At 38.8% G+C, this 144179-nt stretch overlaps 7 protein-coding genes across 9 annotated transcripts; all 7 read right to left on the bottom strand.

Moving 5' to 3' along the window:
* Positions 1-49193: 49193 nt before the first annotated feature.
* On the bottom strand, positions 49194-54413 carry LOC113547039 (uncharacterized). 2 transcript variants are annotated; one of them, XM_053234392.1, is made up of 9 exons: positions 54326-54413; positions 53570-53806; positions 52146-52472; positions 51721-52056; positions 51497-51619; positions 50934-51005; positions 50700-50783; positions 50030-50058; positions 49194-49870 (listed from the first exon to the last, which is right to left on the bottom strand). In XM_053234392.1, exons 1-9 carry the CDS (start codon positions 54399-54401, stop codon positions 49820-49822), a joined length of 1335 nt encoding a protein of 444 aa, XP_053090367.1. In that variant the 5' UTR covers positions 54402-54413; the 3' UTR covers positions 49194-49819. The 2 variants fall into 2 exon arrangements, with proteins under 2 accessions (XP_053090367.1, XP_026803022.2); XM_026947221.3 differs by having other exon boundaries at positions 50943-51005.
* Positions 54414-56077: 1664 nt separating this feature from the next.
* On the bottom strand, positions 56078-59143 carry LOC113547032 (E3 ubiquitin-protein ligase TRIM35-like). The gene is made up of 6 exons (XM_026947210.3): positions 58414-59143; positions 57770-57865; positions 57447-57677; positions 57296-57318; positions 57091-57209; positions 56078-57004 (listed from the first exon to the last, which is right to left on the bottom strand). Exons 1-6 carry the CDS (start codon positions 58810-58812, stop codon positions 56460-56462), a joined length of 1413 nt encoding a protein of 470 aa, XP_026803011.3. The 5' UTR covers positions 58813-59143; the 3' UTR covers positions 56078-56459.
* A 14667-nt stretch (positions 59144-73810) lies between these two features.
* LOC117597412 (nuclear factor 7, ovary-like) lies at positions 73811-74792 on the bottom strand (the record flags this gene model as incomplete). The annotated part of the gene is given in 2 exon segments (XM_053234536.1): positions 73811-74560; positions 74562-74792. Coding segments are annotated over 2 exon segments (531 nt in total), but the record flags the coding sequence as incomplete, so codon positions are not given.
* Positions 74793-80586: 5794 nt separating this feature from the next.
* On the bottom strand, positions 80587-85175 carry LOC113547031 (E3 ubiquitin-protein ligase TRIM35-like). 2 transcript variants are annotated; one of them, XM_026947208.3, is made up of 7 exons: positions 84578-85175; positions 83651-84172; positions 82319-82414; positions 81991-82221; positions 81840-81862; positions 81635-81753; positions 80587-81553 (listed from the first exon to the last, which is right to left on the bottom strand). In XM_026947208.3, exons 2-7 carry the CDS (start codon positions 84047-84049, stop codon positions 80979-80981), a joined length of 1443 nt encoding a protein of 480 aa, XP_026803009.3. In that variant the 5' UTR covers positions 84050-84172; positions 84578-85175; the 3' UTR covers positions 80587-80978. The 2 variants fall into 2 exon arrangements, with proteins under 2 accessions (XP_026803009.3, XP_026803010.3); XM_026947209.3 differs by having other exon boundaries at positions 80587-81532; positions 83651-85175.
* Positions 85176-87576: 2401 nt separating this feature from the next.
* On the bottom strand, positions 87577-91291 carry LOC117595654 (E3 ubiquitin-protein ligase TRIM35-like). The gene is made up of 6 exons (XM_026947211.3): positions 90648-91291; positions 90065-90160; positions 89738-89968; positions 89587-89609; positions 89382-89500; positions 87577-88744 (listed from the first exon to the last, which is right to left on the bottom strand). Exons 1-6 carry the CDS (start codon positions 91044-91046, stop codon positions 88200-88202), a joined length of 1413 nt encoding a protein of 470 aa, XP_026803012.3. The 5' UTR covers positions 91047-91291; the 3' UTR covers positions 87577-88199.
* Positions 91292-101349: 10058 nt separating this feature from the next.
* Positions 101350-104012, bottom strand: LOC128318425 (uncharacterized). The gene is made up of 5 exons (XM_053234531.1): positions 103875-104012; positions 103614-103735; positions 102330-102710; positions 102030-102151; positions 101350-101561 (listed from the first exon to the last, which is right to left on the bottom strand). The coding sequence occupies exons 1-5, from the start codon at positions 104010-104012 to the stop codon at positions 101383-101385; spliced, it is 942 nt and encodes a 313-aa protein (XP_053090506.1). The 3' UTR covers positions 101350-101382.
* Positions 104013-112066: 8054 nt separating this feature from the next.
* On the bottom strand, positions 112067-118223 carry LOC128318406 (E3 ubiquitin-protein ligase TRIM35-like). Its single transcript, XM_053234346.1, has 6 exons — positions 117810-118223; positions 117254-117349; positions 116931-117161; positions 116780-116802; positions 116575-116693; positions 112067-115902 (listed from the first exon to the last, which is right to left on the bottom strand). The coding sequence occupies exons 1-6, from the start codon at positions 118206-118208 to the stop codon at positions 115358-115360; spliced, it is 1413 nt and encodes a 470-aa protein (XP_053090321.1). The 5' UTR covers positions 118209-118223; the 3' UTR covers positions 112067-115357.
* Between the last annotated feature and the right edge of the window lie 25956 nt (positions 118224-144179).

Below are 144179 nucleotides of genomic sequence, written 5' to 3'. Positions count from 1 at the left end.
CTGGCTATGATAGAAAGGTGTCAGAACACACAGTGCATCGCAGCTTGCTGTGTATGGGGCTGTGTAGCCACAGACCTGTCAGAGTGCCCATGCTGACCTCTGTCCACTGCCAAAAGTGCCTACAATGGACAGGTGAGCATCAGAACTGGACCATGGAGCAATGGAAGAAGGTGGCCTGGTCCGATAAATCACATTTTCTTTTACATTATGTGGAAGGCCGGGTGCCTGTGCATTGTTTACCTGGGGAAGAGATGGCACCAGCATGCACTATGGGAAGAACACAAGCTGGCGGAGGCAGTGTGATGCTCTGGGCAATGATCTGCTGGGAAACTTTGGGTCCTGGCATTCATGTGGATGCTATTTTGACACATACCACCTACCTAAACATTGTTGCAGACCAGGTACACCCCTTCATGGCAACAGTATTCCCTATTGGAAGTGACCTCTTTCGGCAGGATAACGTGCCCTGCCACACTGTAAAAATTGTTCAGGAATGGTTCGAGGAACATGATAAAGAGTGCAAGGTGTTGACTTGGCCTCCAAATTCCCCAGATCTCAATCCAGTCGAACATCTGTGGGGTGTCCTGGCCATCAAGTCCGATCCATGGAGGCCCCACCTCGCAACTTACAGGACTTAAAGGATCTGCTGTTAACGTCTTTGTGCCAGACACCACAGCATACCTTCAGGGATCTAGTGGAGTCCATGTCTAGACGGGTCAGGGCTGTTTTAGCAGCAAAAGGGGGACCAACTCAATATTAGGCAGGTGGTCATAATGTTATGGCTGATCGGTGTATATGTATAATATACAGTAGATCACCCAGATATATAGCATTTTTGAAAATGCAGTTATCATTACAATAATTATGTAAGAACTTAACCTTGTTGGAGTGCAGAATCAGTTCCATATTGATACACAACTCAGAAACATATTGTACTATCCCATCTCTTTCTGCTGCTTTCTCTGTTGTCTCCCACTGCAGAACAACTGGCAAGGTTTCAACAAGGTGATTTACTGTTTGTGTAAGTGGCAATTCCACTGAGGCTGACGCTCTGTTTCTCCTAATTGGGTCTCTCATTACCAACAAGTAACCTTCAGTTTCTAATGAAGCAGAACTTTTTGATTCGTCTAACGAAGGAGCACAGTATCAGAAAGGTGAGCGTGATGGTTTGGTTTGGAATTAGATGGACCTGAGCAGTGAAGAATGGTTTTATTTGAAGAATAAAAGACCTCAATTTTAGGACCAGTACCAATAATCCCTGTATTCATATTACTTTACCCTTTAGATCTACTATGCCTTAGAGCATTATAGCCATTTAACACCAGCACATGCAGGAATCAGTGAAAAGTTTGCAGTATAACAAAGAAGCGTTCTGAGCTCTATGACTATCCTCGAAAAAATTGTAACTCAGTGTCTACTCTACAGCAACCCTGAGGGTTTTATATATAAATACCATATTATACTAGCAGGCCCTACTGCGTTTGACAACTGTAATGACATTTGCCCATCCGGCCATATCAGATCGGCTCTGGTCACTAATATTTATTGCATGCGCTAGGTTCCTGTGTGTTTCCAGGCTTTTTAAATGGCTCTTGACCTTTTCCAGACAGTGACCAGCAAATGGGGTCTCTATTCATTGCCATTTTTATTGCAATGGCCATTTTCCAGTCCTTTTATGAGCAGTTGACATTTGCTCATACCCTCCATAGGTCTGCTTGGGTGACAAGGTGAGCCCATGTAAAATTTAATGCCGTTGTTTCATGTGTAAAATGCTAGCTTTAAAGGTTTTACTTTGATTTTTTTCAATCCACTTGAAATATGTTCCTGTTACAATGAACAGATCTGATTGTCTCCTGTGTTAGTCATATATTTTTATTAACCCTTATAACCCTTACTAACCATTATTAACACAGAGGAAATCTACTGTTGTATTGGACACAGAATATATGAAAAAAAAAATCATATACACATACACATCAACATCAATAAAAGAAGCCAGATTAAATCTGAGCACAAACACACATAAAGAGTAACATCACTTTATTCTACTGCACATTTAGAAATTATTTATATAGAGCCAGGTGATAAATTAAAGGAAAAGATAGTGGCTTGGCTATGCTGATGCATTTTACTGGCATTTATGGTTCGTGTCGACTTAAAGGGAAACGTCACTAAAAATCAGTGCAAACTTCTTCTGACTGATCAATTTTATCCTATAATGAAACACTGCTATCCCGATGGGTATGGTCTCTTCCAGGATGACCCCACCCCCATCCACATTGCACAAGGGCTCGCTGAATGGTTTGATGAGGATAAAAATGATGTAAATCATATGCTATGACCTTCACAGTCACCAAATCTCAGCACAAATGACCACTTATGGAAGATTTTGAAGTGATGTGTTAGATGCGACAGTGCTCTCCAATAACATCATCAAATCACCATTTGAGTGAATAGCTTTTTAAAGAATGGTGTTCAGTACAATTCCAGAGACTTATAGAATCAATGGCAAGGTGCATTGAAGCTGTTCTGGTGGCTCGTGGGGGCCCAACACCTTACTATGCCTATATGTAGTATTTTTATTGGTTTTCTTGTTAATTCAGTTGCTAACTGATCTAAGGACAACTTGCTCCACCATTTGTCATTATATGAAGTTTAAACTGGATAATGTAAATATCTTTCCTGCTTCAAAGCATGTTTCTATAGTTTAATGACCCTTGTTTTTTGCATTTAGAGTTTTGAGTATTGCAACTCTTTTCCATTTCTTTTCATTTTATAGCAAATAGTATGCCAAATCACCAGAGCTTTTGTATTTAAAACTGAAATAGCTGTTAGTGGTCATCTCAGAAACATTCTTATCAAGATGTCTCAAACAGACATACTGGAAATTGATTCTCTATTCAAAATAAAATTCTGAACATCAGAAGACTAGATGGGGCGTGCCAACACTGTACACTATTGTTCCTGCTTGCTCTTACTATAAGTCAGATTTACAGTTAGAGGTGTTTTTAAAGGCTCAGTATACCCCCCCCACCCACACACACACACCATCATTTCCACACCCCATGTGTTTTACGACCTGGGGGACCTTGTTAGGCTGGCAGACTGGTGGCGCCACACTGGGTCTAGCTCACTGTGCCTGTTCCTGATGCAGCCCCTGTTTCGTCTCCCTCAGGACAGGGCTGAGGACACGTGGGGGTGCTGGGGTATTGGAGCCAAGAGAGAGCCATGATTTCTCCTTCAATAGTTTACGCTCATTGCCGCTGACATCACCCATCTGCTGGCAGTAGTCTTTAGTCTGGCAGGCGACTCATTGGTACCATCTTAAAAATGTCATGCTTGGAAAGGGCTCGGCACTGAGCTGTTGAAATTTGTTCACTGATCTTCATGGAGCCCAATTTACTGCTGATGGTGTGTCTCCCGTGCCAGTGGATTTTTTTAGATGATCTGAAGCTTTTTTTCGCTCGACTAGGGGAAATGGCACTACCCATGGCAGTTCTGAAGTTTATTTAACGGTTAGAGGAGTAGGATAGAGCTCCTGTCATGACTAGCTAATTAGGAAACTTGTTAATATAAACGTTTGGAAATAGAGTTAAGATCAAGAAAAATCAAGATTGTTCATATTAATTTATGAACAGTGCACATAAACTGTTCTCAGAGAGCTGGTACATCACTGAAACCATCAGATCCCTCTTCTGTGGCAGATTTATGTCAATCCTCAGGAGTGATAGTGTGAGTGAGTGACAGTGAGTGCTGGTGGAAGATGCTCAGAATCACAAGGCACTTGAAAAGGTGTGCTACTCAACCACAGTGGAGTGCTGTGATCAGCGTTCTGCCTCAGGAAAAAAATGAAGACCAATTTAAGAGTGGTGGTGAAGCAGGGTGCATGGTTGCAGAGACGTGACTCATGGGCTAATATTAGGACAGGCTTTACTGTGGACCCCTGGTGGTGCTGGCAGCTTGTTTGCTGTCCCTCCCACTGGGTTCTCCTCAGCACGGCTCTTCTCGTCCTTTTCGCACATTCACTACAGTTTTGGAAGAGGAGGCAAGTGAGAGCACCCGAACCCCACATTCAGACACAAAAGCCTTTTGCAGTCCTGCTAAAGCAGAGCCTGCTAATTGATGAGAACAGGCCATCAAACAGCCTCTTGCTAATTGCCTGTGAAAACTTGGAGCTTGGTTTGATCACAGAGAGTGCTACAGCACTGAACCATGCAAAAGAGTTGTGTTATCTTTTAAGGAGTCCTGGTGAATAACAGGAGATAGGCAGCTTTGGGGTTTTTTTTTTGGTTGCTGTTCTACTTAGAATAAGAGAGGAGTAGGAGAGAGGAAAGAGTGTGGGTGTGTGTGAGTGTGTGAGTGTTTGTGGATCGTAGTGATTTTAGTTTCTACCGCCCTGTGGGTGTTAAAGCAAACTTTCACTCAGCAGGCAATCAATACAGAGAACACTCAGGTGTGGTGGTTTACAACCAAAATAATGACTTTAATCAGGCTTGCACTCAGCTATAAGGAATAGGAACAAACATTACTGTTCGAGTCTGGCTGGACCACCACTATCGCAGCTAAAAAATCTCAAACACCATCTACAATAATCACCTGGCTGTAATGTACACTTTATGGTGACCTCAAATTGTATCATAAATGTGATATTGATTAAAGAAGAAAGCATGGATCAATTTCTACATTGATATGGCTATTATCTAATTTCTACCTCGCCTCTGTGCTGAATGTATAGATTTATGAGCATACATTATATCAAACTTTTCTTTTACATTTTGTTTACTACAAAGTTTCACTCTTCCCCTTTTCTTTTTTTACATTCCTCCTAAATTCCTTCTTTTTAAAATTGTACATTCACATCATTTGATGAAAATTATAATTCTGTAAGCTCACCACAATGCATTAAATACTGAATACTGGATGAATATTGTAAACAAATTATACCCATCAGTCATAATGTATACCTTAGCATTAATATTTAATAAAGATGCCTTTAAACATAAACTTAAACTTCCTTGTACAAATTCTGCAAAGTAATAACATCATTATGAATGAATCTCAGTTAAGACTGAAGAAAAGTATTTAGGAGCCCATAAATCACAGTTTATGATTCGAAACCTTATTCCTAATATTATAATACCAATAACTGTTAGGTACTTCAATTAAATCTCTAATTCAATTACTGCATAATAAATGTCACCTCCTCATTTCTCTAAAGATGCTCATAGGGAGTGATTATACAGATCTCTGAATCAGCTCTAACCAGCCCCTTTCTTGTTTCAGAAAATTTAATATTTTTGTTTGACCTTTTCTCAGTGACCAGGACTATTTCCTCCCCTCTATTAACAGTTGACATTTTGTGCCATTCTTCCTTGTGTCTACCTCATTCAGAAGGGTTAAACACACATGGCTGACCATAATCACGCCATTAAAAGCAATTGTCCTCCGTCGAGCATGGGGAGCAAACATAGAGGTCGCTTCGTCCTCTGCGTCTGATTTGGGACGTTTTCTTCATGACCTTTCTCAGTGACTGGCTCTTGGCTACAATGTTGCTCCAATTCAGGCTTTTGGCAGTCATTGGAGCGGCATTATCAGCAGCACTACCTCTCTTCCCCACACAAACACACACACACACACACACCCCTTAGATACATGTCTCCCAGGCAACTGGCTGGGGCCGCTAGGCAACAAGCAGCTCTGCTCAGCAGCGCCAGGTCTCCGAGGGCTCGCTCTTTCTGCTGCTGCTGCTGCAAGCATGTACCGTTTCACTTTTCACTCACCATTACGACCTCTGCAGGTTTTACTTATCACCACAATCTCGGCCTGGCCTGAAAATTACACATGTTCAGTCGGTCTCTCTCACTCTTTCGCAAAGGATCTCACTTTCACTATCTGTTTGGCTTTTATTTTTATTCTGTGCTTTCTTTCCAGCTGTCTCTTTATTGTAACATCTTATGTTGAGGTGTAATAACATGTCAAGTGTCTCGTTTTGATGGACATTTGTTCATTCAAATTGCACTGGTTCAGTCTGTTGAAAATAAAACCAGAGTCTGTGGATGTCTTTGGATTCTTTCATCTGAGCCTCCATCTATTTTCCTTTTACTTTTCCTCTGTGTCTATATTCTACTTATGTCTCTTTATTAGGGATGTGATGCAATATCTCTGTCTGTATCTGTATTGTGTTTAATAAAATATCCAATATCTATCTGACTCTGACAGTTCCTCAACCTCAGCTACATCACATGAGTTCATAATTGGACTCAATTAGAGATGTGCGTGGGACTTTTTTTTTTTCTACTTTCGGAGTTATTATTTGTGTTTGTATCTGCCCACAATTTCTTCTATTTCTTTAAACATTATAGTAGCCTAATTTAAACCACTGTGACCCTGACCAGGCAGTTACTAAGGATGATGTAAATACATAATGCAGCACCACACATTCATTGCACATGGTCTTTGTTTGACCCAGAAGCTTCATATCTGACCATATGGTAAAAATCTCCCAGTTGTTCAATATTTTTGTTGCATCCCACAGGATCTCCCCCCAAAAATGTATCCCCTTATTCATATCTGTAGTTGCAGCTGCTCAGAACACATTATTTGTTCAATCTGAATAATATATTCATATTCAGTTTCTTCCCTACTATTTATGTAGGAATAACAGTTGATGGCTGTTAATTCATTCATTCATTCATTCATTCATTCATTCAATCTTCAGTAATTGCTTTGTCCAGGTTAGACTCTGGGAAGACTGGGTGTGAGATATAAATACTCCCTTGATAGGACGCCAGTCCATTACAGCACACCATGCACACACATTCACACATTTCTGTTAAATCTGAAGATTATGTAACAACATCAAACAACCATACACTGACATCCTATGAATTATTATACAAATCAGCAAAGTGTGTAATGGAGAGCATCCCACGTAGCTAATTATGCATAATTTACTCTTATATTAATGATTTAATCCAGCGTGTATTACATGTGTCTATATATGATGACTCTATCCTGACTTGGGGGCTTGTTTCATTCCCTCACAGACCATGCAACACTAAATTACTGGCTGTGGCAGTCTTGCCAAGAGAAGGCATCAGCCTGCAAATAAAAGATAATGGCGGCCAAATAAACAGTGAAGGTGCTGTGCTAGGTCCAAATGCACTGGGCCTGGTCCCTGCATGCACAGAAATGTGCTTTTAAATGGGCAATATCTGCCAGGGCCATAGGGCCATTTGGCAGCTCTGCCACTCGATTCACAGCTCACTTTGCAGACAATTAGCATGGAGAAAAAAGACCAATGAAACCTTGGCAGATAATATGGCATAATTGTATGTTTGCTCACTTCAAACATGCAGTAACATGCTTAGAATTCAATGTAGGGATAGAATTAGATAACGATGGATTTGGTTTGAAAGGAAATTCTACTAAAGTGTGATTTGCAGCTTGATGAGTAGCCTGCTGGTGTTTGCCCACTGTCGTTTTGTTCCCACTCTATCAGTCTAAGAGTGGAGAACAGCTTTCTGGGAAAGTGCAAATGGGCCCATCAATAGGCACATACATATGCACTCAATTACATGTTTGTTAAGCAATGAAATATGAGGGTAATGAGGCACAGCCGTTTGCCGCACAGTCATTTACCCCGTTGAGTTATTACCATGTTAATGACACTCTTTCAATACCTTAATTAATACCGGCCAGGCTGCTATAAAGCGGATGTAGGTGTGATGGGCACACAAAAAGCCCACGCAAACATTCATGGGTAAAGGATAGTTCAGCAGTGACTTACAGTGAAATAAAGACATTCTGATGGATATTATTCTGTGGCTGATGTGTACCTTTGTGTATCCTGATAACAGACAATATGATATATAGCATATTCACTTGCACTCTCTTATGTGGTACTGTACTTTATCCAGAGAGACCTAATGAAATGTCCAGTATTTCATTTATCCTTACATTAAATGAGAAATTCTAAATGACATGTGCTTAATGGAGTGCTCACAGGTATGCATTTATGTCCATTACACACATGAATGTTATGTCTTCTTAATTAAATTGTGGTTCACACTTAAAATCAGTGTCATCTCAGACATGTCGTCTTACTACATGAAGAAAATACACCCAACGTTTATAGACTGACTGACAAACACACACACACACACACACTCACAAGGCCACATTCATAAATCATTCATCTCTGTTGATTTGGTGTGTTTTTCCCTTTAATGGGAATGAAGCTGTAACATGTCATATAAATCTTTCAGACATCCCCGATTTGTGAGCCCCATGTGTTCTGAGTACATTCAGTTTTTTTATGTCCTCTTAGTAAGGCTAAAGATTATAAATTCTACTCTTTGTTTCCATGTCCAGTCTCTTATATTTCATTCATACTCACTCTTTTTTCTGTGCTGAGCAGTTATCTGGAATCTCTAGCCGTGTATGTCTGACTCTGGTCTTTCCTCTGTCTATATCAATTTTCCTCGTTTTGTTGACCTATTCTGCCTCTTTACACTTTTTCCAGCTAGCTCATTGCTCCCCTGCGGTGTCATTATTCTGCCCCTTTTTTCCATTCTCATCTCTCTCTCTCTTTCTCTCTCTGTATGTGCGTGTTGTATGACCCAAGGGAGAATTCAGCACCTCTCTGTCTGCGTGTGTGTGTCGTTTAGTCTCTGGAGTTCCCCCTCTGCTGATCTCCTGCAGAGTCGCCACTTGTGCGACAGTGTGATGTCTCCTCTGGTATTGCCAATTATTCTCTCCATCAGAGTGACCTAATTTTTCCCAGCCTCCACTGTGTCTATGGCTGCCCCTGCCACACACACACACACACACACACACACACACACACACACACCCAGCTTCAGTGTGTGTCCACTGACCACTCTTTGCCCTCATTGCCCCAGCCAGTGCAGCTTCAGTTTTTGGTAGCTGGTGTGATGAGCTGCTCTAGCCTGACAAGAGGGTATTTTATGGGCACTTATTTTATGAACACTTTGTTGGATTGCTTTAGCCTGTTAATGTATTAACTTAAATCCTCTCTCTTGCAGCCCCACCACTCGCCCAGCCGAGCAAAGTAACCTAAAGACTGCAGTTAAACATTTGGAAATGCAGTACATATTGCTACAATAGAAGACTTTGCAATGTGACGCTTTATCATTTTTAGCCTGTCTGTGCTGGGGTGATGCTGTCTTCTGGGCTGTACTGGCTGTGATGTGCACCTGAGCTGATGGACAGGGGCAGCTACTCGGCCTACTGCAGCTCCAGACTTGGTTAAGCGACAGTGTATTCAAATGAGGAAGATATTTAAAAGCAAAAGACATATTTTAAAGAAGAAAGAAATAGAGGTTTGCATTCCTAAAGACTGCCTTTTCTTCTCCCTTTTGTCTGGAACAGGTCCATCTATATCACACAACGTTTTCAGTGCCATCTTTGCTATTCTTTGTTTGTATGCTGTCTGTTTGATGCATGTTTGATGTGCTTGGGTCACAGTCTGTCTTAAAATCCTTCTGCGCTCCTAGCGGACTGGAGTGTCTTAGAAAGGAACAAATTCTTTTTTTAGTTTAATCATGACTAAATTATAAATGGTGGTTCATTTATAATTTAGTTCTTTGTCGTTTTAAGCATACAGTTGCCTTTATACTGGTGCACTTATTCAGACAATTCTCAACCTCTGTGACTGTACTATTCAAAAATTTGTAAGCTAAAGAATTATGACTCACTAGGACTCAATTTCCCCCATATCCTGTATGACTGAGTTTGGTTTAGAAAGTATGTAAATATGAATAGAAAAAAAAATCATTTTAACAATGCTGTAAATCATATTATATAAGATGCCTTTATATTTTTTGTTGTAATCGAGCGTGGTGGTCCTGACAGGGTTTTATCACTAGCCCCATGCTTTTGTGTGTCACAAGGCTTTGGCTTTAAGTCCTGCCTGGAAAATCAGTATGCTGTTAAAGCCTTCTGTCACTGACCATTCCCTTTCCTAATCCTTCTCCTGTACCCTCTGTCACACTCTCCTCAACCATCCTTCTCCTCTCTCTCTCTCTCTCTCTCTCTCTCTCTCTCTCTCTCTCTCACACACACTTTCTCTCTCTCCACAATCACCTCATCCTCTCAATGCTTGGACAAAGAGCTCCGGACTCCCCCTCCCACTAAGCACACACACATGGTCTCTGTCCATACCAGTCACATAGAACACAGTCACCCACAGGAAAATTGGAGGATAATACTAGCCTGGTCCTGTGGCTGCCTGCTCTCTCCTCCCTCCACCCTCTCCTGTGGACATTCAGGAGGCTGGAGCCCATCCTCCAATTTTAGTGCACCAGCCACAACCAGGCAAATTGGCCATTTTACAGTAGGTTCCGTCAAGGTCCATGAATATTTGATAGGCTCTGACTGTTGATGAGCATGTGCTTTGACTCCCTTATCTTATTTGGTCAGCCTGCCAGCATAAGCTTCTCCACCTCCTAGCCTTATTCCCCCAAGAGAGACAGAACGAAAGAGAAAGGGAGGGGTGAGTGAGGTGGCAAAGCCAGTAAGCTCTGATTCAGCGGTGGCTCCTGCTGGCTTGATTGTGATGTGGTGGCCCAGTAAGGGGGAAAAATGACACAGAGAGAGAGAGAGAGAGAGAGAGAGATCATCATATACAGCTGGTGAGGAAACAAATGTCAGTTGAGTCTTCGAGTCCAGCCACAGAAGTCATTCCCCTGGGTGGACAGAGATGAGAAAAGCTTTTCCACCTCAACAGCAGGGGCTGATAATAGTGTGGCAGCTGAATTGGCATGGCCTCCACACTAGCTTCCCTCCCTCTGTTCCATAAAGGGATCAGGGTGCTCTGCTTCCCCTCAGGTCACACTACTGTAGCGCAAGGCCACACTGTGAAAATGCCATTACAGCAGTACCACCCTGGAGAGGTAAAGTGGTTTAGAGAGAGGGTGTGGTAAAGTACCCTCTTCCTGGGTGACTAAAATGACTGATGGGATATAGCAACCAAATTTCAGTAATAAGAAAAGGGGAAAAATAAAGCAAAATTTAGAATATGGGAGGTTCTTTAAGTGTGTGTGTGTGTGTGTGTGTGTGTGTGTGCGTGTGTGTAATCTGGACCGTGCTGAGGTCAACACTCAGTATGATCATTGGCTCTCTCTCAACCAGAGTTTTTTTTTTTTTTTTTGGTCAGACGGCCATACAGCATGTGTGGAGTTCTGCCTCCAGGCCACTTCAAGTAAATGGATTTTCTTTTTTCCATCTACCAGCATCTTATTTCATCCCTCCTTCACATGTGAGATGCAGAAAATGGCAGCCAAGGGAGTGAACAATACACTTCCCTGGTTGCGATGACAGAGTAACTGAAATCTCTATACATTCAGATGTCCAAATTCAAGAGGTGTGCCAGAGACATACTCTACCAGAACGAACCAATCAAAGGAAACTCTTGAGCTTTTCAGATTAATGTGGGTCTGAACCCCATCGATAAGCTGCCCTTTACAACTTTGCAGAGCACCCAGGGCCCTTGATTACACTTGACCTTTGAACCTTTGCTCTCTGTTCTGTATCTGTTAGCTAATATACTGTATACCTAGTGTATATATTCTGCAATACATTCTTGCTTGGGCAAAAGAATCACAAAGGCTAATTCTCAAGCTAGGTCTTTCATTAAATGATTAAAACAGATATTACTCATGATGGAATTTTTTGCACCTCTGTCTTTTTTCTCATCCTCACTGACCTCAATCTCCAAAGAGGTGACAAGAGGCAGAGTTCAGGTTTTCTGAAGAGCATTGGCCTCCATCAACTCTCTCCTAATTGAATCAGATTCTTTATTCGCCATAATCTAGGCCTTTTAATTGCATTACACCCTGGGTCAGGAAGGAGGGCCTCGCAGGCAATAACCAGAGGAGCGCATTGGACTGTTGACATTGGGCAGAGCTGACGCAGTCCTGGACGTTGTTATGGCAGTAACCAAATTACAGTGCATCTGGTCTGGGATGAATCACAAACCCAGGGTAGGATGGGATTGTTGAGAGAAGAGGAATGGGCTGGAATCAGGTCAAGAATGGAAGAGATGAGAAATAGAGTATAATCTCATGGAACAAATCGTGTGCATCAAAGTGTACTAAGAGATGCATGGAGGAGCATGCTATTGTGATTGACAGAGCGGTTGTGCTGGTCATGGCATTTTACCTGCCATGAAAACATGAGTGATGTTTGTAAAGCCCCCATTTCCCCCTATAATGAAGCATTTCCACCACTTTTGCCCTGTCTGAAGCTTTGACTGATAGTCACTGCATCGTTATGGCACGTGCATACTAAGCAAAAACATTTGCATATGTATATCTATTCTAGGCATGGCTTCCTTAAGGAAAAAGTGTCTGGTTGCATGAGATGGAGAGAAGACTTCTTTGTTGAATGGAAAAGAAATAAATATGTGGAGCCAAGGGGATCGATGGAGATTCAGGCTCTGTCTTGCTTGGCTCTGGCGAGTGCTGGCCTGGTAACACCCACTTTGCTTATCAGCTGCAGCATGATGGACGAGACTCTTCCACTATAAAGAAATTCCCCCTGAAAATGTCTGGTGCGATAGATTATGTGAAGGATTTGTTCGGGTGCACAGAATGCCCAATAGATGCGGTCCAGAATGCTAGCAGTAACGCAAGGCTATGTGCAGCGTTCTGATGAGTGCAGTAGATTTAAGGCTGGTATGAGAGCTGATGCTTAGCAGAGAGGATGGGTGTTTAAAAAAGATAGATATGAATGAGAGGGAAAAGTCAATATAGAATGTTTGTTGGTTGCTGGTTATTAAATGACAGAAGTCTGCAGGCCTGTTTGGGTGGTAGACTGTGGCTCCACCATACAGAGGCCATGACATTGTCATGGTCATCTCTGTGGTTCTAATGTGACAACAGTGGCAGCAGTGGTGAGTGGGGTCATTTTGGGAGCACATGCTTTGGCCTGGTGGCCGTGAGATGTGACAGTACATACTTGGGGCTTAGCTGAGCCTTTGCATGTCATCAGAGCGCTCTTCAGAATGTGCTCGACATATGTCCCTTTGGCAGCTGTCTCCCCATGTGTCAAAATTCACACCACTCATGCCTGGATCTTCCACAGCTGAGCCCCTCTTCCCAGGGCAAACAGGGTTGGACATCAAGGCAAAAATAAACCTTTAATAAACAAACACCCCCATCAGTCAGTGGTCATGTCGGGCCCAAAGCTGGTGGCACAAACGGCCCAGGCTGAGAAACAAAACAAAATGCATAGATGAGCCTCTTTATTGACAGCCATAATGTTTATCTGAAATCCATTTCCCCAGACTGTTATGTGAGCATTAGGGGTCATTGAGCAGCACCTTGGACAGCCGTGAAGATTCATACCGAGAGGCTCATCTGCGACAGACATCAAAATCAATAGGCATCATCAGGGGGAGGTGCACTGCTGCAGTGCCTCATTCTCTGACACGTGTGTTGCTCCAACCCTTTTTTTTTTTTTTTTGCCACAGCAATATAGTGGCCAGTTTACAGCATTAAGCATGAATGCAGCAGAAACACAGTCGCTCAGCTTGCAGAAACTTGCAAATCCAGCATTAAAATGGTCTGAATCAGGAGAATCACAATAATCTGCCATGACAATGTAATCCATTTAAAAGTCCCGCATGGGGGACACACTGACTGATGTCTCTGTTGTGAATGAAACAACAGCTCAAATATTATTTAATCGTAGTTCTGGGAGGGGGAGGGGAGGGTTTGGAATCAAGTTTTGAGTTTGAGAACAGAGAGCAGGTTTTTTTGTGATGACAAGCAAGAGAAAATGGTGTATTAAGCTAATTTGAGATATATATATATATATATATATATATATATATATATATATATATATATATATATATATATAAGAATGATGATGGTCCCTTCTGAATTAAATTTTTTTTCTGCCCCTTTTCTGATGTGTTATCTGTAAATCTTTGCTAAGGGCCACATGGTGGTCATGGGGGTCTGTAGCCCTGATCCCAAATCCATACTGGATTAGCTGAGGTCTGTGTGGATTTGATTCGTAACATTCTCCAAAACCTTCCAGCCATTCTGAAGTGGGTGAGCCCTAATTTGGTCCTAAATTGGGTGAGTGGTTTGCTCCCAGAGACAATCCTTCTCTCTGTATCCTCTTTTCTTTTTCGTCCCTTTTACCTGCATTTTTAATTGGGTGACTTCGCATCTCACATCTCACCCATTTTCGATTTGCTTCTCCAGACACAGATTTCCTCCCTTAACACCATTGTGCCACTTCACCAACTCTAAATAAAGTACCTTTGTTTCTTTTTGAGTACTTTGACACCTGAATAGCGTCCATTAATCTTCCTAATAATTGAACTGTTCATATCTGGGCCTAGGACTACATCTTCCACAGCTCTGTTATATAATGCAATCTTGAATTCACTTGATTGGTCATTCAAATGTGCTTTCAGTCAGAATAATAATTCTGTCTCTCATTATATCCTCCACTGATTGTTTAGGCCAACCTGATTTAACCCACTTGCCAAACGCAGCTTCTTCTTATGCTTTATATCTAGGTAATAATAAAGTCTATTCAAATAAGGACTGTAATGGGATATCATGGGGAAAGGATTTCATTAATTGATTAAATATTCATAAATCAATACAGCTTTAGGAACAGTGTTGAATGTGGCTCATGTTTACTTTTTCACATAAGAGAGGAAGAGCGATTTAGTGTGTGTGTATATGAGAGAGAGAGAGAGAGAGAGAGAGAGTGAGAGAAGCTGACAACAAGGAAAAAGTGCTATGTTGTTTCTCTGCCTAATTGATCCAGCTTCCCTGGACCAACTAATTGAGCAGAAAATATCTAATTGGCCTGGTGCACATCATAAAAAAGATGCAGGTCAAGCAAGTCTGGATTAGGCTTAGGTTTTTTCCTCACAGATTCAGACTTTTCTACCATGGTGAGTCGATATTTGATCACCTAGCTCCAACTGGGTCTCTAGGGCAGACCTACAAAACAGATCCGGTTATATCTCATGTTTTCTTAAGTTCTTTTTTTATTTAACCCTTTTTATTTTTTTACTTTTACATCCTGCTATTTACAATAGGATGGGTAGGGTTGCCAGCCAGCTCATATTGGCCAGAAGATTCCAGTAATTAGCCTCAGTCTCCCACAATAGAACATTAAATTTCCAGAGAGTCAAGTTAAAATGAAAAGCAATATACATTGAATGATTTATTTAAGTGACATTAGACACAATTTCCAATTTTTTTTAACGTGGCATTTTAACATGAGCACTGTATTTTTGCTCTGTCAAAAGTCATGTCACTTTTAAACATGTAATTTTACTACTCGTGGTATAGACTGTTCTGTGTATTATTTGCTACCAAATACTTGATGTTGTTTAGTAGTCATCTGATTGTATTTATACTTGCAATTTTGACAGGTACAGTGTCCAGGGTTGCCAGTCCATAACCAAATTCCATAACCAAATTAATTTTCTATGTTTTTAAATTTCATCATCACTAACACTCTTTTCCAATGTTTTATAGTCATAAATAAAGTATAGTTATGTGAATGAGGCTAGCTATGTATGTATGTATGTATGTATGTACGTATGTATCTATGTATCTATCTATGTATCTATCTATCTATCTATCTAGGGGAATTTGGCAATCCTAAGGATGAGGCGGGTGCAGTGCAGACGGCTTGGCAGCTCTTAGTGTGATGGCAGCTGAAATGGAGAAAGAGAGACAGTGTGTATGCGTGTGTGTGTGTGTGGTGGGTGGGAGTGTTGGACCAGCCAGATGGGTTGATATTCAGGTCTCGGAACGAATGTTAATTTAATCAATGTGCTGTAAATCTGACTGACTGCTGACTCATGTGAGTCTACTGCCCCAAGGGTCCCTCCAACAAAAGCCCTGCTATTGCAGTTTGTTCCCCTGATGCATTTTAAAATGCCTACTCTTAGACACATATGCATGCTCAGACACACACGCACACACACGCAGACACACGCAGTAGATATTTGGACACATGAACCAATACTAAAGTTGTGCACCTGCAGATGTGCATGCATGCATGTGTGTTGGGAAGAAAAGTGCTGAAGAGGCAGCTCAGGGAGAACTGGGTGAGTGGTTTGAGGCGGCTCTCGCTCTCCTTGGGTCCGAATGTCTGCCAAACCATGTGTCCTAGCCATCAATCTCATCGCCAAGTCTCTCACACAAACAAACACATGCACACACACTTAGCTGGCTCAATGAGAGGACACTGTGACCGACGAAGTGTCTGGGAAATATAAGCCTTATCATGTCATGTCATGAAGTGACTGGTGAGGATTTGCACAGAGGACAGAGACAGAGGAGGGAGACAGAGACAGGGTTAGAAAGGAGAGTTTTGAGAAAGGAAGGGTGATAAGAAATTGGGAACACAGAAAGAGATGGAGTAAGTGAATGAAGAAATAGATCAAGGGTGGGTGCTGAGGGATAATCCCAATGCACAGGGTTTATGGCTATGTGGAAATTTATTTAGAATGAGTATGCAGAGCCCTCTGTGTGTGTGTGTGTGTGTGTGTGTGTGTGTGTGTGTTTGGGCGGGGGGGGCACTCTTAATTAAAGTGCATGTCTGTCGCAGGTTTTAGAAAGGCTTCTAAATCACTGATGCAAATCCAAGGAAATATGTGAATACAGTTTCTCTGTCTCTCTCTATTTGTAGTACTGATGAAGCTATGGGGAAAATACTACAAGAAAGTAGTGTTAATAATTAGTGGTAACATGACTAAATTCCAATAACATGACAGTGGACATATGGTGAAATGCATATATCAGCCACAATGCCACACAGAAATGATTTTCTTTTAGCACTCACTAGGTTTTTATTCATTTGTTGAATTTGTTGAACTTACATATATTAAAGCAGCTGTAATCGATGTTGGGGATCTTGAGTTTTGACTTTCCATCCTTTTAAGGGAAAACATAGCCTCTTGAAAATGTTGATGTATAATTATAATGTTATCACCATAATTCCAGGATGGCCGAACATATTATAATGCTGTTGTCTTTATTAGGCGGTTTAATTTTTTTTTAATGGCGACAACATTTTAGAATGTCAAGAAACTCTCTGATACATCTTAGCAAATTGTGAAGGCCTCATATTGAAAGTTAGACAGCAGGTCTTTGGTCAGTGTGGCGGAAGATGTGGTGAAAACGTTCACTTGCACCTTACTACCTGAGTAATGAAGGCAGACTTTGAAACCCTGAAAAGAGTTTTGTATTATATTGAAACACTGTGTTGAAAATAAGGGAAACATGCAAAGCCATCACCCTTCAAATGTACTCTCTCTCTCTCTCTCTCTCTCTCTCTCTATATATATATATATATATATATATATATATATATATATATATATATATATACTGTATATATACACACACACACACACACACATACACCAATCAGCCATAACATTAATACCACTGACAGGTGAAGGGAATAATTGATTATCTCATTGATTATCTCATTACAATGGCAGCTGTCAAGGGGTGAGATATATTAGGCAACAAGTGAACAGTCAGTTCTCGAAGTTGATGTGTTGGGATCAGGAAAAATGGGCAAGCGTAAGGATCTGAGCGACTTTGACAAGGGCCAAATTGTGATGGCTAGATGACTGGGTCAGAGCATCTCCCAAACGGCAGGCCTTGTGGGGTGTTCCTGGTATGCAGTGGTTCGTACCTACCAAAAGTGGTCCAAGGAAGGACAACTGGCGAACCAGCGACAGGGTCATGGGTGCTCAAGGCACATTGATGCTTACGGGCTATCATGTCTTTCGATTGCACAGAAGAGCTACTGTAGCACAAATTGCTGAAAAAGTTAATGCTGGCTATGATAGAAAGGTGTCAGAACGCACAGTGCATCGCAGCTTGCAGCTTGCCGTCTGCCTAGCCACAGACCTGTCAGATTGCCCATGCTGACGTCTGTCCACTGCTGACCCCTGTCCACTCCAAGCACCGACAGTGGACATGTGAGCATCAGAAATGGACCATGGAACAATGGAAGGAGGTGGCCTGGTCTGATAAATCATATTTTCTTGCACATCATATGGATGGCCAGGTGTGTGTGTGCATCATTTACCTGGGGAAGAGAAGACACCAAGATGCACTATGTGAAGAATGCAAGCTGGCGGAGGCAGTGTGATGCTCTGGGCAATGTTCTGCTGGGAAACTTTGGGTCCTGGCATTCATGTGGATGCTATTTTGACACATACCACCTACCTAAACACTGTTGCAGACCAAGTACACCACTTCATGGCAACAGTATTCCCTAATGGCAGTGGCCTCTTTCGGCAGTATAATGCACCCTGTCACAAAAATTGTTCAGTAATGGTTTGAGGAGCAATTGTTCAGGAACATGACAAAGAGTGCCTTGACTTCCCCAGATCTCAAACCAATTGAGCATCTGTGGGATGTGCTGGACAAGCAAGTCCGATCCATGGAGGCCCCACCTTCCAACTTACAGGACCTAAAGAATCTGCTGCTAACGTCTTGGTGCCAGATACCACAGCACACCTTCAGAGGTCTTGTGGAGTCCATGCTTTGAACGGGTCAGAGATGTTTTGGGGCACAAGGGGGACCTTTAATGTTATGGCTGAGCCATATATATATATATATATATATATATATATATATATATATATATATATATAGAGAGAGAGAGAGAGAGAGAGAGAGTACATGTTTTGCTCATAAACTTATTATGAACTTCTACCAAGATCACAGCATGCCACAATGTTTAGAGTCAGAGCACTGTACTCACAACAGTCAAGTGGCCGACAACAACCTCCACTACATAATCAGAACGAGCAAGCATTCGATAAATGTGCAAGCCTCTTGTGATTACAAATACATCCTTATGTATGTTATTGTGAAATTGCGAGGAAGCATTCACAGTGTATAAATATTTGCTGTTTGAAACATCAATGCTTATGTGAAAGACCAAAAGATCCCTCCATTCAAGTGGTGTGAAGCATGAAGAAACCATCCCTGTGTTTCTATTGGGAGACCCAGAACATGGAAGATAGTCTGGGAAAACCTGTCTAAAGTCTCTGTGGCTAAATGTGTTTCACCAAAAAGTTATGGAAATTATTTTGTATATTTTTCTTCCTGAAAGGTCATGTTGACTAAGGAAAACCTTGGCTACAGTAAGTGTGATTTCCTTACACAGTGAATGTCAGGTTTTGAACAAGTTGTATAATTATATAGCTGTAGAGAAACAGGCACATGTCTAATCCATTCTGTTTCATTTAGATACTAGCTGTCAAAATGTCCGTGATGCTCCTGTGAAGCAGTCGGAATGAAATCTTCAAATACAGTTTTCTTCCTTTTCACTTTTGGGGTAACCAAACTTTAAAATGATATATGATATATGCTATTTACCAGTTAGTGATAATTAATGTTAATTTACGGGATAAATTTTAATTGAATGATTTGAAATGTAAATTTACTACTATGACACCCTTTGGTAGTAAACATGTTTTCCGCTTCTGAATTTACTTATAAAAGTAAACTATAGAAAAACCCACAAAAAACCCTGTGTGCTAAATTTAAAATACTATATAACTGAACATTGCAAGACCTAAAATTAGGTTTGTCAGTTTCAATTACTTGTTAATCTGCAGTTAGTAAGTAACCTATAACTATAATTTCTTTAAGTGTTTAAAACTCAGATGAAAATTGATTCAGTGCAAACAACAATTTGATGTCCTCCTGGGCTAGGATCATTAACTGTCCATCTTTAGAGAGCTACTGCTTGAGTTTTTCTTGCCTGTAGCTCTACCTAATGTTGTGTTTAGCTGGTCCCAGAAATTCCACGTCACTATTATCTAACATTACCTCCAAATTGTTAAACTCGTTCTAGCTTGGTCATTGCTTAATGGAAGAGAATCATCACAGACTTTCTCATCCAGATCAGCAAGTCACCCCAAATTTGTTCACTGAGCTTGAAGAACAGCAGAAATGCTGCCTTTAGTTTTGTTATCACAATCCTTACTGTGAGGATAGTCTTTCCCTGAATCCTCAGCATTCTCTGCCAATAGATCCTGTTGCTTGTAGGACTCCAATATTAGCTCCAGTATTTATTTTGAACAGTATGTTGCTATGCAGTATGTTTACCATTTTGTTGCTACAGGATACCAACTTACACCAGAACTTACCAAGCAAAAAAGGCCCCATTTGCAAAAAGCCATTCTAGGTGCTTTATTTTCAGTTGCATTCTTCACTCTCTCAGATTAACCTTCTCTGTCATTGCTTTCGTAAGATACTATACTCCACAATAATCCAGTGCTTATCTTCTACTTTGTCAGCCTAGTGCTTTATTCCTGGTTTATTTTTAGTGCACTATCTATCAGAATAATTGACAGATATGAATGACAAATGTGAAGGACAGCAATTTAGTTTCCTACTAAAATTTGATTAACACAGCCAGGCCCTTTGACCATATTTAGTTGCTGATTACAAAATGCAAGACAGTTAGTGAGACATTGACTGTCCAGGATGTAAAGACAGTTTAGCTAAGTATTCATAAAACATTGATCACAAGCAAGAGATCACAGAACCTCTTATTCATCATTTTCTGGATCTCCAGGACAAACGTGACCTTAGTGCACCTATCAGCCTTAAAGGTCAGTTGGTGCCTTTAGGGAATAAAGTGTCATAAAACAAACACCAACGATACGACAGGCATCTCAGAGTCAGTGTCAATGTCTGGGCTTCCAGAAATATTTGCGTTATATAATGAGGTCTGTATCCATGGGAACGGATCGGGGTGAGTTATAGCTGTCAGGTCCAAACAGAGACAGCGTGTAGTGTGTCTGCGTTGGTGTCACCGATCAGGCCTTCTAGCTATCATGCATGAGCCACATATAGCTCATATGCAGGCCTGCACCGACAATGTTGAAAACGACCTGGTGTGTATCAGCGAAACAGCTTGTCTCTTTGCATTAGAAGAGAAGGGTGACACTGACAGAGTGTGACAGTGGGTTCATCATTGAACCTCTCCAAAACGGGGTGAATGGGTTGAATTTTTTTCATGATTTGTAGCACTGAGAGGCCATAAATAAAAAACTGACGTCATGTCTGCTGTTGTCTCGTCTGCTTCACCATCTCTCCTTCCTTCCACCTTTGCTAAAATCACCCTGTCTGGAATGTGAGGACACCACTGAAGGTCCCCAAGGCCCAATGCCAATATAAGCCTTGGGTTGATGACTTACAATAGCATTGTTAGAATCAGGCCCCTTTCGATATATATTTTTAAGGCCAACAGACAATGGATCACATTCTCATACATATAGTTATATTATTACTTTATTACTTATACAGTCACTGGCCACTTTACTAAGAGCACTTGTACACCTCATTCATGCAATTATACAATCAGCCAATCATGCAGATCAGGTCAGAAAGGGGAAAAACATGCGAATGGGGAAAAAATGTGATCTAGGTGACTTTGACTGTGGCATGGTTATTGGTGCCAGACGGATTGGTTTGAGTATTTCAGAAACTGCTGATTTCCTGGGATTTTCACACACATCAGTCTCTAGAGTTTACACAGAATGGTGCGAAAACAGTAACGACATCTATCGAGTAGTAGTTCTGTGGATGCTGTTGATGGAAGAATTGAGAGGAGAATGGCCAGACTGGTTCAAGATGACAAGAAGGCTACAGTAACTCAAATAACCACTCTTTACAACTGTACTGAGCAGAAAAAACATCTCAGAATGCTCAACACATAGAACCTTAAAGCAGATGGGCTACAGCAGCAGGAATCCAAGGCTACAGTGGACATAGCATTAATTTGATTAATAACAAGGTCCAAAAGTGGATGCAGTTGCATCACTGGAGAATACTGTGAGAAATCCTCTTAGATTATTATTATTATTATTATTATTATTATTATTATTATATATCAGGTGGCTTAAATTTGTGTTTGTAATCATCTGAAATAAAGTTTTTCACACATTTTAATAGTTGCAAGTTAATAACATATTTTAAACAAATAAACTTTGTTACTTTAACAAGAAGAATATGATGCCCACATGTGAAAACATTTAAATGACAATAAATTTCCACCACCATTCATTCTCTGGTGAAAATCATTGTGATAGAAATTACATTTTAACAGCTCTTGTATGAAAATGGCAGACTCCTTTATCATGCTAAAGCTAGTTTTATAGCTAGCATATTATATGTCCTAAAAGCACACAATTCATTTTTAATATTTTCACATTTTTGGCCTAAGTTTTACAGTATTATGGTGTTACTGGAAATGGCACACTATACAAATATTCTATTGTCATATTTGACAAATGGCATGCTGTTCTCTGAGACTCCCATTTCCTTGCTAACCAGGAAAAATAACTCTGAAGAAATTTTAAGTAATGGCAAAATTGTTGGTTGTGGTGGAAATGGTAGCACTACTGAGGGACAGCTGTGTAATAATTGATAGAAATTACTATCACACACTGAATACTGAAAGACTTTTTTATTTATTTCACTTTTTTTTTTAGAATACCAAACTAACAAAAGCATTTAAAAGCTATCATTTTTTATTACCAATTTTCATATTTTAAGATTCAAAGTCTGGATCAGGGACAACAGTAAATAATGAAATTTATACGTAAAATGCAATGACAAAGTAGCACAAATAAGTAATGGAGACATTGCACTCCAACACTGTTTAATGTGAATTTTATGTGAAAATCTGGATTGTATTAAAAATACATTCCTGCAATTTAAAAGTGCCTGTAGTTGAAGAAACATCTATGTAGAACAAATTGGACCTGCTCTCATCATTTTGTGTCAGAAACAAATTTTGAGTTTTATGCACTGCTGAATTCTCCATATTCTGGTGATACCAATGTTATGTTTATAGTTCATATTTTAAACTATAGCCTATAAACACATTGATAGACATAATGCTTTATTTTTTAAGAAAAGGACCCCTAGTGAAAAAAAAAAATATGCTAAGTATACTTGCAGCCAGACTAATTGTCAGTATAGTTTAAGTGTGTTAATGATTAGTTAACTTGAAGTGTGCTATTTTGGAACAACTAATTTTGTGCTAAGTATATTTTAGTTGTAATTAAATTGTAGTAAAGCATAACTTTAAGTGTATTTAGTGTACTTTTATGTGCTAAATTGGAACAACTTCAAGTATACTTAGTACACTTTAAGTATATGCCTGTGTAAGATAATTGTATGCTTGATTAGTGATATTAAAGTGTACTTTTTTGTATGTACATTACAGATTAATTAAGAGTGTCTTCAAAACACACAAGCAATATACCATAAATATATTATTTTTGAGTAAAAATATGCTAATTTTTTTTCCCCAGTGCTGAATGCACTTGTTGTCAGGGTCATTACATTAAATAACATGTAACTTCAATAACAGACATCTGTATTTCAACCCAGTGGAATGACAACACCGGGAATCCTCCCGCTGCTCCCGATTAGCCAATCCGGGCCTGCTACCACCTGTCACTTACCCTGCTCGCCATCACTGACCAACAATTGTTACTGTTGCTGTTGGAAGTAAAACTTTTTGTCGGGTTGTTCACCGAGTTTTTGCCTCTTCTTTTCCCTGAAATCTCCATCGTACCCTTTTCCAACATCGCCGTCGTACCCTTTTCCAACACCCCCCCTGGGTAGAGTGAATTGCAAGCATGAAGAAGTCCACCTAAAAATTACTCCAAAATTGAACTTAAAGTGTACTACAACTTCAGGTTATTTAATAATGTACTTTAAAAGTATACTTTCAATGCATTGTTACAATGGTCATTTTCAGCACACAGTTAAAAATAATACTAAAATATATTTACATAAAGTGCAAATAAATACACTTTTAAAAAAAATAAACAAAACTTTCAATTCAAGTATATTTTTGTAAAATATGTTTTTAGAAAATATACTAAATTACAATTATTTTAAAGTGTGTTAAAAGTTGTATTTTAAAAATAGGTAAAAGCATGGTGGTAATACACTTTTTATATATTTAAAGTTAGTACAATTTTTGTTAGTAAGTTTGCAATGTACTATTGAAACAGGAAATATATTACAAATACAATAAAGTATACTTTTTTTTTCACTAGGGACTCTAAAGTCTTTAAGAAGTTTTCAGATTCTATACAGATAAATCATGTTGTTTTTCCACTGAACAGTGAGGTACGGCACGACTCAGTCATTACTTAAAACCCATGATGGTCAGTATTCAAAATTTAAGTACATCTGTTTCTAACCAAGTATCGCTACTTGGGAAAGTAGAAGGAGTTCTCTGGAGGTTGTGGGTGACCAGTGATTGGGTGGAAAGTGAGAGACATTATTACATCTAGAGTTCCTGGAATATGTTCCGGATCCACCATTGCCCTGACCAAGATAAAGTGCTTACTGAAAGTGAGTGAGTATTATCCTATGTTAAAGAACATTTAATATGTATTTATTGTTTAAATTTCACAATAATATCAACACAGTATGAACACTGAGACCAGAAGCTGAAACCAATAAAACTGCAATGTTTGTTTGGCCATAGTGATTTTTGACTCAAAACAATACAAGATGTCCAAATTTTCCTATTTATTTCCTGTCTTCCTGAAAATCCTCACCTATCCTCAGAACCATTGAATAAATTTGGCGTCCTGTGGTCAGCTATTTAGGTGCATATTGTGTAGAAGAGAAGGCGAAAAGACAATAGGTGTCCTCTCTCCCAGCTCTTAAAATATTTTAACAAAACTAAGCTTTCTCTCATTTAAACATCACATAAATTAAAATAAACAAATAATGAAAGCATTGCAAAAACATAGACCTAATCATTAACATGATCAGTAGACTAAGTGCAAACTAATGTAGTGATATCATGATAGAGCACATGTATTATAGCCTATTTCAGCAAAATCACCAGGACTGAATTAGCCCTTGCTGTGTTCATCTGTGTCTGGATATAAAACACTGCAGGTGTTATTTCAGCACTGGGGGATTTAGTGTGATATAAAAACTCAGATTCCAATGCCGTTTTGAGATTAAAGCCCTGGTCAGCTCATTTTCATAATTAGTCTCTTACTGTTATCTATAATGTCTGTGAGTTTACCACTGACAGCAAAAGAAAGAAGATTTCTGAATGTTATATTTTCTGCTCTTTTTAAAAAAATATTTTTTTCTGGCCGACTTTAATTCAGCGGGGCTATATTTCTATATATATATATATATATATATATATATATATATATATATATATATATATATAGTACTGTGTAAAAGTCTTAGGCACCCTATATATTTTGGTACAAACTTTGTTATAGATTTGTATTTTATGACTTCTACATTATTGAGTCAGTACAAAAACATTTTAGATGTCCAAACATTAGTTTTCCAGCACAAAATTAAATGTTACAGAAAAATGTTTGTATGTCAGTAAAGAAAGCAGAATATTACGTAAGAGACCACTTTTGAGACGAAAATACATAATGAAGGCTGCTGGGTTTTGCTGCAAAAATAAGAGGCAAGTGCAACAGTCAAAGTCTCCAGAAGAACTGTGGCTGGTTCTGTAAGATATAAACACATTTTTATAATACTCATTACTTACACTTGGGGATATTGAAAAGCCAAGACAATGTTTGTTGCATTTGAATAATAAAATCTTGCAAATTTATAAATGGAGAAATATGACAAAGCAATATAGTAATAATCTCATCATCAAAACTCATGACCCACTGCATGATAGTAGGCATGATGAGAGGATGTGTGAACTGATTCTACAGATTGTAGTTCATGCTCTGTTGATCAGTGTAGCTTTTTAATTGAGGTAAAAGAAGAGATGTAGCAGTACCTGTTTTTGCTGCCATCAGTGAGCGCCGTACAGCTAGAAATATGTACAAAATACACAAACTACATAACATTCATGACTCAAAAGCACAGACGCTGTGGAAGTGCCACTCTGCCATTCCTTATGCATTCTTCTAGCACTAGCATTTCACAAATGTTGATGTCAACCAGTATGACACACCCACACTGTTCTAATCAGGCAGAAAATGGGAGTTTTTGTAGTTATAAATAATTGTAGTTATGGACATACAGTATATTTCTTGAATCTACCAATAGTAAATGACAGATCTTTGGCATCACAAATTGTTTTTTTTAACATTTGAAATGAAGTGAAATTTCTGGTTAATCCTTAATCTTTAACTAAACTTAAGACTGTCAGTCCCCAGTCACCTTCAGTGTAGTCAACTCTATAAACTAGGTTAATGGATAATCTTATGAAATTGTGTGTGAAAGACAAAGAAAATGCCACAAAGAAATCAGGAAATATACACATAGTCAATAAGACTACTGGAAAGGTTAAGCTGGTCATGTTCCCTCTGGCCTGTCTATCTGTCATTGTGTTTCTCTCAGTACACATCAGCCTCCCTGAGGTCCCAAATCGGAGTTTATTTCACACAGCACTTTTTCATCTGGTTTTTCTTCTAAGGCTATACCTATATCCCTCTTTCCACATTGCTCCTCCTGTCACTCCATATAAAACATTCTGTTCTGTTTATTATTTGATATGTTTTTTTTTTCAGCTTTTCCATCTGTCCCAATTTCATATGTCTTACTTACTCCGGCTGCCCATGCAAACATCAGTCACTGCTTGATTTTGCTCTTTTGGTCTATTTGCTGTGTGCTAAACCTCCCTGATAAACTGCTCCATATCCCCTCCTCCTATAGAGCTGGCCACTTCTTAAAAAGATACGGATAGATCTGAATGTGAAAAACATTCTAGCTTGGTGTCTGAGATGGTCTGTGTTTGACAGACACAAACACTATCTCAGCTATCTATATATATATATATATCACAAGAATCTCATAACTGGTGTCTGATAAAATGCAACTTCTTCAGTAAAACAGGAGGGTGAAGGTGTTCATCTCAGCCCATAGCTTAGAGGAACCAGAGAATAAGGACATCCTGAAAAGGAGGACAATACATTTATAAGTTTCTCCCCATTCATAAATCATACCATACCTGGTGCAGTATGAATAACTTTACAAAATGATTAAATGTTAATATATTTTTCTTGTATATTGTGTGTATCCACACAATACTGATATTATACCGTTCCAACAAATAGAGTTGAATCAGCTTCATTTTACACTGATATGAGAAGAGTTGTTCTGTGTTTTTTGTAATGTTTTATAACCAGTGGTGGAAATTATTCCTGTATTTAAAGAGCTTTTTAAATGATTTGTGCTTGAGAAGTTCAGTTTTCTACTAGTTCTGACATCTTGAAATTCTACTCCATTACAGCTTGAAAGGAAAACCTTTTAGCCTAATTTCCTTTTCCATTGTATTTCAGAAAATAAATTGTGAGAATGTCATGTTTGTGAACAGTAAATTGTATAAGTGTTTAAGAATTACATAATTATCTGCTGACAGGAAAAGAACAGTAGCAAAAATATTGCCACTTAAATTGTCTGCAGGCCCATTAGGGTGGGTTTAGGGGTTGTTCATGACATTTTATATTGACTGGTGAAAACCAAATTTTTTTTCATCAACAAGTTTCTTTCGTCGACCTTCCATTAAATAAATCTAAATACTTTCTTGCTTTCACTGGAGACCAATTTCAGCCACTTTTTAGTTTTATTCAAATCATTTTTCCCAGAGAGAACCTTTGCTTTAACTTGAGCGGTTGTTGTCCTTCCTGCCAGGAGTGTGTTGTCTCAGAGATATGTCAGCTTCCACTGCACCTACTGCACGTGACACATCTACCAGCTCTGTGGAAACATTTACATGGCTCATGTCGTCACCTGTGACATGTGACCCAATAAGGTGCCAATTAATTCCATGTCTTGCTCATGACATCTTCCTGCATTACCTTCACACTTGCCCTTCTCCATCACCTTGTCCCGTATGGGCCTTTTAATTGCCATGTATGCTCTTAATGAGATTACAGGCTTTAAGCAGTGTCCTTGGGCAAGCATTTGAGGAGGTAGTGGACTGGAAATCAGTGGTATGATGCTGGGTCTGATAGTGGGGGAGATGGTCTGATATTACATTAGCACTGATTAATTGATAGGTGCTGGATGTAGAGGTGAGAGCATGTCTGAGAGTAGAGTGTGTGACTGGGGGAATGTGTGTCAGTGTGACACACAGGCTGTAAGAGGATTATGGAGATAGGAGCTCAGGCATGGAGTAGAGACAGTGTGTGTGTGTGTGTGTGTGTGTGTGTGTAAGAGTGAGAGATTGCATGAGTCAGAGGCATGTAATTCAGTGAGAGGTGCACTACATCTTTCCCCCTGCAGGGACTTGTTTTACATGTCATTGAGTAAGAGTGTACAGTGCGAGTGTGAGTGTGTTTATGGAAGATGTATGAAAAGCCACATGTTCAAAGACTTGCTTTTTTCATATTTTAATATTAAGTGCTTAAAAAGACTATGGTGGTTGGCTTGTTCATAATACTCAGTGGGGGAAAAAAGAGGAATACTAATCATGAAGCACAAATGCAAATATGAAGGCATATGAAATAAATATGTAGAACAGAAAAGCCAAAATGAAGCTTGAATATTAAATGTAGAGCATGAAAACAAATTAATGAATCATGAACAAAGAACAACAAAACAACAAATTAGAAGAGACATAGCATATTAGACAGTTTTGTATGCACAGTAGAGATTTGATCATTGCAGAACTCCTGCTTTAAACCTGTACCTTTCTGGTCCTTCTTTCTGCTACTGCACCAGTAATTACCATAACAGCACCAAAACATGCTACAGAATGTACTAGTGCATGGCAGCGGGTGTGCTGTTGACATTCAAAAAGCCTCTGTTGTTAACAGTGTGCTGAACTAGCCTGCTAACTCTAACTATTCCTAAAGGATCAAAAGTCCAGCAGCATCCTGCTGTGTGGGGGAGGCAGATCCTGTCAGAAGCTCATTGAGATGCTGGATGAGGGCACTTAGCAGAATGGCAGGGTCAGCATATCCTGCCTGCCAAAGAGGAGCTAAGGCCAGAGCCCACACGGCTAGCACCAGCTTGTAACCCACCCAACACAGAGGGCTCTTTTATCCATACTGCTGCAGTGGCACCTTCAAGCTCTGCTAGGTCTATTATAAGCTGATGACACTGAGGTCAGGTGAGATCTGAGGTCAGTATGAGGCATGAGTTCAGAAGAGGTTATGGCATCAGGAAAATATGTGCTCTTGCACACTTTACAAGCTCATTTATCTGATCATTGTCTTACACTGCACATTTGTACAAGCCTCCGACTCACAATTTCCTAACTGCTGCTGGGAGGACATTTTCAGTTTGCCAACTCTTACCAAAAATCATGGACAATGTATTAAACAGTTTTCCAAAATAACATACCAAAAATGCTACCAAATCTGAAACTCATTATTTATAGTATGGAAGTATACATTTTGCGCATGAGTTGTAGCCTACTGGCTGCTAGTCTGATGAAACATTAATCATATTTTGTAGTAAGAAATTTTTCTTAACATTTCATCTTTAAGGACGCAGTTATTATAGTTGTGGAAATGTTCGAGAAATCTCACACAGGAACAGGTTCAGTAGTTTCTGTATTTTTTTTTTCTTGTTCACCCAACACAATATTCATTCATAAAGTAACCACTTTTTCCTGATCAGGGCTGCTGTGGATCCGGAGCCTCTCCTGGGAACACTGGGCAAGAGATGGGACTCCATTATAGGGCACACAGATTTACACCTAGTGTCAATTTGGCACAGCCAATCCACCTACTAGCATGTTTTTTGGGAGGCACCCCCCAAAAAACAAACAAAAAAATTAAAAACCATCAGGAGCCAATAAGCCATTAAGCCATTATATCTCATATATGCAGAGCACTGACATCACAATCAAAAATTCTGTCTAATATCACACAATAAACAACCATTAGACACTCTATAAACAGTAAACAAACCAGCTATAGACTGTCTACCACCTGTTAAGTGACTGCCATGTACCAGTGTAACTTATTCTCAATGTGTCAACAGTTAATGGTTGTTGATGTTCAGGAGACAATCTATAGACTGGAGACTACCAGTCTATGTGTATTTATTCATTCATTCATCACCAGTTCATCACAGTGCACCCCACACAAAAATACAGACACATATCCAGAAGACGCATACTCGACTGGTTAAATATGTCACATATTTTTGAAAGATAAATATCTGCTGACATATCTACATTAACCTCTTTAGCTTCATCACAGTTGTGGTTTTCTCTTGAAATGTTGATGAGAATCAGTTGATAGGCTGTTCATGACAGTCTGTAGATGGTTTACTGACTGTTTGTATAAGTGTCCACAGCAGATTGTACAAATAAAGTGTTACCCAAAATGGTTTTATTACTAAAACCTTTATTGACAGTAGAGGCTATAAACGCTCTCAAAGAAGAAGATAGAAGTTTAATTCTACCCAGGTCTTTTAACTCAGTAAAGGGCTGCACAATAAAAAAAAAAACAAAAACAAGAAACTCTTGCTGTAAACAACAATGGCACAAATTCTCTATTGTATTGTTATTTTTTTATGTTCAGCTTGACTTTGCCCCTGGCTAGCAATGCCATAACGGCTCGTCCTCTGCCTCTCCCAGCAAATTGAATCTGTTCCTCTGTAATTGGAGTTAGTGGGTGCACTGATCCTCCAGGTTGCCTGCGTCGTGTGGTTTCTGCTGAATCCCTCGGTCAACACATCTGCAGCTGCTTTAGAGCACATTATCACATTTCGGCAGTGAACAAGGAGTCATCTTATCTCTTCCCTCTGCCATGTCTGACAGACCTGAGAGAGGAGGACGAATAAAAGTCAGCAATGTATTGACAAGAAAAATTTGGCAACATCACTGCAGTGCATGAACCTCCCACTCTGCCCCGACTAACCCCATGTGCATGACTTCCAGAGAGATGACTGTGCTGAACAAAGGTGAGGCAATGCAGGAAGGGCCAATGTGAGGCAGAGTGCTGAGTCATTGGGCCGGACGGTGGTGGCAATGATCCCTTGATTGATTATCTGTACAGTGTGATACCGATGGAGGTCAGCAAGTTCGACAAGCAAGGCTGCTTGTCGAAGTCCAATCTGATCTACAAGGAAGCACTGACCTGGCCTTCCTCTCCACACTCCCAATATCAACAAGGTCTATCAATTGCAACCTGCTTTCCTAATATTCTAATGTGAGTCCTGGATGTCTTGCAAATATAATAGAGGTGAACTATCTGTCAATTCACATTAGCGAAGTCATCAGCAAAGATATGTGCTCATATGCACTTATGGAATGCAGTTGATAGCTACTGATTACAGACAGAGAGCCTGGATCTCTTATGGACTACACGCTAATCTTATTGTTACTCTGCATTCTCCAAGGCTTTGAATCTTCTTTTAAATGGAAGTAATGTCATCCTTACAGTTTGAGTATGTTGAGGAGATTTCGTTCTCATATAAACATACACGCACACTCTATGCGATATGTGCCGAATTAGCTTTCCTCCGAATGCCTCCACCTTCCCCATCTCGTCAGTCTTAGCTGAGTGTGCCCCATGTGATTGGATACCCTTAATCGCACCAGCTGCAAATTGCTTTCTGGAGAAGGGGAACATTCTTGTGTTTTGCAGTGGCCCCACTGGGGGAGTCACCATTTGTGTTGCATTTTGGCTAAATAGACAAATGAGATTGGGGAAGAAGTTGGAGCAGAATAGTTAGTTCTGCCAGCCCTACAAATCTAGAAGGAAATAGAGCAGAATAGTTAGTTCCAGCAGCCATGTGGATATGGAAGCCACTCGTGTACAATGGAGCAGAGTGAATGCACAGGGAGTTTAAATTAGCCACCGATCTAAACAATTGTGAGAATTCTTCAGCTTTAAAGAGGGAGATGAGAAAGGCTCTTCTATTTTCCTCACATCTAATTTCTACATCTAATGACTTCCTCCACTTTATTAGCACTTTACAGGAGAGCTGGTTGTGTTTCGCAGGGTGGTAGAGGCAGAAACTTGGAGTGGGTTCCATTTTCGTTTGGTAACGTGATTTTATATGACCCCTCTAAGGCACAAGTAAATGGTTTCCGTTCAGAAGCAAGCACGTAGCAAAGCGCTCTTGGCTGGCCCCAGGCTCTCACTCTTTCTGTACCATTCATCATCTCCTTCTGCCTGGTGACACCATGCATCATATAACCAACAAATTAGGCAACAGTGCACCACTGCACAGAGGAGAGGAGATTATAGGGTTAAAGGATTTGTGGATGGTTAAAGAAGGAGTGAATGAGAGTGAAGGAAAGGCTGAACAGCTTGATCTTGTTACATTCTATTCTTAGAAAAATTTATACCATCATTTTCTATTGTTCTTCAACTGTTTGGAGCTTAAAAGGTAAATCATGTTATTTTTCTCCTTCTGACTGCAGCCTCTGTGGAGTCACTAATCTGTCCTGAGGCCATTAAAACAGTGAACTAACCTTTGCGTTAATCTTCTTGAAAACGACACACTCTTTGCCATTCCCCATCGAGCACCGATTCCTCACTCTGTGTGTGCTCAGCTCAGTAAGATGGAGGTGTCTTGAGTTGTGTGTTAGGGGATGCTGTCTCTTGCTGCGCTGCAGTCAGTGAGATGGAGGTGCATTAGGCAGGGCGCAGTGGGAGTAGACTGTGCTGAGGTCAGTAAGGGCTGCTGTTTAAGTGATGTGATGTGGGACCTGCTGATCCACACTGGGCGCATTAGTGCTTGGCCCCTGGAGGACCACCACAGTGGCCAAGGTCGAGTTCCAGGATCCAAAGTGAGCTTTACACATGACACACCACTCAGTGCAGAAGAGACAGAGCACCACTGAACATCCCTGCCTCCTTATTTCCATTTTCATCTCTTCCTGGTGTTGCATTTAGCACCACCATGCTCCTTTTCTCCTATTATCTTTCTTCTGCTTTATATCTCTCTCCTGTCATCCATTTCATTGCTTTTGGCTCATGTCCTTTTCTCATCTATCTCCTGTTCTATCTCTGCTTCCATCCCACTATTCTGTTAAACCTTCATCAAACCTCTCTCGCAGTTTTCTCATCTTTCTCCTTCTTCTGTGTTTTCTTTCCCCTCTACTTTCATACATCAGTCATCCCATCCTATCATCCCTCTGCCCTCTCATCCTTTTCTCATCTCTCTCCTGTTTCATCCCCTCTAGCTTAGCTCTTGTTTCTCTCTCCGCTCGTTCTGCTTCAAGCAGAGCGTGTCTGTGCTATCTCTGCAGCGCAGGAAGAAGTGGAGCCATGATTAGATTACACAACAGTCACACAGCAAGGGATGGAGCAGGAAAGTGTAAGGAAGTGTGTGCGTGTGCATGTGTGTGTGTGTGTGTGTGTGTAACAGACTAGTGAAGACTGGCAAAGACACTGAATAATGCTCAGATGCACAGAAGTCTCTAAGCAGATGCGCACACATACACACACACACACACACACACACACATCCTCTTTACATTGCTCTGATTCATGCACCTATGCTCCTGCAGATACAGGGAGTAAAGTCATGTGTCCTGTCTAATGACAATGTCTCACTCTGTGTTCGGGTCAGAGAATTTGTGCTGTGTGCTTCACTGACCTTTGCCCCATTTTCCACAGTGAACGAAGCCAATGAGCACTGGCTGCTGCTCTACTTCCATCAAGCTCTCCTCTTCTTCTGGCCCTTTCACTAGCCTCTAACACTGTCTGGCCTCTACTTGTCTTATTCAGTGACATTTCTCCTTCCCTCGGTCTCTCACTCTCTTTCTCTCTGTCTCCCTACCTGTACAGCCAAGGAGTCTCAGATAGCTCTATCTCTTTTTACACCAACCTATCAGCTCCCACTGTTGCCCAGGCAACGCACCATTGTCATGGCAACCCTGGTGGGTTGGAGGAGGAGGGATGGTGAGAGAGAGAGAGAGAGAGAGAACGGGACGGAAGAGAAAGAAAAATTAGAAAGTCAGAGAGAGAGAAAGAGTGGGAGAGAGTCACCCATCTTTTCTCATTAAGCGATAAAGAAGTCGCTGTGCTTCTAATCTTTGTTCCACTGCAGCTTTATCAGCACTGAATATCACACCGTCTTCCTCTCAGAGTAAATAACACAGGCCCAGTCCATTTGGTAGCATAATGGCTGCCATTTATTAATAGTGATGTCCGTATTAAATTGGCCTCCATCACTACTCAGTTTGCCAGTTGTTTTTTTGTGTGTGTGTGTGCTCTCAGGATGTGAGCGTAAGGGAGAAACCAACACACATTGAGGAAACCCACTCTTCACCTTCACTTTGGGTTCTTTTATGTTGTTTTCCCCTTTTGCTGCTGTTAAAAAGCATGCTGAGGGTTCCAGGCAGTCCGTAACAAGTGAGACGAGATGCAGGTCAGCGGAGCTGTTTAACCCCATTACCGGCCAGTGTGAACACGAATACAGCCAGCCTGATTCAGCAGGCAGCTCTGCACCTCCCTGGGGAAAAGAACAAACACACGCTAATATATTTGTTCTGGATGTATAGTATTTTGTGTCAGGCAGTCAGTGCATGTATCCATGTATGCATACAGACATGGAATAAAGTAGCATGGAAAATTGATGTTATATCAATTTTCTTTACTCCCCACAACAAAGTAAGTTGTCTCTGTTTCACTCTCTCTGTCTTTCTCTCTCTCTCTCTCTCTCTCTCTCTCTCTCTCTCTCTAACTCTCTGGCTAGCATTCCATATCTCTCTCTGATGTAGGCACTGTATGTTGAAATAGTGCCCTGATAGAAATGCATTAAATAGACTTCTGAGCTGTGTGCCGAACACGTAGCGGAGGACTAAAAACAGATAAGCCATTACAAAGACTGATGGCCATGCTCAGCAAAAAGTCTATTCAGTGCCTGGTCTAAGACCGGTGATACACAATGTACGAAGCTACTATTCCCAGCCACCGTCTCTTTCACGTTCATGTTCATGTTCATGTTCTAATTTATTTTTTACAAGATTTTTGCATTTTAAATCCATGTAATGATTCATACCAGATCTTCTTTCAAACATTTAATAAGAGTCATTAACCAGCATGTATAATGATTTGCAATCATGCTTATTATACATTACATTACTACATTAACAAGTTTTTTTAAAGAGAAAGGTTTGCTAAACAAAAAGATTTTTATAGCAATTGTAGAAGATTTATAAAAGTATAATTGTATAATTGTAGCTTTAGAGGTTACAGCACTTGTTTCATGTCCCTCTATAAAGACCTGCTTGCATTCTGGTTTACACAAAAGCTTAAAATTTGGCGCACATCATCTTCCTCTCTGAAGGCCATTCCAGAGTGTACAAAGTTAATTAAATCCACACATATAGCAAGGTCAGGCTCCATTCTTGTTTGATATGTTAACAAGGTCAGCTTGAAGGACAGCAGGACTCATCTGGCAGCTCATTGTGGTGTGACAGAGGCATGAGAAGGACAAGAAGCTCCTCTGGCTTTGTCTTGATGGTTTATTATGCTTTTATGGCTAGATTTGAGCAAATCATACATTTTTTAGTGTGGCCAGAGCATCCTTTGCAGGGCTGGTAAGTGGTGTTGTCATGAGTGCTAGTCAACTGGATGGCCACTGAGTATTACACTAAAGTGAATAAAGGATGTTCGCTTGGCTAGTGCAAGTCAAGAGACAAATTTTCATGTTCAAGCTCCGTCTGAATGAACACAGTCTCTCTGTCTCACACCTCCATGGTGACAAAACGACAGCCATATGTGTACAGAATGCGATTTGTTAGCATCCCTTCATGCTGCCCTGATGACAAGCGTGTTTCCTCTAGGTCTGAGCCTGAACAGCACTCTGTGGAAGCAAGCATAGGAAGGGCACGGTATGTTTGGAGTACAAGAGAAGATGAAAGGCTTCGGAGGTCAAGCGGAATGTTCACGCCGGCTCTACACTGCAGAGGCTTATGGTGATCCACAGAGCATGAAAAAACAAGCAAAAGGGAGAGAGAGGGACAGAGAGAGGAAGAGAAGGGAGTGAGCCATCCCCGGTAGGGTTAATTTCATGGGGGCTGCTGTTGCATGCTGGTTTCCAGTACACTCTGCCTTTTGATGTGTCTGTCATAAAGGAGAAGAAAAACCAGCTTTAGCAGAAAGTAATTACACTCATATGCACAACATGTAATGCCAAAAATTGTACCAGGACCATCTACACACACCTCAGTAGGCCTTCTTTCCATTTTTGTCCAAAATTCTGCCTACTATACCAGGCTGTGGAAGCTATGCGTCTACTTTTCATCTAATTCTCCACTTCCTTATTTCCATTTTTTCCACCACTGATGAAGCACAGAGAGTACTTGCCTGCTGTACCGAACAGCCAGTTAATTAGAATAAATTAGGCTCGCTGATTTAATTAACCTTTTTGGAATTGGTTTGCATGCAGTGTAGCGGGCGGATTTTACATCCTGTTGACATCGGACACAACAGTGAGGACATCAGTCAGGTTTGGAGGGTCACACACTTACAGTCCACATTCAGGGGCAGGAATCTAATGTTTAAGTCCATTCCCTGATCCTGTAATGGTAAAATAACGTAGAGTAGCACTGGTTTTGAGTTGCTCTGCCCTATTCTTTCATATAGAATTATGTTCTCCATGCCACCTGTAGTGATTGGATATAAGCCAAGACAATTATGGTGCATAATGTGTGAACAGTTGGCAAAGAGCATGAAATCGAAGTGGCTCTGTGCGTTTGCCTGAAAACTAACCCACATACTGTTATACATCATTGTTTTCTCATCAAAAACACATTACTGTTAGCTTGTGCTGTTAACATAAACGATCTCTAGATCTGGTTCCCACAGATTTGGAAACCAGTTGCTATGCATTTACTATTCTGAGCTCTACCAACCTTCACCACTAACAGTGACAAATAATAGTGCTTCTGAAATGAGCCACAGTTTGTTTTCAAATGCCATTCAAAACAGACGAGGCCTTGAGGTCCCTCAGTTTGTCATAAGCTCCGAATGGATGAGCCTCTCCCATTCTATCACTGGCACACCCCTCCAGCATCCCCAGCTGTAATATTAACTGCTGTGAGAGATGGCCATGAGACCCCCTTTTTCACTGAGCCTTGGGGGCTATGCATCTTAAACCCCCCTCGTCAGCGTCATGCTTGTGCACTGATGATCCATTCCAGCGACATCAATTTCACATTACTTGAACACTCATGATGCATGGTGCCTCTTTAGCCAATCTCTTACATATTTATCACGCACATATGTACCATGTCATAACCCTCCCAATCACAATACACTCACTTGGAGACATGCAGGCGATCAGGGTGATTGATTTTACGCAGCAATGTTAATTTGAGGTTCTAGCAGGGTGCAGGGTGCTGCTGCGTTTGGTCTGTGTCGATTTGCTGAAACTGAAAATGCCACAGTGTTTGCCACTCCGGGTCTGAGCAGCAGGGCTCCGCCGAGAGCACAAAGTGTCTAATGGGCCTTATTGATCGCCAAACGCAGCAGAGTGATGGATGGCAAAATAAAAGCCCCCCCCCCAGCCCACTCCTATCTCTCCCCCTCACCACTATCTACTAACCTCTGATCAGCCTGAGCGAATGTCCACCATGACACCAGCTGCAACTGGGACCAAACCCCCCCCACACCCCGCCCCCACCCCCACCATCCATCACCACCTCCACCGCCAAACAAATGGAGCGTTCTAAAGAGTTCTAATTGGTGAACTGCATTCCAATATGCATATATCACACCGGAGAATACTTAAGCAGGGTCGTATTTAACAGCAGTCTAAGCCTCTGAGCCTTAAAATTGTAGGTTTATACTGGCAAACCTGCAGGAGGGAGAGAAAGAGTAAGCATCAATATGTACAGTATTATAATCAATTTGTCCATAATGTTGCTGAATAAGTGGGGATGTGGGGAACCAAAATTTCATCATCAAAATGCTTAATGTTTCTGGTGTGTTTATTGGTGTGAAAGACACAGAAATGCATGTTAACTTCATACCCCATGCCTCTGCTGCTGCTTCCAACTGCTTCATGCATTGTACCACATATTATAATGATAAGGAAAAAATACCAATCAGTTGAAAGCATGAGGGAGGGAGAGAGCAAGCCGAGGGAGGAGAAAATATTGCATCGTAATTGAGATGATGGCTGGAACCTTCTGCAAAAGCCATTATGTTTGTTGTTGTGGAATCAGGCTTAATGTTATCAGATGAGGGACTAGTGCCAATTATAAATATTTCTCTCTCTCCCTTCATTCCCCCTCTCTCCCTGCCTCTCTCATTCCCTCTTCTCCTCTCATTCTCTATTTCCCTTGGCTGCTTTTGCCTTTAATTCGAAAATCAAATTAGCAGGGTGGTATGCAAGCAAACACCTACATGCACACACACTCTCTCTGTCTCTGCCTCTCAAATTTTTAATCTCTCCGTTTTCCATACTGCTATCATTCAGTGAAAAATATGTAACCTTGTTCTGCCCCTCCTTCTTGACACATGTACCCCCTAAACTTGCACATGAGGTACCGCAAACATAATATTCTGTGATCATGGCCAGCAGATTTGTCAGTTTATCCTAGCTCCCCCCAGGCTCGCTTAACATTAACTTCCTCAGGTTTCATGTTAATGAAGGATCCTGTTCCCGCTTAATAGACGCTCACACTCGGGTCTGCACCAAAAATCAATTTCCAGTCTTTTGCACAGAGCATGTCTGTAGTAGGCTCTCCGAGAGGAGCGGACACTGTGGTGTCAGAGGAAAAAGTCCATTATAGTAAGAGATCCAGAGATGAAGATAGGAGTGGAGAAAGAAGGAGAATAATGGAACCAAGTATAAAGAGAAAAAAAGCAAAGCCACAGGAGGCATTTATCACAGAGAAAGTGAGAAAGACACTACTAAGGAGAGTATGCAAGAAAAGGGGATAATAAGAGGAGAAAACAAGTGATTGATTACATTGCATTAATCAGCAAACCAGATAATTTGATATGCATACAAAGAAATGAATAAGGAAGAAAAATTAAGTATCAATAATAACACCCAGGATTGTCCAAGCAGTAGCTGGAGTAGCTGCAGGTAGAAAAGGTGAAGAGGAGGTGAAATCCTCCAGAAAATTTGTCTCGGCCAAACGAGAGAGAACAAAAAGAGAGAAAGGAAAGAAAGCCATACATGTAATGACAAATAACAGGCTCGTGGCACTTAACGGCAAAACAGTGGCGTCCATAACAAGGCCACACAGCAGCGGCCATTAAATATTTATCTCCTCCTCTTGAGATTCCAGTAATCTGCGTCATCATGTCGATGAGGCCAATCACTACTGTGGCCACAGCCAGAGGACACCGAAAAGAGAGAGAGAGAGAGAGAGGGAGAGAGAGAGAGAGAAGCCGCGCCGAGACCTTTCTCTCTATGGGTTTGGAGTTTGTGCCCAGTTCTGTAGGCAAATCTCCAAACCCCTGAGTCCCCTGGAAAGGACGACAGAAAAAAGGATTTGTGGTGACTGAGGCAAGATTTTGGTGGTCAGTAATCACTGTGTTGACGTGTCAGTGTACAATTACGTCTTACATAAATGTGTACAGATGCATGACGGTTGTAAATTAAGCGCATACTAGAGGGAAAATGGTGGCTTTAAGGTGGAATGAGTGACAGTTTAGGGTGGAATAGTGAATCTAATTGTCTACAATGAGTCATTTTCTGTCACACTCACTTCCAGTTCAGCCTGAACCATTATCAGTTTGTTGTATTGTATAACTAGTGAACAGTAACATACAGTTTATGTTTTGCAGGTTTCAGAATGTTCTGAATTTGTAAGCGGCACAAGTGGGATTTAATAACACAGTCAGGCAATTGTAAAATCATTTTGCTATTTATCACAGAATCAATGAAATGTGCTGAGCAGTTTGCTTTCCTATAGCACAACACACAAAAGCGTGCCTTCCTGCCTCCCCTGCTAACATTAGCTGGAAATGTCATTAATTTAGTTCGCCAAATGTTATGCTTCAGCTTGACAGTGATTTTTCTAGTCTTGCTCCTAATCACAGTGTGGTGCGGTGGTGCTAACTGAATTTGATCTTACAGCTGTTTTTAATCATTCATTCTTGAAAAAAATAGTGTCTGTTTTTGTTTGCAGGAAAATATCAACTCTACATTGCTTCATTACCAAATGAATGAATTATGATGGTAATCCATTAGATGCCTCCTGAGGAGACTACTTACAGCCTCCTGCCTGCTACTGACACCAGCACTGATGTGTTTCCTGGTTAACAGCAGGCAGGCAGGAAGTAGCATGGCAAGTGTGTGTGTGTGTGTGTGTGTGTGTCAGAGCAGGTATGAGACAGCACTCAAGACACTGTGTTACAGATTCTCGGCAGAGCTCTCACACTTTCAGTGCTGCTGTAGTCTATAGGTGATCGACTCAGACATTTTCCACATCCATCTCTAATGGAGAACTAATGGAGCTCATGAGAGAGAGTTCATTTGTAGACATTAACATTTACAGCATCTAACAGATGTCCTTATCCAGACTTCTTTATAGTCTCTATCAAAAACATATCCTCATGCTAGTTCACTAGATCTGGGACTAGGGATACCATCAAGCTAAAACCCTTTTAGGAGGATTTAGTACAGAATGGAAAGAAAACACACAAGACAAGGGATTTTTTTTATTTTAATTCAAGTAATTGGTGAAGAGGTAGGTCTTTAGTCTTAGTGTGAAGACAGCCAGTTACTCAGCTGTTCAAACAGCCAGGGGAAGTTCATTCCTCCACCTCGGAGCCAGGGCAAAGAAGAGTCCTGACGCATGTCTTTCTTATACCTTGAGGGATGGTGGTTTGAGTCAAGCTGTGGTTATAGCTTGAAGAGAGCGCAGTGCTGAGCAGTGTGTGATAAGTGCCTTACTGTAGGTGATGCAGGTTTGTTTTTGGTTTTGTACTCAAGCATCAGTGGTTTCATTCTGATGTGGGCAGCTACAGGAAGCCAGTGGAGAGAATGCAGCAATGGGGTGATGTGGGAGAACATAAGGAACTGGTTTGCTTGAGGTATGATATTAGGTACACATTAATACATAATGTGTTAATGAGTTATTCCACAACAGCCTGTTGATCATAATGTTTATCATGTTATAGCTCATCTAATATGGCAGATGTCCAGGCAGAAATGTAGAGAACAGATCATCAGCCTGATTAGCTTATCCTCTAGCTTTAATTGAATTAGTTATGATGTGAAATAATTTTTTTGCAGCTCTATTCCTCCTGCCTTTTCATCTACTGGCATGCCCAATTTCCCTCAAAACTCCACTCCACTGCTAATGAAATGTCAGCATTGCTGCTTTGCCCTTTTCCTCCTCTTCTGCTAACTACCTGCAGCACTTCAGCTCCTCCTTTGCTGAGCCTCCATCCTCATTTAGAAGCTGGGGGAAAAGGCCGAGATGCTCCTTTAAGCTAGATATCTTAGTAGCCTCAGGCAGCGTAAACAAGTTTCTCTCAGTTTTCACCTGTGCAGCACTGCACCAATACTTACAGAAAGCTGAGGTTGGATGGAAACTGAGCACCTTGGCGGTGTGTCCATCAGTGTAGTCTCACTTTCACACAGTGCACTGTTTCACTCATTCCCTGTCTTGTTCACACTGCAGCACTCCTGTTTGAAGGTTTGCACTTTAACATCTCCTCCCACTGGGGCCTTGCTTTTACCAATACACACACTGTAGAATATTGTTGCGTCTACACATCTCCTATACTGTGCTTTATGGTGTTATTATGGGGTGAGGCATTACAATGCGAGTACTAATGGTGAAATTATTCCTTTATTTATAATTATCCTTACATAGTAACCAGGTATGCTGTGAAAAATATGTGATTTTTCCCTTGATATAATACAAAATAATTGCATTCTAGTGCTATATGTAAGTTTGAATATTGTGCTTTTCATAGCAGACTGGGTGAGATTTATAGATGTCAGAGTTCCGTTACCGCTCTCCGCCCACACCTTAACAAGCACATTAGCATGATTTCCACCAAAGATCCATTTCCTCTTGAGCACACTTACAGCAACAGGCATCCTGTTATATCACCAAAAAAAAATTTTTTTCAAAAATACACTTTGAATATTCATGTCTCAGAATTAATGCCACAGAAAACTATCTTTCATATAAAAAGACAAAAGATGTGGATTCATTACCCCAAGGCTAATTAAGGCATGTTTTATTCTGCAATGTAAAGCTACCACTAGATATTTGAATAGAAACATAACTAGAATAGAATAGATTTACATAACTAGATTTAACTAGATAACTAGTTTTAATCCACACATTGCGTATTCTCATAGATTTACCATTTAAGGCTGAGCCCATTAAATGGCTAGAACAAATACTGTGAATGTGATCAGATTTTTTTTGTGTGTGATTGATCAGATGTGATTAACGGAGAGGATTTAAATTGTAGTTGAATATGCTGCTCCATACAATGGGACTCTGGCAACATGAGATTCATCCTCAAGCACAGTTGCAGCTGTAGGAGAGCAGAGATCTTAAGTAAAGTGTTCTTCTTCTCATTTACAGTCACAGAAAAAGGTTAAGTCTGCTTCCTTTGTTCATGCTGGCATTTGCTTGCTCCCTCTAATCCTCGACCATCTGTATCAGCTTTGCACCGAGCACAGAGGACTGCGGAGAAATAAACCCATTAGAACGCTCATTTGTAAAGATACCCATCTGCTTTCATTACAGTCTGAAATTGGTTTTGGTTTGGTTTGGTTTGGTTTGGTTTGGTTTATTTATTTATTTATTTATTTATTATTATTATTATTAGTAGTAGTAGTAGTTATTGTAATTTTTAGAATATATAAGGCTTTATAAGATTTTATTTATTGTCAACAATGAATTTATGTCAAAGATGTTATTTACATAGCATTGGATATATGTGAAATCAAAATATTAAAAATGTTAAAAAGCTCTGTCTGCTTTTTGAAACCTTATTGAAATGTTTCATGTTTACAGATGAATATCTTAAAAATGACAAGCGCTGTCAAACAGAACCTTATCCTTCTAAGGTCTCATCATGCCTAAGCTCTGTAAATGTATATTATATGTAAGTTACTGTAAGTAAGGTAAAATGCACCAAAGTCTCAAAAAACTTTAGACAGAGCGATCCTCATCTCATCCCTGTGGAACACTATAAGTAATTGAATTTTCTTATTTTTCAGTTTTTTTTTATAGTGCTTTTAACAACAGTCACAGTCACAAAGTAGCTTTAGAGAAATCTGGGTCTAGACCCCTAATGAGCAAGCCAAAGGCGACAGTTGTGAGGAAAAACATTAGGACATTAGACATTAGGAGGAATTCTTTAGAGGTGAGATTAAAAATTTTAAAATAGAGGAACTTAACCTTCTCTAGACGAAATTGGACAGTGGAATTATCGTAGGAAGAGTGCAAGTACACAGTACATGGGGATTCAGTTCAAAGTGAGTTTGTTGAAAGATATGAGATATGAGAAGATTCAAGAAGTCAGTCAGATGAATGATTGAGAGAATGAGGGAATGACCCTAGTAATGATTTCACATGGAACCAGACCAAACAAACAAGGAACTTTTATGTCATTTTTACAGTATTTTTCCCCCAGACTGGCCTTTAAAGCATAAATTTCAGTTCTCCTGAGTTACTGCCTATCTGATAAAAAAGGTTTAAGTGTTTTATAATTTCAAGTCAGTGTAACCTTTTATGATGTGGATGTTGCCAGTCATTACAGATGTGAGTTTGCATAAGCCTTGGTTTTAAATCTCTGTTGACGTGTGCAGGTTTGGCTGTGTTAATGTGCAAAGACAGAAGTGCAGCATGTTGCAGCAAATGTGTTGTTTGACTGAAATACTTTGCAGAACTACAACTCATGCGCTATTTCAGAGAGGAAATACAATGACTCAACCTATCTTCACACCGTTCCTGGAGCTCACAGCTGTAATTCCCTGTAGCATGATGTGGCCGTAGTTGCTCCTCGCTGAGGGCCAAATAACTGGAGACAAGAGTGTGAAGCAGGCCATGTGGTGACCTTGGCAGGCTCTCTTCCACATACCTCCTATTCTATCCACACCTGCTTTCCTCCTTTCCATGTTTTATGAGGCTTTGGTGAATGAATGACATTTTTTTGTAGTTTCTAATTCACTGCTGAAGGATTCTGCTTCGGAAGACCTTGACGGCAAGCGAGAGCCTTCCAACTCCCCTGCTCCTCACACATGTTTGAATAGAGAAGCAAATCTGTATAACACAGAAGAACCTTGGACACATGAAGAGAGCTGTGCTTTGTTGATAAAGACATTCCAATTCTACATTTTACATTTCAGATTGAAGGACTGAAGACTGAAGTGCACTGACGCAGGAGAGAGAGAGAGAGAGAGAGAAAGAGAGAGAGAGAGAGAGAGAGAGCGTATCATGCAAGGAAACATTACTTTTTTAAAAATGCATATTGACATAAGGAAAACATTGTTTTTTCATATATTTGACTAATATTGAATGTCATGCATACATGTTATAATTCTATAATGTATATGTAAAATGTACTTTCTAAACTGAATCTCATTACAATATTTTATCTTGTCATGTATCAGCTAAGCACAACTTTCTTATAATATGCATGACACAATTACATTTTCTCCTGCAATGCAACAGTGCCATCTACTTTTTTTTTTTTTTTTTTAAAAAAAAGGGAACAGCCTGGGCTTCTCAATAAAACAATTTACAGTCTATATATCTGCTTTTATAACACCATCCATACTGTTTACAGTAAATGAAGTGCGTGTGTGTGTGTGTGCATGGTTTATATCTTTTGGGGACCAAATGTGCCCACAAAGACAGGAAGATCTGACAAGGTCCTCAGAAGGATAGTAAGGCAAATGTGTGCATGTGTGTATGTGTGTGTAGTAAAAGTGCACAAACGCTTGACATGATATCCTGATATGCTGATTAGAACATTATAATATTCTAATAATTTGGTCGTTTGGACAAACAAAATTAGAATTTTGTGCTGGTCCATTTTACTGATTAAAGATATAGTATATACTTAAAAACAGTGGATGTATATACCTTGTAAAATATCAGTTTTTGAATAATTTCAGTAAACTCACAAAGTCCAAGAGAGAACGTTACACAATATTATATAACAATATCGCCCTCTAGTGCCCAGTATAATGTCTTTACAGCCGATATCCTTAGTATCTCATTTGTACATTATTAATATGTTACTACTGTACTCATAATACATAATTATTAGTGGTCGGTATTATTTTGAATATTTTGAACACTTCAAAAGTCCATTTCAATGGCATAGTTTAAGTTGTCCAAAAGACTGATGTCAACTTCAAATGTATCGAACATGTACATCAACAAAAGTTCTAATGTCAAGGACAGTCCTCGTTGTTTCCTAAATTTGGTAGTTTTTGAATGTTTTTTTAATCATCATTTACCAACTCATCAACGCTCTTTGTCCCCTACTGCCCTCCTTGGGGTAATCAGCCCTTGATTAGCTCAATTTCTTTGCCCACCCTAGGTTCTTTTGTTTCTATGTTAAAGTACATCTGCACCCACAGGCATCATTTCCTCAGACAAGTTCTTCCTCGTCCAGCCAGCCATAATGACTAGATTCAGTAATGTTCTGATTAAATTAAGCCATTACTAATTTACTAGATTCCATTACACTGGACCCACTACTGTGACCCTATTAGTACAACAAAGTCTAATACATTAAACACTATTATGTAAAAGGTTTCTGTGTAGTCTTTTTTTTTTCATCATCAAATACAGTGTACTGATCTAAGCATGTTTTTGGGAGAATAACTACATTTGCTGTTAGATTTGGAGCTAAATACATTTCAGATAAACAAACTGCATTGACTCTTTTTTGTGGTACTCAAATAAATCATATCTTATATGTTTTTTTTAATGCAAAGGTCAGTACATCAGCACACGAGGAGTGCACAGAGAACAGATAAATGCCCAGATGAAAATTAACACAGTAGGGGAGGTAGGTTACAATAAGATCCTGAACTAACTTTGAAGTAACTAAATTTAAGCAATAAAACTGCAAAAAATAATAATAACAGTTTTATTCATGCAGTAAACTATTAAATGTGGGTAGCACCTCATGGAACTACACCACTATGGGTAACAAGTCAAATGAATTTAAAGCTGGATTAAAGTTGTATAAATATCCAACAACTGTTTGCATCTTAGGAATAGAAAGACATCTAATCAAATAAGAGAAATATGTTAGGCAACAGTCAGTTCTCGAAGTTGATGTGATGGAAGCAGGAAAATTGGGCAAGCATAAGGATTTGAGTGCCTTTGACAAGGGCCAAATTGTGCTGGCTAAACAACTGGGTCTCCAAAAAAGAGCATCTCCAAAACACCAGGTCTTGTAGGGTGTTACCGTTATGCAGTGGTTAGTACCTACCAAAGGTGGTCAAAGAAAGACCAACTGGTGAACCGGCGATAGGGTCGTGGGCACCTAAGGCTCACTGATGCGTGTGGGGAGTGAACGCTAGCCCGTCTGGTCCGATCCCACAGAAGAGCTACTGTAGCACAAACTGCTGAAAAGGTTAATGCTGGCTATGATAGAAAGGTGTCAGAACGCACAGTGCATCGCAGCTATGGGGCTGCATAGCCGCAGACCAGTCAGAGTGCCCATGCTGACCTCTGTCCACTGCCGAAAGCACCTGAGCATCAGAACTGGACCATGGAGCAATGGAAGAGGTTGGCCGGCCTGATGAATCACGTTTTTCTTTTACATTATGTGGACAACCAGGTGCGTGTGCGTCGCTTACCTGAGGAAGAGATGGCACCAGGATGCACTATGGGAAGAAGGCAAGCCGGCTGAGGCAGTGTGATGCTCTGGGCAATGTTCTTCTGGGAAACCTTGTGTCCTGGCATTCATGTGGATGCTATTTTGACACGTACCACCTACCTAATCATTGTTGCAGACCAAGTGACCCCCTTCATGGCAGTGGTGTTCCCTAATGGCAGTGGCTTCTTTCAGCAGGATAATGTGCCCTGCCACACTGCAAAAATTGTTCAGGAATGGTTTAAGGAACATGACAAAGTGTTCAAGATGTTGACTTGGCCTCCAAATTCCCCAGATCTCAAGCCGATCGAACATCTGTGGGATGTGCTGGACAAACAAGTCCGATCCATGGAGGCCCCACCTCACAACTTACATGAACTTAAAGGATCTGCTGATAATTTCTTGGTGCCAGATACCACAGCACACCTTCAGAGGTCTTGTGGAGTCCATGCCTCAACAGCTTAGAGCTGTTCTGGCCACACAAGGGGGACCTACACAATATTAAGCAAGTTTTAGATTTTTAGATTTCCAAACATTAGTTTTCCAGAACAAAAATAAAAGTTACAGAAAAATGTTTGTATGTCAGTAAAGAAAGCAGCATATTACATAAGAGACCACTTTTCAGACAAAAACATAATGAAAGCTGCTGGGTTTTGCTGCAATAATAAGAAGCAAGTGTGCCAGTCAAAGTCTTCAGAAGAACTGTGGCTGCTTCGGATGCTCTGCTTATGGATGCTCCATAAAACTTATAGCTAATTTCCTTATAAAACTGCAAAAATTGTACCTGAGACTACTATTTTTTTTAAAGAGAGGGGTGATCACACCAACTATTGACTTTGTTTCATTTATTACTGTTTACTGCTCTTTATAGTATTTTTTTAAATGTAGAAACATTTAATTTCATTAAATTAGGCATCTTTGCTCTACAGCATTTCTTTGCATGTGCAAAAGACTTTTGCACAGTACTGTATATATATATATATATATATATATATATATATATATATATATATATATATATATATATATATATATATATATATATATATAATTGCTGATATATAAATATATATAATTGCTCCTCATCTGACAGAGCTGTCTGAATTAATGAGATGTTCTACAATGCAGGGGATCTGGTTAAAAACTATGGAAGGCTAAATACTCAGGAATATAAACACAATTAAGACCTACTGTGCCTCACATGTACTTTTGCTGTGTTGAAACCTGGAACTGAAATGGACACATTTGGGATTAACATGAGTCTACAATATTTATAATATTGAAGTGTGTGTGTGTGTGTGTGTGTGTGTGTGTGTCGTGGGGTGGGGGGGTTTGATTGAGAAGGGGTCAAGAACTAATTTTGGGGTTTCACAAAATGGAGTGAAAACCTTTTTTGCAAAAAAAAAAAAAAAAAAATTCAAAATTGTTATCTTTTGGAAAAAAAAAACCCCACACACCTAAAATTTGTGATTGCAAATGTTTTCACCTCATTTTGTGAAACCCCAAAATTAGTTCTGCCATTATAAAACAGAGATTTAACTGAGACAAGAATTTAACTTGTTGGCCTTGGCACAAAGTGTTACATTTGGCAGAAACCCAACACTGCGTATCATCCTGAGAACACCATGCCCACAGTGAAGCATGGTGATGGTAGCATCATTTTGTAGGAATGCTTTTCATCAGCAGAGACTGGGACATTGGTCAGGGTTGAAGGTACAATGGATGGAAATACCGAGAAATTCTAGATGAAATCCTGTTCTAGCATACAGAGACCTGAGACTTGGGCAGAGGGTTGAACTTCCAACGGGACAAAACCCTTAAGCATACTGCCAAACCTACACAGCAGAGCTTCAAAACCAGGAACCTGAATGTATTAAAATCTTCATGAATCTTGGAACAATTTAGCACATATTTACCATGAGTCTAGTAATTATTATTGCTTTAATTCTTATTTCTTTTTATACTAATAATGTGTGGCATAATTTTAAGCAAATCAACAGTCAAATAACCAGTAAAATTAAATAAACAAGTGAAGTAAAAATTGCCTTAAATTAAAAAAAAAAAAAAATTATTTACATTAAACAATGCAATATTTTGAGCTAAAACTGACGACAGCTGGAGAGTGGAGAGATATTTTTTCAAAATTGATAACATGTCGCCTTACTTTTTATTGACAGGACCATAAAAGTGCATAATTAAGCAATATCACACAAGCAAGAGTGCAGTTATACTGAATATCAGTACGGCTGTGATTTGGCCTTCGGCACAAGGCTGTAGGGTGAATGCTAATCACAGCCACGCTGATATTCAATATAATTGCATGATTGCAAGAGTGATGTTGCTTTTATACAACAGTTCTAGAAACAAGAAATTAAGATGAATAAGTGATATTTCAGACACAATATGGCCAAATGTTCTGTTTATTTTTGCTCCACTAATAGAAACAGATTCCGAAAAAGCCACGCTCACTTTATAACACACTGGCTAGCTAACTAGCTAGCTCACATTGATTTGTACATTCCCATTAAAAGTGCTTCCAGTAAAACTGGCGTCCCTTCTTCCTTTTCATCTTCATCTGAGGAGCTTTCATATTTTAAGTCAAAGTATAATTTGCCATGTCCGCTGATGATGTCACTAAATGTACTGTAACCATTTCAAACTAGGGAGTGGAATTTTATGTGGTGAACATGGAGGACCAGAGTGATACACACAGTGAAACATCTCAATGCGGTTATAGTAAATACAAGCCCTCTTGGAACGCTACTCGACCAATCAAGTTAGTGGACCAGAACTAACTGTTGTATAAGGTACATTACACAATGGTGATGTGGTTAAACTATATTTTAAATGAATCTATGAATACAGATACAAAGTATTACATTTAATCTATTTGAACCTAAACTAGATATATCTATAATATTAATTTCTGTAATAGACAGAAAGCATAGACAGATCAGAGGGAGAACAGGATTTAAAAGATAAGGCAAGTTTGGCATTTCCATTATATAGTACAGCTTATATTTGCATTCCTGCTCCTCACTTTAAGTTGATAGTTGAGTAGATAACTGAGTCACTGGTACATGGCATCTGTTTAAATCACACAAAGACATGAAGATAGAATACATAGACAGGAAGATTTGTCAGTTATGAATGTCTGTCAGTGCACCTCTTGTCAGAATACAGCATCTTATGAGCCACTGTGTAAATTGCAAAAGCTTAAATGGGAATATATTGGTTATTGCTTACCTTGTTCCTTTTAAAATTCCCACTAACTCCTGTAAAGATCATTTACAACACTATTGTGAGTTATATTGCAGCTATTTTACAGTTTATTACATAGACCAGCAGTAGTGTAGTCAAAAACCAAAATGAAAATGGTTCCATTTATAAACTCTTCTTGGTTTACAAATCCAAACCGTTTCGTAGTCAGTAATTAATTATACTGAGTTGTGAAGACGTGGCAGAGTTGGAGAAGCAGAAAAGCTGATTTCATTAAGAAAATATCTTGATTATTTTATCTAAAATTTTTACACTATGAGATTATTATGAAAAACAAATCTACAGTTATTAAATCTGTTTATAGACAATTTTACTTTTTATTTCGAATTTGAAATCAGTTTGGACGATAATTTTGATCTATATATAATTTAAATTATTTATTCTTTAAAAATAGCTAAATTACCTTCCCATACAATAAGAACAAGGTTTTTAAACTTGAAGTAAGGAAAAAATGTCTACTTCATATTTATTTTATAGTAATCCCATAATATTAAATATTGGAACAACATGCCTTTAAGATATTTTCATTTGCAGAGAAACCTTTTTTACTGTAGTGTACAACAATGTAGAGCAGTGTTAATTCCGAATGATATGAGCAGAAAAAAGAAATAGAGTGGAAACTGATCTCTAATTTTACCATGATCAAGTTCCACTATGGTGATGGAGGCATAGTGGGGCTCTTCTCCTTCTTTTTCTTCTTCGGTTTTTACCATGCCAGCATCTAGACAAAAGACAAAATATCTTTACCTTAAGTAATATTTGTATTAACCAAATGTGTTTAGAAAAGCAAAAACACTTCCAGTCCATTGCTGCAACTTATGTTTATTAGATACAGTACTAATAGAACCACATTATAGTAACACTGTTATACCTCTGTTACCTTGAGCTGAATCCGAATGGTGTGGATAATCTCTGCACTTCATCTCTATCACAGGTGTTCCATCTAGATTAATACACAAAATCACTCAAACAAAGATGTAAGATTTGGGTAGAGAAGTGCTATTGTAAGCTGTTCCCGGGAACAACATTTCATTATGTGGGTTGTACTGTGCCCCAAACCACACAATAGGCACGAAGTAGTATTTCTAAATAAATAAAGACACCACTAGTGTACAGATCTATTTTGCTGCTAATTATCTGCTGCCATTATTGTCTTTTCTTTGGTGTTACAAAAGTGTTATGAGATTTAAAACATTTTTGCTCACAACAAACATGACTTGAGATCCAGCACACATTGTAAGCTCTTTGCGAACCATGACTTCAGCAGTCAGATGAAACCAAGATGATGTCAAGAAAATCCTGATGAAATGGTTGATCTTTATTTGGGGGTCAGTCAGTTATGATAAGTATGAATGTGTATCTTGAAATTAAGGTTTTTAATCTCCTAAACTTGTTAATGATAGGAAAAGTGTTTAGAATAGCAGGTATGTTTACCTGTGGAGGATGTTCTTTGACTGTAAAACAACAGAGCTCCAAGCAAAACCACCACACACCCGGACACAGTGAACACAATGGTGACCACAGTCTGGGTGTCACTGCCCTCTTCCACACTGTTTCCTGTAGAGATGCAGTACATACTAATCAAAATGTACTGAATCCGAGAAAAGAATCACAAAGAACCTGCTACTGCTGCTAGTGAACACGTAAAATAGCATTACCCTGGGTGGGGAGAGCTGTGGTGTGTTTTGGTATAGCCGAACGAGGCTCTTTTCTTAATGACTGGACGAGGTAGAGCGTTATTGGGGCCAGAGCTCTGAGTGTGTTCTCAGTAAACACAGCACACTGGCAGAGGAGCTGGTCCTCAAAGACACTGTTCAGTGTTACACTGACTCTCCTCTTCATGTCTCTTTGTGTCAGGACTTCCTGTTTAATTAGCATTGCCCTGTTTCCCTCCATCCTCAGCCAGGCCAGAATAACTCGGTCTGTCGTGTCAGACACCTCGCAGGTCAGAACCACTGACTGATTCCTGATTATGACAGTGGGCTCTGCGAAGACTAAGATTAATATGTGTCAGAACATAAATCTAACAGTATTCTGTGTAATACTACTGAAAAAAAGTGTGAAAGGTCACTGTGTTACAAACCTCTTAGAGTGTGGAGTGTTAAGGATGAATAGGTGTTTTTATCATTCACAAGACATCTATATGTTCCACTGTAACTGAATTTCACAGGTGAGATGTGAAAGATGAAATCATTTCCATTGTAGAATGTGGATGAATGCTTCCCTGGTACAATCTCTCCATGTACTCTAAGCTTTTTCTCTCTTTCTGCAGCTATCATTATCTCATTTGTGCAGTTTAGCTGTCGGATCCACATTATTCTCTCGTAAGACTTTTTGGACTTGCAGATGAGGGCCAAATTACTACTGTTAGAGCTTTCTCTGTATAGAATATACTTTTTTGGTGGTGTATCTAGAAAGACATCAAGAACAGAAGATAACTTTCATGTACTCTGTTTATTGCTAAAATTACTAAAATTTAAGACCTCAACATGCACCACAATGACCAGGACAGGACACTGCCACATTTTTAAAGGAAAAGTTTTGATTTCAGATTGAACTGTATGCTGGTGCTTATCAGGAAAATTGTCCAATTTAACTAGTTGACAAGGAAGATAGTTTTTGATAGTTTGATAGTCAGTTTATCAGGGTGGTACTGAGAAAATATAATTAAGTGAAAGTATAGATAATGTGTCAAAAGTGGAAGTATCCAGCCAAAAATGTACTCAACTGAAAGTATAAAAAAGTGCTAAAAAAAAAAAAAAAAAAAGATTTAACTCATGAAATTAGGTTTGCGTCATGTTTTCAGGTCAAAATTATGAAAAAAAAAGAAGTTATTATTATGTCAGGTAAAACTAACACTACTAAATAAATAATGCTATACAGTTTGCTAATGAATTATTCAGAAGTAAAATATCATGTAAATAACCAATATTTAGCATTAGGGAGAATTTGACTTTCTGGCTAGCCAATTATGTTAGTTACTGGAATGCTAGTCTAACCTGGCATTAGCAAAGAAAACAGTCTAACTTTGTTAATTTTGGTCAGTTAACATTAGCAAATTAGCAAAACCTATTTAAACATGCTTTTTCAAATTATATTCCATTAGAGTCCATGACTTCAAAGGAAATGCCTCATTTTATGCAAGTCTTTGGTTACTCCAGCATATTGAAACGTTTTTGTAAGGTAAAGGTTTAGTAGCTCATCCTCAAGTGACGAATTGGCAAGATTCTTTCTTTTTTCTACAGTGATGAACAGAAGCCCATTATACTGACAAATTGAACACAGTCATTGGCTGGATGAGAGAAGAAGATTCCTTTGTGATTTGTAAGGAGCATTTTTAAGGTCTAAATAAAAAAGTAAGGAGTAAAAGTATGTTTTTTCTTGAAAATCTAGCAAACAAGTATTCAATTTCAATAACAGTCAAGTGAGGTATAAATACCCAAAAATAATAATTAAGTATAGTAACAAAGTTACTTGAATATTTTCTAGTTTACACAACATACTCACATTCTGACACTTCCAGTGTTTGAGTCCTATAAATGTTTTTATTTCCCCGGTGTCTCAGTATGCAGTAGTATTTCCCTCGACTGCGATGGTCGACGTTGTGTAAAATGATGTAGGCAGTGTTGTTGTAGAACAGAGTGCTGTTAGGAACAGGAGCTTCTTCTCTCTCCCACTGAACAGTGGAGGATTCTGGGAGGTCAGACACCTCACAGCTCAGTGTCACATCAGTTCCATGCTGGGCTTTTAGAAACAGAGAGTGTTATCGATAGCTGCTGGCAGAGCAAGGCTTTTACTAAGACATTCCTCTGTGATGTTGCTGTTAAAGTATCCTGTAGAAGCATTGTGAAATAATATTTTGTTTAAATTTTAATGAATTGGTTGTCTGTTCCTGACTTTTGGACTGACTAAAGAAGAATTTATGTAACAGCCACTGAGTTCAGTAGGATCCTGTGCCTCAACTCTTAAAGAACACTGTTACTGGAGGACATCTGCAGATTTGCAAATAACCAGTTTCACTTCATGAAGATCAGTAGTGTCCTGACAAATTATTACATAATAGAGCTTGTAGACTCCCAACATTATTATTATTATTATTATTATTATTATTATTATTATTATCCTGACTGGGTAGTATCATATGTTGGGTAGTATCATATGTATGGTCACGGTAACGTGACTTGATTCTCATTTTAAACACTGGAAACACTTTACAAATAGTATCACTGCATGTGTAGCGATAAAGTAAAAAAAAAAACTCACCTTGAGTCAACGCAGCTTGAATTCTGCAGCAGAATATTAATACCCAAATAAAGAGGTTTAACAGTGTGAATTGCATGGTTATCACTACTTTATGAGGAACTGAAGACAATTTGCCTTTTTTTTGCATGAATTTCTTCACAGGAAATGAAAGCTGAAGTTACCCTTTAAAATGCACAAAAATAGGCATATAATTTTTTACACCTGGTATATGAATATTAGAAGACATATATATAACTTATATAGTAGTAATATTTTCTTATGTCAGTTCCCTTTAAAAACAACCATTTTGGGCAATTTAAAGTAAATACTTTTCATCCCTTAATGTTAGTAAAATACTACAAAAGGCTGTAGTGGCAGATCACCCTTTGAAGTGTCCTACGTGGGCTTCTTCACTCCTGAGCTGATATTGGAACACTTTTCTGTAAACCAAGTTTCAGAATGTTGAAGGTTGTAATATCACTGGCTATTTTAACTATCATGTAGGTGCACAAACGTGCACTGACTTCTGAGAAATGAACCAACTTTACAGATCAAGATATAGGGAGCATCTCACTATTTTACTTGATGCCTCCTTGATTTCTTGCTCCTACATCCTTTGTCCTTCCATAAAATAAAACCTTGAACAACATATCAATTATTTAAATGTGCTCAGGGGAAACAAGGAGAGCAGAGATAGAATACCTTTTTTAATGTAGTATGTGACATAAGAATACAGTATAACTCCACCTCCTCCAAGGAACAAATTCCAAAAAATAATAATTAAATACACTAACATAAAAGCAATAAAACATTGGATATAAAGGTTCATCTGTGTCTCAGAAGTCAAACTACAGTTTTGTATACAATTTGTTTTTACACAACAAACAAGTCTGGATCTCAAACTGCTGGAAAAGTAAAACTGAAATTTACACTTGTCTCAAAACATAGAACAGGCACAGTGCAGATGATTAGCAAATAGACAGGGAGAGACTTGATAATTGCAACAAACCATGATATCAAACACAGAATAAGCAGCTCAGTAATGTCTTTAGTAAACACCAGGAACGAGACCTCACAATGATTAATTTAAATCAAGTGATTGTGAATGTGATGTGGTCTGTACTTTTGAGAATCATGGGAGTTGGAGTTTTCAAGAGAGGGAGACGAGACAGATCTGGTCATGTTTTAACCCATATGATACAGCAGCCATGGATAATGTATGATAGTTAAATACAACCTGTGGTTAAATGACTATAGGGAACAGTATTATCATAAAATTCTTGTTTTTAACACCTTTAATGGCTGTCTCTCTCACCATGCCACTCTCTCTTCCACATCCTCTCAGTGATCAGTTACACAGGGCCGTCAAACTGAACACATCACTGATCACATCATGAAAATAACAACAATTACTGCACACATCTGTACAAATATATAACTGTCCACATTACTAATATTTAAATTGGTAATATTTTATTTGTATATGTTTTGATTGTCCAATTATACAGATTAACAATGTTTATCATCAATATGAACAAAATTATTTTATTTCACTCGGAATTGATTTTAAGTTGTGAATCATCACCTTATGCAGTATTAACATACAAATCCATCTGATCTTTGCGAAACCACAAACTGCTGGTGGAGGGAAACTTAGAGCTTGAATTCTCCTCCACTGCACAGTTTCACACACAACACACACAGCCAGCTAAACATTTCACCCAGGATTAACAGCACAGCGCTAACAAGTACAAATACAGTAAAGATACGAGCTTTCAAAGTCTCAGTTTATTTCAAATGATTTAAAATACATCAATAAAATTAAATCTAGATCTATTTCAGCTAATTCTACATTTAAACACACTTTTGTGATTTTAATGAAATGCTATCTCATTGTTTTGACTTACTCAGACTTTCAAAATATATATAATATAATATAATATAATATAATATAATATAATATGTTTTTAGATATTATCTTATTTTTTATGTTAATTTGTTATTTTAATATATTCTATAAATCTTTTGAGTTGCGTCACTTAAAAAAACACAATGTACGCTTCAGGGTTTCCAAAGGGAAAAAGACTTACACAAAGAATATGAATCTTTTAATCTGCAATATTTCATTAATGAACCGGAATAAACAATATCAGCTCTAACTGATCTGATTTACTCTTACAGAGCACTGAAGTGGGAGGATCTTTAGAGGAGATTTTGTACCAAAAACACTTTGGAATGGAAGTAACTTGCCAGCAAATCTGTGTGTGAAAGTGTGTATGTGTGTGTTAGTGAGAGGGTCAGAAAATGACAGCTTTCCTCTGTCCCAGTCCAGCTGCACTCTGATCCTCTGGAGTTTCTGTTCTACTGAAAGGAAAGTGTCTGGGTGTGGTGTAGAACGTGTCCCATATATACTCGTAAAATGCAACACACACCAGATTCCTCTTCTAGAGAATACATTCCCCTTCCTCTTAGCAGACTCTGTCATAACACCAACAAACCAATATTTAGAGTCTCCAACTTCAACATCCCAGCAGTGTGTCCCTGAGTTAAAACCCTCAGAGCCCAGGATGCACAAATATTCATCAAATCTCTCTGGATTATCAGGAAGCTTCTGTATCTTATCACTGAGTTTCACACTGGTCAGATCATCAGATACAATGAGTTCAGGATGAACAGTGTTGGGATCCAAAGTTATAGGTGCTGAGAAAAACAAACACAACAAAACAAAAAAAAATTATACACGAAGGAAGGAAGGAAGGAAGGAAGGAAGGAAGGAAGGGGCTTACTGTATTGGACAGCGTCCTGCATCTTCTCCCAGACTCTGAACTTCAGGTTGGACAGATGTTTTGCCACATGGATCAGTGCTCCTGAAAGCTCCTCTGGATGCTGCAGTGTGCACTGAGCTCTGCAAAAACATTCAGGAGTCAGTGTTGCTGTAGGTTTGGATTCAGAAACACAGAGAACGAGAGAGACAGGAACCACATCACTCACCTTTTCACTGTTGCCTTGTAGTTCTGTAAAACAACAAAGTAAATATCAGTGGATATGATTTACATTTTTACACGACTGACACATGACATTTCTGATGATGTCAAGAAGTTTTACTTTCTCACAGTATAAATAGTGACTAAATGATCCTCACTTGTAAGAACGAGACGTCTTCAGCTCTCATCTCCTCTTCTATGGCTCTGATTGTGTCTGAAAGAGATGATATGTCTCTTCTCAGCTTCTCAATCTTCTCCTTCATCATCTGACTCTTCTGCTCCTCTTCCTCTCTCAGTGCAGCGATCTTGGCTGCCTCTTCATCTCGTAGAAACTGGTGAAGCTTCTCAAAAACCTCTTTAATCTGCCGCTCTGTGTGTTGGGCCTGAATCTGCAGTGAAGATGAAATTAAATGAAATATACCTGATTATGTAATGATGTAAAATATGATTATAATATCAAACCCATGTTATTGATTCTAACCTTTATATGTTCTGCAGTCTGACACCAGTTCAGTTTACAGTCTTTAAAGATCTTCAGTTTCTCCTGTAGGGGCTTCAGTGCAGTTTTCAGCTCCTCCTGAAACAAATCAACACACTGCATGGAGACTCTGTGTTTCAGCTCTTACTTTACACATCATTAACTCACATAACCTCTCGCTGACAGGATTTAACTGAACAATGTTCAATATGTGTTTTTAAAGTTAGAAGTAGATTGTAATGCAAGGCACTTATAGTTATATTCTCCTTTACAAGAATTCATAGCAGTTTTCAAAATGCACCAAGTGCAGAATAAATTAATGAAAAGGTTAGACTTATAGGATGTGGATTTATTGGTGTTTCACTGCTTTAGTCTAAGATGGAAGGGCTGTTCCCATTTATGCAGGTGACACAGATGGTAAAAATCTGAATATGAGGGAATGGCAGACTCACACACTTGATAAGTATTATAATATTAAATTGATTACAACATAATTATTAATTATCAAATAATTAATTATTTGTGCAGTGTTAATTATAAATAACACCACATTTTTTGTAGTGGATCTGTTCAGGAATTAATGTATAAAATAAACTTTATTCTCAAGTTTCTTATGTGATACCACCATTAGCATAAATTTTATTTACCTTACAGTCTGTTACAGCCTCGTCAATGGGGCAGAATTTGTGGTTGGTGTGTTTTCTTGAATCCCGACACACCAGACACACCGGCTGTTGATCATCCAGACAGAAGAGTTTGAGTTTCTCACTGTGCAGACTGCAGACTGTTTCAGACACTGATGAAGAGCTCTGACTTCTCTCCTGTAAGAAAGTCTCACACAGGTTCTTTAAGGCCAGGTTTGTGGGAGGATCAGTCATCAATGACTTCCTCCTACAAACAGGACATTCTCTGGATCCTTTGGTCTCCCAGAACTGCTGCAAACACACTTTACACACACTGTGACTGCAGAGCAGAAGAACAGGGTCCTTGAAGATTTCACAGCAGACAGGACAGGACAAATCCTCCTCTGAAAACTTAGAAGCCATTTTATTTTGCTGCTGTTGTTTTTCTCTCCAGTCTGAACACTCACAGTTTCACTTTCACTTTGATAAAAAGTAATCACACCCTGATTTCAGGTTTCTTTAACGTTAAACAAATAACTTTGTAGGTCCAGTTAGTAATCACTTCCTTTCACAGTGCTGAAAATCAGACTCGGATTTCTCCATAAACCGAGAATAAAACTAAACTCCCCAGAGCAGAACACTGCAGAATGTTTATGAAGGACTGCAGTCGTCTCAGACTCAGCACTTCCTTAATAGGAGGAGTTTTAGAGAGACACATTATGACCTGTTACAGTCATCATTTACATCAGAAACAGCAGATCATGCTTACTTATGCTTAAATACTGACTGCTAAGACAATTTGCAGTAATTTTGTCACAAATTTATCCAGTGAAAGAATTGAACTGCACTGAGATTGATGTTCTAAATCTGTCAGTTAAGGATATAAAGCCCAGAATGCTCCAATCACCAATGGCATGATCTTGACTTTTAAATCCTCACATCTGGATTTCCGTCAGAACAGTGCAGTCTTACAAACAACAAAAAATACTGCCCCAAACCTGAGTTGGAGGCAATACCCACATACAGAATTTCTACTTTAAAAAATTGCTGTACCTGCAAGGAAATATTATAATTGATATAATTATAATTATATTATAATTATGATAATGGTATACTAAGTCCATATTCCACCATATAAAAAATAGTTTAAAAATTGTGGGGACATGAGATCATATGATCATACTGTGTAGAACAAGGGATGCCACCAGAGGTGATCCCAGTACCAAAACCTTCAAAGATCTGAAAAAATCTCCTTTAAGGAGATCAGTTAGGGTCTGAAACAATATCTACCCTAGTGAAAAAAAGTATACTTTATTGAATTTGTAATATATTTCCTGTTTCAATAGTACCATTGTAACAATGCATTGAAAGTATACTTTCAAAGTACATTATTAAATAACCTGAAGTTGTAGTACACTTTAAGTTCAATTTTGGAGTAATTTTTAAGTGTACTTCTTCATGCTTGCAATTCACTTCATTACTGCTTTCAGAAAGTAATAAAACATATGATAAATGCATTGAAAGCCCATTTAAAACATTTTTAAATAAAGTGTATGCACTGCACAAAGGGCTACTCTTGTAATTGTGATTTAAGTATTTTAATAAATTTATACAATGTCACAGAGAGGTCCAATGTATAAACATCAATCCATGACTAATTTAATACCAACAGCACACCGTACGAACACAAGAAAATGTGTTCTACAGGAAAGTAACCTTTTATCGAATGTGTTTTTGAAATGTTTCAGAAGAATTTTGGGCGAAATGAGCAATTAAATTAGCATTAGCCGCTATCAGTGCTGTGGCTGAAGCTTACAGAGTGCTAACAGTTAGCCTTCTAGCTAATCCAATAGACTTAATATTGTTTGGGAACTTAGTTGGCTTGGTATTGCTAACTTCATAGAGCTAGCTATTTATAAAGGCAGTGTTGCAGTTTACAGACTTGGTAGTTGATGTTTAACTGTTTGTGCTCTTGTCTGAGGGGATTTGTGCATTTTTTAAAGTTGCTATTCACACTTCTTGTTTTTGACAGCGAGGCCGCGAATTAGCCATCATCTCAGTCTCCAGTTAGCTTAGCCTGTTAGCTAGCTAGCTAGTCGTGTGAGTGAGAGATAGAGAGAGAGACGTTGCTAAAGTTCGGTGCTGTGCCTCGAGATGCCCGCGGTGTTGGAAAAGGGTACGATGGAGATTTCAGGGAAAAGAAGAGGCAGAAACTCTGTGAACAACCCGACAAAAAGTTTTACTTCCAACGGCAACAGTAACAATTCTTGGTCAGTGATGAAGAGCAGGGTAAGTGACAGGTGGTAGCAGGCCCGGATTGGGTCATGCGAGATCTGTGCTAATTTTGTGCTAAGTATATTTTAGTTGTAATTAAACTGTAGTAGAGCAGAATGTTAAGTGTATTTAGTGTACTTTTATGTGCTAAATTGGAACAACTTCAAGTATACTTAGTACACTTTAAGTATATGCATGTGTAAGATAATTGTATGCTTGATTAGTGATATTAAAGTGTACTTTTTTGTATGTACATTACAAATTAATTAAGAGTGTCTTCAAAACACACAAGCAATATACCATAAATATATTATTTTTGAGTAAAAATATGCTATTTTCTTCCCCCAATGCTGAATGCACTTGTTGTCATTACAATACAATAAATAACATGTAACTTCAATAATAGACAGATACACATAATGAACAACTCAAACAGTGTTTATTAAAACCTCATATGGTTTTAGCATTGCACGACAGAACAAAATGCACCATGTTTTTAAATAAAAAGAATGCTGAAAGAAAACATACATAAAAAATTGAAACATTGTGGAACAGCAGCAAACTTTTTCTTGCTGAATTGGTCATTGTTGCACTTGTGCCTGATGGCCGCTCGCACATCAGACGCACTTGTGTGTGGAAACTCCACAAGAACAGCATCTGTTAACAAAGTAAAAGAGGTAAGGTCAGAGGGCATGTTCATACAACTTTTTCTTTGAACTACATCAGACAGTAAACATCATGTATTAAACCCAAACTACTTAATAAAAGTACATCATGATTAGCAGTGAGTAAATGTATCAGTATGTCATGTCAATATTGCTTCCAGTGTATTAATCAAACATGGAGTATACAAGAGAAGTATGTACACCTATGTAACATCACAATATAAATCAAATGATACAACATTGAAGTTGAAAAGTATAGTATTTATAGTACAGATCAGGCTAAACTGTAATGTAGACATGTACATTTTCTGTAAAGCTGCTTTGAAATGATGTGTATTATGAAAAACACAATTTACTGGTATCCCAGAGACTCAACTGACAAATTAATACATAGTTGGGAGATGTACCTATTAGGAATAAATTTTATTCCAATATGAAAGTAATGTGCATAAAACAAGCTTTTTTTGGAAAAACACTGCTAGTAGTCTGTAAGTTTCACTATGGAGTTGTATAACAGCTGGTTAAATTTTGTGGTTACTCTTGTAACCTTACAGTGCTGAATTGTCATTTCAGTTTGTCCTGCATTTTTAAACCTTGCCAGTTTAAACATTCAATCAATTTTAAGCCATTTAAAGGCAATTAAATGTGAAATGGACTTGCTTGCTGTTCTGACAGATGAATCACTTTGATCCATTTTACCATAAAGTTACATGGTAGAGATTCAGCATTCTAAACATCTATGAATTAATTATGGGTGTTAGCCCTTAATTGTAACATACCATTTCACTGACCACAGTACTAGAGGAAGATGACATTCCCGATGAGGGGGTCCCACCGGGTGAGAGAATCAATGACCGGAAACACTGCACACACTCCTTCATTAATTTAATAATTTCTGGGAGTTCTATGTGACAGTAAGTGAGAAAAAGGTAAGTTAGTGTTGTTTGACTAATAAGAACATTTGTCAAATGTAAAAGCTGGCCAGCATTACAGGAATATTGGTACTAATGTTCAGTGCAGGGCAGTCATGCCTATTGTGGGACTTTGTACTGTAATGTCAATCCCTCCAATGCCAACCTGAATACCTACCACGAAGGGATGTCATGATTTCTTCATCCATTTGGGACAGCATTTTCGGCCCAGTGTTAGCGTCCTTTATCTGCAAACAAACAACGAAATACAAGCACATTTAAACTTTTTATTAAAGTCACATATCACGTTAACGTGTTTGTTACAATAAAAAAAGTCAGGAAAGAAACAGAAAAATAACAATTAATGATGCTCAAATTTAAATTCCACTGTAAAACAGCTGCAGGCCTTAATGCTAAGGACTTTTGCTACTGCCCTGCTCGGGCCACCGCTTCAAATTCTTACTTGGCCTGCCAAAAATTCACTGGTCCCACCCAAAATCAAAGTAATGACATAAATAAAAAGAAATAGAAACATGTGTCATTAATTACTCACCCTCATGTCGTCCCAAACCCCTAAGACTTTTGTTCATGTTTGGAACAGAAATTAGGAACTTTTATTTTTTATATAAGCGAACATAAACAGCATGTTCACACACATTGGTTACACACATTGCGCCTCATTCAGGTTCGGTTGAGCTTCTGTTTATGTTTGCTATCAATGTTTATATGTGGGTAAAAGCCGGAATTAAATCTGTTCATCATAAAAAGCGATCGAACCTCTTCAGAAAACTTAGACTAAACCACTCCATTCATATGGATTAGCTTGACAATCTCTTTATGAACTTTTTGAAGTGTCAAAGTGTCAATTGCGTAGCTGTCAATGAAGGGACAGAAAGCTCTCACATTTCAACAAAAATATCTTAATTTAAGTTCCGAAGATGTAACTACATGAGGGTAAGGAAATAGTGACAGAAGTTTTAATTTTTGGTGAACTTAAAAAGTGCAAGGTTTCTAAAATTAATTACAATCATATAAAAGATAGCATTGTGCAAGTAATGCACAACCCTATCCCCCATCCCCCCAGGTGGATGCTGCACACTGGTGGTGGATGAGGAGATACCCCCTGACAATGTAAAGCACTTTGAGTGCCTAGAAAAGCGCTATATAAATGTAATTAATTAATTATTATTATTATTATTATTATTATTATTATTAAGTAATTGAATTAGTTTTGAATTTTCCTTCAAGCAATCATGAAAAATTACAGATGAAATTAAACAATTACTGTGCTGCATTCTGTTCCTTTGCTTTAAAACAGTGCTTTTTCGCTGCTCACTAAAAGTCCTAATACAGTCAACAATCATTCAAATAATGTAACAAAAATAAAAAGAGCACATTAAACTGTGAACAGAATCCATGCATTCAGTCTTAAAGTGACAGCCAATCACTTGCTGCAGTCTGCATACAAGGAAACATTTCAGTTGGACATAAATATTAAAAGGTAAGATCATGTTTCAATCAGGCTATTATTATTTTTACATTTACACACCTATGTGTATGACACATAGAATAATAATAATTAAAAGTAATAATTCATTACGTTTACATTGCAATTTTATTGGCACCCAAAGCGCTTTACATATGAAAGGGGGCCATAGGATGATTAGGAGGCCATAAAGATGAACAGAGGCCAATGGGCTAATTTGGCCAGAATGAGTAAGAAAACATAGTTGTCAGCAGCAACTAGTTGCCATAGTTGTCAGCGCCGACATACAGTGCAACTGCGCTCATGGTGACCTGAGTTCGAATCCCAGCTCATGGTCCTTTGCCGATCCCGCTCCCCTCTCTCTTCACCCAAAGCTTTCCTGTCTACTCTACACTGTCCTGTCCAATTAAAGGCATAAAACGCGCATAAATAAATATTAAAAAAAAAAAAAGAAAACATAGTTGGGGTGCAGAAATGTTCTTCTTAGGAAAAGAATTGAAAAATTTTACTGGCATTTAAAATTTTCATATGACAGATATCTTTTCAGCAAATACTTGATATATATTTAGTCCAGTACTGACTAATATGTGTCGCCCCTGTGTCATGATATGTATTGTGACTTTGTTGCTGATACACAGCCCCATTGTTTACTTAAGGCATAATTGATTGTGTGTACTACTCGCCAAGACAAGCATTTTGACATAAATTTGTGTATTTGTCCATTCAAGCACAAGAAGATGTGTGAAAGAGAACTCAATTAGGGAGTTGCGGGCTTGCTGAGACCTGGCTTTATGTACATGCCTCAGATATGTGCGCAAAGAAAACGTCTCACACAGTGCATCTACCTAATTGAGTTCTCTTTTGCATCTTCTTGCACTTGAATGTTTAAATTGGCAAAGCTTAAAAACACACAAAAGAGCCATAACTGTGTAAAATTAATTCATTAAGAAAAATGTTCACTTCAGTTATAATAAGGTAGTAGTGTCATTATTCAGCACAATTCTTTTCAAGTTTTTCTCATTCAATAGTGTTAGAGCAGTCAAATCAACAATATTTCTAAATGTGAATTGTCGCAGACTAACTGAGCCAAAGGAGCACAAACCCCATCAGGTGACAGAAATGGATAAAAAACCTTTGGAGAAAATCATCTTGCCTTTCTCTGGGTTGAGGTTAGACCAAACTCTTCATCTGAGTCATTGGCCTGAAACTTAAAAAAAAATTAAAAGAGATTTGTGAAAATCAATAGAGAAACAATTTGTGTACTAAAGATAAGAAAAAAAATATGACTTACCATTTCAGGACTCCCTATGTTTGTAGCATCATCAGAACTGGTGTGATGATCTGGACAGAGTGGGCTCGCTATGTTTGTGGCCTCATCAGAACTGATATGATGATCGGAAGTGAATTCCAGGGGTCTGGCAGCCTTCTTAGTCTTTGCTTGCTTTACCTGGACAAAAATGTTAATAAGGAAAAAATAAAGAAAAACATCAAGCAAAAATAAAACAGGATGCTAGGTTCATGGTTGGGGAGAGACTCCTGATCTGATTGTAAAGCACTTTGGGTGTAAATTAGTACATATTAAACTGCTATGCTATATAAATGCTTCCTTTATTCTGATCAAATTAAGTACAGTTCTTTTTTTTTAGTCAGGTCCTGTTTATAAAACATTCAAACTATAAAAATGTAGCCAAATCCTCAATAAGACAGTATGCATTACATTATGAAGACATTGTGGAACTTCATCCTCAGAGCTGGTGCGTTGATCTTGTGTGTCTAGGGCCCTGCTCTGAGAAAGGGAATTCAGTTTTTGTAACATCTGGTCTCTGGCTGCCTCTTTGATCTTGGTTTGTTTTGCCTGAAAAGAATGTAGGGGGGTAATAAATAAAAAAATTGTTAACATCTTCACAATGTCACATTCATGCTGATATACTGAAATTTGATGCAGGTTTTTTTCTGATTAAAAAATATTTTGGCAACAGTCGCAATGAATCTTTGTCTGGCCAAAGCTTTATTTGATCATTTATTGTAATATATGAGATTACTGCTTTGCTGGAGATGGCAGCATGACACACTTTATTTATAAGCTTAATGTGATTAGAAAACTGTGAATAAAAATGCTGCATGGCTTTTTATGAAATGGCATTCCAATGAAAAAATACTGTATTTTTTGAATACTGTAATTTTTTTCCTTTACTTGTATAAGTCTTACTTGTGGACTTTCTGCATGAGAGAGGTCTCTATAGCTTCGACTATGAATGAAACATATATAGTGTTTGTTGCTCCATAATGCGTACAATACCCCAATTTGAGTACAAATAGAGAAAAACAAAGTACTACTCTTCAGGAAAGAATTTTAAAAATGAACAGGATAATCCATCAGTTTTTTTTCCAAATGAGCACAGCTGTGAACTACCTGAGGTACAGAGTTTAGTTAGGGACTCTGATGACACGTGTATAGGAGATTTTTCCTCAATGGATGTGTAGATAGGCTCATATTTAATATTACATGCATGGAATCATTTTTACATTTAGCATATCTTATGGCAAATTAAGAAATTACTATCACTATGAGATCAAATTGTCAATATTACAAAATTAAAGACTTATCCATATCCACTCACCAGCCTGGCTTTTTTAGCCTCCACCTCGTTGTTGGTGCCCAACATTTTCTTTTTAATGCGAACACCCCCGCTTTCATCCTTGTTCCATATGTCCTTTCCCAAAAGAAGTTTTTCTTCACGATGAGGTCTTTGAACGAATCTGATATAACAAGTGCAAAAAAGTTTAGCCTACACCTGCTACCAAAAAAAGCGACACAACAGCGCAATAAAACACTTGAAAGTGTATACAAGAAATACAAAACAGACAGACCTCCAAACAGCAGGACTTTTGCAGGCACCGTCTTCTCTGGTTCTTTACGTGTAGGCCACTTTATTTCTAGCCAAATATCGTCTCCATCAAGGTCAGGATTTGACGTAACTTGACTAAGCTGGTCTATATTAGCTAGAAGGACTGATGTACTCTCCACTTTTAATGACTTATCAAATAAGTAATAAATTGCAAATTGGAACGGCATCGTGTCTTAGTAACGTCTCCTGCTGCAAAACGTCGCATAGCGCGGGATCGTCAAGCGAAGTGAGTACCATCTGCTGCTCTGATTGGCTGAATGCAACACTAACACACTTGATTGGTCACATACCTTGGCGACGATTTTCTCAAAATCAAAGCTGTAGAATCCAGTAGAGAATACCCTGAAATCATCATGGCATCAAAACGGCAGTATAAGACACTTTTGAATTGCGATGGGACTCAACCAGATACACCAAGAACCTCAAAATACAGAAAACTTCAACAGAAACAGGTAAACAAAAAACATTATTTTTTCTATTGCAGTATTATCAATCTTAATTATTCTCATATCGTCCTGAGACCCAGAAAAGTTTTTTTTTTAATTTAGTCTTTTTTACCATGTCATTAACGTTACATTGTTTACAGCATAAAAAAACAAATGCAAAAAAAAAAAGACCACTTTTAAAAAATATATATATTTTATTCATATATTATGTTATGCTTACTGAAATGGACACCAGGAATTTTTAAAAAAAATTATTTATTTATTTATTTTATTTGTTTTGATCACCTATCAATTTGTTGGTTTCTAGTTTTTTTTTTTTTTTTTTTTAAGAAAACCTTGTATAACAATGATTATCCATGTGATGGAAATGGACAAGAGGACAGAGAGGAAGATCCACTTCCAAACAACATTGAAAGAGACTAAAACTGACTCCTGGGGAACTACTTCTGCAGCTTTATCAATGCAACTTGTTGTTTTTCAGCTTTATTTCTCCCTAAAATTTATAATTATATGTTACGATTTTTTGAACACTGATTATGGTATAATGTGTTAAAGCAGTGTGAGTGAAATTAAATTTTTGGCCATGCAATATAGACAGTGTTTACTTGGCTGTACTTGTGACATCATAATCCAGTAGCTGAACTTCCTGTCCAGTAGAACACATTTTCTTGTGTTCGTATGGTGTGCTGTTGGGATAAAATTAGTCATGGATTGATGTTTATACATTGGAGCTCTCTGTGACATTGTATAAATTTATTAAAATACTTAAATCACAATTACAAGAGTAGCCTTTTGTGCAGTGCATACACTTTATTTAAAAATGTTTTAAATGGGCTTTCAATGCATTTATCATATGTTTTATTACTTTCTGAAAGCAGTAATGAAGTGAACTGCAAGCATGAAGAAGTACACTTAAAAATTACTCCAAAATTGAACTGAAAGTGTACTACAACTTCAGGTTATTTAATAATGTACTTTGAAAGTATACTTTCAATGCATTGTTACAGTGGTCATTTTCAGCACACAGTTAAAAATAATACTAAAATATATTTACATAAAGTGCAAATAAATCCACTTTTAAAAAACTAACAAAACTTTCAATTCAAGTATATTTTTGCAAAATATATTTTTAGAAAATATACTAAATTACAATTATTTTAAAGTGTGTTAAAAGTTGTATTGTAAAAATAGGTAAAAGCATGGTGGTGATACAATTTTTATATATTTACAGTTAGTACAATTTTTTGTTAGTATATTTGGAATGTACTATTGAAACAGGAAATATATTACAAATACAATAAAGTATACTTTTTTTTCACTAGGGTATGAAAAACACTGGACAATACTTAACATGAACTGAGCATTAGTGAGTGCTTAATATAGTGTGTGTGTGTGTGTGTGTGTGTGTGTGTGATTGAGTCCAGGTGTTTGAACTCAGTAAATAGACATGCTTGAAGGTGACACTGATTGTGGTTTGGGAAGTGTAAGCCATGGCAGCCATATTTGTAGACCATGGTGCATTCTGGGATGTGTAGTTTGCTGCCGATTCTGGAGTTGACATGACAGTGTCACATTTATATCGCTTGTTGAATTGGACCTTGAAATTGAAAACACAATTAATTAATGTGGCAGTATATTATTTAAAACAATTATACAAACGTTAAATTGGTAAAATGAGACAGTGTATAATGTACAATGTTTAACTAGCAAGAATCTCACGTGTCTGGTAACACTGTTTACATTCGTCAGTATAGTAAAGTGGCACTGGTGAATACAGATGCAGCACAACACACAGAAAAATGTTCTCTTGTTGGAAACCTCCTTCCAGACAGTATGATATGATTCCGTTTAGTCCCTGATCGATATGTGACCAACCTTGTTCAGAATCTGGTGTAGCCCTATCATTAATTTGCAAATGATGATATGATGCAGAGAAGGAATATTTTAAAAAATAACTCCATTTAAATTGATTGATTTTACTATGACCAAGTTCCACTGGGTTGATGGAGGCATAGTGAAGCTCTTCTTCTTCTTCTTCAGGGGCTCACAGGTATTTGGACAAAGTGACATAATTGTAAATATAACTATAATTTTAATACTTGGATGAAAATCCTTTGCAGTCAATGACTGCCTGAAGTCTGGAGCCCATGTTCTCAAAACTCAAATGCTGAGTTTCCTCCCTGGAGATGCTTTGCCAGGCCTTCACTGCAGCCACCTTCAGTTGCTGCTTGTTTGTGGGTCTTTCTGCCTTCAGTCTTGTCTTCAGTAAGTGAAAAGCATGCTCTATTGGGTTGAGATCAGGCGACTGACTTGGCCATTGAAGAATATTCCATTTCTTTGCCTTCAAAAAGTCTTGAGTTGCATTCGTAGTATGTTTAGGGTCATTATCTACCTGCACTGTGAAGCGGTGTCCTATCAGTTTTGTAGCATTTGGCTGAATGTGAGCAGAGAGTATAGCCCTGTACACCTCAGAATTGATCTTGCTACTTCTGTCAGCAGTCACATCATCAATAAACACCAGTGAGCCCATTCCATTGGCAGCCATACATGCCCATGCTATAACACTTCCTCCACCATGTTTGACACATGATGTGGTATACTTTGGATCATGAGCTGTTCCTTTCTTTCACCATACTTTTCACTTCCCATCATTCTGGTACTAGTTAATCTTGGTTTCATCAGTCCAAAGAATCTTATTCCAGAACAGGCTTTTTTTTAGATGCAGGCTTTTTTTCTGGCAAAGTCTAATCTGGCTTTCCTGTTCTTGAATGGTACCAGTGGTTTGCACCTTGTTGTAAACCCTCTGTATTTACATGCACGAAGGCGTCTCTTGATTGTAGATTTTGATAATGATGCATCTACCTTCTCCAGAGTATTCTTGACTTCTTTTGATGTTGTGAAGGGATTTTCTTCACCAAGGAAAGGATTCTGCAATTATCCACTTTAGTTGCCTTTCAATGTTGTTGAGCTCACCAGTGCTTTCTTTCTTTTTAAGAATGTACCCAACTGTTGATTTGGCCACACCTAAAGTTTTTGCTATCTCTCTTATAGATTTATGTTGTTTTTTCAGCCTAATGATGGCCTCCTTCACTTGCATTGAGATCTCCGTGGACTTCATATTGGTAGCTCCAGTCGAACAGCTGCCAAATGCCAGCTCAATACCTGATATCAACTCCAGACCTTTTATCTGCTTCATTTGTCTTGAAGTAATGAGGGAATGGACCACACCTTGTCAAATAACTTCTTGTCAGTCAATTGTCCAAATACCTTTGAGCCCCTGAAAATGGAAGTATTTTTGTGGAAATAAAGCTGAAAGTCTACACTTCGATCACATCTTGATTGTTTTATTTTAAATCCATTGTGGTGGTGTATAAAGGCAAAATCACAAAAACTCTGTGATTGTCCAAATATTTCTGGACCTGACTGTATAACACACTAAATAGTATACCAAACTAGTAAAGACAGTACTGGTGTGCAGACTGTTACAGAAATGTTATGAGAATAAAAACTATTATGTACACCAATGTGACCAATGTGTATTTTCATAGAGGCAAACATCTTGCATTCAAGAAGAGCTTGTTGTTAAGCTTGTGTTACCTGGTTAGCTCACGCTTTAGACTGTGTGACTCTGAAGTGGTCTGTCTGTGCATTACTGACTTGATTGCTGATCCTGTGGTGCAGCTGTTTTGGTTCTACAAAATCAGAACAGAGCACGTAGTCTACAGTACGATTTAGCTGCCTAATGTTATCTAGATAGCTGAAAGGCCAAACTACACTCACATGCCTTGTTGTGTCTAGTGAGTGCACTGTAATTTCAGTAGCTAGGCTGTGTCTGTGAAGACTAAGAGAAATATGTGTCATCATAAGTGTAAAATATTCTTTGTAATACTACTGAAAAAAGTATAAAAGTTCACTGTGTTACAAACCTCTTAGAGTGTGGAGTGTTAAGGATGAAAAGATGGTCTTTCATTCACAAGACATCTATATGTTCCACTGTAACTGAATTTCATTATGTCTTTTGTGCGGTTTCGCTGCCGGATCCACAATATTCTGTTGTAAGACTTTTTGGACTTGCAGATGAGGGCCAAATTACTACTGTTGGAGCTTTCTCTGTACAGAATATACTTTTTTGGGTGTGTATCTAGAAAGACATCAAGCACAGAAGATAACTTTCTGTTTATTGCTAACTAAAATTTAAGACCAGCATGCACCACAATGATCAATAGCTCGACAATTAAACTATTAAGGTTGACCAATACATTATCTGATGAGGTCTCAATGAAGATGATAATCTGTCGCTCTGTATAAAGGTAAATGCTGTTGATGTAAATAATATTGGGGCAATTTATCATACACACACACACACACATGTTGTTTTAGTGTTTCAAGTCTGTAATGCTCCATTGGCTTTATGGTGTATTTCCTCCGAATAGCAAGCACAGTAAAGTAACCCTTTTATTAAAACTCTTTTTATTAAAAAAAAAAAAAAAAAAAGTTTATATACTTCTAGTTTCTCTTCCAAACACATTTTTGGGAAATAAATTGCGATAGAGAAATAATAATAATAATAATAATAATAATAATGATAATAATAATAATTAATTGATTGATTAATTAATTAAAACCTTACTGAAACCAAGAATTTGATAGTCTAGCCAATTATGTTAGCTACTGGCATGTATTACAACCTAACCTGGCCTTAACAAGAAACAAACAAACAAACAAACAAACAAAACCTTAGTTAAATATTTATATTCAGTTAATGTTAGCAAATTAGCTAAACTTATTTCAACATGCTTTTTCAAATTAGAAGTAGTAACTTCTTGATAAATAACTAATCTTGTGCATCTCATTAATAACACCTGGCTGCTAAGTACTCTCTCAATGTTCATAGACATAGAAAGGGAGTACTTATTTTTTCCTACATGGTTTCTGAATGTTGGTTTACTTTTGGGGGGAAAAAAGAATACAAATTAAAATCTTAAACCTTAAACCTAAACCTTTATGTTTAAAATGTTCTTAGTAACAGTGACAGCATTGTTAACTGCCAGCAAACATTTTTCAGCACTAAGTTCACTTTTTAAAACCACAGATAGTATACCAGCAATTTATGGTCCTGATTTGCTAAAACACAGAGTTTTAAATATTCTCCCCACATCCATGTGAGTTCCGTCCAGGTTCTCTGGTTTTCTCCAGCCTCCCAAAAACATCTCTGTGTCATGGTCCAGGCCATATACCCTGTGAACTTCCCTGTGTTTCCCCATTTTCCCCTTCCTAGTGTCCCACTGTTTTCTCTCTCTCTCGTTTCTGTTGTGTGTGTGTCTCTGGGCTCCACTTTGCACCTCTCCCGATTGATTAATTGAACACACATGCTCCTCATCAGCTCACCAATCTGAAGCGTATTTAAACCCTGGTTCTTCAGCCACTCATCACCAGTGTGGTGACTCATCCCGCCTTCAACCACTCAACTGCGGGTCGTAGTTCACTATTATGGAAGAATTTTCTCGATCAAGATTATGATTTAAGTATGATTATCATATAATCCATCAAGAATTAAAATAATCAGAAAGAAGAATTGTAGTACATTTTCAGTCCAGACTTGCTGTCATTTCTCATTGGAAAATGCTCTTTCTCTACCAGAGTACTGAAGTTTGTATCTTTTTCACTGGTTTGATGTTTATGATTTCTTATAGTACATTGATAAGATTGTGATGAATGTTAACATTTTAAAAATAAATAAATAAACAAACTGAATGAGCTCATGCCACAGTCAAAATGAAGATAGAGGAACAATGAAATAATTGTGGCAAAAGGTCAGGGGCATGATAAAAAGAAAAATGAGAAAACTCCACCTAATGAGATCATTGTTTTAGAAGTGTATAAAAGCATGAGTATGACTCATGACTATGTAAATCAGATGATCTAGAGATTTTGTTGCTTTGTTGATTGCTTCAATGAAGTCTGGCTTTTGGCATCCAAAACCCTTTGACTTTGGAAAGTTATTTTTTCTTTATTCTGAACGGAGAAAGTTTCCACAACAATATCCAGTGTTTGTTATTCGCTTACTCTGTCTTACCGATTCAGCAGTCGACTTTTACGCCGACAACCCGAGTTCGAGTTCCAGCCTTGCCAACCATTCAAGTCCGCTCACGCTCTTCCTCGCTCCATCCCTCCTTCCCCGTGGCGCATTGACCGAGCAGCTGACCTCCACACTAGTGGCTAGAGTTCAAATCCTGGCCTTGACCAGGCTCCCTTCTCACACACTCTTTCCTACCCTAACCTTCAATAAAACCTGTTGAACATTCAACCCTAGTGTCTGTGTGTATAGCTAATTAACCTTTACAAATGACAAGATTTATATTCTTTTTGAAAGGTTGTTTCAAGAGAGTTTCCTCTTGTTCCTGTGATTAACACCCTGTCAGTGGACTGGTGACTCTAAATTGACCCTAGGTGGGAATGAGTGTGAACATGTGTGTGCATTGTGTCATGTGATGATGGAGTGTTATTCTCACCTAGCACCCAGTATTCCTGGGTGTTTATTACATATGTTATGTCCTACACTGGTTGGGGCTTATAGCAGAAAAAGTGTGACTGGACGATGTTGAATGAACAATGGACTCTGGCAAGATTATTTTTTGTTTGTTTATGAGATATATTGTGAAAAGTGGATAGACAGCCACTGCTATATCATCAGGCCAGTCAAGGCCAACATAACAAACACACACCCAACCAACAGTACAGGAAGAAGCTACCTTACCTCTATACATAAAATAAAGATAAACACACAAGAAGTGCTTCCCTTTCTCCTTGACTAACTAAAACATAACATCAGTGTTTGACCTCACTAATGCTCTTGTGGCTGAATGAACACAAATCCTCACAGCTGCACTCCAAAATCTAGTGCAAAGACTTCCCAGAAGAGTGGAGGTTATTAATAACAACAAAGGGGTGACGAACTCCAAATTAATGTCCATGGTATTGGAATGTGATATTCAACAAGCATATTTGTCAGGTGTCCACATACTTTTGTCCATATAGTGTATTCTATCACAATTTTGAATTGAGTCAAAATAACCTACAGTTAAGGCTTCAGTTAAAAAAAAAAAAAACTTTCAAAAAGAATATGAATCTTTTAATCTGCAATATTTCATTAATGAACTGGAATAAAACAATATCAGCTCTAACTGATCTGATTCACTCTTACAGAGCACTGAAGTGGGAGCATCTTTAGATGAGCTTTTGTACCAAATATATCTAGGAATGGCAGTAATTTGTCAGTAAATGTGTGTGTGAAAGTGCGTATGTGTGTGTTAGTGAGAAGGTCAGAGAATGACAGCTTTCCTCTGTCCCAGTCCAGCTGCACTCTGATCCTCTGGAGTTTCTGTGCTACTGAGAGGAGAGTGAATGGCTGTGGTGTAGAACGTGCTCTATATTTACCTTTATAATATAACACATACCATACTCCATTTCTGGAGTATACATTTCCCCTTCCTCTTAGCAGATTCTGTCATCACACCCACAATCCAGACTGTACAGTCTCCAACTTCAACATCCCAGCAGTGTGTCCCTGAGTTAAAGCCCTCAGAGCCCAGGATGCAGCGATATTCATCAAATCTCTCTGGATTATCAGGAAGTTTCTGTTTCTAATCACTGTGTCTCACACTGGTCAGATCATCAGATACGGTGAGTTGAGGAGGAACAGTGTTGGGGTCCAGAGTTACAGGTGATGAGAAAAACAAACACAACAAAACAAAAAACAAACAAAAAAAAAATTAATACACAAGGGATGTGTAACCTAGGTTACTATGCCCATATTGAACCTGTAAAAGGAAAATAAGTACTAAGATGCACATATAAACATTTTACTGTTTATTTTAATGGGCAAGAAATTTAATATTGCTGAAGAAATGACAGTAAAAGTCACAAAAAATAAATAAATTAAATAAAATAAAAATAATAAATAAAATTAAATTAAATAATTGGAATTAGCTCCGCCTTTATTGGGTTTCGTCATCACAAGCGCTAAGTAGAGGTGAGCAGTTTCACCTCGGGGAAAAAGAGGGAAATGGCTACTGGAGCAGTGAAGCAAGTCAATTGAACACATATCATACTCCATTTCTGGAGTATACATTAAAGTAAGAGACTAAGTAAGAGAAACCAGTTTAAGAACTGAAATTCATGGGTTTGAAATATTAACATTATGTTAACATGGCTAACAGGAAAGCTGATAACTGCGTTTGTATTGCATCCGAGGAGTAAACGAGCTGAGCTGACTCATCTGATGAAAACTTTGTAAAACAGACTTTTCTAATAGTTATCATTCTTTTCTTGGTAAGTGAGTTCATAAATTACCTTCTTTAGTTAGAAATGTGAGTGAAGTGGTAAATTAAGGGTTGATTTAGTGTTTAAAAGTGTTTGTATGTTCGTAACTTCATGACTGTAATGCGTGTATTGTAGCTCACGTGGAGTTTAGCAGTCTCATGTGCTACGAGCTAAATGCTAATCGAGTGCACCCAGGTTAATTGAATTATTTTACTATATTTATTTTAGTTATATTTCTGTTAAGGAAATGTGTTAAAGAGGGAAATAAGCGCTTGTAAATGTGTATTTGTGTATTTTGGGAAAAAAGGCTTTATTATGTTGAAAATGATCATTTGAAATGTTAAGGATGTTAAATAGGAATTTATTGTAATTAATTGTGAATTTCACCTTGTCTTTGCAAGGTTGGGTTTTTCTCCCCTCCCCCTTTTTTCCCTCTTTTCCCCCTCTTTGCTATTTTGTTGTTCCTGTTCCTTGAGACCTTCTTGGTACTGCATGAGGAGTTTCTTAAAAATTTCTGGTGTAGAACTGTTTCTGCTCAACATTGGTGGCGAGTCAACCTTGTTTTCCACAACAAGTGGTAGGACCACACGTATACAATTTATTTATTTTTTTTTGGATATTGTCACAACTGTGGACAAGAACTACATTTTCCACTGTCTGAGTTGCATATCTGCGTTCTGTGACTGAGCAACAAAACATTCGTGTTTTATTCAGTCAATTCCATCAAGAACAGTTGATTGAGATTGATTTGGTGTGGCACTGGATATCTTACCTGAGAGTTATTGTCATTATAGTTGCTGTCATTTTTGTTTTTTGTTTTGTTGTTTTCCTTTACTGAATCTCAAGTGTATAAGAAAAATTCTCACCTTTTCAATTATAATCCTGTCTTGGTGATTATTTCCCTTGTCTCGCTGCAACACCGGCTCACGAGTGAACATAGTCTTCTGATCTGGTCCGAGATGGTAAGAAGTGTATCTCCTTTGTAATTGGCCTCAGTGAGTTTTGGCTGCAAAGTGTTTTACACTCAGACTGTATAGCGTGTGCTACAGAAGGAAAGAAAGAGTCTTACTGTATTGGACAGCATCCTGCATCTTCTCCCAGACTCTGAACTTCAGGTTGGACAGATGTTTTGCCACATGGATCAGTGTTCCTGAAAGCTCCTCTGGATGCTGCAGTGTGCACTGAGCTCTGCAAAAACATTCAGGATTCAGTGTTGCTGTGGGTTTGGATTCAGAAACACAGAGAATGAGAGAGACAGGAACCACATCACACACCTTTTCACTTTGTACTTGTAGTTCTGTAAAACAACAAAGCAAATACGAGTGGATAGTACAATGTTTGCAGATGAAGCACTTTCTTAGCTAAAATGTATCCTTCAGTGGACATGTAAATATAGAGCACCATATGATACGAATTACATTCAGTTCATTTGTGTAACTAAGTTCGTCTTTAATAATTTTGTGTCTGTACCAGTGAATGAATGGATGTATTTGCATGTACCTGTATGGTTTGTCTACTGTATGGGTGTATAATGTAAGCTGAATACACTCTCCTCCAAAGATCCAAAGATGAATATGAGACAATAGATCAGAATTTCAGCTTTCATTTCCTGACATTTACATCTAGATGTGTTCAACATCTTAAAACATGGCACCTTTTGTTTGAACCCACTCATTTTTCAAGTGATCAGAAATACTGGAACATGTGACTGACAGGAGTTTCTTGTTGCTCAGGTGTGCCCTGTTAAATAGATTGTTAAACATTTAATAGCTCTGAATGTCTGCTCTTGTTTTGAGTCCTGAGTTTCGACTGTGAAGACTGCATTTGTTGTTAAAAAGTGTAAACAAACATGAAGACTAGAGATCTGTGTATGAGAGAAAAGCAAGCCAAAGAGGGAAAAAATCTACCAGAGCCATTACACAAGCATTGGGCATAGCCAATACAACAATTTGGAATGTACTGAAAAAGAAAGAAACCACTGGTGTACTAATTACCAGACAGCGAACAGGTCGACCAAGGAAAATAATAGCAGTTGATACCTTCACCCCTGCCCTGTGGAGGTTGTTGGCATCACAATCCACCATTCGAAGAAGACTTGGAGAGCAGAAATATAGAGGCCATACCACAAGATGCAACCATTCATCAGCAGTAATAATTGGAAAGTCAGATTAGAATTCACAAAGAAATACAGGAATGAGCCACAAAAGTTCTGGAACAAAATTAACCTCTACCAAAGTGATGGAAAGGCCAAAGTGTGGAGAAAGAAAGGATCTGCTCATGATCCAAAACATACAAGCTCATCGGTCAAGTCATGGCTTGGGCTTGTATCGCTGCTTCTGGAATTGACTCACTAATATTTATTGATGATGTAACTCTGATGGTAGGAGCGGAATTAATTCAAAAGTGAGGGGATTGTATTTGTTATGCGTAGATACTGCATGTTATATATTTGTCAGGTTATTGTTTTATTTATTCATTTTATTTATTTATTATTATTATTAATAATAAAAACAAGAGCCATTTATTAATAATAATAATAATAATAATAATAATAATAATAATAATAATAATAATAATGTCTTATCTTATTGGCTGACCTCATGCAAGTATTGGTCTTACCTCCTTGTAAGTGAAGCCGTAATCAATATCAGAATCCCTTAAGAGGATATTCTTAAGGGTTTACTCCTGGCTGGGTGTGAAAACTAGAGTGGCTGACATGTAGCCTACTCTTTGAAGCTCAACAGTTCCTTTCCTATCCATCTTTCTTTTTTCCTGAATGTATCTGTGTAGGGTGACATGGCATATATCAAATACCTTTGTTACAGAACTCACTGACTAGCCCTCTAGGGTATCTTGGATCTTCATCTTGGACATGCTTTGAAATTTAATACAGTGGAATAATGATCACTTAAGCTGCTTCACGTGAACATCTGCAGTCCAGGGATTTTAGACAGAAGCACTGTCAAGAAGATTTAGGGAAATTAAGTTGGTTTAATTATGTTTTTAAAGATGAGTACACTGACATGTATGTATGGTCATACGCTTATTTTTTTTAAGGCCAATATTTTAAACTGCAACACCTGCATGTCTTATTAAATAATCTTTTTTCCCTCTGTGTAACATGCCAAAACTACAGCTACCAGAGATTTTATATTTCAAATACAGTTGTGTGAAAAGGTTTATGCACCCCTGGGCAAATTACATGCTTTATTAATTTTGTAAATGAAAATAAACCAAGGAGCAAACTTAAATATAAACAGTATACATTTTCACAAACACCTTACATACAGTTTTCTTTATTTGTTGAATTCAGCAAATAAATAGTAACTTTGCTTTGATTTTTCTTTATTTGTCCAAATATACTCAAGATTTTCTCAGAAAATCAACAAAACACCAAATTCACCAGGATGTACAAAACGCTTCCACACAATTATTTCTGTTTGTTTTTATGAGACTAAATAGCTTTATAATTTTATTTAAGCTAAATAATTTAGTTTAATAGCATTGCATTTCTTGCTAAAAGGCAGTCATAGGAGGATAGTAGACAAAGAAGAGGCTTACTTTAGAAAAATTGTTTTTTATTTCAGCAATATTTAGATAAAATATAAATGAAGACATACAACCCTGAATGAAATGTAGGTTATCCGTGCCATATAAACAAATAAAACTTTTTTTAAAACATACCGGGACCCCAAAAAGTATATGGACACTTAACCCACACTTAGAAATCTATGAATTTCACAGCATTAGAAAACAGCATGTCAAAACAAGAGCCATTTATTTTAAAGGAAGGTACCCAAAGCACACTTTTCAAGCAAAATATTTACCAAGAAATAGAAAATATAAAAATAATAGATATACTGGTCATAATTAGGCAAAAAAAAACAACAACATTTGGACACTTGAGATTATTCCAGTTGTCACATTTAATCCATAGTTAATGTGTTGAACTACACTATGTGGTTACTCTGCTGGGGGGCCTGTATTGCAGCTAATTAACTACATAAAGTACATCCACTGTAAATTACCTTGGGACCAGCTGGGTAAAAAGTAATTGCAAAAATGACTACGAAGAGGGAGGTAAGTTTTTACTCTTTCACCAGATCAACAAAACGTCTAAAACAGTTCAAAGATGTAGCCCTTATGAATGAAAACAGACAATGTACAGTCAGATTCAGGAAGACCATCAGCAGACTGGGCAGGATAATTTTGAGTAACGTCAAGAAAAACAGGCATGAAACAGCAGGACCGATTGCTCTAGGCATCAATAAGAATTGTAAGATATAACTAGAGCACAATATTCAAAACAGGATCAACGAGCATCATTACAGAAGGAGAGTGATGCAGTGGAAACCATTCAACAGCCTCAAAAATAAGAAAGCAAGGGTGAAATTTGCAAAAGAACATGTACAGATAGCAGGTTCTGGAGAACTGTCTTTTTTTTTTTTTTTAAAGATGAATCCAAATGTAACTTGGAGGGATCTGATGGTAGAGTGTTTGTGTGGAGAAAGACAGGAGAAGAATTCCCAAAAAACTGCACTAAGGGTACTGTAAAACACAGAGGTGGCCAGGGCTGTTTTTCCTAAGGTGGTGTTGGTGAGCTTGTGTTCATTGATGGCATCATGAACCCAGATGTGTACAGAGGCATTTTTTGGATGCAAACTTGAAAATATCAGTGAAGAAATTATTCAAGCGACAGAAGTGGATTTTTCAGCAGGATAATGATCCAAAGTATACCAGCCACCTTTTTAAAGAATACTACCCAGAGCCCTGACCTAAACTCTGATCTAGAGCATCTATTGGGTGCAGTGGAGCAGAAATTAGCAGATTGTTGACGCTCTAGTGTGGATGAACCGAAAGTATTATTGTTTACAACTTGGAGGAAACTTCCATTACAATTGTTACAGAAACTGGTTGATTCCATGTCCAGATGTTGTCCTGAAGTTCTAGAAATAAAGGATAGCAAACTAAATACTAAAACACTGAAACTGTATATTTAATGAAGTCACTATTGAATAAATTTTTGTAGATAATTAGGACCAGTATATTTTTTATTTTTATATTTTTTAAACATAAACTATTTTTTGTGAAATATTTTGAAGGTATTTGACTACATAAAGTACATCCACTATAAATTACCTTGGGACCAGTTGGGTAAAAAGTAATTGCAAAAATGACTACGAAGAGGGAGGTAAGTTTTTACTCTTTCACCAGATCAACAAAATGTGTAAAACAGTTCAAAGATGTAGCATTTATGAATGAAAACAGACAATATGCAGTCAGATTCAGGAAGACTTTATCTTTCTTTAAAATAAATGCCAATTGGTCTGACATGTTTTTTTTTTTAATGCATTGAAATTCATACATTTGTAAGTGTCCAAACACTTTTTTGGGGCCACTATTATTATAATATTTTGAGTTAATAATTAATTTCAAAATATTCTATGACTATTACCAATTAAGTAAAAAAAATGGCATATCACTTTTTCAGGGCTTCCTGTAAAAATGTTCACAAAGAACATAAATCTTTTCATCAGCAATATTTCATTAATGAACTGGAATAAATAATATCAGCTCTAACTGATCTGATTCACTCTTACAGAGCACTGAAGTGGGAGGATCTTTAGAGGAGAGTCTGTATCAAAAACACCAAGGAATGGCAGTAATTTATTAATAAATGTGTGTGTGAAAGTGTGTATGTGTGTGTTAGTGAGAGGGTCGGAGAATGACAGCTCTCCTCTGTCCCAGTCCAGCTGCACTCTGATCCTCTTCAGCTTCTGTTCTAGTGAGAGGAAACCGAATCTTTTAGGTGTATAACCAGCTTTATATACACCATCATAATACCACACATACCAAATTCCACCTCTGGAGAATACATTTCCCTTCCTCTGAGCAGATTCTGTCATCACACCCACATACCATTCTGTACAGTCTCCAACTTCAACATCCCAGCAGTGTGTCCCTGAGTTAAAGCCCTCAGAGCCCAGGATGCACAAACGATCATCAAATCTCTCTGGATTATCAGGAATTTTCTGTTTCCCAAAATATATAAAATTGCGTATCACACTGGTCAGATCATCAGATACAATGAGTCCAGGATGAGCAGTGTTCAGGTCCAGAATTACCGGCGCTGAGAAAAACATAGAAGCAACTGATATACAATAAATTATTATACCCACTATTACAGCACACACAAAGGAAGAAAGAAAGAAAATAAGTAAGTAGGTCTTACTGTATTGGACAGCGTGCTGCATCTTCTCCCAGACTCTGAACTTCAGGTTGGACAGATGTTTTGCCACATGGATCAGTGCTCCTGAAAGCTCCTCTGGATGCTGCAGTGTGCACTGAGCTCTGAAAAAACATTCAGGAGTCAGTGTTGCTGTGGGTTTGGATTCAGAAACACAGAGAACGAGAGAGACAGGAACCACATCACTCACCTTTTAACTGTGGCCTTGTAGTTCTGTAAAACAACAAATCAAATATCAGTGGATATGATTTACATTTTTACACGATTGAAAAGTGACGCTTCTGATGATGTCAAGAAGTTTTACTTTCTCACAGTATAAATACTGACTAAATGATCCTCACTTGTAAGAACAAGACGTCTTCAGCTCTCATCTCCTCTTCTATGGATCTGATTGTGTCTGAAAGAGATGATATGTCTCTGCTCAGTTTCTCAATCTTCTCCTTCATCATCTGACTCTTCTGCTCCTCTTCCTCTCTCAGTGCAGCGATCCTGGCTGCCTCTTCATCTCGTAGAAACTGGTGAAGCTTCTCAAATGCCTCTTTAATCTGCCGCTCTGTGTGTTGGGCCTGAATCTGCAGTGAAGATGAAATTAAATGAAATATAACTGAAAAATTGTAAATGTAATGTAAAATATGATTATAATGTCAAACCCATGTTACTGATTCTAACCTTTATATGTTCTGCAGTCTGACTCCAGTTCAGTTTACAGTCTTTAAAGATCTTCAGCTTCTCCTGTAGGGGCTTCAGTGCAGTTTTCAGCTCCTCCTGAAACAAATCAACACACTGCATGGAGACTCTGTTTCAGCTCTTACTTTACACATCGTTAACTCAGATCACTGCTCACTGAGAGAATTTAACTGTATAATGTTCAATGTGTGTTTTTAAAGATTATATAACATTTGTAAAGTGTGACAGTGCTATAGCTGTATTCTTTTTTTTTTTTTAAACAAGCATTCAATGGAACTTTTAAAATGCACCAAGTGCAGAACAAAATTATGAAAAAGCTAGACTTATCAGATGTGAGTTTATTGGTGTACACTGCTTTAGTCCAACATGGAAGATCTGTTCCTGTTTATGTAAGTGACACTTCAGATGGTGAAAATTTGCATTTAAATTGATTACAAAATAATTGTTAATTGCTATTATTCATTATTAATTATAAACACCATACAGGTACATTGGTGTTCACCTGAATCACAAGCTGGGGTAAGACATGAACGTGGCCAGCCTGTAAAAAAAGGGACAAAGGCAACTCTAATTTCTGAGTGCAGGGTCAGCTGCTACGAAACTTCTGTGAGTCTGTTGTGTCAAGTGTCATCTTCTATGCTGCTGTGTGCTGGGCAGCAGCATCACTACAAAGCACACCAACAGACTCAGCAAAATCATTAAGAGAGCTAGATCAGTCATGGATTCCAGACTGGACACAGTGGAGATGATGGTGGAGAGGAGAATACTGTCCAAGCTCACTGTGATCATGAACGATCACTCTCACACACTCCACCCAAAAACCACTGCAGAAAGGAGCGCTTTCACTGGTAATTTCTCCCTGCAGCCATCAGGCTGTACAACTCCATACATAACTTCTCCACTGGAGAGAAGTTTTCTGCACTACTTCTTGGACAGTACACATCATACTTTAAGAATTTTGATCAATCCAATGCTGCACAACGACAGTTTTGCACAGTTATGACTTGTATACAAGTGTATCTGGTTATATTCTGTCTCATTTTTCATATAATTTATGTTACGTGTAAATATTCACTACAGTTTTGTACATGTGTATAGTTGTTTATTTTAATACTCTTCTACTGCTATATTGTCTTTTGTCATATATTCTCTGTTGTCTCATCTGCTGCTGTAACACTGGAAATTCCCACCTGGGATTAGTGTTGTCTTATCTTTTTTTTTTTTTAAGTTATTTAATCTATTCAGGAATTAATGTATAGAATAAACCATTCTCAATTAATTTTTTTTATGATCTCGCAGGTACACTTTATTTACCTTACAGTCTGTTGCTGCCTCATCAATGGGGCAGAATTTGTGGTTGGTGTGTTTTCTTGAAGTCTGACACACCAAACACACCGGCTGTTGATCATCCAGACAGAAGAGTTTGAGTTTCTCACTGTGCAGACTGCAGACTGTTTCAGACGCTGATGAAGATCTTTGACTTCTCTCCTGTAAGAAAGTCTCACACAGGTTCTTTAAGGCCAGACTTATAGGTGGAGTTTCCATAGATGACTTTGTCCTACAAACAGGACATTCTCTGGATCCTTTGGTCTCCCAGAACTGCTGCAAACACACTTTACACACACTGTGACTGCAGTGCAGAACAACAGGATCCTTGAAGATTTCACAGCACACAGGACAGGAGAAATCCTCCTCTGAAAACTTACAAGCCATTTTACTTTACTGCCGCTGTTGTTCTCTCCAGCATAACCACCAAAGAAGTGTTCATAATTCAGAAGAGGATGCCCTCTGGTGGCGTGGTGGAGAACTGTCTGCGAGGGCTGTGACAGCAGGGCACTGCATGATACACAAATGAACTGAATGTAATTAGTCACTGGGTTCTTCATGATAATTATATTTGCACAGTGGTTTTAAAATGCTGTTTGTTTGCTTTGCTCTCCAGTGACAATCAGAAACCATTCAGGTCTCAGAAGGGACATTAGGCAAGCGATTTGTAAAAGGATTATATTGTGACATAGTGATTCGAGCTATGCCCGTTACCTTAAACCACTTCACAGAACAGTGGGAAAAAAAAAAAAAAAAAAAAAAGTAACCACTCTCTTACAATTGCACAGATGTGTTTCTTTTTTAATTTAACCCAGAGTGGGGCCCGTTTCTTTTCCCACTATCCCTTATTCAAAGCATGTCAAGGTACACAACAAATAAACAGCAAAAAATAAATCATCTCCTGAAATAAAGTACCGTGTAAGTCAGCATCCATACATCACAGTCGTCTTTCAAAAGAGGGAGAAGAACACACACGTCTATAAGTCATCAATAGTAAATCAATGGATCTCACGCGTTTTCTTAAACAGAAGGTTTAAAAGAAAAATTATTGATGTTTGTGTGTGTGGCCATGTGGCTGTGGTGTGGTCTGGGTTAGATGTCCGTTAAACCCAGCTTTTCTGAGAGTCATTGATGAATAAGTTCCGTCGTTGAAGTAAATGGATGAACTGTTCACCTGGAGTCCAACGCACACTCAGTGGATTTGCGGTCCGGCCAAGACAACACGAAACTCACTCAAAGTTACTGTCCCAATCCCGCGTAGTACAAACACAGCTGATTAACGCGTGCTGTAGTGAACATCCGACACTCGTCCACTGTGCAGCCAGCGAAACTCCTGTAACGCCGTAATCTTCAGTCTCGTCGTTTCATTGTCGGCGGCTTTTTAAACATCTACAGACTCCAGGCAGTTCAAACTTATCCAAATTCTTACTCTTGATACAGCAACGAAAACTCTTACACTCAGATCACCGGACACAACTCTCACTCTCGTCCCACACACCTGTGTTTAAATGAATTTTATCTCCTCCCTTTCCTTTGGCTTACTGACTCCTCCCACTTGACGCATTGCATTTTGGGCTCTGTAGTTCATTTCCGTTATAATATATCGAAAATATACTGTTATGTTTTTACTGGTCACTGCATTTACCCCATTCTGCTGTATTATAAGACTGTGTTTTTATATGGTTTATAGTTAATAATTTGACAAGGGGTTTTTTGGCCTGTGTGATGGGGGTTGAGCGGGAGGAGGAGGGAGTTCTCAAAAACTGAGAAGTGGGGCTCATGTGGAAATGGTTTGAATGCCTCTGTGTTAAGGTCATACCTGTCAGACTAACTGTGAAGTGAAGGAAAACCTGGAGAATTTGGTAAAAACCTTGAGTCGCCATCAACCCCCCAAGAAAGGTCCACACATTTCCTTTTGTGCTTTATTAACATAAATGTTATTATCATATTAAAATGAGTGTAAATACCCTCAAATTACAGCTGAAAGTCTGCATTTTGACCTCATGTTCATTATTTAATTTCAACACCAGTATACTGTGGTAGATTTATTTATTTATGGACAGTATACTCTGAGAGAGAATACTTTGCATACTGCAACTGTAAATGTAGCTCTAAGTATATGGTCCATATGGTTAGTATATTAGTGATTACCTCTGTTAATTTTCAAGCTCCAAATCCTCAAATAATTAGGATACTATCATGATAGAACTGCACACTCTCCACATTGGTCACTGCTACAGCTCTCTGCCCTTCAGCACCAGAAGAGTCCACCTCCAAACTTAATCACAGCACTACAGCACTTTTTATGCTGCATTCATCACCAAGTGGGAACTGGGAAGTTTCTGAATTCCCAGGAGGAAAGATCCATTCGAATAACTCTCCAACTCGTAATTCCTACTCGGAAAGTCTGAGTTTTCCAAGAGCTCTGCCTTCTCCGAGTTGCAATTCCGTGAAGTTACTTCATGGCGGCACTCACAGTAAAAAGTAAGAACTATTGCTGCATTCTTGGTGCCTTGTATGTGGTAATTTGCAAGTTGCAATAACACCATTTTCTACCTCGGGACATTTGATGTGCAAGCAGAAAAAAAAACCTGGACACATCCACAAAAGTGTCATTTGTTAGCTCTGTCAGAACACGTAAAGCTAAAACTTTAACTGCAGTTTTACAGTTATAGGCCTGAGTGGCTACTGATACTGTTCTACTCTAGTGAACTTCAAACAATCGTGCAATATTTTGGACTGAAATTGCAGTACAGCAAAAATAATGGACAATAGCGAGTATCTTAGCAACAAGCTTACTAGCTAACATTAATAATGATCATTAATGAACTCTAATGTTGATGACAACTTCTCAAAACAGAGATGATTATGGTCAATGTTATAAATTTAAGCAAGTACCTTATCTGTATATTAATAGCCAATACTGCTATAAATTCATTTAAAAGTGGAGAAGCACTTTACACTGTTCACAGTGTGAGCGGCCATGTTGAATTGACATCATTCCCTAAACGGGGAAGGAACTGATAGCTGTGAAGACTATCCCAGGTTGACGGGTTCAAATTTCAAGTTGAAGGGGTGATTTCCGTGGTTTTACTGATTGTAGGTGGGGAATTAGAAGTTGCAACTGCGCCTCGATCGCAGCATTAAGACCACAGGGTCATTTAAGTTTTTTAAGCTGCATTTTGAGTTTGTTTATATTTAAAATCGGAAAATACAGGGTGATCCTTTGATAATTGAAATGTTAATTCTATTTCTGCAAGACTTTTCTAGCAAACTTCTCTTCCATGTTATTATTGGCATTATTAACAGTGACTTAATCACATCCACTTTAAAAATAAATTATTCACTAAACAAACAACTCTTTAATTCCAGTTTAGGGCCAGTTCACAGTGAGTATTCATTTTATATCTAAACTTCAGATGGCTGAATTTGCGTTAATGATGTAATTCTGAGTTCCCAGTTGTCATGAATGAAGCATTAAACAGCAGCAATCTGTATATCAATATTAAACCATGCATTAAATATTTAATAGTTTAGTCATCATTTTTGTATGATTTTATAACTATATACTGTGTGGAAGTGTGTATTTTAAGTTGTGTATATTACAGTTGTCCATAGTGTTGCAATTTTTATACCTTATCTTCTGGTTGTTCTGAGGTTAGCTAGACTAGTCGGTTGTAGAAAATATTAATGTATTCGCTAAATTTTAAAACATTAAATGACTAGAGAGAACAGTATGATTATAAAATTGTTGTCTTACCCCGTCTCTCTTCAACAATTGTGATCAGTTACACAGAGCCATTAACCTGGACACATTACTGATATTAATCTGTACTTATCTGTACACATCACTAATATTTTAACTGTTAATGATATAAATTACACAAAATGGGGTTTTTTTCTGTACATTTTATTGTCCAATTATGCAAATTAAAGATTTTCATTATCAGTGTGAACAAAATGAGTTTATTTCTCTTTATATTTTATTTTGAATTATAAATGATCACCTAATGCAGGATTAACATAAAAATCCATCTGATCTTTGCAAAACCACAAACTGCTGGTGGAAGGAAACTTAGAGCTTGAATTCTCCTCCACTGCACAGTTTCACACACAACACACACAGCCAGCTAAACATTTCACCCAGGATTAACAGCACAGCACTAACAAGTACAAATACAGTAAAGACACGAGCTAGCTAAGTCTAGAGCTAGCTAAGTCTCAGTATATTTAAAATGATTTAAAATATGTCAATAAAATTAAATCTTTATTAAATTTCAGATTTCAAATTCTACATTTAAACACGTTTATGATTTTAATTTCATCCTGTGCTTTGTTAGTTGTGTACCGAATTATTTTGATTTAATAACTCTTTATTTCAAGAGAGTAGCTCATTATTTTAAATTTTAAATCATTTTAATTTCATTTAATAACTAAAAAGCTTTTCACAACGAACTGTTCAGCGCTTCTGTAAAAAAAAATAAATCTTTTAATCTGCAATATTACATTAATGAACTGGAATAAAACAATATCAGCTCTAACTGATCTGATTCACTCTTACAGAGCACTGTAGTGGGAGGATCTTTAGAGGAGATTTTGTACCATAAACATATAGGAATGGCAGTAATTTGTCAGTAAATCTGTGTGTGAAAGTATGTATGTGTGTGTTAGTGAGAGGGTCGGAGAATGACAGCTTTCCTCTGTCCCAGTCCAGCTGCACTCTGATCGTCTGGAGTTTCTGTGCCACTGAGAGGAGAGTGAATGGCTGTGGTGTAGAACCTGCTCCATATTTACCATCATAATACACCACACACCAGATTCCACTTCTAGAGATTATCCTTCCCTTCCTCTGAGCAGATTCTGTCATCACACCCACATCCCAGTCTGTACAGTCTCCAACTTCAACATCCCAGCAGTGTGTCCCTGAGTTAAAGCCCTCAGAGCCCAAGATGCAGCAATATTTATCAAATCTCTCTGGATTATCAGGAAGTTTCTGTTCCTCATCACTGAGTCTCACACTGGTCAGATCATCAGATACAATGAGTTTAGGATGAACAGTGTTGGGGTCCAGAGTTACAGGTGCTGAAAACACACACACACACACACACACACACAGTGTCACTGTACATGCTTTTCCATTTCATTAGCTTCCCTTTTTACATTTCGTTTCGATGGAGCTGAGCTAACTTAAACATTACATTAGCATGGAACTAGCTAACATTTGCCTAAACCAAAGAAATGATAACTGTAATTACAAAATGAATTAATAAACATATATAACATGCCGTGTGCCCTTTTCGGGGTGTGTTTAAATTACAAATGTAAACAATCTTATAACAACTGTAACTCTAAAACTTTTGAAAGCCGCTGCAACGCTCCATGTTTTCACTCAGTCCCTCTGCTCAAAGCTTCAAACTCTGAACAGTCTGATGCCAATATAAGCCTTTCAAAATAAATGTTCTATGTTACATGAAAAATGATTTCAAAATAAAAGATTCATAACATTACATGAGTTTCGAATGGAAGGTGAACACATGTAAATAATAATAATAATAATTTAAAAACATTACACAAATGAAACATGTCACTATAAAGACCACTTTAGTGTAATTAACAAAGATAAAAAAACAGTGGGAAAAAAGAACAGAATTTTTTTTCATGTTTAACACACACACACAAACTCAAAGAAAGAAAGAAAGAAAGAAAGAAAGAGTCTTACTGTATTGGACAGCGTCCTGCATCTTCTCCCACACTCTGAACTTCAGGTTCGACAGATGTTTTGCCACATGGATCAGTGCTCCTGAAAGCTCCTCTGGATGCTGCAGTGTGCACTGGGCTCTGCAAAAACATTCAGGAGTCAGTGTTGCTGTGGGTTTGGATTCAGAAACACAGAGAACGAGAAAGACAGGAACCACATCACACACCTTTTAACTGTGTCCTTGTAGTTCTGTAAAACAACAAAGTAAATATCAGTGGATATGATTTACATTTTTACACGACTGAAATGTGATGTTTCTGATGATGGCAAGAAGTATTACTTTCTCACAGTATAAATACTGACTAAATGATCCTCACTTCTAAGAACAAGACGTCTTCAGCTCTCATCTCCTCTTCTATGGCTCTGATTGAGACTGAAAGAGATGATATGTCTCTGCTCAGCTTCTCAATCTTCTCCTTCATCATCTGACTCTTCTGCTCCTCTTCCTCTCTCAGTGCAGCGATCCTGGCTGCCTCTTCATCACATAGAAATTGGTGAAGCTTCTCAAATGCCTCTTTAATCTGCCGCTCTGTGTGTTGGGCCTGAATCTGCAGTGAAGATGAAATTAAATGAAATATAACTGATTATAACTGAAATGATGCAAAATATGACTATAATATCAAACCCATGTTACTGATTCTAACCTTTATATGTTCTGCAGTCTGACTCCAGTTCAGTTTACAGTCTTTAAAGATCTTCAGTTTCTCCTGTAGGGGCTTCAGTGCAGTTCTGACCTCCTCCTGAAACAAATCAACACACTGCATGGAGAGTCTGTGTTTCAGCTCTTACTTTACACATCATTAACTCAGATCACTGCTCACTGAGAGGATTTAACTGTACAATGTTCAATATGTGTTTTCAAAGAACATGAGACAGTAGTATATATTCAGTAACATATAATAAAATACATTATCTTTTACAGTCATTCAGAAGAGCTTTTAAAACGCAGAAGAAAATAATGAAAAGATTAGACTCAAAGGATCTGGGTTTATTGGTGTACACTGCTTTAGTCTAACATGGAAGATCAGCTCCTGTTTATGTAAGTGACACTTCAGATGGTGAAAATCCAAATATGATGGAATGGCAGACTCACATTTAGTAATTATAGGAATAAACTGATCAAAAAGCAAATGTAATATTGAACCTATAGATATTGTTATTTAGAATAAACTTCTTTTTGTTTTTTCTTTAAAGTGACACATGACCTCACAGGTACACTTTATTTACCTTACAGTCTGTTACTGCCTCGTCAATGGGGCAAAATTTGTGGTTGGTGTGTTTTCTTGAATCCCGACACACCAAACACACCGGCTGTTGATCGTCCAGACAGAAGAGTTTGAGTTTCTCACTGTGCAGACTGCAGACTGTTTCAGACACTGATGAAGAGCTCTGACTTCTCTCCTGTAAGAAAGTCTCACACAGGTTCTTTAAGGCCAGGTTTGTGGGAGGTTTATCCATAGACGACTTCCTCCTACAAACAGGACATTCTCTGGATCCTTTGGTCTCCCAGAACTGCTGCAAACACACTTTACACACACTGTGACTGCAGTGCAGAACAACAGGATCCTTGAAGATTTCACAGCACACAGGACAGGACAAATCCTCCTCTGAAAACCTAGAAGCCATTTTATTTTGCTGCTGTTGTTTTTCTCTCCAGTCTGAATGCTCAGATTTTCACTTTCACTTTGGTGAAAAGTATTCACACCCTGAATTCAGGTTTCTTTCAGGTTAAACAGATGACTTTGTAGGTCCAGTTAGTAATCACTTCCTTTCACGGTGCTGAAAATCAGACTCATATTTCTCCATAAACTGGGAATAAATCTACACTCCCCAGAGCAGGAGACTGCAGGCTGTTTATGAAGGACTGCAGTCGTCTCGGACTCAGCACTTCCTTAATAGGAGGAGTTCTAGAGAGACACGTTCTGACCTGTTACAGTCATCATTTACATCAGAAACAGTAGATAATGCTTACTTACAGTCAGGTCCATAAATATTGGGACATCGACACAATTCTAACATTTTTGGCTCTATACACCACCACAATGGATTTGAAACGAATGTGATGTGCTTTAAGATGTGCTTTAACTGCAGACTGTCAGCTTTAATTTGAGGGTATTTACATCCAAACCAGGTGAACGGTGTAGGAATTACAACAGTTTGAATATGTCCCTCCCACTTGTTAAGGGACCAAAAGTGATGGGACAATTGGCTTCTCAGCTGTTCCATGGCCAGGTGTGTGTTATTCCCTCATTATCCCAATTACAATGAGCAGATAAAAGGTCCAGAGTTCATTTCAAGTGTGCTATTTGCATTTGGAATCTGTTGCTGTCAACTCTTAAGATGAGATCCAAAGAGCTGTCACTATCAGTGAAGCAAGCCATCATTAGGCTGAAAAAACAAAACAAACCCATCAGAGAGATAGCAAAAACATTAGGCGTGGCCAAAACAACTGTTTTTTAACTTTTTAACATTCTTAAAAAGAAGGAACACACCAGTGAGCTCAGCAACACCAAAAGACCCGGAAGACCACGGAAAACAACTGTGGTGGATGACCGAAGAATTCTTTCCCTGGTGAAGAAAACACCCTTCACAACAGTTGGCCAGATCAAGAACACTCTCCAGGAGGTAGGTGTATGTGTGTCAAAGTCAACAATCAAGAGAAGACTTCACCAGAGTGAATACAGAGGGTTCACCACAAGATGTAAACCATTGGTGAGCCTCAAAAACAGGAAGGCCAGATTAGAGTTTGCCAAACGACATCTAAAAAAGCCTTCACAGTTCTAGAACAACATCCTATGGACAGATGAGACCAAGATCAACTTGTACCAGAGTGATGGGAAGAGAAGAGTATGGAGAAGGAACGGAACTGCTCATGATCCTAAGCATACCACCTCATCAGTGAAGCATGGTGGTGGTAGTGTCATGGCGTGGGCATGTATGGCTGCCAATGGAACTGGTTCTCTTGTATTTATTGATGATGTGACTGCTGACAAAAGCAGCAGGATGAATTCTGAAGTGTTTCGAGCAATATTATCTGCTCATATTCAGCCAAATGCTTCAGAACTCATTGGACGGCGCTTCACAGTGCATATGGACAATGACCCAAAGCATACTGCAAAAGCAACCAAAGAGTTTTTGAAGGGAAAGAAGTGGACTGTTATGCAATGGCCAAGTCAATCGCCTGACCTGAATCCGATTGAGCATGCATTTCACTTGCTGAAGACAAAACTGAAGGGAAAATGCCCCAAGAACAAGCAGGAACTGAAGACAGTTGCAGTAGAGGCCTGGCAGAGCATCACCAGGGATGAAACCCAGCGTCTGGTGATGTCTATGCGTTCCAGACTTCGGGCTGTAATTGACTGCAAAGGATTTGCAACCAAGTATTAAAAAGTGAAAGTTTGATTTATGATTATTATTCTGTCCCATTACTTTTGGTCCCTTAACAAGTGGGAGGCACATATGCAAACTGTTGTAATTCCTACACCGTTCACCTGATTTGGATGTAAATATCCTCAAATTAAAGCTGACAGTCTGCAGTTAAAGCACATCTTGTTCGTTTCATTTGAAATCCATTGTGGTGGTGTATAGAGCCAAAAATGTTAGAATTGTGTCCCAATATTTATGGACCTGACTGTATGTTTAAGCACTGACTACAGATTAATTAAATGTAATTTTGGTACAAATTTATCCAGTGATGAATTTCATACTTCTGAACTGAGAATAATGATTTAATTCCTGGAATCTGTTAAAGTCACAGTTTAGGACACAAGACCCAGAATGCTCTAATTCCCAGTGGGATGAACTGGATCTCCGTCAGATGTAGGATCTTTAAATTTGTGTCACCAGCAGAGAAGAAGCCCTGCTGTGTTTGTGTGTCTAGAGAAGCTGGCACGGAAATTTCAGATCCGCCGAGATCGCATTATTGTTAGTGTATTAGTTGCAGTAAATCTGCCTCTTAAAATTTTATCTCTCTTAACAAACTGAGTTTTAAGCGCCATGCCTTAAAGCGGGCTACAAGTGGTGTTTATTTGCGTAGCGTCGGAATGCGCCGACATTTCTTATAAAAGTACTTAAACTGTGTGCCTCAAGCAGTGCGCTAGCGAACTTTTTCTTTTTTTTAAACAGATCTTTATTTCCAATAAAGAGGTCGTACAAATGCAAAATACATGTTTAAACTTTGTACAAACCAGGGGGGTTCAAAGTCCATAGTCCATTACAGTTCATTCATTAGGTCTCATTTTTTTCCAGATGATCTTAAGACCTAAGTCTTAAATTAAGTTATATTCGATTAAGATATTGAAGGTCTTCTGAGCCTTTTGGTTCTTCACTTCTTAAAAATAAAATAAAATTTTGCATTTCTATTCAAAACAAGTTAGAATACACACAGTGAAGAAACAAAAGAAAAATGTATTCTTTATGTAATTTACAGAAATCACAAGAATAATCTATGTTTAATTTCAATCTTTCCAATATTTCTTTGGCAGGGTAAATGCAATGTAAAATTTTAAAACACACTTCTTTAACTTTATTGCTAATGCAATATTTATGCTGGATACAACAAGCTTTCTTCCACCGTATATCACCCATAATGGCGGACCAAAAGAATTTTGCTGCAGAAGGTGTTCCATAGTTCAACTTGTTTCTAATGTGTCTGTTACTACACAGTTTATCCTGGATATCAACACCTCCAATAAAACTGTGTGTAGAAATAGAGAACCAGAGGGAATTGCATCAAAGACCACTGCATATTCTTTTGGTGTGACTGGTACACCAAATGTCTGAAGAAATTCTGAATATGAAAGTAACACACCATTTTCGTTTAGCAATTGTCCTACCAGCAAAATTCCATTGTCAAACCTTGAGTGATAAAACAGTGATTTGTTCTTGTATAATATATCCCTGTTATTCCAGATTAAATATTTATGTGGACTGAAATTGTGTTTATATACTAGGGTCCAGACACTGCCTATGGAAGTTTGCCAAATTGATCAGGATTTTGTCTAGAGACATTTACATTTCAGTAGAAAGTAAATGCCACCAATGAGATAGAATAGATATGTGGGGAAAGCATACCAAACACTATTGGAGTTTTTCATAAATTCTACAATCCACTTTACCTTAAATGTACTGTTAAGGGTATTAAAGTCCAGAACTTCAAGACCAGTTCTCTGCTGCCTTGAATTACTTCTTTTTTAAGATAGTGAGGTTTTTTCGTATAAAATTCATATAAAATTTTGTCCAATTCCTTGATAATATTATTTGGGACATCAAGTGATAAAGAGATGTATACTGATCTACTAATTCCTTCTGTTTTTGATAACAAAACCCTACCATATATAGAAATGTCTCGCATTAACCAGAAGTTCATTTTTTTCTTTGTTTTTTCAATGATAGGATCAAAATTCATTTTATTTCGTTGTTCCACATCCTTGCAAATAATTATTCCTAGGTATGTGATCTTTTCTTTAATTGGGATCCCATAGTAATCTGATAGGTTGCAAGTTTTCAGTGGGAATAGTATGGATTTATCCAAGTTCATCTTTAGACCAGACACATTAGTAAATTCATTAATACAAGATACAACTATTGGGACTTGGTTTTTGTCTTTCAAAAAGACTGCAGTATCATCTGCCAGTTGAGATCACTTGAATTCCCTTCCCACTGCATTTATTCCTAAAAATGTTGATTTTTTGAGACGAGAAGCCATTGTTTGAGTAACTAACAGAAACAAAAATATGGTGATACTGGGCAGCCTTGTCTGATACCACGACAAATACTGAATCTTCCAGAGGTACCGTATGTTAATTTAACACTACTGGAACAACTGTTGTATAATGTTTGAATTGCATTTTGGAAGTATTTTCCAAAACCAAAAAAAAGTCAATGGATTTAAATATAAACTCATGTTCTATTGTATCAAAGGCTTTATAAAAATCAATAAACAAGATAAAACTTTCATCAGGAATCAGGTAACTATAGTCAATCATATCTAGTATCAAACGATGTACCTTTTCTGCATGAAACCAGATTGTTCTTCATCTATTATTTGCTGTAAACCATCTTTCAGTCTTCTGGCAAATAATTTAGCATCATTGTTGAGCAGACTAATTGGTCTCCAGTTTTCAATGTAAAGGATGTCCTTATTTGGTTTGGGAATTAATGCAATTAATCCTTGTTTTAATGTGGGAGGAAGTTAACCCTTTTCAATGGATTCTTTAAACATGGCTAGGAGAAAAGGTGCAACTTTTGAGGTAAAACATTCATAAAATTCTCCTGTCAACCCGTCATTACCTGGGGATTTGTTTTCTTTTAAACATTTGATGCAGTCAATAATTTCGGGTAGGGAGATCTCTTCCTCACAGATTTCTCTAAAATCATCGCTTATTTTCTTAGTATTTGCTGAAATATTGCATAAGAGGGTATCAATATTAGATGTCAAAGAGGCTGAAGGAGTACAAATTCTGATAGAACAGAGTAACATACTGTGAAATTATTTTGTGATTCTCAGTTAAGGTGTCATTGATCATTAGTTTTCTTACTGTTGCGAATTCAGCATTTCTCTTTTCTAACCCAAAGAAATATTTTGTATTTTTTTTCACCCTGTTCAAGCCATTTACATCTTGATCTGATGAAGGCACCCCGAGCTTTCTCCTCATAAATATGATCTAACTGGTTTTGTAACATGTTAATATCTAATTTTTCCTGTGTGGAAAATTCCCCTTCCTTCCTTTGTAAATTCAAAACTGCTTTTATAATTTGCATTTCTTTATCACTTTTTAGTTTTGATATTTGTTTACCTTTTTTAATTGCAGCATTACGAATTTCATACTTCATTAACTCCCAAAAGTGTCCATAGGTTTTCATTGCACTGGCTCGTCTCCAATATTTATGTATAATTTGTTCCATTTCTAATTTAAGGTCATTATTTTGCAATAATGAATTATTGAGTTTCCAATATCCATTACTATATTTCTGTACATGTGTATCTTGTAGTTTAAGTCTAATGAAAATACCTTTATGGTCTGTTAAAATAGCTGGTTCTATTAAGACTTCTTTAACCCAATTAACGAGATCAGAGGAAGTTAACCACAAATCAATGCGTGACTGTAAAGAGTGATCCTTATTATACCACGTGTATGTATATTCTTTTATTTTTCAGATCAGATTCTACATTGTTATTTCTTAGTGGAAAATGATCTATGTTTTAATTAAATACAGTATTGAAGTACCCACCCCAAATCACTCTAGCTGATGGGTAAATTGAGCCAAGATGACAGATTTTACGTTCAATATCTTGAAATACAGCAGCATTACTGGTCTTATTATTGGTGGCATAAATATTAATCATAATAAACTGGCTGTGATTTAGATCTACAATTAATATAATCCATCTTCCAAACATGTCTTTCTCACTGTGTAGCGCCTGTCCTTTAAACTTATCCTTTAAAATGGCGACCGCTGCTGATCAATTATTGCCATTGGAAAACCACATTTCATTACCCCACTGATTTTTCCAGAAGTTTTCATCTGTTGAACATGAATGAGTTTCTTGGATAAAGTGAAAATCAGCACCTTTACTTTTGCAGTATAGAAAGAGAGCTTTTCTTTTAACTAGCTCACCTATACCCCTGGCATTTATAGACAACACTGAAAGAGACATAGAGAGAAGAGAAAAGTAAATATGAATATGATTCTGTAAGGATAAAGTTTAGCTCTGTATAGGCTACAAAATTTAGAACATTTAACGTTAACAATTGCACAACTGGGCAACATTTTTGTTTGCTCCAATAATTCGTAAATGTGGTTTGAACAATGTTAAACAGTGTCAAATATAAGCTGTTTTAACAACCTTGTTTCTCCTTTAAGGTTCATAGTGTCACAATTGTACTGTTCTTCTTTACACCACATCAGGATGCACTTCTTTACCATCAATAAAGGCTCGGGCTCCGCTGAAGCAGGCAGTCTTCCCCGCTTTTCTCTCCTTCTCCACCGCTGGCCACAGACAACTCCTTGCTGCTCTGTCACTGGGAGTGAGGTCTTCTTTGAAGCGGTACCCGTGACTCTTCTGTGACAGTCGTTCTGTTTGGCATGTTTCCATGTAAGATCCCTCGCTGTTCTCGATATGAACCTCATTATGACTGGACGTGGTTTTATGTTCTTATCTTCCCTAACTTTAAGACGACCCAGTCGATGCACTATATCAACCGCTGCTGCCACTGAGTTACTCGCCATCTCTGGAACCACTGCTCTGCAGTGGTTTCCTTCACTTTAACTTTTAAATTCTCCTCTGCATTTTCAGCCACTCCATAAAGACAGAGACACCATCTTCGGCTGTGCCGGTCCTGTTCCAACTCTGTCATCTTTTTCTTTAACTTCATGTTTTCTGTTTTAAACACATCACTTTCTTTCCTCAATCCATGACATCTCTGTGAATGGAGTTTAGAGCCTCACTAATATTCTCAATTTCAGTTGAATTTTTCCTGATCATTCCTTCAAGTTGGTTTGCTCTTTCATTAATCTTTCCTGAGAGTATTTGTATAATGTTATTTTGCACTTCAAGCAAGGTTGGTTCTGGAGCCTTACTCGGTGGAGTATTCTTCATTTTCTTTGAAGCTTGATTTTTACTTGGGGTATTTGGGCTAGACTCGCATTCCCCGCCAGTTGCAGCTTTGCATGCATAAGAGTGGATTTCACTGATTCTTCTCTTTTCTCTAGCTAGTTCTACTTCCATGCCTTCTACTACAGCGAGTAGGTCCTAAGTGGACATGTTAGCTAGCTAGTGGAGGATGGAGTTACGTGTGCCGTCAAGAAGTTTCCTTTCAGGTTAGTAACAAGGTTTTCGTCAAGTTCTTTCGAGGTCTGAATCTACTGGAGAACAAATTTCCTTCTTTAAGTTGTGCAAATATTCATGAAGTTAAAGATTTTTTGAGAGAAATTCTTTCACCGAACCTCCGCTGCAGAAAACATGCCTACTCACAGCGCCATCTTGATTCCACTGCGCTAGCGAGCTACTGTCTGTGATGGTTGTCACAGCAACGATCGGACCCGGAAGTCCTAGGAAACTCTTCCGGTTCAACTCTGAACATGCGCAGTCTGCCAATGCCATATTGTAAACAACCTCTCGGGTGTAGCTAAGCTAACCCGAAGCAGTAGTGTTTATATTAAATTTAACTGAAAACACACACAGGAGTGTAGACACTTCCCCATCAAGTTAAAGTCACGCAATAATTATTTAACTTTTAAAGCATTTTGAAACCCTTGTGTCCTTGCGTGGCAAGTTCCACTTTGATAGGAACGAAAGACTCCACCCCATTGGTCATTCAGTCAGACCACAAAAAAAAAAACCAGCTAAACCCAGCCTAAGCTGATTGGATGGTCTTAGCTGGTCTCCCAGCCTGGTCATAGTCGGTTTAGCCGGCTGGTTTTAGAAGTGTTTTGACCACTTTTTTTTAGCTGCTCAGGCTGGTCTTGGCTGACCAGACCTAACTAATCTAGACTAGTTCATTTTATTTATATTTATATTTGTATATTAAATAAGTAAGTAAGTAAATAAATAAATGAATAAATCCGCTACAGAAACACATCACTGATTGGTTTGTTTGATTGACTGATGACATGATGTCTTCTCTATTTTTCCTGTCACTGGGTGTTGCAACAAATGATAGAAATAATTCAAAGTATTCTTTAAAATAATCTTCAGGAGCACAAGCAGCCATTCAAACAATTTGTTCTTTATTTGTTATTGCAGCCCCCTCAAGAAGAACAAGCAACATGCAACCCCAATGTTTTTTTCTAACAACTATGTACAAAATAATTAATTGGAATGATTAAAACTATTTAAACAATTGCAAGTGTATTTCAGTTATAACTGTGAACAATGATGATATACAGACTTACAGACACATTAAACATTTTCATGTTTCCTTCCTTTTTTTAGAATTTCTTGAATTCTTTGACATAATACCCCAAATAGTGTGATACCCCCCTAGCGTCTCCCTCTTCTCCCTCTTCTCTCTCTCTCTCTCTCTCTCTCTTTTCGGGTTCCTTGGGTTTGAGCCAGTCACTGAAGCAGATGTGAAAGTAAAAAGAGAAATAATGTAGATTAGTAATTGGTCTATTTTGCTAGTAAAACTAGTTAGAAAGACAAACTATAGGGTCAGATGTAGTCTTTTTGCATATTTGGCTTTTTTTTTAAAGTAGTCTACAGTAATCTAGAAACATTCCAGACAGATAATGCCCATGATAGCTGTTCGTCATATTTATTGCTCATATAAAGATAAAAAGTTGTTGTATAGTGATTCTTTCTTAATACTTCATGAAATTAAATATACATCTAAGTGTTTAAATATGTTCTAGATATTTTATTGACCAGTAAGTGATTAAGTGAGCATAAATGGATGAATATGAATAAGTATTTTTGAATATAAAAGATTTTACAAACATTAAATCTATCAACTAATGTAAAACTGTTTTTTAACTAAATTGATTATGGTTACATACATGCATGAATGCATAAAAAAATTAGATTACCTCTCAAAACTTGCAGCTTGGAGGGTGTCAGGGGAGGCTTTGCAGAATTTGTATTTGTACGACACTCCTTTCCTGACACACTTCTGCTTTTTAAAGTGGCTGTCCCTCACAATGCCACAGCCATCTCTTTGACAAATGGAGAATCTTTGGCAGCTGAATTAATTTTCTTCCACACCTCTTCTCTGAGCCAGATGTTGTCTCCTATGTGGATCTCCAAGACAGAAAATGTTAAATGAGGATTTGCCTTAGGCACATCTTAAATTAAAGGCCATTTAAATGTCAAGATTTTTAGTGAATTTTTGATCTCCATTGACTTCCATTGTATGAAAACAGAACAGCTCAGACTTTCTTCAAAATATATTCTTTTGTGTTCCCCAGAAGAAAGAAAGTCATACAGGTTTAGAATGGCATGGGGTGAGTAAATGATGACAGAATTTTCATGGTTGTGTTAAATATTCCTTTAAGAGTAGCACAAATTATCTAAAATGTAAAAGGATATGGACGATCTCCACTGACCAGGCTTGGCAGAAGTTGTTGTGGGTCTCTTGGACCTGTGGGCCCCTAGAATTACCACCTTTCATAACATTAGCAATGGTCCTGATATGGAGGTATAAATACTATTATTCCTAAAGACCATAGGAAGAAGATACTATTTATTCCAGTTGGTAGCTACAAATGTTGTGCTATTCCTGACTGTGGTATTTCTGCTACCACACAGGCTCTGCATATGCTTTTGAAAGATTAAAAACAAGTAGCTGCAGTTTATTTTGTACCAAGGTCTCTAGTAATTTCAGTGGGATCTTAACAGTTTGAGTGGGACCTTTCAGCATGAATTGTTTGTGCATCTGTCACAAAGCCACCTTAGTCAGGGTAGATGCCATATTTCATTGCAATTGAAAAGGGGTTTTCCCTGTGAGGGATAGGCATACAGTCAGTTCAAAAGGTTGTGCGATCTAAATGTTCTCAATCTTGTCTTATTATCACAACCCATGTTTTCTGGATTTTTGTAACTGGAATTTTTTTTTTTGGCATGAGGTTTTTTAAATATTTCATCAGCTTAACAGTACATGATTTCAAATCAATTAGTTACTGTCACCTAATTACTTTTTAATAAAAAAATTTAAAAAACTTAAATAAAAAAACAAAATATTACATTACCTGGGTTACACATGGGAGTAAATGACAGTTAAAATAAAAATGAAAATTCTATCTCTTTAAATGAGCAGTAACAAAAATGTCTCTTTAATTCTGAGGGTCAGAGAAAGAGGATGGAAAATGGTCATGTAAAACATACAACATAATATAGATTTGAATAAGGGACTAAAATTGACATTATTGGGGGGAAAGTGAACTTTTTTGATGTATGCATGTATTGAAAAAAATGGACTGAGAAGTTTAGAAGAAGTGGTGTAAAAAAGGTGTGACAATTAAACTAATGTACCTTGCCATCCGTCCCTTCATAAAGGCTTTTTGATTCTTGATTCAGAGGTGGGTTGTTGCCCTCTGAACTAGTATTAAGCAGCTCATCAGGTGTTCTCTCCTCACATGTACATTTATCAGGTGTGATCTCATCAGGTGTGGAGGTTCCATTGTCTTTAAGAAAAGATGGACCTGCAACCAAACAGACAATGATGGAGACAAATGTATTTAGGCCTCTATATACACAGTGGATTCAGAAAGTATTCAGATCCCTTCAGTATTTCACATTTTGTTGCAGCCGTATGCTAACATGCCTTAAGTTGTTTTTTTTCTACAATCCATACCCCATAATGCCAAAGCAAAAACCAGAATTTATGGTAAGCACACAGCCAAAACAACACAAGAGTGGCTTAGGGACAACTCTGCGAATGTCCCTGTGTGGCCCAGCCAGAGCCCGGACTTGAGCCCAATCAGTCCTGAGAGGAGAGACCTGAAAATGGCTGTCCACTGACGGTCCACATCCAACCTGATGGAGTATAGGAGTATGTAAAAAAAATTATTTAAAGCATTTTATCATAAGACTGCAACATAGCAAAATGTGGAGAAAATGAAGGGGTCTGAATACTTTCTGAATGTAATGTAAATGTTTTGGAACAATACTTGTTTTTAAGAAGGCTCTTTGCAGCACTTCATTTATATTCTGCTGCAGTGTAACGTTGAGACTTCTGTATGTAGCCAGCTCTGCAACAAGCTCCTCCTTTTCCTTTTCTAATTCAGCACATCTTTAATGTTGTACAGAATAAGAAACAGAGAAGAAATTTAAGTTTTGCTTATCGGTTTCTGATATAAACTACTAATATTCTGAAAATTACTGCTAAACTTTCATTATTTAGAATCTCTTATTATAGGCTACTTGTGTTTGAAACAAATGGAAAACTTTTATTATTCAGAAACTCTTACTTTTGTTTGCACTCTGACAGCTCTTCTTGTAAGTCTTGTTTTTGTTTCTTTATGGAGCAGTATTTTATTTGTAAGTTCTCATATATTTTTTGAACTGCTCCGTCATCACCATCTTCACTGTCAGAAAACTCCTCTTTCCTTTTCTTTGGGTCTGTCTGTAATAGTGGGGCCTTTCTCTTCTTTGACTTTCTCTCTTCAACGATTTGCAAAAGGCTTTTTCTTTTTTCAGATGCCTCAACTGTCTTTAGGGTTTTCCGTAAAGCATCATCATTATTATCAACAGAAATGTAACAAAGACCTTGTACAAAATGGTAATGAATGGCCAATCCAGGCTCCTGCAAAGGTTGAATTCTGTTATGTTTGAATGTTAGAGACCGATGGCTTTAGTCACTATTCGCTTTCATTGTATGGGGGGAAAAAAAGAAAAGAAAAAAAGATGGTGACTGAGGCTGTCAGCCACTAACATTCTGCTCAACATTATCTTTATGTTCCACTGAAGAAATAAAGTCATACAGGTTTGGAACAACATGATAGTCAATTTCATTTTTCTGTGAGCTATCCCTTTAAGACTTTTCTTGACACCTGTATAATCCATTACATCCATTATAAAGGTCTTCCTAATGTCTTATAATACACAATGCATTATATATTCTCATTAATACTTGTAACCGCAGTTATAATGCATTATATTGCCACATGTTATTCATGGTGTCATGACAAGACATAAGACATCAAATTGAGTGATGATAATATGTTTTAATACATTATATTCTTTAAAGTTATAACAGATAGGTAAGTTTTATAATGTACGAGTGTTTACAACTATAACGTGCATTATAAATAATTATGAATATATATTAGCATAAAAAACAATAATAAATTAAAAACAAACTCTGATGTGTATGTATATTATTCGGCTAATAATAGTTAAACCTTGTCGTGCTGAAACAGCCCAATTCACTGAAGAGTTTAAATGAACCGATTCGCGACTATGAATCTCACCTCATCATAACGCTGCAACGTGCTGTTGGGATCATTTCGATAATCTCGATAATGAGTTTAGATTCATTTTGGAGTCAGACTATAAACTGAAGCGAATCGGATGAACTGCCAAGTGAGTTGGATTCAGAAAGATTCATTAAAAAACGATCCCAAAGGGTGATTCATTTGAGAACCGTATGTCACTAGACGACGAGAAAACGTACATCTCAATAAATGGGTAAGTTATTTTCACAGGTTTTGAAAACCAAAGTAAGTTCTTAATTAACACATACGCTTTTCTACTTCAGTGCTCCTTTTTCTTTTGCAGTTGCTGTTTCGTCCTTGTCATCATCCTGACTAAGGATTTTTGCTATTCGTATCTGTTTGGAGGGGCTGGCTAATTCCTCTTCCATCTTCACGGGTCTCTGGAGGTGATAAACCAAGCCACAGTTAATGTAAGTAGATTTCTAGCTTTCTAGTCAGCTCAGGTAGGCAGTTGAATTTACGTTACTCGAAGCCAATTTACTTTATCTAAAACTTAACCTTACCTTTTATCAAAAGTACCTGAGCTTTATAATATGAGTTTTCCCAGCGAACAAGATACAAAATGTCCTGCTGATAATTTTTAGGGTCAAAATTTTTAATGTCTTCTGTGGAAACGATGTGTTTGTGCCCGTCCGAATACCGCACATAGGCGAACATGTCTGAGGTAAAATACCGTTATTTTAAAAACAAGCTGGCACGAGAGCCCTCCTCGCGCCCTCAGTGCAGGTACCGCGCGCGCTCTCACTGTTCAGGTATCACTCAGTCCTGTTTTAAAATGTTAACACTAACAACTTCCTCAATCTTTACATTGATAAAACTTATACTTATAATACTTGTACCAGGCTATTCAGTTAAATTTTTCTGTATAGATGCCGAAACGAAAATATAAAGAATACCTGGAGCCTGGCAGTGTGTCCAGGATACCAGTCAAAACCAGGCAAAGGCTTGAGAAGAAGGCTGCTTCTGAGGCAACTACATGTTTCTATTAATTGTCCAACTAACAATTTAAAATGCAATGAGCATAACTGTGAAATTTAAGTAATCAACATTACACTGTTAAAATAGTACAGAATTTTAAAGCCCTTACATTGTTTTAAAGGTGGGAGATCCATCAGGGACAAACACCTGCTCACAATCATACCAGACCCCTTCTGACATGGTATGGTACCCTTCTGAAGCTCCTTTGCACCTAGATGAGTTGACTTAAGACTCAGAGATAGCGTCAGTTATGGATGGGTCACGGTGGATGACTAATTGTCCAACAACTGACTAGTCGAACATCGCACTGTAACGGATTTTGAACTGCATGTTGTGTATGATTTTTAAGGTGGAAGGCATTACAGGGACAAACAAAGCCCTTCTGCTCACAGACCAGACAAGTTCAGGTGAGTCCTCTTTGGAAATAAAAAAAAATCTCTTCAGATTAAGAGGCAGCTACACTATATAGAGTAGCAACCACCAAATAATAATAATAATAATAATAATAATAATAATAATAATAATAATTATCATTATTATTATTATATTAATAAAATAATAATAAATATTAAGATAATTAATAGAAATTAAAGATAATCCATGTTAAAAGTAATAGCAATTGTCTAGTTCAAGATCCGTGGTTTGGATTACACAAATAAAGACATTATTTTTAAGTTTCGTGCGATAATCGGCGAGGACTGCCCTCCATGAGTTGAACTCTCTCAGGATTGGAGGTGATTAGCCATTAGCGGAAAACTGAGTCTGACTGAATCCCATACAGACTTATCCGTCCTGACTTCGGAGAGAGGAGAACCAGATAGCGCTCTGGGTGACCAGAAAAGCCCGGAGTTCCTCTCCTGCAATACCACTAGGGAGCTAAAGCTACACGCTTTGCCGAGGTTGCTTCATACCGCGGGACACGCCATGTTTCCACAATCAGGCCTGCTACAAGGGGTTTGTGAGTGAATGAGAGTGTGAGTGTGGGCTCACTTAGTTATTTTGCTACCCATGTATTTAACTATAGAATTATTTGGTATCTGATTTGCCTTTAATTTGTAATCAGTATTACTGGTTATATCATCGTGTTGCTGAGGTTGCAGTTCATATTGTTTGAGTTAATCGTTAGAAGGTGCTAAACGCCTGGCTAATATATAAGACTATTGTATTTTCTGACCTAGTTTTGATGGTTTACTGTGTCTCTTTTCTGTGAAGGTATTTAATTAGTTGGGAAACTTATATTCTTTCATACTTTCAGAGTGATCTTAGACTTGAGAGGAATATATATTTCTATATAAAATCTCATAAAAGACACTCGTTACTGCTACCAAGGGGAATATAGAATTATAAATATAATTATTTATAAATTGAACAGAGACCTATCTCAAATATGTACCCAGGCCCCGGCTGTAAAGAGAATATTTTGGTTGGATAATAAATTCGGGCTGGGTTTACAATTATAACTAGTAAACCAACGTTACTTCCTCTCTTTCATAAAGCTCCAGTTAGTTCAGACTGCAGCTGCAAGAGTCCTTACTAGAACCAGAAGATATGACCACATCACCCCTATTTTATCCACACTGCATTGGCTCCCAATCAAATTTCCCATTGATTATAAAATACTACTTTTGACTCATGACCAGAAATATAAATATGAAAACACCAAGCCGTCTGGGTTCATGCAGTCCACAGAGCTCAGTATCACTTCTCTTGAGACTATTTTTCTTGCTGGTACAACGGGTCTTCAGTCGCAATATATCCAGTCCCACTGTCTGCATCATAAAAATGTTCCTTTGGCATTTGGAAGGTTCATTATTCAGACGGATGATCTAGCCAGAGCTATCATGTCATACCATATACAAGTTAAGGGTACTCACATAGCCTTTTTTGAAATTGGATCCCTCAGTGATGTCACAACACCTAGAGCATACTGCTCTCTCTGGTTCCTTGTGGGAATCCTCCTTGAACAGCAACGACAGAGACTATACATGAGCACAAACACACATGACACTAGGTGTGTTTCAGTTTGACAGATATATAGCCACTGTCAGAGAAAACTGAAGAGTTTGAAAAATCTTAATTACTGTCAATTCATATGAAAAAAATGTCCTGATAACAACATGAGAAACAATGGCAAATATATTTTTTGGTAAGTAAGATCAGAGCTCATTAGAAGCAGTATAGAGAGTATGACTTTAAGACCAAACTTGTTGGAAAAATGAAAAGTGTTTTTTCCTATGCATCTCTACCATATGTCCAACCAAAATGTTGACTAGGACTTGTCTCATTTCACTTGAAAGTGTTTTTTTGGAACTGTATTCACCAAGGACAGGATCTCCTCCACCTTTTTGCTTTAGGGCACAAAGGACCATCTTCCAAATAATAGAAATTATTAAAAAAAAAACACACACACACAAATGAACAAGCATAGAAAAACTCACTCAATTTTTCATTCAGTCAAATGCACAAGTAACCTCTTTTGCCTCAGCTGCTGAGCCGTCTGACATCTTAGATTTCTTGGAAGGACGTTCTGGTATTTGGTCAAGTTCACATGATGAATGACTTAGTGACAAAGTGTCAGAGAAGGAGCTGCTTGTTGCATCTGATTCTGAAACACAAGAACCCATTACAACAGAACACAAAGTTTGTGTAACACAACAGGTAGGCAATATCATACTGTACCTTCATTTTATCTTCTAGCTGTGAGCAACAAATCAGGTCTCGCCTTGAGCACATCTTGTAAAATGTCCTCCTTAATCTCAGTTTCAGTGTCATCATAAATGTGTAGAATTGTCCTAGGTGTAGGCCAAACCTACTCTGGACTAAACATGGACAGCACAGAGGATGGCCCAAAGATGTGCCCTGCTGCTTTTGAAAACTGGCAGTCCTTCTATATTAAATGATATCTCCAGGGTTGTTATTCTTTCTGTTATCTCCCTTGGGTAGTACTGCAGCTGCTTGCTAAGGCTCTCTCTCTTATGTTAAAAGGAACACACTCCATCCCTGACTTTGTCACTGTTTTAATATCTCTTGGAATATGCAGCAAGGTTCTTGCTGTTGAAGGCAGTCCTGGATATGCAATTTTTCTAAGCCCCCTCAGGAGGTCATCAATGGCATTATGTATGATGAGGTGTTTTGTAGCCCACTCCTGCAAAAACATTGTAAGTGAGGTTGGAGGCATTTCATCCACATCTTCAGGCTCTGAACTGCATTTCTCCTCACTTACCCTATTATTCACACTCTCATGTCTTGAACTGCATTTCCCAGTTCAAACTGCATTTGAACTGACTACAGTCTCTAATCTCTCAAAAGCACTCCGGATGTCTTTTTCTTTGTAATTTCTTCCATCCATGTTGACATGACCTTGACCTTGTTGAGGTGTTATTGGGTGATGTTTTGATTGCTCTCCAATAATCCTTTCAGCCAGTGACCTCCGGGCACATGTCCACTGTCTTGTGTAGCGTTGCCTCCTGAATTATGAATTCAATCTAATTACAAAATATTGGATTTCATGAAAAATTGCAAATATTTTGCAATATTGAATATAAAGACAATACACTATATAGCCAAAAGTATGTATACACATGCTTTGATGAACATATAATGAAGGTCATAGACCCTCTACTGATAAGTTGATGAGTATTTTATTTTTAATTAAAAGGGAATTGGTATCATTGGCCCTAGAATGCATGTGTTCAAGGTCAATCACCTATATGTGTTTACTATTGTGCTGTACTCAAAGCAGTAAGACTGGTATTACCCAAAAATAGCTGTTTCACATTTAGTAAGGTTGTTATTTTACTAGTATATAACAAGGTTAATGATAAGAAACATTTGTTCCTAGTCCTTTGTACTTAAATATATGTTTCTGAGGGTAGAGTTGTTGACACATTTCATCTGTTAGCAGCAGACATGGAGATGTCTCATGATGCTATTGTACAGATAACATAAACCACTACTCTATTCTAAGTGTGTTTTATAATGTGTATGTGGAAGCAGGCGTGTGGTGAACTAAACATTCCTGTGTCCTGTTCATAGCGTATGCGGCTGTTACGTGACAGAAGAATGAACGACTCGGAGCAGAAACCCAGCTGAGTGATGAACTAATCATTTCTGTTTCTCAGAATGTGTCCTTGGCTACATTATCTTTTTTCCTCATTCGGAATATATGATTAGAGTTTGCGTAAGTAGACGTGTAAGGGGAATCTGGCTATTGAATATTTAACTATATGGGGAAAAGAAAGCATTCTCTGCTATCTGTTGCGGTAAAACCTTGACTTTTCGTAACATTTTGTAGTATTAAAATCATTGAGTTATCGCAAGCCCTTGTGATATGCATATTGCAATATTTTGATGATTTATATATATCGTGCAGCCCTACTACTTTGTGTTATATTATCCTGGCATTAAACTATGGAAAAAAAACTAGTACACACTCCTGAGATGTGTTTTCTAATACAGCTGCTGAGGGAGACTGCTGTAAAATGTGAAAAATGTCCAAAAGAAAAAATCCACTATGGTGTTTCCATGACTTTCCAAAAGAGGGAGACAATATAGAGAGATGGATTAAGTCAGTCAGAAGAGAGAAAGATTATCAAATTATCAGTCACTCCCTCAGCAGCTGTATTCAAAACTTCACTGATGACTAGCGTTGACTGGTGTTTTTTTTTTGGGGGGGGGGGGGGGGGGGGGGGGCATCCATATATTTATTAGAAATATATTGTACCAGAGTAGAAGTAATAGTTCTAACAATTTTTCAGTTGATTAGTAAATTGCTTCAAGACCTGAAATGTGTGTTGGATAAGGGAAACATCCAAACTGTGCAGTCTCAAGGAAAACTGTTGGGAAACACTGGTTTTATGTTTTCGGGTTTTTACATCTTAGCCATTACTTTTAATATCTAAATAGCAGCCAAATGAAATCAGCATTTAAATGTTTCCAACATGAAGCAAATTTTTTATCTCCACTGGTGCTACAGCTGCCCACCAAGGTTCTCTTCATTTAAAATGGACACATTCCATCACTGACATCCCTGACTCCATCTCTGCCTACCTCTGTTTTGAATATTGGAGTTTTCAGCAATGGATGCATCTGATTACGGCGTAGGAGCCATGTTATCCCAGATTCATCCAGATGGTACAGAACGAGTTACTGCATTTGCTTCTCAAGTACTCACTGATGCAGAGAAAAAGTACAGTATGGTGGAAAAAGAAGCACTGGCATGTGTTTTCGCTGTCGAACGCTGGAGAACGTATCTCTGGGGGAGAAGCTTTACCCTCAGAATGGACCATCCAGCGTTATCAACACTACTTGCAACAAAGGGCATGAATCGTGCTGGTTTACGCATTGCTAGATGGTCAGCTAGACTACTTTGTGACCAATATGATGTTGTGCACACGTCTGGAGGCAAGAACTTTGCAGCTGATTGTTTGTCCAGAATGCCTGTTGAAGCACAAGACGATGAGCACAATGCTGAACCTGCATTACTTGCTGAAATAGACACGGTACAGGGCCCCATACCTATTTCTCTTTTGGAAGAACAAAGTAAATGCTGTCCTGAACTCGCTCTTTTAAAAACCCAAATGCAGAGCAGATGGCCAAAGAAACAAAAAGATGTCCCTGTGGACCTGCGTCCTTACTACCACATACAACATGAACTTTCAGCTGAAGCTTCACTCATTCTACGTGGTTCTCGTGTCCTGGTTCCCATGTCACTTCGCATTACACTCGTGCAACTTGTGCATGAAGGACACCAAGGCCGTGGTAGGACCGTTTAAGACTGCTACACATGACTGTCGCTATGCCCTTACGCTACTGGACTACTACAGTAAATGGCCTGAGGTGGCTTTCGCGTCATCTGTCACCACTGGTACATTCTTGACATTTCTAACCACAGTGTTCGCTCGTGAAGGCAACCCTGAATACACTGTAACTGACAATGGCAGTCAATTTTGCTCATCAATGTTCCAGGATTTCTTGAAGGACAATGGGATCACACACATTCGTACTAGTGTGTATCATGCTCAAGCAAATGGCGCTGTCGAACGTTTCAACAGAGTCCTGAAGAACTGCATCCAAACTGCTGCGCAGCTGCACAAGCCATGGAAACAGGAAGTAACTGCATTCTTACATGTCTACAGAGCAACACCACATTCAACTACTAACAAAACTCCTTTCGAAATGATGAGAGGGCGACAAATGCGCACAAGACTGCACATTCTTCCTGTACAGACCTCTCAAGATTCTACCATTAGGGAGTATGTCAAAGCCAAGCAAGAGAAAAGTAAGGCTTACACGGATGCCAAACGCAGTGCAAAAATTCCTTCTTTCCAACCAGGAGATAAAGTGTGGGTGAGAAAACCATTCCTTGTAAAGAAAACAGACTCAAAATTCTCGCAACCTCTCACAGTGCACAAACAAACAGGAGCAAGTACTTACCTTCTCAGTGATGGGAGACATTGGAATGCAGTCCGTTTTTCCAAGTGTGCTGGAAAGGTGAAGGGGGATTCAATTGGGAACTCTCTAACGGATCCAAATACATGCCCAAGGAGTGTTAGGCTGAAGAAGAGTCCAATATGGATGAAGGACTATGTAGCTGAGTAAAATAAGGGAAAAAGATTGCCTAAGTTCATGTTAAAGGCAAAACAGTGTTAGTTAAAAAAAAAAAAAAAAAAACACTGTTGTGTGTTACTATTACTTGCTGTTGAAGTTATAACATTTCTTTCATACAAAGAGGGGAATATGTTGTTTTTTACATTATCCATCATTTTAATCAAAGTAATATCAGTTAGCCAGTGTGGCAAAACTAAAAAGAGGGTTTATAGAAACCCAACAAGATCAAAGTAGTAAATGAAAAAAAATTAAATCGATTGCACCACCCTGGGAATTACACCCAGGGACATATTACTGACCACACAGATATTAACCCAAAAGGTCACAAGCTCGTGTTACGCTGAAATAAATGCTAGAGACATTGGGTCCAATACCAAAAAAAAAAAAAAAAAAAAGAAATCTTTATTGACACACAAATATACTTTAAAAATCTGAGTCAGACAAGTCTAAAACACATTCCACAGGTGACATCAAACAATCAATGGTCTGAGGAAACAAATTAAACACATACAAAAAAAACAACAGTATAAATTAAATAAACAAATACTACAGGGCAGAGGTTTCCCAATTAGGAAAGAAAAAGAAGAAAGGAAAGGAAGAGAGACCATCACCACAAGCACAGCACAAGGAAGCTAGCCTGCCTGCTCTCAACACTCCACACCTATAGATAACAAAACAACAACCAAACAAAACAACCAACCACAATTTACATAAACTCAAAAAGAGGCTAACCTTATTTAAATCAAACACTGACAAAAAAGAAAAAAAAACTAACAATATTATAAAAATAATTCACAAACACATACAAATTTCCACAGTCAGGTGCACAACAGCTTGGGAAAAGCTTACATGTTAATTATAAATGTTAATATGCAGGATGGATGAACTTAAAAAAGTCTTACTTTGTTAATACAGTAAATATATTATGATAAAATAGTTTTTGTTCGCTGGTTACTTTACATGTGGCCCACTAATTATTTTCTAGATTTAGTTGTAGATGTAACTTTTAATAGGCTGCTCCCATAAATGAATAGTCAATATACAGCATACAGTTTTTTCTTTTTTACAGTTTTGCTAAATAAACTGATATTAACACCACTTACTCTAATTTGTTACTAATCAATTGTGCATAAACAGTATTTTTTTCTGTAATTTTACGGTTCCTGCATACTGCATAGCTGTAAAACATGTCAGGTATTGCTATAGATACACAGCAGCATACTGCATGTTTACACTGAAGCTGTGTACTGTAAAATGCACAATAAGTTACAGGTAATTTTAGTTGCCAGTATTATAAATATACAGCACTTTTCTTTAAAATATTTACTGCACTTACAGTATACAGTAATTTTCCAATAGTAAATAAATATTAATATTGCAAAATCACAGTCAAATCACAGTAAACTAATATTTGATTGCTGTAAAATTCCAGCAAGATTAGAAATAACTGCTGGTAAAATTACATTAAATTACCATCAAAATAACTGTACAGTTACAGCAAGTGTGTGGTAAAATCACAGCGGAAGATAAATATTACAAGGGAAAAATGTAGCAAAAATGGCCTGGGTCTTTATCATAGTAAATAAATGTTGGTGAAAATCACTTACACAGTGGCAGCAGTAAAGGTGCTGCACTGTTAAATAATCATTCATAAAATTCCACCTTAATAAACTGTAATTTTAATTAGAAATTAATCTTATCCTGCTCAGCTTCAGCAATTACTGAGAGAGAAAACATAAATAAGGCATCATTACAATATGTAACGCAATATTACAACCTGCATCTGCACAAAATGACACGAATGCACAACTATACGTGATAGTCAGGATGTGTAAATCACGTTGTGAATATGCTCCTTCTGTAACAACACATCTGGTAAATGTTGCCACATGTTTAAAATAATAAATTAAAGTGTTTGAACATTTGTTTTAATTTTGCATTTCAACTAAAATGTTATTTTCCACTAAAATTAGATGCCATTTTAGTTAGAGTAAAACTAACAAAAATTAATGAATATGGTACTTAAGCCACTTAAACCTAAGGACTTGTTTTGCAAGCCAGGCTCTTTCACTATTATATCCAATCCACTGTAAAAGCACATGCTCCACCATCTCTGGAAGTCCACATGTGTTACACAAGGCCATATCATGTTTACCAATGATATTTAGTGTCTGATTTAGTGCAGTGTGCCCTATTCGGAGAAGTGAAATAACAGTATCATCACTTCTATTGCCACAAACCGCTCTCTCGTTCCCTATTATCCTTTGGGTCCTATACAGATGTCTTCCCTTATCCTCCTTATCCCACATCTCTTGCCACATTCCCTTTACTGCTCCTTTAATTAACCCTTTAATTTCTGATTTGCTTAATAATATATCTATTGCTGGATGCTTTAAAGCTTTTTTGGTCATATCATCTGCTTCTTCGTTACCTTCCACCCCTACATGAGCTGGTACCCATAAAAAATAATTATTATTCCTTGTTGATGTAACCTGTATAGAGTCTGAAGAATTTCTAATAGTATGTCTCCTCTTGATGTAGATTTCCCATCCTTTAAACTTAAAAGACTATTTTAAAGGTAATTATAACACATAATGAGCACATCTTCATGACTTCTTAACATTTGCATTATGGAAATTGCATCCTATGCTTTCACTTTACTTAAAGCCATCAGTGACACATTTATGAAGGTCAGTAATTGTATTACCACTCAGAATAAATATTTCTAAGGCAGCACAATTCATCTATCAACAACAGTATAAAATAATTCACTTATTGGGTATTGAAATAAATCTGCATTACTAATAAATCATTATGAGTGTGGTACCCACAGAAAGTGTGTACACGATTTTATAAAAAGACCTTTTTCTATGAACAATCCGAGCAGAGACTCTTATTGTAAAACAGGAAGATCGCGTATAGGGGCCGTCTCCATAGCAACTCCTAACACAAACAGAGGAGCTGGCAGAGAGCAGACGCGATTCCCGTTTCTCTTCTTTGTTTCCTGTATTTACAGTAATCTGTCCACGGGTCTCCGGAGGTGGGACCTGCAACATAACTATAATAGAATAACATTATAATAATGCAGCCTGCATCTTTATAAATACATTCATGGAACCATAAGACTGACTAATTAATACGTCTAAATCGGTGTATAATGCATTATGAATATGGGCATTGAAAAAGCAAGTGTATCACTTACAAGTAATTATAACAATAATATAAATGTAACTATAACTTATTATAATGAAGTATAGGGCTTGATGTGTCTTTATAAATGTATTATAGAACAGTAATACTTGCTTATAAATGATTATACATGGGCTATAATTCATTATGAGCATGGGCTCCATAGAAAGTGTTAACAAAAGTTGTTTATTTCTCCAGTGGATTCTCCTGCAAAAATGACCAGCATGCCAAAATATTTGTTGTGTTTTATTTCCATGTTTAAGTCCTTTAATATTCTCCCAGTGTGACTAGTCCTGTTATATATGAGACCATAATGAGGCTACTGATAGATATAATAGTGGGAATAAGAACTTAAAACTAGCTTAAACCTGACTCAGAAGGAGACAATAACACACAATCTTGGTGAATATTGTTTAAGACAGAGAACAAAATAAACATAAATCTCTACAATTAGCCTAAATATAAAAAATGGCTAATACACAATCAGACTATAACAATAATTCTCACGTGTTTAACTGTCACTCTTAGCATCTATTTCGACCGAACATCAAGATGCTCCAGTATCTCCACATCACCCAGTTTCTCTCAGTGATCACACCAGTTAATGGATGAACAAGCTCAGTAGCTAAGGGAGATACGCTCATGAATATTAATGAGCCTATTACTGCCATCCTATGTTTTGGAAATTTGCAAAGAATAAATCCATCTGATCTTTGCAAAACCACAAACTGCTGGTGGAGGGAAACTTAGAGCTTGAATTCTCCTCCACTGCACAGTTTCACACACAACACACACAGCCAGCTAAACATTTCACCCAGGATTAACAGCACAGCACTAACAAGTACAAATACAGTAACGACACGAGCTTTCAAAGTCTCAGTTTATTAAAATGATTTAAAATACATCTTTAAAATTAAATCTATTTCAGATTTCAAATTCTACATTTAAACACACGTTTATGATTTTAATTTCATCCTGCGGTTTGTTTGTTTGTGGAAGCCCTGAACTGAAAGTTGTGGGAAAAAGATGGAGTTAGTCATTTAATAAACAGGAATTTCAAGATGTATAAGTATTTTGAGATATTATATTTTTTAGTACTCAGAATAAGATATTCTATCAATATTTCCAGTTTTCACATTATATTGATTTAACTGACGAGTCGAAATAACGTCATAGCTCTTCAGAAAAATATTTCATTAATGAACTGGAATAAAACAATATCAGCTCTAACTGAACTGATTCACTCTTACAGAGCACTGAAGTGGGAGGATCTTTAGATGAGATTCTTTACCAATAACACGTAGGAATGGCAGTAATTCGTCAGTAAATCTGTGTGTGAAAGTGTGTATGTGTGTGTTAGTGAGAGGGTCGGAGAATGACAGCTTTCCTCTGTCCCAGTCCAGCTGCACTCTGATCCTCTGGAGTTTCTGTGCTACTGAGAGGAAAGTGAAAGTCTGTGGTGTAGAATCTGCTCCATATTTACCACAATAATACCTCACATACCAGATTCCACTTCTGGAGAATATCCTTCCCTTCCTCTGAGCAGATTCTGTCATCACACCCACAATCCAGTGTGTACAGTCTCCAACTTCAACATCCCAGCAGTGTGTCCCTGAGTTAAAGCCCTCAGAGCCCAGGATGCACCAATATTTATCAAATCTCTCTGGATTATCAGGAAGTTTCTGTTTCTCATCACTGAGTCTCACACTGGTCAGATCATCAGATACAATGAGTTTAGGATGAACAGTGTTGGGGTCCAGAGTTACAGGTGCTGAAAACACACACACACACACAGTGTCACTGTACATGCTTTTCCATTTCATTCCGTTTTTACATTTCGTTTTGATGGAGCTAAGCTAACTTAAACATTTCATTAGCATGGAACTAGCTAACATTTGTCTAAACCAAAGAAATGATAACTGTAATTACAAAATGAATTAATAGACATATATAACATGCCATGTGCCCTTTTCGGGGTGTGTTTAAATTACAAATGTAAACAATCTTTATAACAATTGTAACTCTAAAACCTTTGTAAGCTGCTGCATAGCTCCATGTTTTCACTCAGTCCCTCTGCTCAAAGCTTCAAACTCTGAGCAGTCTAACGGCAAGAGAAGCCTTTCAAAATAAAAGTTCTTTTACGTTACACTGCTTCAAAATAAAAAAAAAAAAATGATTTCAAAATAAAAGATCCATAACATTACATGAGTTTCAAATGGAAGGTGAACACATGTATGTAAATAATAATAATAATAATAATAATAATAATAATAATAATAATTCGAAAACATTACACAAATGAAATATCACTATAAAGACCACTTTAGTGTAATTAACAAATATAGAAAAACAGTGGGAAAAAAACAGGATTTTTTTTTCTTTAATAAACACACACACACACACACTAACTTATTCAAAGAAAGAAAGAAAGAAAGAGTCTTACTGTATTGGACAGCGTCCTGCATCTTCTCCCAGACTCTGAACTTCAGGTTGGACAGATGTTTTGCCACATGGATCAGTGCTCCTGAAAGCTCCTCTGGATGCTGCAGTGTGCACTGAGCTCTGCAAAAACATTCAGGAGTCAGTGTTGCTGTGGGTTTGGATTCAGAAACACAGAGAACGAGAGAGACAGGAACCACATCACTCACCTTTTCACTGTGGCCTTGTAGTTCTGTAAAACAACAAAATAAATATCAGTGGATATGATTTACATTTTTACATGATTGAAATGTGATGTTTCTGATGATGGAAAGAAGTTTTACTTTCTCACAGTATAAATACTGACTAAATGATCCTCACTTGTAAGAACGAGACATCTTCAGCTCTCATCTCCTCTTCTATGGCTCTGATTGTGTCTGAAAGAGATGATATGTCTCTGCTCAGCTTCTCAATCTTCTCCTTCATCATCTGACTCTTCTGCTCCTCTTCCTCTCTCAGTGCAGCGATCCTGGCTGCCTCTTCATCTTGTAGAAACTGGTGAAGCTTCTCAAACGCCTCTTTAATCTGCTGCTCTGTGTGTTGGGCCTGAATCTGCAGTGAAGAGGAAATTAAATGAAACATAACTGATTATGCAATGATGTAAAATATGATTATAATATCAAACCCATGTTACTGATTCTAACCTTTATATGTTCTGCAGTCTGACTCCAGTTCAGTTTACAGTCTTTAAAGATCTTCAGTTTCTCCTGTAGGGGCTTCAGTGCAGTTTTCAGCTCCTCCTGAAACAAATCAACACACTGCATGGAGACTCTGTGTTTCAGCTCTTACTTTACACATCTTTAACTCAGATCACTGCTCACTGAGAGGATTTAACTGTATAATGTTCAATGTGTGTTTTTAAAGAACATGAGACAGTAATAGCTATATTCTATTTTACAAACATTCAGAAGAGCTTTTAAAATGCACCAAGTGCAGAAGAAAATAATCAAAAGATTAAACTCATAGGATCTGGGTTTATTGGTGTACACTGCTTTAGTCTAACATGGAAGATCTGTTCCTGTTCATGTAAGTGACACTTCAGATGGAGAAAATCTGAATATGATGGAATGGCAGACTCACATTTAGTAGTTATATGAATAAACTGATCAAATGTATTGAACCTATAGATATTGTTAATTAGAATGAACTTCTTTCATTTCTTTAAAGTGCCACATGACCTCACTGGTACATTTTATTTACCTTACAGTCTGTTGCTCTCTCGTCAATGGGGCAGAATTTGTGGTTGGTGTGTTTTCTTGAAGTCTGACACACCACACACACCGGCTGTTGATCATCCAGACAGAAGAGTTTGAGTTTCTCACTGTGCAGACTGCAGACTGTTTCAGACGCTGATGAAGAGCTCTGACTTCTCTCCTGTAAGAAAGTCTCACACAGGTTCTTTAAGGCCAGGTTTGTGGGAGGGGTTTCTAGAGACGACTTCCTCCTACAAACAGGACATTCTCTGGATCCTTTGGTCTCCCAGAACTGCTGCAAACACACTTTACACACACTGTGACTGCAGAGCAGAACAACAGGATCCTTGAAGGTTTCACAGCACACCGGACAGGACAAATCCTCCTCTGAAAACTTAGATGCCATTTTATTTTGCTGTTGTTGTTTTTCTCTCTAGTCCAAGAGTTCAGAGTTCACTTTCACTCCAATAAAAAGTAATCACACCCTGATTTCAGGTTTCTTTAAAGTTAAACAGATGACTTTGTAGCTCCAGTTAGTAATCACTTCCTTTCACAGTGCTGAAAATGAGACTCAGATTTCTCCATAAACCGAGAATAAAACTAAACTCCCCAGAGCAGAACACTGCAGGCTGTTTATGAAGGACTGCAGTTGTCTCAGACTCAGCACTTCCTTAATAGGAGGAGTTTTAGAGAGACACTTTATGACTTGTTACAGTCATCATTTACATCAGAAACAGTAGATAATGCTTACTTATTTTTAAGCACTGACTACAGATTAATTAAATGTAATTTTGGTACAAATTTATCCAGTGATGAATTTCATTTTTCTCAACTGAGAATAATGATTTAATTCCTGGAATCTGTTAAAGTCACAGTTTAGGACACAAGACCCAGAATGCTCTATTTCCCAGTGGGATGAACTGGATCTCAGTCAGATGTAGGATCTTTAAATTTGTGTCACCAGCAGAGAAGAAGCCCTGCTGTGTTTGTGTGTCTAGAGAAGCTGGCACGGAAATTTCAAATCCGCTCAGATCGAATTATTGTTAGTGTATTAGTTGCAGTGAACCTGCCTCTTAAAGTTTTATCTCACTTAACAAACTGAGTTTTAAGCGCCACGCCTTAAAGCGGGCTACAAGTGGTGTTTATTTGCGTAGCGTCGGAATGCGCCGACATTTCTAATAAAAGTGCTTAAACTGTGTACCTGAAGCAGTGCACTAGCGAACTACTGTCTGTGCTGGTTGTCACAGCAACGATCGGACCCGGAAGTCTTAGGAGACTCCTCCGGTTCAACTCTGAACATGTGCAGTCTGCCAATGCCATATTGTAAACAAATTCTCAGGTGTAGCTAAGCTAACCCGAAGTAGTATTGTTTATATTGAAGTCTATGCTAATGCACTGGCTTGCAGCAATTGAATACAGTTAGTGTTTTGGGCAATGTTAAAGTGATTAACCCTCATACTTATTTCTCACATTTCTGTTCCATTTACTCTTCTCCTGTCTTGCTATTTTCCCCCCTCGTTCCACTAGAAGGAAAATACTTACCTTACTGTGTAAAATTTTAATTTAATCAAGCAATTACATTTAATTGAAAACACACACAGGAGTGTAGACACTTCCCCATCAGTCAGACCACAAGTCATCAACACACTCCACTAGAGGTTCACAATCACAATCACTGAAACAACACTTAGCTGTCCCACTACACCTTGGCCCCAATACACTGTAAAGATATGTCTCAGTCTCTCTCTCCCACAGTGCCCCAACATGCCTCAGACCACAGACCCCATCGCTCACTTGGAAGACTTAGAGGCATGGCTGAGCATTGTGATGAACTGCCTCACAGCCAAAGCCTTTGAATTATTATTATTACTAATAATAATTGTAATTCTAAGAAGACTCCTGACACACGATCCGAGACAGAAATTCTTGAAATTCTGTCCCAGCAGCTCGACCACACCAGAGAAGAGGTTGACACAGTCAAAGAAGTGCTCAACCATGCATACGAGCCGCAACCAGAGCCAAGAATGGTAAGACACCTGCTAGCATCACTACTTCCCAGCAGAGCAGGGTCCTGACACAAGAAATCAGAAGTGATGGGGCACAACCCAGAACCTCAATGGCCCTCACAGAAGAACTTGTCCCTGCCAACAGAAGAAAGGGACCATCCATGCAGATGTTGAAGCTGTACATGCCCTGTCCCTGAAAGACCTTGACCGTCTGGCCAGAAACATTAACAAGTTCACCCCGTATGCTGCCAGAGGCTATGATGTACAGGCCTACTTGCAAGACATTGACTTCCACTTGGAAATGAGGCCTCAGGTGACCAACTGAGACCGGCTCTTTCTACTGAGAACAACATCCAGTCCAGAGGTGCGAAGCTTCCTAGACCAAGGAACACACAAAATCTAACTATCAGCTACTCCGTCACACACTGATTATAGAGTTTGCAGACCCTAGTCTGAACATGGTCCACCGCCCTGGAAACCAAACAGGGTCGGCAGGAGAATCCCCAAGCCTACTACAACCAGCTCAGACGAGCCTACTTTGGAGCACATAACGAACCCGAACTTGAAGAGGACATGAACTTCAAAACCCTCTTCCTAAGAAATCTGCATCCTGGAGTAAGCCATCACCTAGATGTCATGGCCTGGCCTCGCACGATGATGATCCAACAGCTATGGGACCTAACCAAGAAGGCCTATAACAAAGAGAAGATGGCCTCAAGAAAAGGTGACAAAACATCTACAGTCTCCATTACCCAAGATCCAAGCCTGGCACTGGAAGACACTCATTGCCATGACAGTACCGGATTTCTCCATAAAGAATGGTACCACCATGTCAGCGCCAAACCCAAGAACTGAACAAAACGCTGGAAGAAATCATTTCTCAAGAAACCCATCTCGGCACGACTCAGACAGGCACAGCACTGAGTATGTGTGAAAACAAGACACTCCACCCTCAGCTAACTCACGAGAACTGATCCAGCTACTGTTACTGTTACTATTCGTTTTAAAGAATTAGATCTCGAATTAAAGAAACAGGAGCATGAAACACAACTACTCTGATTAAAAGAGCTTGAGGTAAAGGCTGATCGGGATGTCAAGTTACGAAAACTAGATTTGGAAGCTCAAATGCGGCATAGTAAACCAGTCCCTCTACCGCGCACCAGGCCCCCTTCCAGTAGTTCTGAGGTTGATAAACTTGTACCTCCATTCCATGAAACCGAAGTGGACTCGTACTTTGTGGCTTTTGAACAGGTCGCGGCTAAATTAAACTGGCCCAGAGATATGTGGGCATTGCTGTTGCAGTGCAATATTGTTGGCAAAGCCCAAGAAGTTTGTGCAGCTTTGCCAATTGAAGATTCACTAAATTATGAAGTTGTGAAACTGGCTGTTTTGCGAGCTTACGAACTGGTCCCAGAGACGTACCGGCAGAAGTTCAGAGCTTGTTCAAAGACAGCCAAGCAAACATTTGTGGAGTTTGCATGTGAAAAGAAAGCATTGTTTGAGAAGTGGTGTCTCTCTACCAAAATTGTAACGATTGAGGATTTGCAAGAACTGATTTTGCTGGAGGATTTTAAAAATTGCTTGCCAGAGAGCATTGTAGTGCAATTAAACGAGCAGAAAGTCTCTAAATTGTCTCACGCTGCAATCCTAGCAGACGAATTCGTGCTCACGCATAAAACTGTATTTTCCCAGGTGCGCGCTTCAAAAATTCTCCCCATCGTTGATGTAGGGAAAGGTAAAGGGAACAGCTCTTTCACATCTGCGAGTGAGCTGAAAAATGCTTCGAAATGGCCTGATAAAAAAAGAGTTTGTTTCTATTGTCTTGATCCTGGCCACTTGATCTCAAATTGTAAAGCTTGGCAGCAGAAAGCAGGTGGTAAGCCTAAAGGAGTAGCTCTTACCTTTGAACGGTTGAATTCGCGATCAAATCCCTCTGCTTTCGAGTCATTTCTGCAAACAGGTACAGTAGCGCTCCCGGATGGTTCTGACCCTAGACCTATTGTAATGTTACGAGATACAGGGTCAGCCCAATCATTAATACTGGAAAGTATGCTGCCATTCTCGTCAAAATCGTACATGGGTAACAATGCGCTCATTCGTGGTATCGAAATGGGCTGTACTTCAGTGCCGTTGCACACTACCCATTTGAAATCTGACCTTATTTCTGGGTCTGTGAGTATCGGTGTGCATTCACAATTACCTGTGGAGGGCGTAGACATGATCCTAGGTAATGATTTGGCTGGAACCAAAGTCTTTCCGTACCCGATCGTATCTGCGAAGCCTGATGTTAGCAGCCAAGATGACACGCTGTCACAGTTCTCTTCTCTTTTTCCGTCATGCGCTGTGACGCGCACACAGAAGAAGAAATTTGACGATGTACTAGATCTCTCTGGTTCATTCTTAGTTTCATCGCCGGAAAGCGCTGAATGCAAATTGCTTGTTCAGCCGCAACCGTTCCTGGGTGACGAGTATTTGAAAGAAAACGATGCTCCCTTAAAAGTGGGTAGGGAACAATTAATTGCTGCGCAGAAATCTGATCAACCTATTCCTGTTATAGGAGAGCCTTTCGAAAGACTCATCCTTGATTGCGTAGGCCCCTTGCCTAAAGCCAAGTCCGGTCACCAATACATTCTCACAATAATGTGTACAGCTACGCGCTATGCGGAAGCTGTGCCCCTGCGTTCTACCACAACCAAAGCAGTGGTTAAGGAGTTGGGTTAGTTCTGTTCTATGTTCAGGTTAAGAAAAGTAATTCAAACAGATCGGGGAACGAACTTTACCTCGCACTTGTTTGAACAGCTGGTGAAAGAACTGCATGTAGAACATGAAATGTCAAGTGCGTACCACCCAGAGTCGCAAGGTGCACTCGAGCGCTTCCATCAGACGCTCAAGTCAATGCTGCGCACTTATTGCGTCGAGACCGGTAAAGATTGGGTGGATGGATTACCCCTCTTAATGTTGGCTATAAGAAGCACGGTACAAGAGTCGTTAGGGTTCAGTCCCGCCAAACTTGTGTTCAGGCATACAGTTCGGGGACCCTTGAAGTTAATCAGTGAACAGTTCCTTTCCAGAGATTCTCCCGGTGTGCCAGTTTTGGAGTATGTGAGTACATTCCGTGAGCATCTCCATAAAGTTTGGGAGGGCGCTAAGCAGCATCTTTCCTACTCTCAAACCAAGATGAAAACTAGATATGACAAAAAGAGTGTTGTTCGTAGTTTTCAACCTGGGGATTCCCTGCTTGTCTTGTTGCCTGTGCCCAGTTCTCCTATGCATGCTCGATTTGCTGGCCCATATAAAATAGGAAAGAAACTGAGTGATACTAATTACACTGCTCAGACTCCCGATTGACAGCGCAAAAGCAGAGTCTGCCATGTAAATATGCTGAAAGCGTATGTTGTCAGAAATGGATCTGGCGTTAACCCTGTAACTAACAGTGTGTCTGCGGTGAATGCTGTTGAACTGCCTACTTGTTACATGCCGGAAGTAGATGATGTTCAAACCTCTTGTGGAAGACTTTCAAACTCTGCCATTCTGGCCACACTGCCAACTTACCTCTCATATCTGTCGGAGAAACACAGCAATGATATCATCGAATTGATTAAAAAGTATCCCACACTGTTTAACGATGTTCCCTCTCAGACTAACGTGTTAGTGCATGACATCGATGTGGGTCAAAGCACGCCCATCAAACAGCATCCTTATCGAGTCAACCCATGCAAACGTCAAGTAATGAGAGTTTTGCTGTCGCCAGACAGAGCCCATGGAGTTCGCCTTGCATTCTTGTGCCCAAATCTGACGGCTCCCTTCGGTTCTGTACTGATTTCCGCAAGGTAAATAATGTAACCATAGCTGACTCTTTCCCCCTTCCCAGAATAGAAGATTGCATCGACCGAGTGGGCTCTTCACGCTATGTAACCAAGCTCGACTTTCTTAAAGGTTACTGGCAGGTGCCGTTAACGCAGCGCGCTTCCATGATCTCCGCTTTTGTCACGCCTGATGCGTTCATGCAATATACAGTGATGGCCTTCGGAATGCGAAACGCACCTGCCACATTTCAACGATTGATGCAGACTGTGCTGTCTGAGATACAGAATTGTGAAGTCTATCTCGATGACGTAGTGGTTTATTCCATGTCGTGGGAGAACCACTTATGCACCCTCAATTCAGTCTTGAAGCGTTTGGCTGAGGCATCTTTAAAGCATAACCTCAGTAAGTGTCAATTCGCCAAGGCCGTGGTTACTTACCTTGGGAAACTAGTTGGGCAAGGCCAGGTCAAACCTGTGAGTGCAAAAGTTGAGGCTATTGCAGAGTTTCCTTCACCTACTAATAAACGTGAATTACGACGTTTTTTGGGGATAGCCGGATATTATAGGGGGTTCTGTAATAACTTTGCTACAGTGGTTGCACCCCTTACTGATCTCCTTAGCACCGATCGGAAATTCACGTGGGATGAAAAGTGTGAGTCTGCCTTTTGCTCTGCTAAGGATTTGCTGTGCAATGCTCCAATCTTGTCCGCCCCAAATTTCACTTAGCCCTTCACTCTGCAGGTTGATGCAAGTGCTCGTGGTGCCGGTGCGGTGCTGATGCAAGCTGATGATGCTGGCATTGAACATCCTGTCAGTTATTTCTCCAAAAAGTTTACCAAATGCCAGCAAAACTATAGTGTCATAGAAAAAGAAGCATTGGCGTTACTTCTAGCCCTCCAGCACTTCGAAGTGTACCTAAGCTCTGGTAATCGAATTGTAGTGTACACAGATCATAACCTTTTAACATTTCTGTCTCATAAGTCAAACTCCAACCAACGTTTAATGAGATGGGCACTGATTTTACAGGAGTTTGATTTGGACATACGTTATAAGAAAGGTGCAGAAAACATCGTAGCTGACGCACTGTCCAGGGCTTACGCTAGTGATAACTGAATTACATCTGTTATGGTGACATGAATTGAATGTTGTAATCTGATTCATTACAAATCGGGTTTTGTAACTAAGGGTGGGGGTGTTACGTCCCTGGACGTAAGTTATTCTTTTTTTAAAATTTTATTTGTATTTGCATGTGTCTTATGTTGTACTGCGTGCTACAGATTGTGCGCAGTCTCTCTCTCTCTCTCTCTCTCTCTCTCTCTCAAGCAGAATCACCACCACCTGTAGCTCGTTGTGAGAGTGTGCCTGAGACTGAGGGTGGAGTATATTGTGGCAGTCCAGTGCGTGCTGCAGAGAGAGACACACTTCTCCCCTGCTCCAGACTGAATTTAGTGGTTTTAGGATTATAGTTGCTAACCTGAGGTTGAGTTGTGAATTAGCAGTGGCTAACAGTGCTACAGCTGTGAACTGTGTCAGGATGTAGTGCTTGTTCTTGTTCTGCTTATTTAAGATAAGTACAAGATCATGTTCTTTTGAATTCTGTTGTTTGTATTTTGCTGAGAGTAAAAAGGGAAGCTGTAGGGGGAGAGTGCCTTTTTCTTTAGATCCTACGTTCATCCCTGTTTTTGGTTCAATTAGGGAGTTGAGGGAAGTTTTATGTTGTTTATTTCTCTTTTCTTTTGGGTGTTTGAGGTAAGTTAGTGCTGCTCCCTAACCCAGTTAGAGAACTGCTTGTGTTCTTTATTTTAGGCCTTGCTCTCTCCTGAGCCATTGCTCCCTATCTTCTTATGTTAAACTTATTGTCCTTTTTTTTTGTAAACAAATCTCCACTTTTGTATATGTCGGAATTGGTGTCATCTTCACTCTGGGACAGAGGACTGAAGTATGTTCTTGCCATTTCTTTTAATTTTATGCTTTTTCATTTGTTACTTCCCCTCACAATCCCTTAGACAGGAGGGGAACGTAACACTACTGAAGGAGTTCCTCAAAAGATATGAATCCTCTACAGAACAGGAAGACATGCCACAACTGCCTCACTGGACCAACTCCCATGAGATCATGGACAAAGCTCTTGTCCCAGCCAAGGATGCAACGAGCTGACCCTCAACTAGGCCCATTGAAACCAAACCAAGAAACATGTGGGTCCAACAGACAAGAAAATGGGGGTATCTAAAACAGACTGACACGGCTCAGACTGTCTGTACACTACACCACACTAACATACAGCTAAACCAACCACCAAAGGAAACATTTAACTGTCTTCCTGATAGGTAAAGCATCCCACATCAGATAAACCTAGACACACTTAAATCAACATACACTAGTGTAGAGAAGTACACTCACATCATTACAGGGAAACCCATTGTTATCATCGAGAGTAATTTTTTTTACTTAATCTTGTGACCACTATCAGTACCAGTCCTTTCTCTTGCTATTCTCTTGTCTTTTAGTAGGCCAAACAACCTAGAGAAAAAGAAAGAGACCAAAGCCAATAATCATAGGATCACAAATATCTCAACGGTATGCCATAGACCACCAAATTATTTAATTCCCTGCACCATTACTTAGTCAGTAATGGAGGTGCTTTCTTGTAGTTTGTATGTGTCTGCTTTGCCTGCCTGTTTCTGTGTTTTCCAGCGCTCGCCGATGTCTTTGCCTCAAACATCTCCAAGCAAAAGGGGGGATGTAGTATCTTTAAGTGAACAGACAACAAGACCACCATAAAACCATGAGCCCCACTCACAGACTTTGTAGAGCTGAGTGAATTACCGCCTGCCTAATTTCAGCTATCCTGTGAACAACAGAACAAACATTAGAACATCCCTGACCAGAGGATGAACCACCTCAGCCAACAGGAACCCTGTCAAACATTTTGATATAGGCCGTTGGCCAAGACTGGATGGCTGGTCCACAGGATAACACCCAAGGACCTGAAGCCATAAATCTGATAACCAAAAGGGGGGAGGGGTGACTCACCCAGGGAGGCCTCAAGAAAGAATCAACACAGGCTAGCCTTCTGGAATGAGACCTTTGTTATTTCCCCCAGGAACACAATTATCACCCTGATCTCACCACCAGTCGCACATTCCACAGAACCCAGCTTTAACAGACTGCATAAGATTACTTTACATTTCCTAAAAGGATGACTTTTAAGATGATGCACCACAGTTTGAAAACTTGTCGCCTTATTTAATGTCATTCCTTATATTTATCAATTGTATAGTCACCAGGTCATTATGATGCTTTATGATGCTCATTATGATCATTTAACAGGTATCATAGTGTTAATGAGTGTATCAATAACTGCATGTATGTGATGTTTGGTATGTGTATGATTGATGTGTAGTTTCCTAAGAGTTGGAATAAAGTAAATTGGAGTACAATGTATTACAGAATTCATAAAACTTTGGGCTCAGCCCAACTGGAAAGGGTTAAAACCCCATGACACAAAGGAAACTCGGAGTCTCATCTACCAAGATCTCAGTGAGGAGTCTCTTTTAACAATTCTGAGTCTCATCCATCCAACCACTCATCAAAGTTTTGCAACCCGCCTACGAGACTTCGCCTGGTTCCTTCCTCACTCTGTTTATCATCCTCAGTGGTCTTTCCGAGATGCTGCTTAAGGCCAGCCAGACTGCCGTCCGATCAACTTAGCTGGAAAACCCCTCCAAACAACGACACAATGAGGAGATCCCTGGCAACACAAACACAAGTATAGTACCTCCACATTCTCGCTGAACTGGTGCATTTAATATCCAGTTTAAAGTGCTTCTAAATGAATCAAAGCTTAACCAGATAAGTTGATGTTTCGTTCAGGTCATGGTCTGAGAAACTGCTAGAAACTTGGGATTTCATTCATTCTCTGTTCAATACCCTGCTTCTTTGACTTTTCTGTGTGTGCGTGAGTGCATGTGTTTATGCATTAGATTAGTTTCTGTGTCTTAGTATAGTATAATAAAGTCTCGTCTGATTTTTAAAGGCAAGTGCTCTCTGTGCTTATAATTTACTGCCTTAAACTTTTTGTTACTGTGCTCTCAATACAGTGTTTCCCTGTATTTAGGATTTTATTGCCAGTGGCCACAGAGGTAATATCTCATGCACAATTAATAAATACACTAATTTCTTCTTATCACTGGATGAATAGTTGTTCAGCTATTAAAATATTAAGTTTGCAAAATTTCCCCCCCTGAGCTGATCTGCTGATCTCCTACATGCTTTGGTGGAGAATGCGTGCAGCGTAACCTAAACAGCTAGAAGAGTGCCACCTTATAAAATGAGAAAATACTGCACCTTATTCTTAAACCCAGAGTCTTTCAAACTGTGGGTGTCAAAGAAACTAGAGGAGGAAAAAAAGAGACCTTCAATGAAGTGTAAAAATAGACCTTCAATGAAGTGTAAAATCTAATACATTAGATTTTAGTGAAGTGTAAAACCTAATACATTAAATAATGTTGAAGATAATTATAATTGGACTATGATTTAAAACACTTTGTATCCTTTGACATTAGACAAGCAATTTGTAAAAGGATTATACATCAAAAATGTATTATATTTTATGTGTTATGTTTCCTACTTTTCACTGGGTTTACCACCCTCCCCCCCTTCTGCTGTATTATAAGACTGTGGTTTTGTTTTATTTAATAACAGGAAATAATTTGAGGGTTTTTTTTTTTTTTTTGCCTGCGGGGTGGAGTTTGAGGAAGGGTTCTCAAATGGGGGAAAGTAGGGAAAAGTTTGAATATCTCTTAAGGTGAGAATTCAGTGGCTGAATATTATAAGACATTAACAGACTTTATGCACATTAGAATACTATTACATCAAATTGTATTTTAGATGGTGAGGTAAATGCTGAGGGGAAGTCATCAAGAGTCTCATAAAATCCAGTCCAAATGACTGAGTCAGCGTAGACTACTGAAGCTTATCATGCCCAGAAGTCATTGCATCTCAATGCATGTTGGCTTATTCACCCACCGTGTAAAGAAATATGGCTTACTGACTTGTCAATTTAATTATACCAAACATTATTGCTGTTAGCAATATTGCTGCTAACCCTAACCCTGGAAACAATCATTTGCCAGGAGGCCAAGTGATATTAAGACCTGTAAGTGGACTGGTATCGCACGGTTTAAACCTGGGGCCAACTCACCACTTCTAATAATGTTTCATTCATCCATCCATCCATATTCTATACCACTTATCCTACACAGGGTTGCAGGGAGCCTGGAGTCAATCCCAGTGGACTCGGGGCACAAGGCAGGGGACACTCTGGATGAGGTGCCAACCCATCTCAGGGCACAATCACACACACACACTAACAGACGACAATTTGGAAATGCCGGTCAGTGCATGTCTTTGGACTGGGGAGGAAACCCCTGAAGCACGGGAAGACCATGCAAACTCCAAACACCCGTGGCAGAGGTGGGATTCGAACCCCCAACACCAGAGGTGCAAGGCAATAATGCTAGCCACTAAATTGCTTCACAGCTACTTGCAACCTGTAATTAGCCATAATTAATACCAACCAAGTTACTTTTGATTTCTAGGAGAGAATTAAACAAATTAAAGGCTGCAAATAGTTATTTGGAGCAATAAATATCACTAAATAGAAAAATAATTGACCAGTCACAAATAAATAAATAACTCAATATAAAAATACTGTTAGTATTTAATGCTTCTGATGTCCAAGTAGCCTATATGCAGTTATTAGGGAGCTGCATAATTTGATATGAAGTGTAACGTGTGGGATCAGTGATTTATGCATATAGCTGTCATTCCCTTCAGATCCACCGGGTGCTGCACTATGGTATAACGATCAAACACACACCTTGAAACAGACCATTCGAAGCTTAGAATGTAAATGGTGTCAAACTAAACTGTTAGTATTTCAAACAGCATGGAAGGAGAGCCTTGTGAGCTATAGAAAAGCTATTAGTGCTGAGAGATCAATGCATCTCTCCACCCTAACTGAAGATAACAAAAATAATCCTAGAATCTTATTTAATACTGTAGCATTTTATACTGTTAAAGTGGTGAAATTGGTCAAAGTGGTGAATGACCTACTGCTGGCCTCAGATCAGGTTTGTGTCTCCTTGCTTCTGTTGTTTGACCTTAATGCAGCTTTTGATACCATTTATCATGCTATTCTCCTTGACAGACTAGAAAATGTTGTAGGAGTTAAGGGAATGGCCCTCTCCTGGCTCAGGTCTTATTTGACTGATCGTTATCAGTTTTCAGCCTTTTTTGAAAATGGATCCCTCAGTAATGGGAAAAGTGTCACAACTAAAGCTTACTGCTCTCTCTGGTTCCTTGTGGGAATCCTCCTTGAACAGCAAAGACAGAGACTATACATAAGCACAAACACACATGACACTAGGTTTATTTCAATTTGACAAGTATATAGCCAATCTCAGATAAGACTGAAGACTTTGAAAAATCTTAATTAGTGTCAATTCATTTGAAAAAATGCCCTGATAACAACATAAGAAACAATGGCAAATATAATTTTTGGTAAGTAAAATCAGAGCTCATTAGAAGCAGTATAGAGAGTATGACTTTAAGACCAAACTTGTTGGAAAAATGAAAAGTGGTTTTACCCATGCATCCCTACCATATGCCCAACCAAAATGTTGATTGGAACTCATCTTATTTCACTTGAAAGTGTATTTTTTGGAACTGTATTCAGCAAGGACAGGATCTCCTCCACCTTTCTGCTTTAGGGCACAAAGGACCATCTTCCAAATAATAGAAATTATTAAAAAAAAAAAAAAGTTTTGTCATCTAAACACAAAAAAAAATGTACACAAATGAACAAGCATAGAAAAGCTCATTCAAATTTTCATTCATTCAAATGTACAAGTAACCTCTTTTGCCTCAGCTGCTGAGCCGTCTGACGTCTTAGATACAAGGTCGTTCTGGTATTTGGTCAAGTTCACATGAATGACTTGGTGACAAAGTGTCAGTGCAGGAGCTGCTTGTTGCATCTGATGACAACGATTCTGAAACACAAGAACCTATTACACCAGAACACAAAGTTTGTATAACACAACAGGAAGGCAATATCATACTGTACCTTCATTTTGTCCTCTAGCTATGAGCAACATATCAGATCCAGGACCAGGACCATCACAAACATTGCCCTGGAGGTTAAGAGGTTTGGGGAATGTTAATTTAAAATATATCTTTACTGGTAATGTAAGTTGCTATTTACATTACAAAGTGTGTCATATTTATGAGAAGAGAGCACATGAACGCTACCACCTTTCGGAGTTGGTGGCGTGTCAGTTACAGTAGAAATTATGGCAGAAGCTAATCAAAATTAGTTATAATTATGTTTTATTTGTGAATGTTGACTGTACAGTTGAGTTTGTATGCCTATTGTGCACTGTTAATTAAGAACAGCGATAAATAATAAAGTACACAGATAAACCAATTACACAATATCTTCTTCGTTTTGTACCATTGGCAGGGTCAGTTCTAGGGTCAGTGGATATCTGGGACTTAGCCCAGAGACATCCTTCTATGTGTAATAATACATAGGATACACTTTAAAATATGTGTTTAAAAGTTACACAGGCAAAGCATCTTCATTTTTAAAAGAGGTAAATCTTTCATTATTGTTTATTAACAGAAAACAACAGAAAACACTCTCTCCTGAGTTGAATTGAAAACCTTTCACATCTACTACCTGTTTTTTTTTTTTTTTTTTTTTTTTACAGACATTCACCTAAAAGTCATCCTTAATACTGGTCACTGCTATTATAATTTGTAATCAATCTCACTGAACTCATGTATAAAACAACAAATTCAGAGCCATGACACCAAGCTGTTAGTGCTTGTCTAGTTGATTCATCTGTGACACGGCAAAATGGCAAGCTTAGCTCCATCATCATATTAATAAAGAAATAACCTTCACTTCACTACATGAATTTTTGTTAGAATAAATAATGTGTTTCACGGGATTCGTCACGCGTGATCACGCGGCACACTGAAGGCGCGCTTCTTAGAATTTATATTCATTTGTTGTGCTTCACACAATATCCACCAGGTGGCGCATGGAACAACATACTGTCGTTCTACACACAGTACACTGAAAAACTGGAATGTGTGGTCGGTCACATTTAAGAAAAAAATATTACGTATGGTTTACATACAAATATTACGTTTGTCATAAAAATGTGATTTAATTGCTTACGCTAAACTTAATTTAAACAAGTTTCTAATTACAAGACTGAATTAGAATGCCAGCAACCATTCAAATCATTATACTGACCAATTTATCAGACATTCTATCCTGTGCTATCACATCAGTAGTGGGTAACACACAACCCACCACAGAACCTGCCTTTTTTATCAGCTTATTGAATTTGTTCTTCTCCTTCTCCAACAATCCCCGTCCCCAGCAGGTAACAGCATACAAGATCACAGATGATAACACTGAATCATAAAAGGTCTTCAACAGTACCTGACATACACCAAAGGATCTCAGTCGCCTTAATAAATGAATGCGACTCTGACCCTTCTTATAAACCTGTATCGTATTATCAGACCAATCAAGCTTATTATTCAAATATACACCCAGGTACTTACAGTCAGGTCCATAAATATTGGGACAGTGACACAGTTTTGGTAATTTTGCCTCTGTACACCACCACAGTGGATTTGAAATGAAGCAGTCAAGATGTGACTGAAGCGTAGACTTTCAGCATTAATTCAAGGGGTTTAACAAAAATATTGCATTAACCATTTAGGAATTACAGCCATTTTTTACAGAGTTCCTCCATTTTCACAGGCTCAAAAGTAATGGGACAAACTAATCATAAATATTAGGATTATTTTTATTACTTGGAGGTAAATCCTTTGCAGTCAATGACTACCTGAAGTCTGGACCCCATGGACATCACCAAATGCTGAGTTTCCTCCCTTGAGATGATTTGCCAGGTCTTTACTGCAGCCATCTTCAGTTGCTGCTTGTTTGTGGGTCATTCTGCCTTCAGATTTGTCTTCAGTAAGTGAAAAGCAGCTCAGTTGGGTTGAGGTCAGGTGACTGAATCGGCCATTTAAGAACATTTAATTTCCAAGCTCTTGGGCTGCTTTCACAGTATGTTTTGGGTTGTTATCCATCTGTACTGTGAAGCGCTGTCCTATCAGTTTTGCAGCATTTGACTGAATCTGAGCAGAAAGTATAGCTCTGTACACTTCAGAATTCATCCTGCTACTTCTATCAATAGTCACATTATCAATAAACCCCAGTGACCCAGTTCCATTGGCAGCCAAACACATCTTCACTAAGAAAAGAATTCTGCAATCATCCACTTTAGTTGTTTTCTGTGGTCTCCCAGGCCTTTTGGTGTTGCTGAGCTCGCCAGTGCATTCCTTCTTTTTAAGAATGTACCAAATTGTTGATTTGGCCCTCCTAAAGTTTCTGCTATCTCTCTGATAGGTCTGTTTTGGTTTTTCAGCCTAATGATGGCCTCCTTCACTTGCATCAACACCTCTTTGGACGGCATATTGAGAGTTCCCATGAACAGCTACCAAATGCAAATTCAACACTTGGAATCAGCTCCAGACCTTTTATCTCCTTAATTTATCATGATATAAGGAGGAAACAGGCCACAGCTGGCCATGAAACTGCTTATCAGTCAGTTGTCCCATTACTTTTGAGCCTGTGAAAATGGAGGAACTCTGTAAAAAATGGCTGTAATTCCTAAACGGTTAATGCAATGTTTTTGTTAAACCCCTTGAATTAAAGCTGAAAGTCTACGCTTCAGTCACATCTTGACTGCTTCATTTCAAATCCACTGTGGTGGTGTACAGAGGCAAAATTACCAAAACTGTGTCACTGTCCCAATATTTATGGACCTGACTGTGTATATATATATATATATTCATGGTGTCACCATGTTAAGTGATTTTGATACTGACTTGAGCTGATATTTTAGTTTAAAAATATATACAAAGCAGGTTAAGATTATTTAATAAAAGCAGTGTACTAAAATTAAGTGTGCTAGAGTGCAATTATACTACAGAAATCTTACATTTTTTACAAAGCTTTTGCACAAGCAAGTGGTAAATATTCAAAACTCTTGTCGTTCTTCAAAACCTGTGCAGGGTTGTGCGCTCTGTTTCCTTTTACACGATAATTGTTTCAAAACACAAGATCTAAAAATTCAACAGAAATAATACAGACATCTGGTAGGTTGCTTTGCATTTTAGAGCCTTTATGATTATGCATAATAAAAAAAACAAAATAAAGCAGGTTAGCAAATAAAATGTAGGCTGTGTGAATCTTGTAACAACTTATATTCCAACTTATATTCCAGATGGTATCCGGAAGAGAGGCTGGCTGTGGCCCCAATCAGCTTGCAAAAGGCTCACAATACACAGAAGGAGAACTGGAGACCTCAGTCAGAGACCATGTCCTGGGGGAGACCAAAAACTCGGAAAACATGGTCAATAACAAGTTTAGCCATTTCAAAAGCTGTAGGTAATTTAGACAAAGGTATAAAACAGCAGGCTTTGGAGAACCTATCCACTACAGCCTAAATAACATTGTTACCTTCAGAAGTAGGTAGGCAAGTAATGAAGTCCCAGAGAGAGAGGGGACCACCAGGATGGGGAGTGGGTGCAGCAGCCTTGTGGACGTTGTTGCTGGTTCTTGCTCTGGACACACACAGGGCAGCTAGCCAAGATAGAGAAACTCATGTGTTCTTTGGTATCCAGTGAGCAGTGAGGTGAGACGAATGTCCCCACTGAAGGACTTGGGACCTCACAGCTTTGGGCACGAACAGAAGTCCCTTAGGACCTGTTCTGGGATCTGGGTCAGTCTGAAGTGCCTGTTTGACTACTGCCTCAATTCCCCAGCAGATGGGTGCCACAATTCGGGATGAGGAGTTAACTGGCTTAGCATCTGTCTCTTGACTGGAACCATGTAGTTGCCTTGAGAGAGCAACTGGCTTTTTGTTCTTGGTTCCCAGGTGATATGACAGAGTGAAATCAAAAAGGCTAAAAAAAAAAATAGTGCCCACCGGGCCTGTCGGGGCTCAGGCGTTTGGCTTGTTGTTGATACTCCAGATTTCTATGATCAGTCCATACCAGGAATGGATGTTGGGCCCCCTCCAGACAGTGTCTCCATTCTTCTAAAGCAAGCTTAACAGCCAACAACTCCCAGTCTCTAACATTGTACCTAGACTCAGTAGGAGTCAAGCAGTGAGACAAAAAGGCACAAGAATGCAGTGGTTGAGCATTGAGAGAGAGTGGTGCCTATTCCCACATCTGAAGCATCAACTTCAACAATGATAGGCAATGCTGGATCAAATGCTGCTTTAGCTCCCTAAATGCTTTGACAGCTTCTCAAGTCCACACAAAAAGGCAGCTACTCTTCTTAGTCAGGGCAGAAATGGGAGCTGCCACCGAAATAAAGTCTCTGATGAATTTGTGTTAAAAATTAGCAAAACCTAGAAATCTTTGTACCTCCTTGACAGAGTTGGTGTAGGCTATTCCCGTATAGCTTGGGTCTTTTTGGGGTCCATACCAACTCTGCCCTCTTTGATAATAAAACAAAGAAAGGAGACCTCTGTGATGTGAAATTCACACTTCTCTGGCTTGACGTATAGGTTATTCTTGAGTAGTCCCTGGAGAACTTGGTGCAAATGGCGGTAATGCTCATGTAAAGATCTAGAGAAAATTAGAATGTCATCCAGGTAGATAACTACAAACTGATTTATCATGACCCTGAGGGCATCATTGATAAGAGCCTGGAATACAGCTGGGGGCATTGGTCAATCCAAAACGCATGACTTGTTACTCATATTGACCAGACAGTGTATTGAAGGCAGTTTTCCATTCATCTCCTTCACGGATTCTGACCAGATGGTAAGCATTCCGCAGGTCTAATTTTGTGAAGATGGTGGCTCCCTGAAGGAAGTCTACTGCTGTGGACATCAGTGGCAAAGGATAACGATTACGGATTGTGATTTTATTAAGACCCCTGTAATCAATGCATGGTCTTAGGCCACCACCTTTCTTGCCGACAAAGAAGAACCCAGCCCCTGCTGGAGAAGTGGATGGACATATTAACCCAGAGGCCAAGGCATCTTTTATGTAAGTATCCATAGCCTTACATTTGGGAAGCGAAAGTGGGAAATCCGCCACCGTCGAGCGCTGGTGCCAGGCAAAAGTTGTATGGTGCAATTTTTACTAAACACCTCCTTCCAATCCAGATACTCGGCAGGAACATGGGTTAACTCAGAGGGATCTGAAGGTTTACACTTAAGAGAAGGACTTGCAAAGAGGCATGTAGCATGGCAAGTAGGGCCCATTCCAGGACAGTACCAGTGACCCAATCAATATGGGGATTATGAAGGTTTAACAATGGAAAACCCAGGACCACAGGAAAGTCAGGGGAGTCATTAAGGTTCAGAGACATCTCCTTGTGATTTTCCACTTTAAGACATAAGGGTGATGTAATAGAGGTTACAGTGCCAGATCCAAGAGGGCAGCCATCTAAAGTGGTGACAGAGAGCAGGATGTCAAGAACAACACTAGGAATCTTGAGTCGATCAGTAAGTTTGGCATCAATAAAATTCCCTGCGGGATCTGAATCAACCAAGGCTTGACAAGAGTATGTCCGCTCCCCCCAAGTGATGGAAATGGGAAGGAAGACACCAGCACTGGGGAACTTGGGAGAAAAAGTGGCTCCTGTCACAGCCCTCTCTCTGCTGGATGGGACTGCTCTTTTCCCAGCAGCTCTGGACAAGAGACTCTGAAGTGGCCAGATTTACCACAATAGATACAACACTTCTCTCTTCTGCGACTGTCTCTTTCGGCCTGAGACAGACGACCATGTCCGATCTGCATTGATTCGGGTGCTTCAGTAGTAGGTGTAGGCGGAAGCCAGGAGGGACCTGCTAGACCATGTGCTCTCTGGAAAATAGAGCAATCTCTGTGGCACTCACGGATGCGGTTGTCGAGACGTATGGCATGAGAGATTAGAGATTCAAGATCACCAGGACATTCAGTGGAAGCCAAGCCATCTTTCAAAGTCTCAGAGAGACCACTCAGAAAGGCAGAGATGAGTGCCGACTCATTCCAGCCACTCTCTGCAGCAAGATTGCGAAAAGAAATAGCATAATCGGCAACACTATTTCTTCCCTGATGGAGTTGTAGCAGTTGCTTGGCTGCTTCCTGCTCTGAGGCAGATTGATTGAATATTTTCAGCATATTGTCTGTGAAGGTTTTGATGCTGGAGCATTCAGGACCTTGCTTTCTCCAAATTGCTGTTGCCCAGGCCAAGGCTTTGCCAGTTAACAATGTGATTTGGACCTATCAGAAGGATAAGCAGTGGGTTGCAGTTTAAATATCAGTTGACACTGGGTCAAAAAACCCCAGGATTCCCATCATACCTTTAGGGCGCTTTGGAACACAGGGACCCTGTGGAGCAAGCGGAGCAGCTGAAGGAACTGATGGAGCCATCCTTCTTACTGTTTCAGCTAGCTGTTGAAGGATTTGGTCATGGAGTGTAAGTGTTTCCTGCTGATTTGCTAGAGCTTGACCATGTGTGTCCATGGTTGAGCCAAAACTGTTCAAGGCAGCCATAATCCATTCAAATTCTGTTCCTGAGACTTTCACAGAGGACACAGATGCTTCTGCTGAGTCTGTCATGGCTAAGTCCTTTTGTCAGACTGGGGAACTGAACCCAGGTCTCTGACACAGCAGTTCAACACTAATCCACTGGGCTATCAGAGGATGGATAGACTTGATCGCAGAGCAACACAAGTAAAGTTCCAAAGAGTTTATTCCAGAAATCCAAAAACACCATAAGCAAAAGCACAGAAGATCTGGCAAAAAGTCAAAAGCAAAAATCAGAGTCAGAGGCAAAAAAATCACTAAGAGAAGTTCTTTTGTGTCCAAATTATAAACCAGAAAAACAAAATCAAAAACAAGACCAAAGTCAAAAATAAAAAAATCAGTCTGTGAATAAAAGCAGAAAAAACAAGGGAAAAATACAGAGACATTACCATAGAGACAATCAGACAAAAATAATCCAGAGAGTAACATAAGGCTCAGCATTTGGAGTACACAAGGGATCACAAAGACTTAGCAAAGACATAGATAAGAAACAGGGCTTAAATAGACTGAGGTAACAAGCTAAACGGTCACATGACAGGGAGACAATGACGTACAGGTGAGCAGAGTAAAAAGGGGGCTGAACAGCCATAACAAGAAAAGCTAGGCAAGGTTAACAAAAACAAGAGGTTTTTTTTGGTGACATCTGGTGGTCAAAACAGTTCATTCTGTGACTGTGTGTGTGTGCGTGTGAGAGAGAGAGAGACAGAGAGAGATATAGAGCAAGAGAGAGAGAAAGTAAGAGAGAGAGAGATTATGCAGGATGGCAAAAAAAATGATCCCCTGTTTTTTCCACCATTATGGCAGTTATTGTTAGCTGCCGGCAGGAGTTTCATCATGGAATGTCTTGACTGCACTTTGAAAAAGCCAATCATTCGTGAGTCACATGGGATGCTTTGATTGCTCTCCCATAATCCTTTCAGCCAGTGACCTCAGGGCACATGTCCACTGCCTTGTGTAGCGTTAACTCTTGGATTTTGAATCCATTCTAATTACTAAATATTGGATTTCATGAAAAATGTTGTTTGCCAATATTTTGCAATATTGAATATAAAGACACTATATAGCCAAAAATATGTATACACATGCTTGATGAACATATAATAAAGGTCATGGACCCTCTACTGATAAATTGATGAGTATTTTTTTTTTTATTAAAAGGGAATTGGTATCATTACTCCTAGAATGCATGTGTTGGTCAGTCACCTATATGTGTTTACTACTGTGCTGTAATCAGAGCAATAAGACTGGTATTACCCAAAAATACAGCTATTAGCTGTTTCACAGTTAGTAAGGTTTTTATTTTACTAGTATATAACAAGGTTAATAATAAGAAACATTTGTTCCTAGTCCTTTGTACTTAAATGTATGTGTTTGTGAGGGTAGAGTTGTTGACTCATTTCATCTGTTAGCAGCAGACATGGAGATGTCTCGTGATGCTATTGTACAGATAACATAAACCACTACTCTATTCTCAGTGTGTTTTACAATGTGTATGTGGAAGCGGGCGTGTGGTGAACTAATCATTCCTGTGTCCTGTTCATAGCGTATGCGGCTGTTACGTGACAGAAGAATGAATGACTCGGAGCAGAAACCCAGCTGAGTGGTGAACTAATCACTTCTGTTTCTCAGAATGTGTCCTTGGCTACATTATCATTTTTCCTCATTCGGAATATATGATCAGAGTTTGCGTAAGTAGACGAGTTGGGGGAATTTGGCTATTGAAAATTTAACTTTTTAATTTAATTGTACTCAAAAGAATGAAATGAACGAAAAGACTTGAATAAAGATTGGTTCATTTTGCTGAACGAGACTGAAAGATCCAAGTCAGTAAAATGATACGATCTTCCCATCACTACAACCTAGCAGGTGGCGAAATGCATTTAGTGTGCGATTCGCCAATAAATCCAAAGAAGGGAGAAAGACTCCAGCCCACCATGCGACATGCGCATCTGGTTTGTTTACTCTGGACGATGACACATGTTGCAGCATCTGGTGTTTTTGATGTGGAAATGGTGGAGAGGTAAGCATTTATTTTATTAATACGGTTTAGTGTATTAACTGAGAATGCTTAAACGTTTTCCTGTAGTCAGTTTTGTCATAGTATAATAGTCATTTGAGGGATTGTGAGCGAAGAGTGAACTCTTATAAATCCGTTTTTCTACCTAATGTCTGGCACCGTGCTCGCTAGCAGAAAGAGCGAGGATCTGAGGCCTTAATGGCAAAGAGCACCCACTGTTTCTCCTTCATCTGGTAGGATATGATGCATATATACACGGGTGAATTTTATATACAAATGCTCTCCTTCCAGAAAGTTTAATTTTAGTGGCAAGAAAATTGATTTGTTGTCAAAAGTGGAAGGCTAGTTGCGCCACCCCTGTTACTATGGCAACCAGTAGTAGGAAACGGCTACTAGCGACTTGCAGCGATAAAATCTCTCTGTGTGAGAAAGTAGCATTACTTGTGAAACCTAGTGAAAGGTCAGTTTAATTACATCAAACATTTACAGAGGTTCAGGTGTAATTTAGATAATGGAAACTTAAACATCGCCCGACGTACCTTAGATTTTTTCACAGGTGATACCTAATGGTCAATGATGGTCAGTTTGCCTCAACTAATATACAAATAAAACCCTAACACTTAAATATCACAAATATTGACAAATTAACGTTAATTACTGAACTACTAATCGAACTAAACACTAAATACTAAAATCCACACTATTATAATCAGATAATACACAATAGAGATCCAGTCAGCTGTTTTCATTCAGTAACAGATCCAACAAAAGGTCGTCTGGAGACAATCAGCTCAGAGGGAGAGTGTTTGGCTTGTGGTCAGTTCTGTGTGTTTTGTAGTAATGGACCTTTTCCACAGACTGTGATGACACATTTGTGCAAAAATTAACATTGTAAATCTGGCAAAAGTTTTTTTAATTTACATTTTAAAAAGATTTAATGGGGGGGTGGGGGGGGGGTGGAATCCATATGTTTATTAGAAATATATTGTACCAGAGTAGAAGTAATAGTTATAGCAATTTATAAGTTGATTAGTAAATTGCTTCAAGACCTGAAATATGTGTCAGATAAGGGAAAAATCCAAACTGTGCAGTCTTGGGGGGCCTCAAGGAAAACTGTTGGGAAACACTGGTTCCCCGAGGGAACGAGACGCTGCGTCACGAAACGCTATGGGAACGCCCCCGCGTGACCGCGCTCTGAATCACGTGTCTAATCCGTCCAATGGATGGGTGAGACGTCACGGGCGGGGTGATGTAGCGACCCGGAAGCATAAAAGCCCGAGCGGCGAGCCCCGCGTTAGCTTCCTGTTTTCAGCAAGCGCTCTATGTGTATTGTTTGTCTTTCTGTCTATTTTGTGTTTTATCGGCGGCATGCCAAAGGCCAAGAATAAAACTAAGGGCGAGAGTGGGCAGCGCTTCAGGCGTTGCCTGTTTGGGAGCGGAGCACGCTCAGTCGGCTCTCAAGGGAGCCGGCTGCGCACATTGCGAGCATTTACCGCTGCGCACTCTCCGCTCCCGCTGGGCTCTCTTTGAGGAGGGAGCCCTCACTAGCGTGCCTCGCAGTGCCGGCCCCGCTTCTGCCGAGGCAGAGCGGTGGTTGCGCTCGTGGGGCTCGCAGATGGACCTGGCAGAGGGAATGGAGATGGGCCCGTCCCTTTCTCCTTCCTCACCCTCCAGGTCCACTGTCCCCTCCCTGGGTTCGGAAGCACACTCTGCGGTTTCTTCCCCCCTGGGGAGCGGACTCGGCGCTCCACCTATTGTCCTCCGAGGAGGTCGATGTGGAGAGCGTCGACCCAGAGCCGCAGTCTCCTCAATACGGGGAGCTGCTCGAGGTGGTTACGCGGGCAGTCGCCAAACTGAACATTGACTGGCCCGCTGAGACACAGCCTGAGCCTCAGTGCTCTAGGCTGGATGAGCGATTTTTACGCAGTAGGCCGCCACCTCCGCCCCGGAGCCTGCCCTTTTTTCCAGACCTCCACACTGAGGTGTCTAGGTCCTGGAATAGGCCTTTTTCAGCCCGGTTGTTCGGCCCCACTTCCTCCCATTACGCTAATGTGGTGGGGCTGGACCACTCCGGTTACAGGGCGATGCCCAGGGTTGAACAGACGCTAGCCAGCTATCTGTCCCCTGCTGCTGCATCGTCCCTGAAGGCTCCGGCATTGCCTACCAAGCCGCTGCGGACCACCTCAGCGCTGGTACTCAAGGCGTACAGGGCAGCAGGTCAGGCCGGTGCGTGTCTGCACACCATGGCAGTGTTACAGGCGTACCAGGCCGACCTGCTTAAAGAGCTTCTTGTACCCCCGAGCGGGGTACGTACCGAAAGTCCCCTCCTCGGCACCACGGCCGGTCGTGCTGCAGGCTTTCTGTCCTCCTCCCTTCAGGGAGCCCGACCATCGGAAGCTCAATTGTACGTGTCCAGTGCGAGCACTGGACGTGTACGTCCACAGAACTGCCCTGTGGAGAAAGGCGTACCAATTGCTTGTGTGCTTTGGTCCCCCTAAGAGGGGTTTTCCTGCTTCTAAGCAGACCCTCAGCCGGTGGATTGAAGAATCCATTTCTCTGGCTTTCGAGTCCTCTGGTCTCCCCAGTCCCCTGGGGGTTAAGGCTCACTCTACCCGAGCGGTGGCGGCCTCTAAGGCCTTTCTGGCAGGTGTGTCCTTACAGGACATCTGCAACGCGGCGGGATGGTCCACGCCCCTGACCTTTGCCAGGTTTTATTACCTAGATACGCGAGCCACTCCCGGCTCCTCTGTCTTTGTGCCTTAGGCTTGCCTCCTCCTGGAGGCAGGGACTTGTAAGTCTGGCGGCGTGGGTATACTCGTTCCCATAGCGTTTCGTGATGCAGCTCGAGTTCCTGAAGGGGAACGTCTCCAGGTTATGTATGTAACCATGGTTCCCCGAGGGAACGAGACGTTGCGTCTCCGTGCCACACTTCCGGCGTCCCTGCGGCGCTTGCTTCATTTTCCAGTAAGCTAACGCGGGGCTCGCCGCTCGGGCTTTTATGCTTCCGGGTCGCTACGTCACCCCGCCCGTGACGTCTCGCCCATCCATTGGACGGATTAGACACGTGATTCAGAGCGCGGTCACGCGGGGGCGTTCCCATAGCATTTCGTGACGCAGTGTCTTGTTCCCTCGGGGAACCATGGTTACATACGTAACCTGGAGACGTTTTATATTTTTGGATTTTTACATCTTAGCCATTACTTTTAAATAGCATCTAAATAGCAGCCAAATGAAATCAGCATTTAAATGTTTCCAAGGTTGAATATTGGAGTTTTCAGCAATGTTCTTGCTGTTGATGGGGAGCTCTGGGTGTCCTTTTTTTAAATCCTGCCTGAGGGGTCAGTGACATTATTCTTAATAAGGTGTTTTGTTGCCAACTCTTGCAGAAACACTGTGTGTGAAGCTGGAACTATTTCACTTTCACACTCAGGCTCCAAACTGTAGTTCTCCCCTCTCACTCCGTTGTACTCCAGCTGTGTTCCTCAGTGTTTTTTTTATTATTTTTATTGTTCCTATTTTAATAAAAAATATTTGCCCACTTATTCCTTTCAAACAGTTTTTCCTGTTAGTTATTACATTTGTTCCTTTTTTAAATAAAATTCTTTGCCCAGTTGTATAATTGAAGTAGTGTTATGTTTTCTCTTTCCCAAAGGATTATGGCCCAACAAATGAAAATTTTTTGTTGTTTATCATTGCATATTTACATGGTGTCTTACCTGACTGCCTATCATCTTTTCCAGTGAGGCGAGTACAGGATTTTGAAAGACAAAAATTATGACTAAAACTCTCTAAATGCAATAAAGCGAAGCAAAACAAAACCAAGTGCTACAGTATTTATGCATCAATGATCAAACTTCAAATGTAAATTCAATTAATGTAAATCAAATTCACATGCCAAAAATGTAAAAATACAAATAAAGGTCTAAAAGGAAAACATACAGTTAGACCAAGGAAGATGTCAAAGCATCAAGATAGAAAACTCAAAGCAATATGCATTGAACATAGAAAATGCACAACAAAACAAATGAAAAACTAAAGAGTGGAAACAGGAGTCAATGTTTGTGTCACAAGTGTAAGAAATCAGATGAATGAAATGGGATTTACATATAGAAAATCCAAATGAAAACCAGCACTAACACCTATACAGAAGAAAACAAGGTTACAGTGGGCTAAAGGGAAGCAATCATGGAGTATGGATGTGGTGTAGTGTTATATGCATTTATGATGTATTTGCATATTGACTCCACTAGAGTCACCTTGGGTTGACTGCAGGGGGTTACCGGGTCAGATGAGTTAGACTGAGACATGCATGAGCGGGTTAGCAGCATGAGCAGGTTAGCAGCAGGAGCTGCTTGTGTTCTGTAATAAACATGTGGTTCTAAGTTATAACTCTCCGTGTACGTAGTCTATTGGGTACACTGCATGAGAAGAAACACTACATGGTGTCAGAAGAGAGTCGTTTTACTAACTCGAGCCTGTGTTTGACAGCACTGAGACTCAACGAAGAAAGTGAGCGCATCCTGACTGAAGCGAGTCTGCCATAGTGAAAAATAAACATGGATCAGGTCAGATTACCACCTCCATTAGTCCTGTCGGGGAATACAGGTGAAAACTGGAGAAGATAGATACAGCGGTTCAACATTTATATGACTGCTACAGGTTCAGACTCAAAAAGTGAAAAGGTAAAAATCGCCATTCTCCTTCATGCTTTAAGAGAGGAGGCCTTAGAAGTATACAATTCACTGTCTATCGAGCCAGATGGGGTGAAACAATGCAAGATATAGTAACTGCATTGGAGAAGTATTGCTTACCGAGAAAGAATGTTGTTTTCGAAAGGCACCAGTTCTGGGCCTACCCCATGCCTG

Source organism: Pangasianodon hypophthalmus, chromosome 5 (assembly GCF_027358585.1).
Source record: "Pangasianodon hypophthalmus isolate fPanHyp1 chromosome 5, fPanHyp1.pri, whole genome shotgun sequence".
In the NCBI taxonomy this organism is placed as follows: Eukaryota; Metazoa; Chordata; class Actinopteri; order Siluriformes; family Pangasiidae; genus Pangasianodon; species Pangasianodon hypophthalmus.
Note: the sequence above shows the minus strand (reverse complement) of the source record. Positions and strands in the feature narration are given on the sequence as shown.

Bases quoted from the DNA above. Each gene is read 5' to 3' on its own strand.
- LOC113547039 (XM_053234392.1), bottom strand. From the start codon at position 54,401: ATGCAATTCACACTGTTAAACCTCTTTATTTGGGTATTAATATTCTGC. The intron at 52,473-53,569 runs GTGAGTATGTTG...ATGTCTTTCTAG, and splicing joins AACACTGGAAGTGTCAGAAT to ATACACCACCAAAAAAGTAT. The intron at 52,057-52,145 runs GTTTGTAACACA...TATTAATCTTAG, and splicing joins AACACTCCACACTCTAAGAG to TCTTCGCAGAGCCCACTGTC.
- LOC113547032 (XM_026947210.3), bottom strand. From the start codon at position 58,812: ATGGCTTCTAAGTTTTCAGAGGAGGATTTGTCCTGTCCTGTCTGCTGT. The intron at 57,210-57,295 runs GTGAGTGATGTG...ATGTTTTTGCAG, and splicing joins TACAAGGCAACAGTGAAAAG to AGCTCAGTGCACACTGCAGC. The intron at 57,005-57,090 runs GTAAGCCCCTTC...TGTTTTTCTCAG, and splicing joins GCAGGACGCTGTCCAATACA to CACCTATAACTTTGGATCCC.
- LOC113547031 (XM_026947208.3), bottom strand. From the start codon at position 84,049: ATGGCTTGTAAGTTTTCAGAGGAGGATTTCTCCTGTCCTGTGTGCTGT. The intron at 82,222-82,318 runs GTTAGAATCAGT...TCTTCACTGCAG, and splicing joins AGACTGCAGAACATATAAAG to ATTCAGGCCCAACACACAGA. The intron at 81,754-81,839 runs GTGAGTGATGTG...ATGTTTTTTCAG, and splicing joins TACAAGGCCACAGTTAAAAG to AGCTCAGTGCACACTGCAGC.
- LOC117595654 (XM_026947211.3), bottom strand. From the start codon at position 91,046: ATGGCTTCTAGGTTTTCAGAGGAGGATTTGTCCTGTCCTGTGTGCTGT. The intron at 90,161-90,647 runs GTAAATAAAGTG...GATTTGTTTCAG, and splicing joins AGGCAGTAACAGACTGTAAG to GAGGAGGTCAGAACTGCACT. The intron at 88,745-89,381 runs GTAAGACTCTTT...GTGTGTTTTCAG, and splicing joins GCAGGACGCTGTCCAATACA to CACCTGTAACTCTGGACCCC.
- LOC128318425 (XM_053234531.1), bottom strand. From the start codon at position 104,012: ATGTTCGCCTATGTGCGGTATTCGGACGGGCACAAACACATCGTTTCC. The intron at 103,736-103,874 runs GTACTTTTGATA...TATCACCTCCAG, and splicing joins ACTCATATTATAAAGCTCAG to AGACCCGTGAAGATGGAAGA. The intron at 102,711-103,613 runs GTAGAAAAGCGT...TAGTGACTAAAG, and splicing joins AAAGAAAAAGGAGCACTGAA to CCATCGGTCTCTAACATTCA.
- LOC128318406 (XM_053234346.1), bottom strand. From the start codon at position 118,208: ATGGCATCTAAGTTTTCAGAGGAGGATTTGTCCTGTCCGGTGTGCTGT. The intron at 117,162-117,253 runs GTTAGAATCAGT...TCTTCACTGCAG, and splicing joins AGACTGCAGAACATATAAAG to ATTCAGGCCCAACACACAGA. The intron at 116,694-116,779 runs GTGAGTGATGTG...ATGTTTTTGCAG, and splicing joins TACAAGGCCACAGTGAAAAG to AGCTCAGTGCACACTGCAGC.